Source organism: Panthera leo, chromosome C1, assembly GCF_018350215.1.
Source record: "Panthera leo isolate Ple1 chromosome C1, P.leo_Ple1_pat1.1, whole genome shotgun sequence".
Classification (NCBI taxonomy): Eukaryota; Metazoa; Chordata; class Mammalia; order Carnivora; family Felidae; genus Panthera; species Panthera leo.
The window spans coordinates 146,297,928-146,442,106 of record NC_056686.1 but is presented as its reverse complement, the minus strand read 5'-3'; the positions used below and the strand labels follow the sequence as shown (position 1 = coordinate 146,442,106).

The 144,179-nt window shown below is 37.4% G+C and overlaps 1 protein-coding gene and 1 long non-coding RNA gene across 7 annotated transcripts; one reads left to right on the top strand and one right to left on the bottom strand.

Annotated features, from left to right (window-relative positions):
- Positions 1–28,937: 28,937 nt before the first annotated feature.
- LOC122226146 lies at positions 28,938–39,087 on the bottom strand. Its single transcript, XR_006205490.1, has 5 exons — positions 39,020–39,087; positions 38,024–38,193; positions 35,818–35,889; positions 30,921–30,994; positions 28,938–29,120 (listed from the first exon to the last, which is right to left on the bottom strand). It is a non-coding gene; the product is annotated as an uncharacterized LOC122226146 (long non-coding RNA).
- On the top strand, positions 38,890–112,366 carry ACVR1C (activin A receptor type 1C). Of its 6 annotated transcripts, none has more exons than XM_042948840.1 (9): positions 38,890–39,042; positions 71,523–71,753; positions 92,592–92,831; positions 97,473–97,703; positions 100,531–100,698; positions 102,067–102,223; positions 103,972–104,096; positions 106,481–106,611; positions 111,971–112,366. In XM_042948840.1, the coding sequence occupies exons 1-9, from the start codon at positions 38,970–38,972 to the stop codon at positions 112,094–112,096; spliced, it is 1,482 nt and encodes a 493-aa protein (XP_042804774.1). In that variant the 5' UTR covers positions 38,890–38,969; the 3' UTR covers positions 112,097–112,366. The 6 variants fall into 6 exon arrangements, with proteins under 6 accessions (XP_042804774.1, XP_042804779.1, XP_042804776.1 ...); XM_042948842.1 differs by lacking the exon at positions 38,890–39,042 and adding an exon at positions 39,170–39,268; XM_042948843.1 differs by lacking the exon at positions 38,890–39,042 and adding an exon at positions 39,171–39,248.
- The last annotated feature ends 31,813 nt before the right edge of the window (positions 112,367–144,179 follow it).

Below are 144,179 nucleotides of genomic sequence, written 5' to 3'. Positions count from 1 at the left end.
GTGTTGAGATTTCAGAAGCTGCAGGGAAGAGGAATGTTAGTTCAAAAGATCAGTCAGGGGCTGTGCATGGTAGCAGATGTACGGGCCCAGTAATTCTCTCAAAGGCATTTGGTAGAATGGTCTAAGGAAATATCCAGAACTCAAATTGCAGCCTTATTTACAATAGACAAGATATAGAAACAACCCAAGTGTCCATCCATAGATGTATGGAAAAAGAAGATATGGTATATATACAAGGGAATATTACTCAGCTGTAAAAGAATGAAATCTTGCCGTTTGCAACAACATGGATGGATCTACAGGGTATAACGATAAGTGAAATAAATCAGCCAGAAAAAAAAACAACAAATACCATATGATTTCACTCATATGTGGAATTTAAGAAACAAAACAAAGAAAAATAGACAAACAACCAGACTCGTAAATATGGAGAACAAAAATGATGGTTCCCAGAGAGGAGATTGATGGGGGATGGGTGGAAATAGGTGAAGGGGATTAAGGGTATACTCATCATGATGAGCACTGAGTAATGTATAGAATTGTTGAACCACTATATCATATACCAGAAACTAATATAACACTGTATGCTAAATATACTGGAATTAAAAATAAGTAAATAAGCTTTTAAAAAGCATTAATACAAATATTTAAATTGCTGCATGGAATAGAATTATACAATGCTTTAATCTGTCAAGTATTGTAGAAATTAAAATGAGAAACAAATTAATAGATACTCAAAGTTATTGGTAGGGGCGGGGTTTGCAAGAACCCCCATATTGAAAGAATTACGTCAATGACTTCAAAAATTCCTTGTGAGTTTTTCTGAAAGAATTTGTGCTTAGTAAAAGCAAGGACTATCACAGCAGACTGCTAATTTGCAACCATCCAATGCCTAATCTTAATGTATTTGTCAATTTCAGTTGCTACTCCATCAATTTAAGGGTGATACTTTATATACAAAATAACACCGTTTCCAAGCACCCCTAAAAGTTCATTCCTTCAGCAATCAAATATGTATTAAGCACCTACTATATGCCAGGTATGCTATGCTCTGGGATACAAGGCTGGTTATGATACATTTCCTCTTATGTGGAGTTAGAAATGTAATATTTAGTGTAATAAATGCTAACATAGCCCACAGCCACATAGCTATAAGAACAGGGAGGAAGGAGAAATTCATCCAGCCTTGGAATCTAGAGAATACTTTGCAGAGGAGGTGACACTTGAGACAGGCTTTTAAGGGTTGACTAAATGCTGATTTCATAATTTCTCCTGATTCACCTGTGGGCTTTAACTTAATTTTTTTTATTATTGTTTTTATTCTGAGCTTCTTTATAAAGTATAACAACGAGTTAAACAAAGGAAGACTGAGATAAGAGAATTTGCCTACTGTTACTTAACAGATTATTGAACATTGAAGGATGAGATATAAAGCTTGAGTAAATGGAATGATCTAATTATACAATGTGTAATGACAGCTCCTCTTTTTTTTTTTGTTATTGTACTAAGAACATTGAACATGAGATCTATTTTCTTCACACATTTTAAAGTGTACAATAAAATATTGTAAACTATAAGCGCAATGTTGTACAATAGATCTCTAGAACTTACTCATTTTGCATAACTAAACCTTTGTACCATTTGTTCAGCAACTCCTCCCTTTTCCCCTCTCCCCCAGATCCTGGAAACCACCATTCTACTCTCTGTTTCTATGAGTTTAACTATTTTAGATACCTCACACAAATGGAATCATGCAATATCTGTCTTTTGGTGACTGGCATATTTCACTTAGCATAATGTTCTCCAGATTCTACCATGTTGTTACATATGGTAGGATTGCCTTCCTTTTTAAGGCTGAATAGTATTCCATTGTATGTATATACCACATTTTCCTTATCCTTTTATCCATCAATAAACATTCAAGTTATTTCCATAGATCGGACGTTGTAAATAATGGTAAAATGAACATTGAGTGCAGATTTGAATTCTTCTGAATATATATCTAGAAATGGAATTGCTGGATCACGAAATAGTTGTATTTTTAACTTCTTGAGAAACGTCCATACGGTTTTCCATAGTGGCTGAACTTTTTTGCTTTCCCAACTTCTCCACATCATCTCCAATACTTGTATTTTTTTTTTTTTTTAGAATAGCCAGTCTAAAGAAGTGAGGTTATATCTCATTGTGGTTTTGATTTGCACTCACCTGTTGTTTATTAATGCTGAATATCTTTTCATATTCCTGTTGGCCATTTGTATGTCTTCTTTGGAGAAATATCTATTTTGCCCATTTTTTTGATTGGATTATTTGTTTTCTTGTTGTTGCTGTTGTTCTTTTGCTATGGGTTTTAAGAGTGCCTTATATATTTTGGATATTAATGCCTTAACCTACATATGGTTTGCAAATACTTTTCCCCAGTTTATAGGCTGCCTTTCCCTCTGCAGATTCTTTACTGTACAGAAGTTTGTTTAGCTTTATGTAGTCTCACTTGTCTGTTTTGCTTTTGTTGCCTGTGCTTTTGGTGTCATGTCCGGTGTGCATTTAAATTTTTTTTTCTAATGTTTATTTATTTTTGAGAGAGACAGAGACAGAATGCGAGTGGGTTAGGGGCAGAGAGAAAGGGAGACACAGAAGCAGAAGCAGGCTCCAGGCTCTGAGCTGTCAGCACAGAGCCTGACACGGGGCTCGAACTCATGACCTGTAAGATCATGACCTGAGCCTAAGTCAGGCGCTCAACCGACTGAGTCACCCAGGCGTCCCTGGTGTGCATTCTAATTTAACTGCCAAATACATACTGCATACTTAGAAAGTACAATCTAGGGGCGCCTGGGTGGCTCAGTCGGTTAAGCGTCCGACTTCAGCTCAGGTCACGATCTCGCGGTCCGTGAGTTCAAGCCCCGCGTCGGGCTCTGGGCTGATGGCTCAGAGCCTGGAGCCTGCTTCCGATTCTGTGTCTCCCTCTCTCTCTGCCCCTCCCCCGTTCATGCTGTGTCTCTCTCTGTCTCAAAAATAAATAAACGTTAAAAAAAATTAAAAAAAAAAAAAAGAAAGTACAATCTAGAGATCAAATGAAGATCTGAGTGTGATAGAAGCAAGCCCAGGTTTCTCAATAAAAAGACAATGTTATAGTTCTTATGTAAATTTGGATTTCAATGGCAATGACCATCTTTGTTGAGAGACTGTACAGTATAATAGTAAAAAGTGCAGTGCTGGAGCCAGTCTGATTAGAGTTAATATAATCTAGACAATTTACTATGTCTCAGTTTTTTTCATCTGTAATATGGAAAAATAGTAGTACCTATATTCCAGGGTTATTGTGAAGATTAAATGGATTAATGCATGCTGAGCTCTATATTCCTGGGCACTCAATAGATTTTAGCTAACCTTATTATTTTTTGAAGACCAAGGGCTAAGATGTACTAATATCATTATTCAGACTCTATTTTATCCTGTGTGATAAATTTCTGGACTCTTGTAACTTTATGCTTCTGGTTAATAAGGTGTGAGGCATGAGAGTGGGCGGGGGGACATATGGGGTATCACAGGTGATGAGATTTGCTTATTTTGTCAATAAAGAAAATATAATTTAAACGTTTTCTTTATTTACCAACTGCTTTCTCTGACAACCAAGGACAATTAGTCTTTTTCCTAAAAAAAAATTTGAGGTCTAACTAACGTATAGCAAAATTTACAACTCTTAAATGTGCAGCTTGACAATTTTACTTAAACATAAGTATGTAACCATCACTCAGATCAAGAGACAGAACATATCAATAACCCTAGAAAGTTCCATGGCCATCCAAACTGGTATTTGATAACACTGATTGCTGAACCACCAAGGAGCTTGCTTTCATCTCAGGATTCCTATATCTGCCTCTTTGGGTTAGGATCGATCTTTATGAACTGGTAGTTCTCTCACAGTCAGGACTAAGACTCTGGAGTCCTAGGATATTTTCTTAACATATGACTACATTAAAATCAACCCAATCACTTTCTTTTTAAAAATTTTTTAATGTTTATTTTTTGAGAGAGAGAGACAGAGAGAGACAGAGTGTGAGCGGGAGAGGGGCAGAGAAAGAGGGAGACACAGAATCCAAAGCAGGCTCCAGGCTCTGAGCTGTCAGCACAGAGCCGAATGCGGGGCTTGAACTCACAAGCTGTGAGATCGTGACCTGAGCTGAAGTCAGACGCTTAAATGACTGAGCCACCCAGGCGCCCTCAACCCAATCACTTTCAAACCCAGGCTCTACTCCTCTTGAGTGACACTGCCACAGTATCTGAAATGTGAACTTTAGTAAATACTATAACATAGAAGAGAACATCAAGCTCAGTGAGATGGTCTGTAATCAACTAAGTTTAAATAATATGCTATGTCTTCCCTCTTAAAATTCCTCTTGCACCTTAGTTTATTAAAGGTACTGAGAAGTTCTGTGATAAAGAAACCTATTAACCAAATATTACCCAAAGGAACTCAACCACAAAATGCTTTTTAAAATTTTTTAAACTCTCATCTCCAACTTAACATTTGGAAAATTGAACGCATTACTTTTTTTCCAGAAACTGGCTGTCTTACTTTCCTAACTTTTCCAATTTGATAAAATTACATAATCAGTTCTCCAGGTTCAAAATTTTGAACCTTCTATTTCATTCCCTATATAAAGTCTCTTGCAAAAACATTAGTGGTTCTTCAAAATTCTTCAAAATTTGATTTCCAAATTTTTATTAAATTCTAGTTAACATACAGTGGAATACTAGTTTCAGGAGTAGTATTCAGTGATTCATCACTTACATGCAACATCCACTGCTCATCGCAACGTGTGCCCTCTTTAATACTCATCACCCATCTAGCCCATCTCCCACGTACCTTCCTCTATCAACTTTCAGTTTCATATCTATTTTTAAGAGTCTTTCATGGGTTGTTTGTATTTCTCTTCCTCACCCCACCCCCATATGTTCATCTGTTTTGTTTCTTAAATTTCACAAATGAGTGGAATCATGTGGTACTTGCCTTCCTCTGAGTGACTTATTTTGCTTAGCATCATGTGCTCTAGCTCCATCCATGCCATTGTAAATGGCAAGATTTCATTCTTTTTGATGGCTGGGTAATATTCCATTATATATATGTGTATATATATATATGACATTCATATATATATATATATATATATATATACACATATATATATATTTTCCAATATATATATGACATCTTCCTTATCAATTCATCAGTTGACAGACATTTGGGCTCTCTCCATAGCTTGACTATCGTCGATAATGCTGCTATAAGCATTGAGGATGCGTGTACTCCTTCAAATCTGTATTTTTGTATCCTTCTGGTAAATGCCCAGTAGTGCCCCAGTAGTGCAATTGCCAGGTTGTAAGGAAGTTCTATTTTCAACTTTTTGAAGAACCTCCATACTGTTTTCCACTGTGGCTGCCCCAGTTTGCATTCCCACCAACAGTGCAAGAGGATTCCCCTTTCTCCACATCCTCACCGACATCTGTTTTTCCCTGGTGTTGTTAATTTTGGCCACTCTGACAGGTGTGAGTTGGTATCTCATAGTGGTTTTGATTTGTATTTTCCTGATGATGAATGATATTGAGCACTACATGATTTACTGCAAAAGATTTGTCAGGACAAACAATCAGATGTTTCCATGTTAAATGTACAGTCTTATTCTGTCCATTCTTGATGAGAAACTCTACATGCACAAAGGATGAAAACCTCACATTCCACTTTCTAGTTTCTCATTCCCTAAGTTAGATGCTTTGGTTGTTTCCAGAAAATCTGCTAACCTCTTAGAATTTACATTTCTGCAATAGGGAACCACTGACAATTTTATGATGTTAGTAATCTCCTTTGAACACACTTATTCTCTTGTTCTCTCTTTACTTCCATTTTTCCTCTTCTCCTGTTTCTTTCTTTGTCAAGGTTTGGTGAAGCCCATGACGCATTTTTATCAGCACTGAGAAACTAGCCATTATTGACCAAATCAATAAAACAAAAGCATTGTGTGTGATGGCCAACATTTTAAAACACAACCCACATTAATGATTACATTTATTAGGTGCCTTGTCTGCACCGGCACCTAATTATTGACATGATGTGGTACAGGGTAGGCCTGCATCATCATGTGATGGTACTTTACACAAATGTCTTTAGTCACCCTTAGTAGCCTGAAAGAGAATTGTATCTTTATTTTATAATTAAGGAAATTGGAGCACTGACTTGTTTGTTATTTAACTTACCGTGGTCACAAGCTAGAAATGTGCCTGTGAGTCCCTACTTATGAGATCCTATACCACAGGAGTAGTTTTGCTGTTTGAGGTGTTTCTTTCTCATTAGCATTTAATATTTAGTGTCCACTGGGCTTCTCTTCTACATAGTTGATTTTTCCTATCCAATCAAAAGTTTTCAGAGATCCTGATACCAGATTCTATGGTGTACACAGGGGATTGGCACACCACTCTGAACCCAAAGGCTTCTTTAATTTACCAAAATTGTTCTTTCCTACAAGTAACAAGGACAAGGTTAATAAAAACATACCAGGAAGAACATTGGAGAAGAAGATACTATAAACGTCTTTCTTTTCACCCATTCTCTCCTCGTTCAACAAATATTTGAAGAGTCTTATTACCTATCAGGCACTATTCTTGGCCTTGGGTCACAACAATTAACAAGATACAGTTCCTGCCATCAAATGTTTCCAGTTCATGGGGAAAATGGCAAGGAAATGGATGATACAGTACAGAGTGGCAACTGCTGGGATGGAATTACATTTGTGTTGTCCTGGGAACAGATAAGAGGGGATCTCCAATACAGACTATTGGGAGGGAGAAAAGTTCCTCATTTTGTCCTGATAGTCTCAGAGGTCATACTCTTGGTCTCATTTTTGTAAAAATGACCATTTTAGATCACTACCTCTTTTAGCAGAAGTTCTAGATTGAGCATAGCTTGGTCTATTGCTAAGGATCTTACATGGTCTGGATATCAGTTCACATCAGAGATACAAGAAGAAGCATACTAGGTGTCTGGCTATATAAATGCCTTTTGTAGAACATGCACTTAATAAATGGTAACTGTTCATAGAGGAATTCACTCAACCAGGATGCTTATTGAGAGGGTGTAAAATGTAATGTAATGTTTCCAAAAATAAAGGAAGTTAATGTTTTTGCATGTCTTAGTCTGGAGCCTGTGAATTGTCATATCAGCTTAGTTTCTTTTCTTTTCTCATGGTGCACATTCTACGTGGACAATTTATGATTTCAATTACTATCTACAAGGCGATGACCATCTAATCACATCTCCATCCTGATCTTTTCTTGTGTGTTTCATATTCATATATGTAGCTGATTGACTACTGGAAATTTCCACTGGACTATTCCATAACCTTTCAAACTTACAATATATAAAGCTTCATTCATAATAATCCCACCAAATCTATAGTGACTTCTATGCTTCCTAATCTTATTGAATGTCAGCACTGTGAATTCATTTGCTCAGAGTAGAGACCAAAAATTAATCCTTGACTTCCCCTTTCCACATTGGCCTTGCCACCTCCCCCCAGTGGCCAATCCAATCAGTTCTGAGTCCTGCAGATTCTAAGTCCCAAGTAGCTCTTGACTCTGTCCACTTCTTTCACGCCTAATGTCACAACTCTAGTTGAGGCTACCATTATCCCCCACTTGGATATTGTAGTAGTTGCCTAATAATGTCTCTAATTTTGCTGTAAGGTGTACAGAAAAATTATTTTGAAGCACAAATATGGTCATGTCATCACTTGCCTTAAATATTTAACAGCTTCCCATTGAGCTTTGATACAGACCTATCTCCTTCATATGGTTTAAAAGTAAGCTGACCAAATATCTCACTTTTCTGGAATAGTCTCTGTTTATGCTTGTTATTTCAGCATAATTAACAGTCCCTCCTTTCACTCACAAATGTGTTCTGCTTTAGTTGATAGATTATAAGGTCGCCCTATTTATAAGACTTTTTATTATTTGGGTTTTGCATACTGTTTTGTCTTATCTCTCACCATTCCCTACTTCTACTCTATTTCAGTCTTACTAAATGCCTTTCAGTTCTTCTGACATACATGGTTTCTTTTGCTTCCAGACTATTGCCATACACTTCTCTCGCCCTGAGGCTCTTTGCATCTTCTTTCAACCCTGGTTAACAGCTGCTCATTCTTCAGGTCACAGTTCAGCTACATGTCTGCCCTGTTATTGCTCACAGCACCAGTATTCCTGCCCTCCTGGGTCTTATGATAGTGAAGCTTAATGATGTGATTATTTGTCTAAAGCCCCCACTACAACATAAACTCTGAGGGCAGGGGTCAGGACTGTCTTATCAATGTTTTCTTCAGGAGTACTGGTTATCCCAGCTACAACATTGATGCTCGGTAAATATCTGATGTGTAAATGAATGCATCTGGGCATACGAGAATGCCTACTAGAGTGTCAACATGCCTAAGCTGTCAAGTGGAGTGTTTAAGTACAAGAGTCAGCAGGACAAAGGGGAGGGCCATGTGTGTATCTTGCACAGTGAACCTCACAGTGCTCTTCAGGAAAATCTTTTCTCCTCTTGGCTGCCAAAAAACATTTTTTTAATTGATTTTTCCCTGTATCAACAAAAGGCTGGTGGTTGGGGTCTGAGTTCACAGGATACAAACTTGTCCCTTTCCTACTCCTAGGTCCCTTATTCTGCCAGGGTAAACCCAAAATGAGCACAAGGCAAATTATGTGTAAACTTGTAAAGTGGTAAGTGGTTGGGTACTCTGGTGACTCCACTTCTTGTGTTCTGTCTGTTTAGAGCACCAGGCTACGCTTCCGAAGGCAATTCCACATTTTCCGTGATGGTCTTAAAACTCACAGTTTTACTTCCTGGTTGCTCTCGTGCTTGAATTCTGAATGGTTTTTTCCATGCCTTGAATAGGCATGGTTAGAGCAGGAGTCCACAAACCATGGCCTGTGGGCCAAATCTGCCCTGCTGCCTGTTTTGGTAAATAAAGTATTATTCAAACACTTTATTATAATAGCCATGCCTAATTCTGTACGGTCTGTGGATAGTTTCTTGCTACAATGGCCGAAATGAATGGCTTCAGTGAAGACCCTGTAACCTACAAATCTAAAATACTTACTGTCTTGGGGTGCCTGGGTGGCCGACTACAGCTCAGGTCATGATCTTGCGTTCTGTGGGTTCGAACCCCGCATTGGGCTCTGTTCTGAGCACTCAGAGCCTGGAGCCTACTTCTGATTCTGTGTCTCCCTCTCTCTCTGCCTCTTTCCTGCTTGCTCTCTGTCTCTTTCTCTCTCTCTCTCAAAAATAATAATAAAAAAATTTAAAATATTTACTGTCTGTCCTTTTACAATATAGGCTTGCTGACCCCTTGTCTTGTGTCCCAAGCTAGGAGACTTTGGTAAAAGACTAGGAACTTGCTACTCCAAGTCTGGCCTATAGATCAGCAGCAACAGCATCAGGGAACTTATTATAAACAGAGCAAATCTTAGGCCCAACCCCAGACCTACTGAATCAGGAACTGTATTTTAACAAGATCTCCAGATGATTTGTGTATACACCAAAGTTAGAGAGCACTGATCTAGTTACCTTAGGAGACAGAGCAGAACTCCAAAGGAGCTCACTCTTGAGAAGGCATTACCTCTAAGATGTACAGGAAGTTTGGATAATGGCCTGCCGTTTATGGGTTTCAGGAGTATCACTATGCTAATAAGCCATAGGTCTTAACCCCAAGGAATACAACCTCCACAATGGAATATTAATAATGGGCCATAAAAACTGACAAGGTGAATATTTGGGGGCCAGAGAGACTCCAAGTACTCCTCAAATCATACCATCAGGCAGGCACATACTTTGATTATGAAGGAGGAGGTCAACCCTGAAGAGTTTTTGAGTACAAGAGCAACCATGGGGGATTAGTGGTTCTGGTCAGAAGCAATTGCTGTTTTCTTACATGCCTCAGTGCTCCATTTGATTGCAGTGACAAAAATACCCACTCTCTCTTTATCCACCTCACTGTTTATGATTTATTTTCTCCTATGGCTGCAGTTGGTACTAATAACTTTGACGGAGAGAAGTTTGGTAAATTAAAAAAAAAAGTTATTTGCTATTCATAATTTGTTATGGTAGCTCTAAAATGGAAAAAAAAAAGTCATGCAAAACAAGGTTATTTTTCTATTGCTCTTGAGACATCACGCTGGGCACAATTCCTGGAACCCTGCAAGAATAATATCGAACAGTGGGAAAGCATGATAGTGCCTGTTCCAATGCAAGAAATAAGTTGATTACCATCAAACAGTGCTTCTACGTGAATACCAGTAAGACCTGAAGAATATTCTTTAAGTTACTTAGGTAGTAAGACAATGAATGTCTCCCACAGCACACAATGTTCCTCTTTAGAGCAGGAGATGTGTTTACCCTCCCCAACAATTCAAAATAAAATCTGGAGGACATGGAGTGCTCTCTTGTTGTGGTAAACAAGTGGTTCCAGTGTGTCAACCTGGGAAATTTAATAAATATCATCAGCCCCATCACTGTAACCTTTTGTCACAGTGAGGAACATAAAAGAAGTTGGTTTCTTTGTTTTTGTTGCTGTTGCTTTGGTAAGTTGTTTATTTCACTAACCTTGGGCTCCGATTCCTTTATAAAAGAGGAACACTTTATATACTCTAAATTTATCAGTTTATTAATTGGGTAAAAGCATACTCTGTATTTTGTGAAACCTGAATAGAATAGTCCTAGCCACTTTCACAGTTCACCACCGTAATAGGGGACAAGGTTGGCTTAGAAACCATGGTTTTTTGATGACACATTTTTCTGTCCACATTAAATTCATTTCTATAGCTATTAAATAATAAATTTAACTGATTATGATAAAATTTTCTTTTGACTTAATCATTTTCTTGATGCAGTTGCAAATGAATCTGTTAAAATCAAAATTGTGTCTAAAAGAAAAAATAAAAGGAAAACGAGAGAGAGTTGGATACTCCAAAATGGATATTTAAGCCCTTGAATATGAAAATGGTTGTATAGATTCATTAAAGTTGTCTCTTAGCTGAGCAGGATTGAGGATGCTGGCCTAAGGGGGTTTATAGACCTAAATTTCAATTGTGCCCCTAGTGCTTCTGGATGACTCAGTGCCCAATAGCTCAGGGAGCAATTATACAGATTTAAGAATATGGTCTGTTGCAAGTTGTTCTTATCAAATCCTTTAGTGTTAATAAATATAGTCTCCATAACTAAGGAATGGAGACTACCTATAAATATTCCCCATATCGAGGGAAAGTCCACCTCCCCTTCTTGTCGCAAGCTATTCTGATCTAAACAAACTCTGTGAGTGTGTGAAGCTCATGCTGTCTCTTTCCCTATTAATGTATTTTAAAGTATCTAAGATTCCAGTTCAGCAAATAGTACCTGCCATGGGACAGGTCCTGTGTCAGTATAGGTCCTACAATTACCCTCTTGGATAGATATTATTGAACTCGATTTACAGACAATGGAAAAGACTCACAACGGGTAAGTATTCTAGCCATTACACTGTGCCACATTGTGTTATGAGTCCATTAAAAAGATCTCCTTTATTTTTTCATTATCAACAATTAATGATTAAGGTGACTAATATATAATATGCCAGATGCTGTATTCACTGTTGAGGACAAAAAGGTAAGTGAGTCACTATTTTTGTCCTCATGGAGCTCTATGCCAAGCTGGAAGATACTAGTTTTATTTTCCATTACAAATTTGAGTTGTTGTTGTTAAAATCTCTTTTATTGCTTTTACCCTGCATTAAGACTGTGCTTGTTATATGGCTCATGCCTAGCTAGACCTGTGCGAATTGGCTTAGACAGAGCCTTTGATCTTTGCGTGTTTATATTTCGTGACAGAAATAGTAGACATGGAGATGACTAAGAGACTACAAGGCGATGATAAATGTGCTCATTAGCAACGCCAGCTCACTAATTCAAGAATCTCAAATTTTGAAAAAATAACATCCATCCAATAAGTAAAAATGAACTTCTAAGTACCCAAAATAGAAGCCACTGAGTCTATTTACTAAAGCTCATATACTTTATTTGCAGGAAAACAATTCAGGCCCTCACTTTGAGCCAATTTACGCTGATCTCACACAAAATTTTAACATGATTGAATATCTGCTTGCAGTTTACAGTATATTTAAAAAAAGAACTTGTTTATCCTTGGGCATTGGATGGACAAAAGAAGAGATTAGATAACTCCTCCCCCCCAAAAAAAAACTTACTATAATTTTGCTGAGGGCTGATTTTGTCCCCCTGAACTGGGAGAGAGTATAGAAAATATGTTTAACAACACAAACACATTTGATTTGCCTTTCCCAGGAAAAGCGTGGTTGAGTTTGACAGTTGTTTTTAAAACCACTGTACCTTTTACTAAAAATAACTGCATCCTTTACCGTGTTGCTCTATCATCTCTCATTGGTTTGTGTGAGTCTAGTGCATTGGTAATAGCTCCAGTCAATTATTAACTACAGAGTTTCTGCAAAGGAGAGTGGTTTTAAATCTTACACCCACCCCACCCCACAAGGATTGTGAGGACAACATGGACTTGAAGGGAAGAACATCAAGCTAGAGTTTCACCATCTTTTGGCAAAGCAGTACTTCCTGGAGGTCTGCCCAAGTTGCTGCATTGTTGTCAGTCACTGGACTAGGCTCCTCCGGGGAATGGCTACACTAAAGAGAAAGCAGGTACCATGAATCAGAAGAGAACCAATGGACCAGCTAAATTCAGGGGTGAAACTGCCATCTGGGCAGAAGGGTTATGGACCTGGGTATTAAGAATTTCCATTTCCAGGTGGTACATGGATTAATTCATTGACTTGTGAAGAGTCTTTTTTTTTTTTTTGTAGGAGTATGTGACTAAATGTTTCTGAGAATGGATTCATAAAAGAGTATTGAATGGTGGCTCTGTTCTTGAGAGAGAGAAAAAAAAGGGAAGTGAAGAAAGGTACCAGGAACACTTTATTTTCGCATTTTGAAGAACTGCAATATTTTAGTTACCTCAAGAAAAGTGGATCTGAGAATCTGCAGATGAACTATCAGCTATAAATTCTTGTTTTTCTTCAAATGATGTAGAGAACGGATGGGTAGTGTTCTCGTAACTTTTAAGAATGTCATATGTGGGCACTGAACAATCCAGAATCTTGACAGAGTGAGACAAAATGGAAAGAGTAAGAAATACAATGCAGATCTTTTGATCTGCCTTCACATGTTCTGCATGCTAGTCTCATGTTTTTATAATAACCCATTTGGATGAGTGGACCATTCTTCAAGGATTAACATTTTATGACTAAATGATTGAGAAGCAAACATTTCTGAATGAGGATGTTAAAAGAAGCATGGTCTGATGCATACCATTGGACAAGAACAAGACAAGGAATAATAGAGTTGGTATCACTCTCAAGGAGTCTCTATGTCTAATAGAAAACTTATATTTGACTGTTTTTGAATGCCTATCCTTGAAATACAATGTTTAGGCTTAATGTAATTTGGTATTTAAAGCAGTTAATAGAACTGAGGATTTAGTGACCCAACGATTAAATGTCTGAGGCACAAGTTGTCTCAAAAATGGTAAATACAGATGAGACTTATATTACAAAGTTTCTCAAATGAATTTCTCCTTTGACCAGTATATCTAATCATATTTCATATTTTCTAGGATTTTATACAGCTTGTAGATGATCCAAATGTTTTTACCATACCTTCTCTCATGATGCTCAGTTCATAAAATCATCATCACTATCAACATCACCACCATTATTATCGTCATCATTTCCATCATTATTATTGGGAGTGTGTTAGACTCTTGACACATATTAACTTACAGGTAACTACCAATAATCCAATGTGGTATACATTATTATTATCCCGGTTTTCTCAATATGGAATTGGGAGCACAAAAAGTTAATAATTTGCCAGATTTACACAACCAGTACATATCACTGAAGACAGTCTCTTAAACATTATTCTATATTGCCTTAGACCTGGTGAGAACTTAGGGAAATTCTAAAGTTAGCTCTTGATTTTGCAAAATGAGGGAACTAAGGACCATAGAGAAGAATTGACTTTCTTTGGCACTCATTCAGTTCTTGACAGAGTTTTAATTAGAACTCACATTCCTTGATTTCCAGTACAGTGTTCTTTCTAATACTATAATTTGCCCTTATACTCTAGGTAATGCAACCCTCACTAGAATGTCCATTCATAGGGGATAAAAAGAAAGAAACCAAAGCTCTCCATTCTTCCATAAACAAAATATTTGGTAGGGGTGGAGACTTACTCTGTTGATCAAAATAGAATACTTGGGATATTTTTACATTCATTGCTTACCATGAAGCCCTATTAATGTGGATATCTCATGTATGACATAGAATATCATCCATCTTTAGCCTTTTAGGAAAGCCATTTTATTGTCAGTGTACTTAATTATGCAGGGTTGTTATAGTCCAGTATTCTTACACCCATTCTCTTTAATATCATTTATAATTGAGTCATGTTGTTACATTGCAAACATACATAGTATGCATTCTTCCTATCTAAAACGATAAAGTTGAATATCCACATCCTTGGAACAAAGTTGAACAGGACTTGAATAACTTTGAACAAAACTGATTTGTCTTCTTGAATGCTTGGAGGGTTTTATTTCCATCCAGGACTAGTTCTTTAGGCATACACAAGATAAGTGACTTTAAAAAAAAATGGAAAACTCATTGTTGGTTAATATCTGTTAAATACAACTAAAGATTCAAGTACACTAAAGAACATGTGGAAAACATGCTTCCTGCACATTAATAACTGGCACTCTAAAAAAATCTGAAAGTGAAGGTCTTCTAGCCTTTCAGAGTGTCAACATTTTAACTGTGAAGTCTGTTGAACATGGGCCTTCTTATAAACTTTGTTAATTACAGAACAGAACTTCTGTGTGAAATTGAATTAATTTTAATCCTTCTTTGTGGTGGGGAATTTAGATTATAAAGTACCCAAAGGACTTCATTATGAGGCAGCTTTAGTTATAAGCAGAGCATCAATCTACCCATTTTACTTTTGAGCAAGATTCAAACTTATGGGTAAAATGTTCCCTTGAGGTGAAACAGATGCCTTGAGAAGTTGCATTAATAACTATTTAGAGTAACTGCTTATGATTCATGAGCTAACTGGGGTTATTTTCCTGTGGCTCACCAGACCATCTGTAAATTGGCCTGACACAGGGCTTCAAAAGAATAAATACATAATAAGAAATTCAGAGTTAGAATTGAGGCTGTTTTCTTAATTTGAAACCTCAGTTGTTTTTTTTTTTTAAACCCAATCAAGTACCTTTATAGCTCTTTATCAAAAACTTCTTTTTGTTGATGTCTAAATGTTGACTATAGGTTAATTTCAGCATATAAACTTTAATATATTATAAACAAGTAAATATTTTTCATTTATTTTATATACATTTACTAATGTTTGAGTATATTGAGTAGATGAGGTGGAAACTATGCATGTCTGGGAAACTCAGAGAAAAATAATAAAGTAACTTAATATTATATAACCACTGGGTTCTTGAGTTCTGCATCCTCCATTTACAAATAAGGTCTCAGTGACTTGATTTGTGAAAACCATATATATTTAGTGACAAATAAATGACAAATAATAAATAACACATGACCTTGCGCAATTCAAACACCGCAGAATTGGATAAAGAATTAGAATGATTACCCACTGCTACCCCCTATTTGTCAGGTGTCCATAGCGTGTAAATGCCCAGACCCTCTTTTACAAACACCCCTAGATGTCGTCATATACATACACATATGCAGTTTTTGTTTTATAAACATGAGGATGCGGTTATTCTGCCTGTAGGTGTTTTTTCTTCTTAAAAGTGAACATCTGTGAAGATTAATGTTTTAACAGCTGCACACTATTCCATGTACCACTTTAAAAGGATCATTTCCTTGTTGATAGATATTGAAGTCATCTTGAATATTTTTTCTATAGAAAATACTTCCTGCTGAAGCTATCCTTGTAAATTTCCCAATAACATTAATCGTTATAATCTTAATAGGCATCATTTACACTTGATTCAAAATTCAAAAGGTGCACACAAGTATATGGTGAAAAATAAATCTCACTCACACTCCTGCTTCCCAACCATTCTGTTTCCTTCATATTCATTTGAATCCTTCCAGAAAAGTTCTCTGTATGTGTATATGTGTGTGGCAGGGAAGGGAGGATGTATATAAAATCCCCCCTGCCACAAATATTACCACAATCTATACACTCCTCTGTATTTTGGTTTTTAATTTAATAATAGAGTAGTCTGTTTAAGCTGCTTATTTCTTTTTACTGATTCTGAAATATTTCTTTGTATGGATATAGTGCAATTTATTCATCCTATTAAATAGTGAATATTTAATGACGTTAAATATTATTAAGTTGTTTTCCACCTTTGCTATTGAAATATCTATATGCATACCATTTTCACAGGTCATATATCTGCAGCACCATATTTAAGTGTGGAATTGTTGGATCAAAGTGTATGTGCTGTTTTATTTTTGGAAAATTAAAAATTTTAAGCCTCCTGTGTAGGGAGGATATGCCAATATAGTTTTCAACCAACAATGTATGTGAAATACATATTTTCATAATTAATTTTATGTAATGCATTTTTCTTCAACGCTACCCAACATAATTTTCCCCTCTCTCCTTCTCTCTCCTTCTCTTATCATGGCCAATTTGGTAGATGAGACTGTAACCTCATCATTATTCTGTTTATTATATTTAAAAATTATCAGTGAGGCTGAACAATAGTTCATGTGTTTAAGAACCAATTTTAAAAAATCTTTTCTATTAATATTTGACACCTGTTTTTCCCAGTTTGGTTCTTGGACTTTTATTACTGGGTTATGTGAACTCTTTTCATTTAAGGCTACTGGCCTTTTATTAGAGATGTTCATCGTAAATTCCCACCACCTTCCTCTCCAAAAGTTATCATTTGTCATTTGACTTTTGGTCATTTTTGCAATGAGGAAAGTTCTTATTTTTACATAGGAGAATTTATCCTATGTAATCTTTTACATAGGATACATAAATCTTTTTTATTCATAGGATGAATTTATCTTTTTAGTACTTTTACGAATTAATTTTTTTATCACATTTAGATCTTATATCCATCTAGAAATTATTGTTTCTTTTTCTCTACCAAACTTCATTCCACTTACATAGATTGAACCTTAACTTATGTGACACAAACGCCTACTTACTCTACTTGAGGACCTCACCCCCCGTCACTAGGCTTCCTCAATTGCTTTTTGGGTATTATCAAGGGATTATTTCTTAAATCATCTAAGTATGAGGCTGGATCATTCCTTGGCTATAATCATGGCTTCCGGAGTTAGACCAACTTTGATTTAAATTCTGGCTCTGCTCTGTGGCACTTTCAGAAAATGTGAGTAGATGCTAATGGTCACAGAGGCAGTAATTCCTACATGATAAGGTTGCTGGGTGTACTAAAGGAGATGACACATGTTATCCCCACTGCCCCATAAGTGCTTGGCAACATTAAGCGTGATCGTCATAATAATCACTACTAACGTAGTTATTAATAACTATAATATTTTTATTCTTGTTATGACCATTAAAGTTAGTTTTTCAGGGACAGTCCCCTTGAGACAACTGCCTTTGCTGGTCTGGACAGGAGCCTGAGTGATGACGAAGGTGCATATTGTGGGCATGTCATTGTCTAAGATGCTGTCTCTGGACATGCCATGCTCCCAAAGCCACAGGATTTTAGAGCTGGATTCTGTTAAAAGTCAGGGAATGGATCTGTTTCTAATTGTGCACTGCCCATTGCCACCTGGGTCCTGAAGACACTTGCTTATGCTCAGTGGCTACCAAGCTTTTCAAAAAGTCTGTGGACCCACATCGATGTAATTATGAGATTCAAACCCAGGTCACCATGTGAGAAACACATATAGAAAAGAAAGGAGAATATATTTATAACCCTGAAGTAGGTAAAGCCTTCCTGGGGATTCGCAAAATTCACAAATTAGAAAGGAAAGCATCGACTGATTTCAGTATTTAAAACGGAGAATTTCTGTGCAATAGATGTGAAAAGCAAAGTTGAAAGACAACTGTCAACCTGACAAAAGAAAATTGCAACATCTATACATAAAAAGATGTCAGCCTTAATAGCTAAGATTTCATGCAAATTGGGAGGAAAAAAACTCAACCTAATAGAAATTTAAAAAAATTTTAAATGGTCAATAAACATGTTAAAAATGTTAGAATGAAATGCAAACAGAAATATTTTTGCCCTTCAGACAGACACTTAAAATATTTATAATAGTCTAAAGCATGTGTACATTCGAGGTAGAATGTAATTTGGGAGTACCTAAAAAATCATCCTATACATACACTTTGAACTGGCAAGCACTCCTCTGGATGTCTTTTCTATACACATATGTGCACTAAGACATATGATTAAGGGAATTAATTGCCACATCAGAAAGAAAAAGTGGAAATAACCTAAATATCTATCAAAAGAGTAGTGGTCGATATGGAACATTAAAAAATGGTTAAAAATGGTAAGTACTGATGAGGAAAGACTTCCCAAACATGTTGTATAAGTAAGCAAGTTGCGGAATAACATGCATAGTGTGATTCCATAAATGGTAAGAAATCCTTCAGACAAAAGTATATATCAGATATATAACTATGTAGAAAAGATGTCTGGAAAAAGACACACTTAAATGTTAACTGAGTACTTCTGATAATGGAAAGTGGGGTCCGTGAGGGGCAATGGGGAGGTAAGGGAGAGTCACATTTTTTATTCTCCATACCTCTCTGTTGTTTAAATGGATTATGCTTAGAATATATTCATATGCACTTGTGTAACTAAAACAAAACAAAACAAACCCTACAGGGGTTTCCACGTGGTTCAGTCGGTTGAGCACTGGGCTCTTGACTTCAGCTCAAATCATGATCTCGTGGTTCATGAGATTGAGCCCCACATCAGGCTCTGTGCTGAGAGCCCTCAGTCCACTTGGGATTCTCTTTCTTCCCCTCTCTCTCTGCCCCTCCCCCATTTGCATGCATGCTCTCTCTCTCTCTCTCAAAATGAATGAACAAACTTAAAACAAAACAAGCCCCTGCACCCATGTTATCCTTAGACAATGCCGCTTGCTGTGAACTTTAATGGAATGACTACTCCTAAAATTTCACCCAAGATAATTTATATTTTCAGAATACCATTGGAAATTCAAACATGAGATCACAAACAATCAGGAAGCGTAGCAGGATTGCTCATAAACCACTAAATTTAGGACTGGCCTCGCCACAGCACATGTTTTAAGATAATGCCGAGGTCCTCATTAGAGCTGGAGCCCGTTGTAATGAGGCGATTTTGCTGACAAACTGTATCCAGCCCCGTCACACGGAATGCGGCACTGCAGCAAGGAGGGTCACGTTCTGCAATGGACTTTCTTTCTCTGCTGTGCTCTGCTGAACTTTTGCTCTCTAACATGGAAGAAAAACAGCGGCAGAATGAAACTTCCCTGGTATTATTAAAATTGTGAAACTGACTGAAAACAGTCGTTTGGCAAAGCCGTTGCACAGGGACGTCGTTAATCTTTCTTCAAATTTCATGAAAAAGAGATCGATGCCCTAATATCCCTGAATGTTCCACCTCTAAGTCTGACCTCTGTGGTCTGTCGTTCGTTTTCTTGCTTTTGACAAAGACAAGAGTCCAAAAAATATTTCACTTTCCTCTTCTCTGTACACACTATCTGGATAAACAAAAGTGGAAACACGGCGGTAAATAGCAGCGATGTTTCTCTGCTGAGGCAGGGAATCGCCAAGGCAAGAAGAGAGGGGGACTGTGATGAAAGAGTGTCTGCTCCCTCCAACAGAGGCAGCTCCGTTCAGCTCCAGCTGGCACCCACCATGTTGGAACAGGAGTCCAGTGTTGCCGATTTTCTAATTGTCAAAAAGAAGCAAAAGCATCCTGGTTCTATGTGATTTTTACCAATGTTTAAATATTGAGAAGTAAAAAAACAACAGTATGTAAAAAATATAATATATAAAAGTCACTTAGCCATGAAACGGATGAAAGCCAGATGTCGCTTATGGACCCCCCACTTGGCAATTCGGGATATATGTTATTCCTTGTCCTGAATGCTCCCTATCATAGGTTTCCAAACATGGCAGAGCATCAGGGCTACCTGTGGAAGTTATAAAAAAAACACAAATCATGCGGCCTCCCTCAGGGTGCTAGATTTGAAACCATGTTTTTAACAAGCTCCCCTAGCTGCTGTATACAGCTAGCTCAACAAGAGAGTCTGGCTAGCTGCTCATCCGCTCTAATTGGAATGGCAGGTGGAATCCATGTTGAGTACAAGTCCAATCCATTAGCGGTGACTGCACAGAATACTACTTGAGCAGGACTACTGCACTGTGACCAGGTGCGGTGGGGGACGGTTGGTAGATCTTTTATTAGCTCGGGCATAGTGGAGGTAAATAGAGAACATATGCAGTGTTTTTGCTGGCCATCACCCATTGAGTAGGATTTCTAGCTTTTAAAATAATATTTAGGGACACCTGGGTGACTCCATTGGTTACAGCCGCCGACTTCGGCTCAAGTCATGATCTCGTGGTCCGTGGGTTCCAGCCCCGGGCCGAGTTCTGTGCTGACAGTTCAGAGCCTAGAGCCTGTTTCGGATTCTGTGTGCGTCTCTCTTTCTGCCCCTTCCCCACTCGCACTCTGTCCCTCTGTCTCTCTCAAAAATTAGTAAACATTAAAAATTAAAAGAAAAAATTTAAATTCCCCCATGATGAGGCCCTACCCTCCTTTCCAGTCTCATCATGCGCTATATCCTGCCTCACAGGTGAGGTTCCAACATCAAAGTACTTGTTTCTTCCTACACATGTCGTTCTCTTCCACTGCCCTGTGTCTTTTCTTCTGCCGTTTCTGTGACCCACCCCTCCCTTTCTGGCTGACTCCTACTCCCTGCTTAGGGCTCCCCTTGGACATCTACTTCCAGAGGAGGATTTTTCTGACCAATTCTCCCTTAATTTCAGAATGGATTAATTGCTTTGTGCTTCCTTGTAGAAACATCCCAAGAATATCTCCATCATAGTTTGTGCTTCGTATTATTAAACTGATCAGTTTACACTTGCCATTTCTTCCTTAAACTGGAAGCTTTCTCATCTTAGATATTTTACTCATATTTGTGTAACCGTACAATGTATTATCAATTATGTAGCCAAACTACACAGGGTACCTCTGCAGTGCTGAATTAATATTTATTAAATTGAACTTTGCCATTTTAATTATGTATAACCTTGCAGTATGTCTGTTTGCACTGAAGACTTATTTTTCTTGCTGAGTTATGTTTTGCCGAAGGACAAGGGACCTGGAAATATAGATGTTAAAACTGATTTTAAAGCAAAAAAAAAGTGCCTTAGAAATGATCTTATCAATGAGGCCAATGATATTAGCCCCCTCGTAGGGATAATATATTTGTTCAATGAGAAAACCTACTTTCAGTGCTTGGTAAAATTCTAACCATGTTGCAAGGATTAAATAAATGTTCGTTGTCATAATACATTAAGTAGTTTGCCCCTGAAATAATAGTAGTTGGTTGAAGAGCCAGAAAGAGAACCCAAGTTTTCTGACTTCCATTTGTTATTTCAACAGTCGGATTGATTCCTTTCTATGGCAGGCAGACTAGATGCTTCTTAGTTCTTGCATTGGCCTACCCCCCCACCCCCAGCTCTTAATACCTAGTATGTTTTCTCAGATGAAAAGGCTTTTTGCTAGAGCCTTTCACAGTAAATGCTAGGCAATAGGAAAGTGTTCTCCAGCAAAAACAAAATGAGAACAGCAACAAAACAATCGGGACTGAGTGAATAGACAAATTCTATTTTCACATGTAATATATTATGTAAAGATGTACATAAGCTACTAAATACATTTGAATCAAGCTTGCTTACGGACTTTTTAAAACAATCCTCCAAGGTGAATTGTTGAGAAACATGTGTGGTTGTGTTCTGTCAGTGACACTGTGCTTATAAAACGGCCAGAATATGCGAGTCCTTGCTAAAATCATGACAAGTATTTGAGCCATAATCACTGTGAATAGTGTGAATAAATTATTCTTCTAAACATTGTCTGTAGCATTTCACATTATTGAGGTTCTTGTTCTTAAACCAACTCTTCAGGATTCTCGTTAATGTGAAGAAACCAAAGAATATTGTACCATTGCAGTAGGGTAACCAATTGATTATCCCTTCAGCTGTTTATAGAAATGTTCTTTTTGATGAAGTGTCTGGGATCAATTTCCTCATCCTGCCTATAATATTCTCTATCTAGGCTTCTAGACATTATTTCGTATTAGCCATATTCATTGGAAACTGACTAATTTGATCAAATATGTACAAGTTAATATATAATATATATCATATGGGATCAAATTAATCAGTTTTTCATAGATATTATTTTTACATTAATCAGTTTTAATAGATACAAATGCCGTGGGATAATTCCAGCTTTGAAGCGTACAGAAATCATTCTGTTTTTACTGAAAACAGCAATGCTTAATTATAGATTTAGATCAATGTATGGCAGGAACCTGTCATGGAACCCTGGTTCTTGATGACAATGTGATTCACCGAGAATGTCCACCTCCAATTTCCTTGTTAATGAGTAAGAACTGTGTTATATGCCCACGACTAGACTGATCATTGGCAAAGGAGAATGACTTGCACCAAGGGTGATACATCCTGTGGGGCTAGACACATGGAAACAAACAAATCAAAAAGAAGGGGATGATGAGTGATGAGAAAATAACCAACATCGTGTGCTGCACCGTACATAACATTTAGTTCAGAGAACAGATCCTAGTGCTTCGATGATGAATTTTATCTCACAGCAAGGATGACATTCCTAATGATCAGGCATCCATGTTCATAAACAGCTTTATATTCATATTATGAACTTGGTTGTAGTAGTAAGATTTATCCCGTGTAAAGGCTGCTCTCGTATCTATCCACGTATGAGACATATTTAGGAAAACTTTTGTTATTTTGAGCCACTAATTAGTGCTAGTTAATAAAGAGGTGTTAGCTAATAAATACGATTAATGTCACACCAAGAGATTCAGTAAACAGTAGTTGTTCCCCAAACTGGGTATGAATCTGAATTTCATGGGCGTTGGGATTCCAAGGGTCTATGGGATAGATGAAGCACACTAATGTGAAAAATGGAATGGTACAAGGTATTTGTGATTTGAACAATAAAAGAGCTTATGGACATTTTGTGACCTATAGAGTTTGGAGTAAAAATATATACATTAAGCCTGCCTGCTCTGAACACATTGGTATTCTTAAAGGGTGAATAAAATGTAGTCAGGTGTGAGTAGAAATCTTAGTTAAAAAAAAAAAAAAAGAAACAAACCTACTTGTGTTTGCCTCTATCCAGTGGTTTTTCACTTTCTTGGTTTGAGGGCCTCATTGAGAATCTGAACAAGATTATGGACCGTTTCCCAGAGATTCACATTTGCATATTCATGCAATGTTTTGAATATTAATAACCTCTTCTCTAATGTTCTTGGTCCTATTAAAAAACCTGAAGCAGCATAACTAACAGCTAACAATAGATACCATTAATCCAGTCCTTACCAGCTTTCCAAGTTCCACCTAGATCTCCTGAATTAGAAGATTCGGGAGCTCAAAAATACAGTTTCATACAGTTCCTTCGTTGTTCCTGATGAAATTCACTGGACTCTCTTTATCAGCCAGAGAAGCAAGGGCTTTAGCGTCAGACATATGTGAGTTAAAATTCAAAACTTTACACTCAATGAGTAAGGGCAAGTCGCTTCAAACTTCTGAGCCTTAGTTTATCTCACATATGATGCAGGAAGGGTAGCTGTCCTCACACTAGTGTGGTAAAGAATGTACGAGGGGCGCCTGGGCGGCTCAGTAAGTTAAACGGCCGACTTCAGCTCAGGTCATGATCTCACGGTCCGTGAGTTCGAGCCCCGCGTCGGGCTCTGTGCTGGCAGCTCAGAGCCTGGAGCCTGTTTTAGATTCTGTGTCTCCCTCTCTCTGACCCTCTCCCATTCATGCTCTGTCTCTCTCTGTCTCAAAAATAAATAAACGTTAAAGAAAAAAAAAAAAAGAATGTACGACACACCAGCATACAACCCTCACATTTAATAAGCACTGTAAATATCTATTATTTATTGTGGGAGTTCAGAAAGGGCCTGCTTTGTTTGCAGTGAGGATATTATCTGAATATTAAAAATTATTTGAGGTGAGAAATTCACGGTTGTAATATTTGCATTAAATGTTAACAGCAGAAATTGTGTTACTGAAACAAAGGTAAAATAACAACGGCATGAGCTGGAGATGGCTTTTACTTGAGCCACGTAATGGATAAACACGTTAGCAAGTCAAAGCTTGCAGAAAACGAAGCTCACTCACCCCTAGATTCACAGGCTCATCTTTAACCCTAATTTTGCAAGGCTTTTTGGAAACTTTCCAAATCTTAGAGCTTTAAGATATTCATGCCAATAGAGTAAATTCTTGGTTGTATGGAAGGAGATTCTTTCAAGCATTCAGAATAGTTCTGAATTGGGACAAAAATAAACAAGCCACGTCTTATGTCTAGCAGTAACAACAACGACAACAACAACAACAACAACAACAACAAAAGAATCTTTGAGCATGATGCGATAAGCTGTGGGGAAGAGTTAAGATTTGGAGATTTACCCTGATTGGTTGTTTTCCAACAAAAGGAATATTCTTATTATAAACACTAGGTTTTAAAAAGACAAAAATGGGAGGTCTGTGTTAGGCAAAAAAAAAAAAAGAGGCAGTAGTGATACAGAAGTAAAATAACTCAGGGAATTGAAGAAGGTAGCCCCAAAGAGGAGAAGTTTGGGAGGGATTTTAAAGTCATTCCACACAGCGCAGTGGGAGGTTTTCTATCATTTCTTATGTTGATGCATCTTTGAAGTACCCGAGGACCCATGGGGTGGGTCACGCATACTTGTCAATGACAGAGTGTCCAGAAATAGAATCAGATCAATAAAAGAGCTTAGTGACACTTAGTGAGCCATGAGACCGCTATTTTTTTTTTTTTTTAGAGAAACAACGTGTAAGATAAATATGTTTGGAGTTCATGAGTGTCCTATTAAAATGAAGAGTAGGAAAGAGTAATTGTGAGTCAGTACCTTCATAAAGAACAGAGCTAACTTATGTTTGCCTTTTTGCAGTGGTCTCCACATTTTTCATTCGTGGATCTTATTGAAAATCTGAGAAATGATTATAAATATCTTTCCTAGAGAAATAGTTTACATTTACGTATAAGCATAGTGTTTTGTGGATTGATGATCTCTGATGGTTTTGCTCTTACAGGGAAATGGAAACAGTGTAACCAGAAATGATGGCTTCAATTAATTATTGATTGATTAAACTAATGATAACTAATAGCTACTATTAACGAAGTCCTTACTATGTTAGAAACAATATGCTAAGTCCCTTATATACTTTATCGTATTTAATCCTCACTGGTTGGCCCCATTTTATCGACGCGAAAACTGAGGCTTGGGAAGTTACACAGCTTGCTTAAAATTCTTTTTTTTTTATTTAAAAAGAATCTTTTTAATGTTTATTATTTTTGAGAGAGAGACAGAGAGCAAGCAGGGGAGGGGCAGAGAGAGAGGAAGACACAGAATCGGAAGCAGGCTCCAGGCTCTGAGTTGCCAGCACAGAGCCCGACGCGGGGCTCAAACTCACAAACCGCGAGATCATGACCTGAGCTGATCATGACCTGAGCTGAAGGCGGCCGCTCAACCGACTGAGCCACCCAGGCGCTCCAGCTTGCTTAAAATTCTACAGCCAGCAAGGAGTAGATCCTGGAATCAAACTGAGCTCTGTTTGATGACAGAGCATATACTCTTAAGCACTCTCTCAGGCCGCCTCTAGTTTTTTTATGTAATTTTTCTTCGGGCACTTAAAATGCTATCTTACAACCTAAGCTCTGAAGGATGAGCGAATATTCTGAATTTATACGCTACCTTGTTGTGTGTGTGCGTGCAACATTTGTTTTCCTGGAGATAACAGTTTTACTCGGATTCCCTTAGAATGGCTCACTAAACCAGTGAAGGGCCGGTCATCTGTCTATGTCAGAGGTTAGCTGTGGACTCAGTTAGGCCGCCACAGAGCCACATATTTGGGCCATGCGGGCCATCTCCCTTCTACTCTCTCACTTCACAGAATCGCTGCTATGGATTTGGTTTTGGAATTCGGTCCTAATCTTGAATTGAAGCATGCTACTGGAAATGGCTGTACAAAATCTACTACTGCATTTTACTTGAGAGATATTTTTGAGTGTATTTTTAAATATATCTTTTGCAGCCTTTTAAAGAAAACCTCGAGCAATAAATTACTTTTGGAAGAAAGACAATATCTTCCTTCTGTATACTAAAGAATGTAATGATGTATCCCTTTATCCAAAAGCCAAAATGTCAGACTCAAATCTGCACTCCAACTTTCGTACCTATGCAGGGGTCTTTGGCCCAGAGATTTGCATTTGACGTTTTCCTTAGTCATGGCCATCTACTCCGATTTGTATGTTTCCATGTTTTGAATACATACTTTTCGTATGTTATTGTAGGGCCTCTCAAATTCTTCACGGAACACAAAGAAATATAAATTAAAAATCTAGCATCCGTTGCCTCTTCCTTTTCTACCACTTTGTCTAAAAAGAGGCGGAGCTTTGAAATCTTGCAGAAATTTGTTAAAACCGTAACCTTCACAGATACAACAAAATGGTCCTCACAGTGATGTAACAAACTAAAATAATATAAACACCTTCAATGGCAAACATGTTTCTTTTTATACTTTTAAAATTTTTTTATTCAAAAAAATTGTTTTAATGTTTATTTATTTTTGAGGGAGAGAGAGAGCATGGTCAGGGGAAGGGCAGAGAGAGGAAGTCACAGAATCCGAAGCAGGCTCCAGGCTCTGAGCTGTCAACACAGACGCGGGGCTTGAACCCACAAACCACGAGATCATGACCTGAGCTGAAGACAGATGCTTAACCAACTGAGCCACCCAGGCATCCGGGCAAATATGTTTTCTTACTGATTAACATAGTAGAGGATTATATCTTGTTTCTCTCCTCCCCAACAAATGCTTATCTCGGGCAAAAATGACTTTCATGCACGATTGGATTTTCCAAGAATTAGCTCTATTGTGTCTATTTTGTGTTGTGAATCTAGTGAAAGACATATGCTTTAAATCCCAGATTCAGGGGCGCCTGGGTGGCTCAGTTGGTTGAGCATCCGACTTCGGCTCAGGTCATGATCTCGCGGTCCGTGGGTTTGAGCCCCGCGTCGGCTCTGTGCTGACAGCTCAGAGCCTGGAGCCTGTTTCAGATTCTGTGTCTCCCACTTTCTCTAACCCTCCCCTGTTCATGCTCTCTCTCTCTGTCTCAAAAATAAATAAATGTTAAAAAATATTTTAAAAAAAATCCCAGATTCAAAGGGGCAAAGTTCTCTTTCGGTTGTGTGCACTTGAGTATGTAAATGTGAAGTCTATCTCAGTCAAAAGATCAACACGCTGGCACAGGAATTGACCAATATAGTGGTATCTACGCATAACGTCAACATTTTTCTCAGGGAAAAATTTTGGATTTTCTTAAGTAGTTACAGTAAGTAATTGATTAAGAGTCTCTACCTTGGTGCCATAAAGTATGGCTCTTGAAAACATTTTAAGTCAGGAAGAGCCAATGGAGCTTTGCTGGGAGACTAGAACAAATCAGGAAAAAACTCAAGACACTCTTATTTGATGTCTGGTTTAAAAACACATATCCGGAAAGTCGTATTCACTGCCTTGGTTTTAATCACCTCCTGCTGGGGTGCCTGGGTAGCCTCAGTTGGTCTAGCGTCCAACTCCGGTTCAGGTCATGATGTCAAGGTTCTTGGGTTTGAGCCCCGCCTTGGGCTCCGTGCTGACAGCTCAGAGCCTGGAGCCTGCTTCAGATTCTGTGTTTCCCTCTGTCTCTCTGCCGCTTCCCAGCTTGTGCTTAGTCTCTCTGTCTCACTCTCAAAAATAAACATTAAAAAAAATTTAATTACCTCCTGCATATCAAGAGAACTCTCAGATTTGTACTTCTAGCTAAGATCAGTCTTTTTGAACCCTAGACCTATTTTTCTAATTCCTCCCTCCTCAGCTCTTGGGTGTCTCACGGTCATTTCAAACTTAAACTCCTAAGTGGAATTCATACCCACCCAACCTGATTCTTCTCAGTGTTCCATTTTTTAGTGAATGGCATCTTTGTTCAGTGCAGAGATCAGAACCCTGGGGCATAATGAGAACATTCCTCTCCTTTCCTGCCTACTCCTTCCTCAACAAAATTCCCTTCTTTCCATCTCCCTGCCCAAATGGGTTCTTGCCAAAAATATTTTATCACCCAGATGACTGAAAATCCTCCCAGTTAGTGACTGAGATTTCACTCTTGCCTAGGCACAACCCATTCTCCATACTAGCATCGATAAGTGACATTTTAATATTTCAATCTGGGTACTTCATTCTCTTTCTTGAAGTTTTTCAGTGACTTCCCATTACCTTAAAAATTAGGACCCAAATTCTTAATGTGGCCTAAAAGACACCCACCTGATCTAAATATTTCTTCTGACTCATCTCCAGTACTTTCCCATTTTGTTGCATTGGCCTTATTCAGGTTCCCCTAAAACCAAGCGCCTTCTTGCCTGTGTGCTTCACACACACACACACACACACACACACACACTCACCCCACCTAATTTCTGTTCTATTTCCAAGTCCTGCTCGACATACTTTCTACCACAAACTTTCCTTACTACCTCTGACAGATCAAATTTATCTTCTTGTGTATTATAGGACCATGGAATAACATTTTCCATGTTGTAGGTGTTCAATAACTATTTCTAAACAATTATGTTGATTACTTAGGTTTTTGTTAACAAAAGGAGTTTCTGGAATCTAGGTGTGTTTGACTCAGGTGTCAAGAAACTATTTCCATCACATCATGGTCACTGCATCTATGAATGAATGAAGAAAAGACAGCTATCAGCAATTGTGCTTTGATATATACACTAAAGGTGTATTAATGGCTTAGAAAACTTAAAACTTAAGTAAAACTTTGGGGCTTTGTGGAAGTAGTCTTAACCAAATCAAGATAGAAACTAGCAGGTTTTCAAACTTATTATTTTTTTTCTTTTAGATAGAGCGCATGAGTGGGGGAAGGGGGTAGTGGGGAGAGAGAGAGAGAGAGAGAGAGAGAGAGAGAGAATTTTAAGCAGGCTCCGTGCTCAGCCCCACATGGGGCTCCATGTGGGGCTCCACACAGAGCTTCATGCAGGGCTTGATCCCATGACCCTGGGATCCTGACCTGAGCTGAAATCAAGAGTCAGATGCTCAACTAACTGAGCCACCCAGGAGCTCCCCAAAGTAGCAAGTTTTCTATCTGCTTCCATGCCATGTGTTATCAGAAACTTTGACCTCTGAGGTTTATGAAAGAGTCTAAAAACATTCTTGTTCTCCATTTTGTATCTCCTAAGGACACCAGAGCTTGCTAGATGTCTCTGTGCTATATAGCATGACATGTTTCAGGACCTCGAAGAAGCAGATGACAACAGGTTGTCCACTTCCCTGCCCCTACCTTATTTTCTGGGCTTGGTTTCTAAAGAGACAGCTGCAACAGAGTAATGGAACTGGCCACCCTTTTCAGGGAAACTCATCTTTGGTGCTTTTGATTTCAGGCTTGACTGCAGTCATTCATGAAGAGAGAAATCTGGTGCTGCAGAGAACTGGGACCCTTGCTAGTGTGTGTGTGTGTGTGTGTGTGTGTGTGTGTGTGTGTATGTGTGCGTGTGTGCATGCAGAGAGTAAAGAGTTTCATTTTAAAGAGTTGGATATTCCTGGAGTCAATGATGCGGTGAAGAGGAGGATTCTTAGAAAAGAATGAACATTTAGAAGGTGGGCTTAAAAATGCAAGAGGAAACATCCGTTGCTCTCTGGGGTCAGCCTCCACCTCGTTAAAGATGGCTTCTGCCAAATAGGCTGCGGGGAAAGGAGCCTGAAGGTGGGGGAGGAGGGAGAATTGCCTCTCTAGGGACTACAAGATAAAACATTTGCAAGTGATATTTTGTGAATTATGTCAACTAGTTGTATGCTTTTGTTTTTAATCTGGTTTTGTTTCCCTTTTTATTACATCTGAGCTTCAAGTGGAGTTTATTTAAATGCTCCTGTATCACCTCTAGTACTAGAAATGTAAGGAACGGTTGTGCTCCGCATTTGGGCCAGAGTGTCACAGGGTGAGAACTTTCTTCTACTCGCATCCCTCATGTCCTCACTCTCTGGGACCATGTGGTGGTAGCAGAATTGATTATTAGGTATCCATCCATCCAGTTCTTTCCCCACCTGACAATATTCTCTCCATTGAAATCACAGAAGGTATTAGACTTAATTTACTGAGCAAGATTCTGGTCTCCTTAAAATATCTTTAGAATCTTCTTTACAGTAACATTTAAAGTTTATCCATAACCCTCAGATTTCTCCCTAATCAGGTTGCTGTTCTTTGAAAGCCATTTAAGAAAAAGTTTTCTCTCCTCCCCACCCCCAAAAAATAAAGCTTAAAGGCAAAATATACGAATACCCAGCCACAGTGGTAGTCTGATAGAATTTTGTTCATTCCAAAATACAATGTATCAACCAAATCATGTATGATTTTATAACATTTCTTGAGTGGGAGGAATGGGCCAGAGATGGGATCCTTTTGTACAGGAAGGAAAGAAATAAGAGAGGCTGGAAATATCAAAGGCAAGCTGGGTTTACTTTACCTTTTTTCTTGGACTGAGGCATATTTACTTTCAAGTAGAGATAGGCAACAGATCCCGCTCTGAGTCCTTTTGCCCTGTGGGGAAAATGATAAGCTATGAGCCAACTTGGTTTCGAGTGATGGGCCAAGTACTGGGTGGCTTTTTCCCCAACCACAGCAGGGTGTCTTCAGAAGAATCTCACTCCCAGAAAACGCATATGTAGAGGTATCAGTGTATTTTACATTTCTACACAATAGATAAGGAGGAGAGAAGCACCAAGAAAATAACGTACCCCACTGTCCAAAATGTCATGGTTTGCTGCGCAATTGAAAGTCCTGATGTAAGAGTCATCGCAAAGGAAGTAGGTGGATCGATAATGGCTTATGAACTTCTAAGAGCAGAGATACATTTAGGGGCCCTTATCACAAGACAAGTACCCTACCTGGCAGTAGAATAGTGAAAGCTATTGGGTCACATAGAAAATCTGACAGGAAATAATGGAGTTTGGATTTATTGAGACGACCCACCATCCTTCCCTTCAGTCTCATTCTTGCACCTCTGGAGCTTTGGACAGTCGCATCCCCCATCCTTGCTCTTTTCGGTATTTTTCCTACTAGGTTCCATAAGAAGCCCTGATTTCTGAGTTTATGGACAAGTGGTTTAGGCTGAGGGAATGGAAAGTGATTCTTTTTGATATGTGTACATATATGTTTAGGGCTTTTGTCATTTGCTATCTTTTTAATTTTTTTACATTTTATGTTTTCTATTTTGCTTGGAAAAACATGGAGAACCAAGCCCCCGCCAGACAAAGAAACAGGCAAATAAGAACAAACACAAATATGTGGTCCCTTTTACTTAGAAACAGGTCACTCATGCCAATCAGTATTTGTACATAAACTTCATTTATCATCCTAACAGAAAAGGTAAACAAAGATTCAGTGTTTTTCAAAGAATTTTAGCAAAAATAGAACCAAACAAGGTAACTTGTGATTTTTAAATTACATTTAGGTTTTCTACTCTTTCCTTTCTCACCTAAGTGATTGAAAATATGTTCCTTGTGTTTGTCCAACGTTTTTGAAATTCAGAAAGACTCCACGTGATCTTGTCATTACCAACAGTTCTCTGCCTGGGAACATACTATCCCTATTTTGTGACACTAACATTACTACCACTTTATATTTGTATAATAGTCTTAGCGGTACTTTTCCCATTTTATAGCTGAAGCGAATAGAAGGTGGTAAAGCTGTGGTTATGTAGGGCTTATAGGCAAAGTCCCAGTTTCTGATTGTAACTTTGGAAAGACTGATTTGCCTCAATCCTGGAAAAGTGAGACTAGAACCCCGGGTTTCAGGATCTCAGCTTGTTGTTCCTTTTGGGGCACCAACACCCGAAAACAATTTTCCAGTTGGGGGGAATTTCCTACCTTATGAGTCCCTACCTCTCTATAAAAGCCTGCTGCTCAGGTCCCAAGCCCCCCTTTGAAGCCTCAGGGAGGACGGAGAAAGCTACAGCTGATGTTCGGATGTAGCAGTTGGAGAGGTTCTAGCAGAATCATCCATTGTCCAGCCTCAGGGTGTTAATGGTGCAAAATGCACTGTCTGTGCTTCAGGGAGGGGTAGGGGCAGGGCATCTCTGAGGCCAAGTCTGTGGCAGGATGTGGCATGTGTCCCTGGCCACATAACTTCCGAGCCTGGTTCGTGGACTTTTCTAGAGAAGCCCATGAGCTACTTAACCATTCTTTCATAAGTTTAATTCCTGCTTAAACTTATTCAGGTAGATTTCTTTGTTCGCAACTAAAAACTTTGACGGATGTATAGCTCAACTTTCTTTTCCTGGGATGACTTAGCCCACAAGCCAGACCGTCTTTAAGGAACACTCTTTGGTCACTTTTAAGGTTTACCCACTCTCAGCTTTGGCATTCGCTCTCATTGTCTGTACTTTACCCAAGCCACTGTCTCTGTTTTGGCCATGTGAATGCAAAGGGAGTGTATCTTTATTTACATAAAATGCTGCTGTTGCTCAGATAACTCATTTATTCAACAAATAAAGTGTTAGTGTGAGGGGAGCAGAGGGGAAGATGGACAGACATTTGGGACAATACAGTTAAGGGTCTTAAATGTCATTTACTTATTCCTTCAACAAGTATTTACTGAGTGCTTATTATGCGCCAAGCTGATTTCAGACGCCAATGTTAGAACTGCTGGTGTTTGAAATGGGAATATGTCTTAGATAGCTTTCAGCGCTATGATCACCTCTGTGCTATTAAGGGATCCCTCTGGCTGAAGGGTCACAGGGATAGATTGGGGAAGAGTAAACCCCAAGGAAGTGAGATCAGTTAGGGGACTTTTTTGACATTTCAAATAAAAGAAGATGGTAGATCTGAAGTAGGGCGATGGCAGGGAAGTGGAAAGAAGCAAAAAAAAAAAAAAATTGAGAGATTTTGTATGCGTTAGAATCCATAGAAACTATTGGTTAATTAGATGTAAAGGATGAGAAAGAAGGGAGAGATAAGGGAAAAAAAAAACAAAACAAGGTATCTGGCTTGAGTGGTGACAATTAGTGAGATAAGTAAGATAGGGGGAGTGGTAGGTTTGGGAAGCAGGTTCCGTTTTACCCGTGTCAGTTTTGACCACCTTTGGAGATGGCAGTAGGATGTATAAATCTGGAGTTCATGAGCAAGATCAAGGCTAGAAACAGAGACTTGGAAGTCTTGAGCATGTAACACAGAAATAAACAATGAAAAGGAAAGGATTAGGTCACCAAGGGAGAGTGTAGAGAAATGAGCCAGTCCAGCAGGCCGTCAGGTATGGTTCAAGGCCCTCCCAGGGGGTGCTCAAGACCATTTTGGGTGTTCACAGGGTGAACACTATGTCTATAGGTAATGCTAACATGTAACTTGTCTTTTCCAGTATCATTCTGGCACAAAGGTACAATGGAATTTTCCAGAAGCTACAAGATGTGTAATGATGTCATCGCTTTGAAGGCTAATGGACTGTGTGTGCTTGTGTATGCCTGTGTTTTAATGTTTTAAGAATTTCTCAATTTAAATCTTTTTTTTTTTGCAGTTTATTTATTTTGAGAGAGAGAGAGAGAGAAAGCATGAATGGGGGAAGGGCAGAGAGAGAGAGAGAGGAGAGAATGAGAATCTCAAGTAGGCTGCACACCAGTGCAGAGCCCCATGTGGAGCTCAAACCAAAGAACTGTGAGATCATGACCTGAGCCACCCAGGCACCCCTCAATTAAATTTCTAATATGATAAACGTTGATAGTTATAACCCACTTAAACATAAGCTCTTTGGGGTCCTCAAAATTTTTGAAGTGTAAAGGGATCATGATATCAAAACGTCTGAGAACCAGCAGGCTAAAAAATTCAGCCTTGATTCTATATGCAAGGGTGATCATTGAAGATTTGAGGGCAAGGGAAAACATGATCAGAGTTATGTTAACGGAAAGTTATTCTGATGGCAGTGTTGACGATACATTATGATGGGGATAACATTAAGTTGTGGAGGCGATTTAGTTTGTAATTATAACAACTCAAGTATGAAGTATGAAGTTACTAGGGGCTTGAGCTGTGGAAATAACAGTGTGAATGACAGTGGACAACATGAAAGGAAAATAAATGTGATTTTATTATTGACTGACTGTGGGCCACTATTGAAGGAGTGAAAGGAGTAAAAGATAACTGTGCTGGATCTACGTGTTTGGAAGAAAGGGTTTGTTTCTCCTACAATTTTAAGGAAAAATGATCCTTGACACCGGATGAAGATTCATGAGGTGAGCACTGTCTAAATAAAAATATGATGAAAGCCGCATACATAATGCTAGGTTTCCTACTAGCTGCTATAAAAGGCAAAAGGGTCAACTTAATTTTAATAATATATTTTATGTAATCCCATATATTCAAAATATTATCATTTCAACACATAATTAATTTTAAAAATTACTAAGATTTTTCGGGGGGGTATTAAGTCTTTAAGTTTAGTGAATATCTTACACTCACAGTACCTATGAGATCAGACTAGTCATATTTCAAGTACTCAAGAGCCACAAGTAGCTGGTTGGCTACCACCTTCAACACAGCAGCTTTAGACTACTCTTTTGCTTGATTCAAGGTCATCAGAATGACCATGTTGATTTGGCTAGGGTTGAAATAACTGTGTTTTTTTTTTTTTTTTTTAGTTACTCAGGAATGGATGGATTTGTATGAATCCCATAACTCTCTCAACCTCCTTGTGACCTCACTGTGGAGGAGTATAATTACAGGTCCTTTCTAAGGTAATGAGCCAAGTAGTAGTGGCTTACTTACTTGGAACTGAAACTCTGACCTGCATTTTACAGAGTCCGTATTGAATGCAGCTAATTAGCCCAGCACACTGACATTGGTCAGTGGAAGGGAAAGCAGACAAAGTTTGAATTATGTGGAAAGACCATATTAATAGTATTAAAAGGACATGGAAAATCAGAGAAGGGGTGCAGCCATTCTGGGAGGTGGTAAAAACAGATAATGTAAGTACTTTAAAAATTTTAGCAGTGGAAGTTGAGTTAAGAAACTATGTTACGCCCCAGTATCATCCACAGTCATGCCATTATTTTTCTTCTTTATGAGTCCTGAGCTGTCCCCATGAGGTAGATGCATTGAAGGTACAATACTATAGAACCTAAATAAAGGTCCTAAAACACATGACTGTTTCCATGGAATGAAATTAATGATCAAAAGGAGAAGGAGGAGAACAGAAGTGAAGTCAAAGGTCCCTAATATAAAGATTTCTGGGATTACCAGATGAGATGAGTGGAAATGAATGTATCATATGCTCCTTTAGGGAGAATATAAGTTTAGGGAAGGAAAAATGCAGTAAAATGAGAACAGATTAGACCTTGATAGTATATAGCAAATTATCGTAGTATGCCTCCTCACCATATGCTCATTCCATGATAAGTTCATGTTCCAAGATGAAATGAAAAATTAAGATGCATGGCATTAGAGATTCTAGAAAGGATAACAAAAAAAGAAACATGTATGATAAAAAAAATCCCAAACAACCAGGCGCAACAGTCATTTTCAAAGTTCAGTTATTATATACATTTATTTGCCTTATTAATTTGGAATGTTATTCTGCAAATGTATCAAGTCTTTACAATTTAAAGTCCCTATGCTTATTTCCCTTGCTTATATAAGAATTATTCGCCCAAAGTCTATTTTGCTGGTGGGTTATGAACTCCTTGATTATTGCTGTTGTTTTCTTTTGATTATGAGAATCCAGGAGTCATGATGTAATGTTGCTATGGTAATGAATATGTACAAATAGATGATTAAGGGGGGGGGGGAGATTAAGTCCTGAGAAACACATTTGCATGTAAATTCTTTCCAGTGGATAAAAAAAAAGCCCTCACATGTGAATTTTTTCTATTATGTACAAAAAATATAAAAGATGTGTTGTATCACATATTCAACAATGTGTTGTACTGCTTATATTAAATGACAGGAGTCACTCAATATGTCCTGAAAAGCATTTTCTTAATAGTTCATACAAAAAGGTATTGGATTAAGAGTGGACTAATTTCCATAGGTGTGTGAATGTGTGTGTGTGTGTGTGTGTGTGTGTGTGTGCATGTGTCACAGAACTTTGTGCCAAGAATTCAAAAGATCCTGATTCCTTTATTGGCTGGCTATCTGTTGGCTGGCAAGGCATTAACAATTGTTTATTTCTTTAATACAGTGCTTAAGGCAAAGATGATGATCTTTGCCATTTGATGAGGATTCATTGACCAGCACTGTCAATAGAGATATAATGCAAGTTATACTTAATTAAAAATTTTAGGAGCCATATTAAAAAGTGAAAAGAAATATGTGAAATTAATTTTAGTAATATATTTAACCCAATACCTCCAAAATATGATCATTTCAACATGAGCAATATAAAAATTATTAATGATATATTTTACATTCTATTTGGTACTAAGTCTTTGAAATCCAGCATGTATTTTATACTTAGAGCACATGTCAATTTGCACTAGACACAATTCAAGTGCTCACTCTCTACACCTGGCAAGCGGATACCATAGCAGATGATGCACTATTAGACTCACAGGACAGTGTTTCGTTTGTTTAGAATATTAAAGTCATTCAATATTAGACTTCTTGGGTAATACCCTCGCTTTTTTAGAAGATCAGAGCTTTCCAACATGCAAGAGACATGTATTCAAGAGACAAAACAAATATTGCAAGTAAATACCTGACAAGAGTGTAATGCCTGATGATTTACCAATGCTTTCCACATTCACTACTCTTTTTAAATCTTGGCCACGGTTCCAAGAAACAGGGAGAGATGAAGTGCCATTTACTTTTGAGGAAGCAGGCCCAGACACTAAAACCTGTTCTTTCAGCTCCAAATCTCATGATCCAATGGTAGATCACAATCTAGAGTTCAGTTATCAAATAATGATCAAGCCAAATCAGCCAAAATATTATGTGCCCTAGCATTTTCTTGCCTTTTTTTTTTAAAGCATCTGTTTTGTGGGTGTCTGGAAGAGCTCAGGCTTGTCCCACATCTCCATTTTTGTTTTGTTTTGTTTTGTTTGCTTGGATCCATAATAAAATTAGAACAAAGTCTCTTTACACTTAGGAATGTTTTGATTCAAGGTGGTAATGGTGGGGGTGAGATCCTCAGGACTGTCACCAAATCCAACCAACATTGCACCCCCACTACTGTGATCTTTTGATGTGAAGTCAATTATATCCATTATTTCATCATAAGTCTTTCGTAGACCTCAGAAAGAACATACGTTATTTAGAGCTGAGGTGGGTGAGGAAGCACATAATATCTCCTACTCTAAAACAATTAATTTATATGACAATCGCTTTCCAAGGAGCCCCTTAACAGCAGCAATAACACCAGTGTTTGCTTCTTGGCTTTTTGTGTTGTTCAGGTTAAAACAAACTCATCCGCTTTAGCGTATAGGCTACATATATGAATTGAATTTGGGGCTAATTTTTATTAGCTGGTAATGTTACTCTTATATTTTCAATCACAGCCCACACAGGAAGCAAACCATTCGATAAAGCAGCGCCAGGAATTAAATTCAAACAAGTTTCCAATATATTACTTTAAATCATTCTTCACCTTCCCTTAATCCGTGGGTAGGATTCCCCTCCCCTGGCCCAGTATTTCCGCTGCAAGGTAGCTTCCAAAGATCATAGGAGGAGTCCTCTGCCTCTAAGCCTGCTTGATGATCAAATCGCCCGGGCGCAGGTGGTTCAGCTTTGGTGGCCAGTCTTAGAGGGGAAGGTTACCTGAAACCTCAGGTAAGAGAGAAAGTTTAAGGCCTAACTATAGGTAGCTAAGGCAGTCAGGGAATTGGTTATTTCCAGGGCTGAACAGAGAGGGCGCCCTTCCACAGACGCATGCACCGCCAGGACATGGTGGTGGGATGAGCCCCGCACGAATACCAGTGGTTGTCTCACGGCTCAGTCTAGTTAGAAAACCTTTAGGGACCTGGACTACAAACGAATGTCTGGAGACCTGGACGGGTGGATCTCCTGTAGGAGACAGTAGAGAGACCACCAGGGAGCAACCGCTGCACGGTTTAAGTTTTCCCAAAGCCTCAGTCGGGCTCTCCCTCGTGTCCCAACCCCTTACCCAGCTATCGGGTCCTGGGGGTTCCGCGCCACCCAACCGCCTTTCTAGCCCCCAGCTCTGGGCGGTCTCACTGCCTGGCGCTCTGGCGGTTTTTGCCCGCCTGGCCGGCCGCGCCAGGCCCCGGGCAGCTGCGAGAGGGCGCAGGGGGCGGAGGCGCAGCGGGGGCGGGCTCTGTCCCCCTCCACCCCCCTCGCAGCCTGCTGCCGGGGCCGGTGGCAGGAGCGCCGCGCACCGCCAGCCGCTTGGGGCGGGGGATGGGGGAGGTTGGAGAGGGGAGCGCCCGCATGGATTAGAGCCAACTGCGCTCTTCAAAAGGGTGCCGGGCTGTGCTTCCCTCCCGCGGCCCGGGAACTTCAAAGCGGCCCGCGCTGCCCGGACCGCCTAGCTCCGCTCTGGGACCTCGAAGCCCCGGCGCGGCCGCCTGGTGGCCATGACCCGAGCGCTGTGCGCGGCGCTCCTCCAGGCTCTCCTGCTGCTCACCACCGCCGCCGCGCTCACGACAGGTACGACGGGCGCTCCTTCGCCCGCGCCGGTGAGGTGGGAGTCGGGGGGGGGGGGGGGTTGGGGCGGCCTGCGGGTGGGCACGCGGGTGGGCTAGAAGGTGCTGCGAGCACTTGGACTTCCCGGAGTGGGAAGCGCTGGAGTGGGAAGAGCCAGTTGGACTGAGGGGGCTCGGGATAGGGCGCAGCGTGGGCACCTCTGACGGCTGGTAACCATAGGGGTAGACAGGTGTGTTGGGGACGAAGCCGCCAGGAGGAGAGGAAAAAGCGACAGGGACGTGGGAGTATGGCTAGTAGGGGTGAGGTGGGTGACAAATTTGGGGGTAGTTTGCAGCGGAGGGAGTAGGAGAGCGTGTCTGTGGGTGTGCGGAGGGCTGGGAGTTGAGTGGCGCCAGGAGTTCCCCGTATACGGGGGCTTCGGGAAAGCTCTGTAGTGAGGTTAGGAGAGCTGAGCAAGGATTGTGGCGTGGTGGTGGCGAAGCGGTGGGGAATGGTGGTGGCGATTCGGTCTGAGTTTTAGGAGGCGAGGGATATCTCAAAAGCCGCTGGTGCCAAGCGATGTAGGCGGGAGAGGGAGCTTAAATCTGCGTGGTTTGCAACGCACATTGCTTTCGAGGTACGATCTTTACTAAGAGTTGCCGGGGAAAAAAATTCTGGCAAGCGCCCCAGCGTTTTTAACAGGTCTCTGCCTTGATAGGCTAAATAGAGCCCTCGGCCCAAGCTAAAAACCAACGTTTCTTCTAATGTTTACTAGAAACTGGGGCAAATGCATCTTCGCTAAAATCCTAGTGTGCTGTGATGAAAAACCCTTTAACTCTAAAACTGTTTTCCTTATAACATTATCCTTGGTTGTGGAGACCAGCGGCAGATTCCTTGCTAACTCATTCTTCAAACATTTCAATCAGAGATTTAAGACATTTGCACACAAAAACCTGGTGTTTTTCCGTAGAGCTGTATTTTGTCCGAAGCTGATTCTGATGCATTTTTGTTTTCCTAGATGACAATCTGTTTGACATTAATAGCTATACTCCAGGGTGGGTAGTCTTCCTTTTAGTGACATGTGCAGGGGAATGTTTTGAATAGTATGATTGCTGTCATGTGCAGATTTCGTGTTTCAGATGTCCTGAATCACTAAATACAATATTCAAATGAAAATTGATTATTGGAACTGATTAATACTATATGAGGATTAAAGCATTTTAGTTATCTTTGGAAAAGCACAGCCTCTTAGGAGATACAACCATCACTTAGAGACCGTCCAGGAAATGATGGGATAAAGTGAAATATTTGCATTCAGAGTTAGTAGATTCATCAATGGGAAGAAAACTGACAATGGGAAAGTCTTTATAAGAAATGATTGGAAACTTCACTAACTTGGAATACTCAAACTACTCTTGATAGATTTAATAGAATTTCCAAGAAATAAAAGAAAGAAAGAAAGAAAGAAAAAAAGCCTTCGACATATCACAGTTTTGACTAGACACCTGTGAAATTGCCTCCACAGGCTGTCTGTACAACCCTTTTTATTTTAGGGAGCTAATAACTTTGCTGTAGACATTTTAAAAAATACTCAATTATTTTTTATCTAGCTTGAAAGGTATATTTTGTCATATGACAGAATCTTTAGAAAATTTCAGAGACCCTGGGCATACCAATATAGGAAAACATGCCATGCAATATTCTTTAAAAGGCATGGAGACTTTTGACATTGAAATGTACAAAAAAGAAAAAAAAATAGATCATTCAAATTTGACTTTTTCCTCAAAATCTGAAGGCTCAGAAAAATGCCTGATATGGAGATAATGTGTCAATATAGTAGGAAAGTACTTATCAAAATTGAAATTTTATACTGAACTTTTCCTGTGTAAAATGGAATCATTTTCAAGTCTCTTTTAAGAACTTTATCCTTCTTTGTGTCCCACAGAAACAATGTCTATTGCTGTCTACTTTTTTGAATATTAACTTTTAAATAGATCTTTGATGATTTGGTAGAGGGAGTCAAGTAGTTTATTTATTTCATCTTTTTTTTTAATGTTTATTTTTGAGAGAATGAGAGAGAGACAGACAGAGCGCGAGCAGGGGAGGGGCAGAGAGAGAGGGAGACACAGAATCCGAAGCAGGCTCTAGGCTCTGAGCTGTCAGCACAGAGCCTGATGCAGAGCCCGATCTTGAGGTTCCTCAAGATCATGACCTGAGCCAAAGTCAGACGTTTAACTGACTGAGCCACTCAGGCACCCCAATTTATCTCATCTTTTAAATTGTTTTCTCATGTGGTTACCTACATCGTTTTTTTTGTTTTTACCTAGTCACTTTTATAAATTACATTGTTAATCCTAAGGCTCATTTTTGCAGTACATGTCATTGTTGACATGTTATATGAGAGGTTGCTGTTGGCACTATGACATTGCTGGGTGACAGAAAACACCACCTTCCAAGCTGACTCTGCGGAGTGCCCGGCCTAGGACTTTAAATACCTGAAGACGTTGATAAACCAATAACACTTTTTTACTTTGGTTGTTATTCCCCAGTATCTCTATCACCTGAGGCATGTCGGCATTAGCAGTGGGGTAGAAACCGTTGCTCCTTGATGAGACTTTCAGAGGGTAACTGCTGGTTAAACTTAGAGAAAATATTTATTGGTCTGGACTGACTAAACAATTAGGCTCCTCCAAGTTACTCTAGGTATTTAGTTTCTGAGTTCCTTGTTATTTGGTAAGAAAGACCTGACATGACTTCACATTTATCATGCGTATTAAACAAAGGATTGGGACAGAATATCCTGGGGTTCTGAAGTTTGAAGCTGTGATTGGGATAATAGATGGATTTAGACATTGCCTTCTCTACTAATTTTATGAAATTCCTTGGTCTGCTGGTTGGGAAAGGATTATTAAGAGTTGGGTAAGCTAGATGTTGGTGCTATAAAAGTGAAAAGATAGCCGTTTCATTTAATAACCTGGGGGAGGGGGTCAGTTAGGGAGATTTTTTTTTTTTTCTCTGTACATTTTAAGCTGTGCCGGAAGTGAAAGTGAAATCCTTGGGCTGGCTGAATGTGTAAATGCAAAAGATTTTTCCACCTTTGCCCTTCTTTCGGCAGGATCATTTCCTGGTTGGTTGACACACATGTGACAAGAGGCTTCTGGTTCCAAGGAAAAGACTTCTTTGGCTCAGGAGAATCTCTGTGCAGAAGTCCTCGGGGGCATTCTTCTTCACTAACTGTAGTGCCTCAACCTGTTATCTAGCCTCACGTTTACAGAAGTTATCAAAGAGAGTTCCTTTGATTTGCTGTCATCCTACAAAAATAAATGTAAGGTGTGAGAAAGGAATGGGGATTGACACCAAATGTTCGATCCAAGCAATGGAGGAATAGACCCTTAAGTGGGGTGGGGCCGACTGAGCCGGTCCAGCCTGGGCAGGGATGGAGTTGATTGTTGGCAGAGAGCTGGAGCTCGGTTTTGGTATATTGAGCTTAAAATGCCAAGTGCACACTAACATGGAGATACAGCTGGTTTTTTGGGGTATAGGGTTCAGGGCACAATTCTAGGCTGAAGCTAAAAAACCAAGAGCCAAGGGTATTTATAGGTAGTTTTAAAAGACACATTACATAGAGTTGCAGATCTAGCAAAGCACAGAACACCCAATTAAATTGAATTTTAGAAGAACAACAAATAATTTTTGTATAATTATGACACAAGTATGACAGGGGACATACATATATTAAAAATTAATTGCTATTTAGGGTGCCTGGGTGGCTCAGTCCATTAGGCGTCCTACTCTTGATCTCAGCTCAAGTCATGATCTCAAGGTTCGTGAGTTCGAGCCCCGCATTGGGGTCTGAGCTGACAGTGGAGAGTCCGCTTGGGATTCTCTCTCTCCCTCTCTCTCTGCCCCTCCCCCTCTCTCTAGCTCAAAATAAATGAATAAACTTTGAAAAAATTAATTGCCACTTGATTCTGATTTAACTGGGCGTTCTGTACTTTCACCTGGCAACCCAACATTAAAAACAAATGTTGTGGTGAGCTAAACAGCTTCTGCTACCTATATTCCCAGCTGTTAGATTAGAAAGAGAAGTATAAACCTCTTTTCTAGAACTTGTCTCTTACCACTTCTATTCCAGCTCTGCCACCATCCCTCTATGAATCTCTGAATGGTCACTTCCAGCGGTTTGCATGGCATGTCTCCACTGTTTCTCTGTGAACAGAGAGAGACAGCTTTTCCTAATCTTACAATCCTAATCTTTACACAAAAGGATTGTGAAAAAGTTAGAACTCTCTAGATGCCCTGGAAATGATTGTTGTGTGAAAGCAGTTGGTTTTGCCCACATTCACGGTCTTCTGAATGTTATTGTTATTTTCAGATGCATTTTTAGAGTAGTTGCTTTTTGAGTAAGTGTTCCTATGTTTTTCTCTTTTAGGGGAAGTGCTTCCAAGCAGTAGCCAAGATACAGTTGTATTTTTCTTGGCCATACTTGCATCTCTCATTGTAAATAAGAGAAGGTTAAGGAGAGTGGAGAATGGACAGAGTCGGAGCTAGGGAGGCGGTATGCCTCACAGGACCTGGTAATCTGAGGCAGATTGAGGTTTTAGAGCAGATTCCTAAAGGAGTCATTTGCAAGACCTTTGGGAAATGGGCAGGGATACCTTAATATCACCTAGCGGCTGTTTAGTTTCTGCTATTAGCTAAGTCTTGACTTGCTACTAAATGATTAGTATTGGCTTCATTTTGAGATTTGTAGAAGAAAGTGATGTATAATGCACAACTCTATGCACGGATCGTTAATAAGCTCAAACGGATATGTTCACATGTATATAAAGAGTTTAACAAATAATAAAACAAGAGAGTTAATTTCCAAATGTAAATAGAAAACAGAACTAAACAGGAAAAAAAGGAAAAATTCTAGCACAAAAAATGTTAGTATGTATTTTTCCTTATTTATATCTGGGAAGCCTCCTCTGAATTGTTTTGTTTTAAATTTGTAAATTTTCTATGTTTAAAATTTTCTGTTTTAAATTTTCACAACTGATGGTCAGATCTCCAGTTTTATCCTTACATTGTTTAAGAAACTGAGATAATAAAGGGATATGTTCAGAAGTGATATAGAATTTCCATTTTTTCCTAAGGAGACGTGGGAATCCCCAAATACTGTCATGTCTTAGCCGTGCATCTCTCCAGTCTAAGAGAGGTTACTAAGGGTGATATCCAGAAAAGGGAGCCAAAATAAAGCAAAGTAACTTTTTTGGTTACCCTCCCCAAATTGCATGGCAGAACTCTAATATACTCCTCTTTTCAGAACTTTTAACAATTCAAGATCCTAAGGGTAAAGGACAGGGGAGTTGTGGTACATCAGAATCCTGGCCCCCGACACTACGATCGAAAGGCTGTTATGCCTACAAAGTGAAGCCAGGTTGCCAGAGCGGAGGACCTCTGTCTCTATTACCTCACATTAATCCAGCCTTCATGGCACCTCTGATACATTTCAGGCAATAATGTCAGAGGCTGTTGCTCAGGGAGGAAAAGATGGAGGGTCTGTGCAGAGAGGTGGCTGGGTCTCTTCTACTAGAAAGCACGTCCTGCCCTTCCCTCATTTATTACCTCTGTAGAAGACAGGACCTTGGTCATGAACCCTGTGCCTTTCATGTTCTTTGAAAGCTGGATCTCTAAAGCACGTGTGCCTTTTGGTTCCCTGGAATGGGGACAGTAAAACCGCTACTCCTCACACGTAGGAATCCAGTGAAAAGTAAAAAGGAGGGAGGAGGTGAGTAGGAGTGTGAAACAGACATGAAGACTTTATTTCCATAGAAGCCAACACCCCATATCTGAGGAGATGCTCCCTTGCCTTATTGTGTGGCTTTTGAATTCACTTGCTGTGATTGGCCAACAAGGCTAATAAGGTTCTGCTCTGTCCTGATTCTTCATTTTCTCTCCTCTAGAATAACTTCCCTTTTCTGTTGTCCTCTTCTGTGTTTTAGAGTAGATATGTGAATATACTGTTTCTTTGGAACTGTTTTAAATTAATCCCCTCAAGAACTCATGGGTGAATCATTCAGTATGAGTCAAGAGTTTGGCTTATTATTTTTTTAAACAATTTAAATTTGCCAGTGACTTAAGGATCCTAAATTAGATCAATCTACTTTTTCATTAAACTTTTCACATCAAAAAAATGATTAGGATGCTTTAGTTTTGAAAGTGAGACACATATATTTTCTTCTAATTTGTTTTATCTTCCTTATCTCATGATAAGGTAAAATGATAGACAAAGACGCCATATCTCTGTATATTGATTGATTTCTTTGTAAATTTTTTGTTTAACACCATTATTGACTGAAATAAGTACTCTGTGGTCAAAAATAGGATTAGAAATAAATCTAACCCAGGGGTGTTTGGGTGACTCAGTGAGTTAAGTGTCAGACTCTTGATTTTGGTTCAGTTCATGATCTCAGGTCAAGCTTGGAGCCTGCTTAGGATTCTCTCTCTCTCTCTCTCTCTCTCTCTCTCTCTCTCTCTCTCTCTCTCTCCCACTCTGCCCCTCTGTAATTTGCATGCTTGTGCACACTCTTTCAAAAAAAGAAAAAATAAAGAAAGAAATCTAACCCATTATGGTCTGGACAATGATCATTTTAATGCAAAATGTGTAGTTTCATAAATACATGCTTATCTAAGAGATGTTAACTCAGAAGGTTGTAATCCAGATGAACACAGCTTTAAGAAACCAGATTGTTTTAAAACAGAGCCAAAATATATTAAAGAGTATTAACTCATCACATCTCATAATTTCATCTGATGACATTTTCCTGGCCTGCTCCCCTAAAAGTATGTTTATTTTTCTTCCTCCATCCCAATTGTTGCTCTTCAAGGGTAAAGATCTGCTCTGTGAATATTTTGCCTGCTCTAATAATCAAAGTGAGACTTGTTCTCACCCAAATTCTACTTACAATCTGTAGTGTATGTTTCCAGGAAATAGATAATCATACATTGTAAATTTGAAACACGAAATAAAGAATATAGCAGAACATTTCTTACATGATAATAAATACATAATTAAATGAACCTCTTTTTCATTTTAAATCTTTTTTTCCTACAGCTATTCTCTAGCTATGAATTAACTACATTATATTAAAAGTATTACTTTTGCCCAGAGAAGAAAGTTGACTTCATTAAGACAACTAGACCTCTTTAAAAGTACTAAGATTTATTGTGTCAAATCAAAGTGAAGATGCTCCTTTAGAATTGCTTTTACTGAACTCTGCTTTGGATATTGCCATTTCATAAAATTTTTCCTAATATTTCTTTTTTATTTTTAATATCTATAGGATTTATAGCGCTGTCCTCTCATATTCATGAATCAAGAATTTGAGTTTTCTTTCTGTTTACTTTGATCAGTCTAGTTGGAAGTTTATCATTTTTTTTTGAATTCTTTAAATAAATTTTTAAAATTCTTTAAATAAATAGCTTTTGTTTTTTTTTCGATTTTCAGGGTTTTTTTTCCCCAACTCTTATCTTCATATTTCCTTCCTCTACTTTGAGTTTAATGTATTCTTTTTTATTCTAACTTCTTCAGTTGGTATTCTAGATCAACAGTGGGCAAACTTTTCCCTTAAGGGTCATATAATACATATTTTAGGCCTGTGGCCGAGTCTTTGTTGAAATTTAATTCAGTCATTTTTGTATAAAAGCAACCATAGACAGGACACAAACAAATATGTGTTGCTTTATTTACGAATAAGCCAGCCAGTTGGCCTTAGTTTGATGACCTTTTCTTAAATCATTCACTGAAAATCATTCTTCGTTTCGAATATAAGCATTTATTTTTTTAAAGTTTATTTATTATTTATTTTTGAAAGACCAAGACAGTGTGAGCAGGGGAGGGGCAGAGAGAGAGGGAGAGAGGAAGAAGCCAAAGCAGGCTTTGCATGGTCATTGCACAGAGTGCAATGTGGTCTCAAACTCACGAAACCCCGAGATCATGACCTGAGCCGAAAGAGCTGAGCTGAAAGAGTAGGACTATTAACTGACTGAGCCACCCAGGTGCCCCTCTAATATAAGCATTTAAAGCTTTAAGTTTCCTTCTTGGCAAGCGCTTTAGCTCATCCATAAATCGTGTTATGTTGTATTTTAATTTTTATTGAGTTCAAAATATTTTTTTTTTTATTTTTCTTTAGGGTTTTCTGGGACCTGGGGGTTATTTAGATATCTGTTGTTTAATTTCCAAATATTTTGGGGATTTTCATGTTATTTTTTGTTACTGACTTCTAATTTAAGTCCATTGGGGGTGAAATAACATAATCTGTATGATTTTAGTTTTTCTGGTTTTACCTATTTGTTTTGGAGCCTAGCATGTGTCTGGTCTAGGGAATGTACTACAGGCACTTGAAAATAATTTGTATTCTGCTGTTGTTTGGTGGGGTGTTCTATAAATGTTATTTAGGTCAAGTTGCTTGATAGTGTTATTCAAGTCTTCTATATCTTTACTGATTTTCTGTCTTGTTTTATCAATTACAGAGGGAGGATTGTTGACATCTTCAACATGTGTGTGAATTTGTTAGAAAAATAGATTTTTCTATTTTTGCTTCATGTATTTGAAAATTTTGTTGATGGGTACATACGCATTAAGATTGTCATGTACTCTTAATGCATGTTGATCATTAGGAAATCTCCCACTTTATCCCTGGTGTTATTTATTATTATGACATATCTTTATCAGTGGTAATATTCTTTGCTTTAATGTCTATTGTAGCTATCCCAGCTTTCTTATGCTTACTATTTATATATCTCTTTTAATATAGCTACTTCAACTGTCTTTGGCTGAGTGCCTGCATATCATAGATTTCCCATCCTTTTTTTCTAAACTTTCATTGTATATATGTATACTTGTGTATATATATTTATGTGTGTGTATACATTATATATTTAAATTGGGCTTCTTGAAGAGTGCATATGGTTGGATCCTGCTTTTTTATTCATCTTACCTACTTGTCTTTTAACTGGAGAATTTAGACTTTATACATTTAATGTATTTATCAATATGGTTGTGTTTAAAACTATCATCTTGTTTTTATATCTCTCCCTTTATTCCTTTTTTTCCTTTGTTTGGTTTAATTGGCAGAATGTTAGTATTCTGTATTATTTCTACTATTAGTTTATAAGCTAAATTTTTTGTTTTATTTTTAGTGGTTGCTCCAAGTTTTGTAATATCCATCTTTAAATGATCATACTTTAATCTAAGAACCTTATGATCATACTCTTCCATTGTCTTCTTCTTGTCCTTATCATGATAAAATGGCAAAGACACCAAACAGGTGGAATAAATAGAAAGCAACTAGCAAAATGGTAGATTTTAATTCAGCCATACCAATAGTTACAATAAACGTAAGTGGTTCAGTACAACAATTAAAAAGATGAGATTATCAGATTGGGAAAAAAAACACCAAGACCTAAATATATGCTGGCTCTAAGAAACTCACTTTTAATATAAGAAATCCATTTTAACTATAAAGACACAAATAAATTAAAAGTAGAATTATGAGAAAAAGTTATACCATGCAAGCACAAATCATAAAAAAGCCAAAGTGACTATATTAATAACAGACAAAGCGGACTTCAGAAAATAGAATATTGCAGTGGATATCCCATAATGAGAAAGGGCTCACTTCACCAAGAAGATGTGATAATCTTAAATGCGTATGCATCTAATCATAGAGCTTCAAATGCATGAAACAACAATTGATAGAACTCAAAGGAGAAACAGACAAGTATATAATTATATTTTGAGTCTTTAAATTCCTCTCTCATAACTGATGGAATAAGGGAGCCAAAAACTAGTAAGGATTTATAAAAGATTTGAGAAACACTTTACACCAACTTGACTTAACTGACATTTATTTAACATTCCAACTAACTGCAAGATAATATATATTATTTTATAAAGTATTAGAAGAATGTTAATCAAGACAAACCATAATGTGGGTCATAGAACAAACCTAATAAATTTAAAAGAATTAAAAGTATATAGAATATTTTCTCTGACCATAATGGAAATAAACTGGAAATCAACAGGAACTTATCTGGAAAACTACCAAATATTTCAAAATTAAGCAACAAATGTCTAAATACTCATGGATTAAAGTAGAAGGGGTTTTTTTAAGTTTTAGTTTATTTTTATTATTTATATTTTAGTTAACATACTGTGTAATATTGGTTTCAGGAATAGAATTCAGTGATTTATCACTTACATACAATATCCAGTGCTCATCACAACAAGTGTCCTCTTTAATACCGATCACCCATTTAACCTATCCCCCACCCTACTCCCTCCATCAACCCACTTTAGTTTTATTTATGTATTTATTTATGTATTTATGTATTTATTATTTATTTTTACTTTTTAATTTACATCCAGGTCAGTTAGCACTGGGTGTTATATGTAGGGGATTAAAGTAGAAGTTTAAAAAAATTAGATAATGTGTTCAATTAAAGGAAAATGAAACTACAACATATCAAAAATTATAAAATACATCAAAAGCAGTGATTAGAATGAAATTTATAGGGATAGCAAATGAACTCAAAGCAAACAGATGGAATAAAATAATAAAGGTAAGGAGAAACCAATGAAGTTGAAAATTAAAAAAAAAAACAACACAAGAAACATTAAAGAAAACCAAGAATACCAAAATCTTTTTTTTAAGATCAATAACATTGATTCACCTCTAGCTAGATTTGCCACCGAAAAGAGGAACTACCCAAATTGCCAACATGAAAAGTGAAAGAGGGGGCATCATTACACATCCTACATACATAAAAATAAAAATTAGGAAATATTTCAAAATATATTTGTGCCCATTCTTAGAAAATTTAGGAAATGAACAAATTCTTTGAAAAGTGCAAACTACCAATGGCCCCTCAAGAAATAATAGATAACCTGGATAACTTTTATTAAACAAAACTAATCCCAGATGGATTTACTGGTAAATTCTGTCAAAAAATTTTAGGAAGAGGGCACCTGACTGGCTCAGTCGGTAAAGCATGTGACTCTTAATCTCAGAGTACCCCACACTGAGTGTAGAGATTGCTTTAAAAATTAGGAAGAAATAATGTCTATTCTGTAGACTCTTTTAGAACATGGAAGTGAGAGAACACTTATCTCATTTTATAAGACCAACATTACACTGAGACCAAAACTATGAAAAGACATCTTAGTGATGAAAACTGCAGACCAATATCTCTCATAAAGATGCAAAAATCTTCAATATAATATTATCAAATCAAATCTAACAGTATAAACAGGAAAATAACATAATAATACATCATGTTCAAGTAGAGTTTATTTTGGGAATGAAAGGCTGGTTCAACATTCAAAAATTTAGTATTACAACTTACCATGTCAGAAAGCTAAAGAAAAAAAAATATGATAATATCAATAGATACATAAAAACCAGATGACAGTACTTAACATCTTAGATAAAAACTCTCACCAAACTAGAAATGGCAGTGAACTTCCTTAACATAATAAAGAGCTTCTTCAGACATCAGTGTTACCTATAAAAGACTGGATGCTTCTCACTACAAGTGAAAACAAGGAAAGGATATCTGCTCTTACCAATTCTAATCAATACTGCATTGGAAGTCCTAGCCAATGCATTAAGAAAAAAATGTGTAAAAGGCATATGGATTGGGTGGGAATAAGTAAAATTTTCTATATTCACAGATGATTTTATTTTATATGTAGAAAATACCCAAGAATCTCCCCAAAAAGGGATTAGAACTGATAAATACTAGTTCAAGTTCAAGGTTGCAAGATACACAGTTAATATAAAAAGTCAATTGTATTTTATATATACTAACAAATGAAAATTAGAAATTGGAAAAAAAGGAAGGTATTTACAATAGCACCTAAAAACCATGAAATACTTAGGTAAAAATCTAACGAAAATATACAGAAGGTGTATATGTTGAAAACTATAAAACATATTTGAAATCTAAATGAATGATGTAGTATATTCACAGAATCAAAATCTTAATGTTGTTAATATGGCAGTTATCCCCCAATTTGGTTTATAGGCTCAATGTAATCCCATTCAATGTTCCAATTAAAATTCCAGCAGAGATTTTTGCTGACTTCAACAAGCTTTTAAAATTTGTATGGAAAAGCGAAAGAACTAACCAAATCAGTTTTGAAAAAGAAGATCAAAGTTGGCATGCTTACAGTAACTTGTTTGATGACTTATAAATCTACAATAATTAAGAAAGTGCATTTTTGGCGAAAGGAGAGGCACATTGATTAGTAGAACAGAGAAACCAGAAATAGACCCATTCCTATGTAGCCAATTGATTTTTTTAAATTAAGGTACAAAGACAATATTATGGTAAAAGGATAGTCTTTTCAGCAAATGATGATAGGATAATTAGACATCCAAGAAAGAAAATACCTCAAAATACACCTTGCACATCTACAAGTATTAGAATGGATCAGGGACCTAAAATAAAATCTAAAACTATAAAAACTTCTAAAAAAAACATAGAAGAAAAATTTGATCTTGGGCTAAGCAACATTTCTTAATATGAAAGCACAAAAAGCACGCTCCATAAAAGAAAATCTTGATAAATTGGACTTCATTAAAATAAAAAACTTATATTTTTGAAAGATGCTGTTAAGAGAATGAAAAGACAAGCCCCACAGCCTTGTCTTAGAGATAATATTTGCACAACATGTATTTGATGAAACACTTGAATCAGAATATATAAAGAATTCTCAAATCTCAATAATAAGAAGACAACCCAATAAGTGGGCTAAAGAGTTGAACAGATCTAAAGAAGATGTATGAATGGAAATAAATGCACCCAAACTTCTCAGTACCATTCGTCATTGAGGAAGTCCTTATTAAAACCATAGCAACATGCTACTGCATATCTATTTGAATGGCTAAAAAAGCCAAACAACAACCAAAAGGAAAAACAACAACAACAACAAGAAAACAAAGATGACAATATCAAGTGTCGGTAGGAATCCTAAGCAGCTAGAACTCTCACACATTACTGGTGAATATAAAGTAGGATAGCTAATTTAGAAAACACTTTTTATATTTCATATAAAATGTATAGTAATTTCACTTCTAGATATTTAGCAAAGAGAAATGAAACTGATTTCCAACACAGACCTATAGAGTATGGTTTATTACAAGCTTATCCCTAATCAGCAGAAACTGGAGGTGGGGGAACCCAGGGCTTTTAATTTATGAATGGATGAACAAGCTGTTTTATATCCACTCAGTGAACTACTGATGTATACAACAACATGAATGAATGCCTTAAGAAGCAAATGAAAGAAGCCAGAATCAAAGGGCTGCATTCATTTGATGTTCTGGAGAAGGAAAACATACAGGAACAAAAAGTATCATTGCTTGCTGGGGGCTGGAGTGGCAGGAGGACTTGTCTAAAAGAGAACATGAGGGAATCTGGAAGGAGGGATGATTGAAATGCAGTTGTCAAAACCCATAAAACTGTACACGAAAAAGGATGAATGTTACTATATGTAAATTAAATCTTAATAAGCCTGATCCTCCTCCCCAAATTGGAGAGCATGTATGAGAAGTAAGAAGTCTTATGTAAATCAAGAAGTCAGCTGATACTGTTTCACATTGGTTAATTAAGAGCAGCAGTATATTTTTTAGAGTTAATGTCCTATGATAATGTCCTAAAGAACAGCAACAACAATACGTAAAACTGCCTTTGTGAAGTGAGACTGTGGAGAGGTGGGTCACTCTTTAATTCTTCCTATGCTATTTTTTTTTTTTTTACCATATGCACTTATAGGGTCGGTTATATGAACAAAACATTTTAAAATTACAAATAATAGATTTGCTTTTGTTATATAACTTCTATATAAATAAGGGATTTCTGTTTAAACGGTTTTTGTGTGTATCATCCGCACTCTGTAAAATGGCATAAAGCAGATAGAACTGAAATCAAATTAGGATAAATTAGGCTATGTTTAATTCATTAGCCTGGAGTAGTGATTTCTTCTCTGAGCAAAGGAAATTGCAACTAAGGGACATCATCCATACATAGATAAAGCCCATTGTAAATGCAGCATTACTCACCTGCTCTTTTAGGTGAAAGCATTTGGTTCAACTTGAAAGGTCATTTATCACCTACGAGGGAGCACTTATGGGCTGCTTGGACTCTTTTTGTTGGTTTACTATAGCATTAAACTTGCTTATGGAGAAGTTTGCATGCATCAGCAGTCTATACATGGGCTCATTAATGCATTAACAAACTTCATTTTGCTGAGTTAGATTGGAGGGTCTCTTGTTCAGTACAGTGTCATGCACACAGTGGGCAGTCAGCATTTTCTTGATTGTCTTCTACACAGTCAGGGAGAGTCATTATACCTGTTATGACCCTCTTCCAAGACAGATTTAAAGACGAGGTGTCAAGTTATGGAAAGATCATCAGGCTAGCAAATCTGTTGGTTTACATTTCAGGATCAGGTAAGTTTTCAGTCTTGAGTGGGAGTCATTCTGTAATCATCACGTACCTGAATTTTCAGGGACAACCCTGCTTTCACATATGTCAGCCTATTTTTAGACCACAGAATTCCAATTTTGGGTCTGGAAAATAGTTACTGTACGCTGTGGGATAACATGGCAGAGGGCACGTGGGTATTGACCAGATTCCGCCAGCAGCGTTATTTTAAAGTCCTATGCAGAATCCCTATGATTTCCAAAACGAATCCCTGTGAATGAAATACTTTCACAGAGCAAGACATGATTTTAACAAAATAAGATGTTAGTATCTGATTACAGTATTGATATGTGTTCATTATAGCAGATTAGAGAAAGGAGTTGAAAAATAGAAAAATCATCTTTAGTTTTTACTTCAGAGGAAATCACTATTAATATTTAGATGTTATTTCCCTCTAGTCTTTATTTCTGTGCCTATGTATGTAAATTTAGATCATATCCTGAATGATTCTACTTTTAATTTAATATTTACAGTGAGCAATTTTCATTCTATTTGAATATTATTAAAAACAGCATATTATGCCATCATATGTTTTGTCGAAATTAAACATTTTGATTTAGGGAGATTTCGGTTATTTCCAATTTTTACTTTTGTGATTAATAGCTGCAATGGAGATTTAAAGTAAAATTTTGTTTTCCTGATTATTTCATGAAGAGGAAGTGGAAATACAATCACAAAGAATGTAAGCATTTGTAGGGCTCCTGAGACAAGCATTTCAGATTGTCCTCTCAAAAGTTTCTATGACCTGGTACTCCACCAACTATGAACAAAGGTGAAATTTCACTGATAACCCCTTGCCATTTCTGGGTGTTATAATTTACAAAATCATTTATGACTTGGCAAATAGAAATAATGTCTTTGTATTAATTTTACATTTTGAATCTCTAATGAGTCTTAAGTATCACTTTTCACATTTATTGACAGTTTTTCTTTCTCTAATCATCTGCTTTGTTCATTTTTCTACTGAAGCATTTGTCCTTCCCAAATTGTTTGTCAGACCCAAGAAATAATTGGTTGAGAAGGGAAGAAAAATAATGTAGTAACTAATGTAGGAGAGTGAACATTTCTAGATACATCCACTCTTTTTTTTTTAAGTTTATTTATTTTTGATGGGGGTGGGTTGGTAGAACATGGGTGGGTGAGGGACAGAGGGAGGGAGAGAATCCCAAGCAGGCTCCAGTTTGTCAGTGCAGAGCCCGATGTGGGGCTCGATCCCACGAACCATGAGATCATGACCCGAGCTGAAACTAAGAGCTGGACACTTAACCAACTAAGCCACCCAGCCACCCCTACATAACTTCCACTCGTTGATCGTGCTCAGATGCCAGAAGGTTTTTTTTTTTTTTTTTTTAACAAAAATGTCTATTTGGTGTCAGAGCTGCGAATTTTATCACCTTGAAGTGGCAGTCTACTACCAAAGAAGAAGTTAATCAAAGCCAGAAGGGTTGTCGGCCACACCAAGGGTTATATTTAGGGAGTGTGGTCTGGGCCTTGGATGTTGAGTCAGGATGCTTAACTCACCGAGCCACCCAGATGCCCCTGACCTACCTTCTAAAGCATCTATGAAAATCCCTAAAAGTATGAAAATTATCAATATATTTTTAAATTGTGGATTTAAAAATTTCACTTCCCATTCCTCAGCAATTACTCCCAGCTACCTTCTATGAATAGAGGGCCAGTTGATGCTGTCCTTTTCATGCGTGCATACTATGCATGCTGTATAGTCTATGAGCCAAACCTTTGAGTCCTGGGGTCAGTGTCAGAAAGAGGCCCAGTTGGGATCAGCCTCTAAGAAAAACTTTCCTTCTGTATCACTTGCCCTTCTCTTCCCCTTTCAACTCTTCACTTGCCAATCTATTTTTAGTTAGCTCATCTTACTTTGGATAGTTTCCTTTTATTTCTAGATTAAGAATTATCTATTCCTTACCATATCTGATCATATAAATGAATGTGGATCATGATGAAAATTTCTGACAAGTGAACCCCTGAGAACTCAAGGACTTTAATTCTTTGCTACTTTATTTTGAAACTTGAGATAATTTTGTCTTTTTTTTTTTCTATCTGCATCTTCTTCTAGCCCTGTAGTTTGACTCTTAATTATTGATTACTTGTTTCTTTACTGGTTATTTTTAATTGTATCCCTTAAGCAGGTGAGAGCTTCCTTAGCTTTAAAAACTTATGTTTTCTGGATGGAACTGGAGAGTGTTATGCTAAGTGAAATAAGCCATACAGAGAAAGACAGATACCATATGTTTTCACTCTTATGTGGATCCTGAGAAACTTAACAGAAACCCATGGGGGTGGGGAAGGAAAAAAAAAAGGAGGTTAGAGTGGGAGAGAGCAAAAGCATAAGAGACTCTTGAAAACTGAGAACAAACTGAGGGTTGATGGGGGTGGGAAGGAGGGGAGGGTGGGTGATGGGCATTGAGGAGGGCACCTTTTGGGATGAGCACTGGGTGTTGTATGGAAACCAATTTGACAATAAACTTCATATATTGAAAAAAAAAAAAACCCTTATGTTTTCATCCCGAATAGATTGACCATGTCATAGGCTCCTGTTTTCCTTTCATCGCTGAATTCTTTGTGGTCCTTTCCCGTTTGGTTTCTATCTTTTGTCTTTTCTACCTCCTGGAGATTGAAAACACAAAACTAGATTTCTATGACTTAATGGATCTCCAAAGTATGCGCTCAGATTGTTCATTTCAATCCTTATTAGACTGATATTCTCCTGAACAGTTTTCTCTGTGAACTATGATTCTAGGACAACTTCTTTTTTCTTTGGGTATAAAACATTTGTATTGCTCTTTCTGATACTTCATGGTGGCCATTGATGCATTCACTTCTTTGGGTCATATAACTTCAGAACATTTGGAAATCATCAGGACACAGAAGCCTCAAAGGCCACATTAACAGAACTAGGATTAGAACCTCAGGTCTCCTAACATGGACTTAAGTACACCAGACTTGATTAGAACTCCTGCACTGTTCTCTTTATGCAGGCTCATTTCTGTATGCAACAGTGTAGCAGTCTTTGCTTATCACTACAAGATGTTGCTGGAAATTACATCTTTCAGGAGTTGGTAATAATTGGCCATAGTTTCCCATGAGAACAGTATTAAAATTATATGATGTGTTCCTGACCAAGAGTTTACCATCAAGTAAATCACAGATTTGACAAACAATATATGGAATACAGGTCTGTAATGATCCAAAAATTCTATATCATCCTCCAGGTCATGTAAAATAGACCTAAATGTGCAGGTTGATCACACACAGTGTTAAGATCTGTGCCCCAGTACTGATGGAGGCATTGCATAGAGGGAGCTCATTGAGTTGAGCCTGAAAGGCCTGGTAGCCCGTTCACTACACAAGGAAGTCCCTTGTTAGCCAGACAACTGATCTGGGACTATTCGTTTTTTTTGTAGCTTGGGGTAGGTGGCTACTATTATTCAGCTTTTATTATTTCAGTTTTCCAGAATATCCATACTGAGTACAAATAGCCCCGTGGAATATTGCCTTTTCCATTTTAGAGAGCATTCCTGTGTAGATTGTGACCATGGATTGTGAACAAAACAAAGTACACAAACAGGTTGGCCACTCAAGCTCCACTTTCTGATATGTGGTCAACCCCCAGATTAACAGTTTGTATCTAATAAAGACAAAAGGAATATGACATTATAAAAGTAATTATGTTTTTCAACACTTGAAAATTTAAAAAGATATCCTTGATCTTGGCAAAGTCAGTCCTTAATGTCTTTATGTTCTTCCACACTTGGTTGGTATTATAATAACCTTTCTGTTTTGAAATGATGGTAATAGAGATTGCTTCCCTCTGGTCCCATGTTCTTCCTTAGGGAAAACAAAAATTTAGTGCAACCCTGGTTGAGTCCCAAATTATTTTTGGAATTTAACTTGTTGGTGAAATCTCCAAATCTGGTAACCACTATCAAGTATGATTTTATGTGACTATCAGCAGTTATATGGTCAATAGAGCCTAAATTGTAATAAGTATTTAGGGTTTAGTTACCAGTTTTTCGTTTTTCTTCTTATAATTTAGAAATATATCACTTTCTAAATAATATCAATAAATCCTGATCTAGCAAGCAGTGCCTTTCAAAGCCATTCTTCTCTACTGAGAGTGGTGATATTCAAAGGGGTTAAAGAGCAGAGGGCAGATTTTCTGATGAAAACACAGTGAAGTCACCACTACGTGGATTTGTTTTTAGATAAGCTATACATTTCATTTTGAAATCTTGACAGAAGACTGGAGGTGTGAGATTTCTTTGTTTAAGTAGATATGGGCTTTAAAAATGCTTGAGAAATGCTACTGCAGTGTTGAGGTCATTCTGTAAAAAGCAAACTGTGTCCTCTCCCTGCTACACCTAGGTGGTACCCAGGTGCATCGGAAAAGCACCCATGGGCATGACCAGCCAGGAGCTGACAAGTCTGGAATGCACTCATGCCACTGCCTGGCTCAAAGCCTGAGGGTCCCCGTGACCCCAGCAGGGGCTGGCAAACCAGTCAGGTGAAGAGCAGGCAGAAGCCCCAGGACCTTGCCCTGGGTAAGGGCTCTAAGCCACATCCTGCAACTCCAGTGAAGGCTGAACTTTTCCAACCAGAAGCTGAGGCCACGGGACCTCTGAAGCAGTGCCAAAATGCTTGTTGGGACTGGGAATGGAGTTCTGCGTGGAGGGTGGGTGTGACAAGAACACATTAGCAAAATGGGGGCAGGTTAAAGTCTGTACATATCAGCCCCACAACAGGAGACATTATTACTTCACTGTCTGCTGGGTGAGGACTGCCGTGGTATCCCCAGGCTGGTGGGGGCTGACTAGAGGGTCTTTGATGAGCTGAGAAGGTAGGGTGGGACTATGAAGGAGGAGAGAGGGCTGGGGATGGTGAAGAACAATTGTGCTCCTTAAGACTCAACTTAAGGAAATCTTACCTGCCTGCTCCTACCCACTCCCACCCCAGGTTAGATTAAGCATTGCTCAACCTCTGTCCCCCAACACATTGTGCACACATCAGTGACTCTTTTACCACACTATCATGATGTCCTTTAACTCTACAATTCCTTTAGGGAATGGTCTTTTCTCTTTTCTTCCTTCCTACCTTCTTAGCTCTTACCATGGAATTTGATGTATAATAAATACTTGGGAAAGTAAATTTTATATGTCAACTTGGCTACGCCATAGTATCTGCATGTATAGGCAAACACCAGTGTGGATGCTGTTATCAGGCATTTTTTCAATAAGATTAACATTTAAAGCAGTAGATTTTCCTTGTTTTGTTGAACTGTTCTACTGTTTTTTGTTTTTTTATTTCTATATCACTTATATCTGCTCTATTCTTTATTATTTTCCTTATTCTGCTTGTTTTAGGCTCTATTTGTTCTTCCGTTTCCAGCTCCGTTAGGTGTAAAGTTAGGTTGTGTATTTAAGTCTTTTATTACCTTCTGAGGAAGGCCTGTACTGCTATTACTTCCCTCTTATGATCACCTTTGCTGCATACCAAAGGTTTTCGATTGTCATCTTTTCATTTGCTTCCATGTATTTAACCTATTCATTCTTTTTAAAATTTTTTTTAAAAATGTTTATTTATGTTTGAGAGGGGAGGGGCGATACAGAAAGAGAGGGAGACACAGAATCCGAAGTAGGCTCCGGGCTCTGAGCCATTGGCTCAGAGCCTGATGCGGGGCTCGAACTCACGAACTGAGAGATCATGACCTGAGTCGAAGTCAGACACTTAGCCAACTGAGCCACCCAGGGACCCCACCCATTCATTCTTTAGTAGGATGTTCTTTAACCTCCATGTATTTGTGGTCTTTCCAAATTTTTTCTTGTGGTTGACTTCATTTCATAGCGTTGTGGTCTGAAAATATGCATGGTATGATCTCAATCTTTTTGTAGTGGTTGAAGGCTGATTTGTGACCCAATATGTGATCTGTTCTGGAGAATGTCTCATGTGAACTTGAAAAGAATGTATTCTGTTGCTTTAGGATAAAATGCTCTGAATGTATCTGTTAAGTCCATCTGGTCCATTGTGTCATTAAAAGCTATTGTTTCCCTGTTGATCTTCTGCATAGATAATCTGTCTATTGTTGTAAGTGGGGTGTTAAAGTCCCTTGCTGTTATTGTACTATTATTGTATTATTGTAAATTAGATTCTTTAAGTTTGTTATCAGTAAGTTTATATATTTGCTCTCCAGTTGGGGACATAAATATAATTGTTAGATCTTCTGGTTGGATGGACCCTTTTATTATGATATGGTGTCCTTCTTCATCTCTTATTACAGTCTTTGGTTTACAGTCTAGTTTGTCTGATACTAACATGGCTACTCCAGATTTCTTTTGAGGTCCATTAGCATGATAAATGGTTCTCCACCCCCTCACCCCTCACTTTCAATCTGGAGGTATCTTTGGGTCTAAAGTGAGTCTCTTGTAAACATTTTTTAAATGTTTATTTATTATTTATTTTTGAGAGAGAGATACAGAATGCAAGTGGGGAAGGGGCAGGGAGAGAGGGAGACACAGAATCTTAAGCAGGCTCTAGGCTGTGGGCTATCAGCACACAGCCCGATGTGGGGCTCAAACTCATGAAGTACGAGATCATTACCTGAGCCGAAGTTAGACACTTAACCTACTGAGCCACCCAGGAGCCCCTAAAATGAGTCTCTTGTAAGCAACATATCAATGGGTCCTGTTTTTTTTAATCCATTCTGATACCCTATGTCTTTTGGTTGATACATTTGCATTCTGAGTAATTATTGATAGATACAAATTTAGTGCCATTGTATTACCTATAAAGTTGCTATTCCTGGAGATTGCCTTTGTTCCTTTCTAGTCTTTGTTGCTTTTGGTCTCTCCCGCTCAAAGGGTCCCCTTTAATATTTCTTGCAGAGATGGTTGTGTTCCTGAAGTCCTTTAGTTTTTGCTGGTCTTAGAAACTCTTTGTCTCTTTTTATATTCTGAAGGGAACAATCAACAAACTAAAAGGCTACTTATGGAATGGGAGAAGATATTTGCAAATGACATATTGGATAAAGGGATAGTATTCGAAATCTATAAGGAAACTCAACATCCAAAAAATAAATAATCCAGTGAAGAAATGGGCAGAAGACATGGAAAGACATTTCTCCAAAAAAGACATATAGATGGTTAACAGACAACATGAAAAATGTGTTAAACATCACTCATCATCAGGGAAATACAAATCAAAACCACAATGAGATACCACCTCACACATGTCAGAATGGCTACAATTAATAACTCAGGAAACAACAGATTTTGGTGAGGATGTGGAGAAAGGGGAGCCCTCTTGTACTATTGGTGGGAATGCAAACTGGTGCAGCCACTCTGGAGAATAGTGTGGAGGTTCCTCAAAAAAATTAAAAATAGAACTACCCTCCAACCCAGTAATTGCACTAATAGGTATTTATCCAAAGGATACAAAAATGCAGATTTGAAGGGGTACATGCACCCCAGTGTTTATAACAGCACTATCAACAGTAGCCAAATTATGGAAAGAGCCCAAATGTCAATTGACTGATGAATGTGTAAAGAAGTTGTGATATATATTCCATTATGTATGTAATATTTTCATTACTCAGCCATCGTAACCAATGAAATCTTGCCATTTGCAATGATGTGGATGGAACTAGAGTGTATTACGCTAAACGAAATAAGTCAGAGAAAAACAAATACCATATCATTTCACTCATATGTGGACTTTAAGAAACAAAACAGGGGGCACCTGGGTGGCTCAGTTTGTTAGCATCCGACTTCAGCTCAGGTCATGATCTCACAGTCTATGAGGTCGGGCCCTGTGTCAGACTTAGAGCCTGGAGCCTACTTCAAATTCTGTCTCCCTCTCTCTCTCTGCCTCTCTCAAATATGAACATTAAAACATTTTAAAAAAAGAAACAAAACAGATAAGCATAAGGGAAGAGAAGGAAAAGTGAAATAAGTTAAGAACAGAGAGGGAGGCAAGCCACAAGAGCCTCTTAACTATAGAGAACAAAGGGAGGGTTGCTGGAGAGGTTGGGGGGGGGGGATGGGCTAAATGGGTGATGGGCATTAAGGAGGGCACTTGGTGTGATGAGCATTGGGTATTATATGTAAGTGAGGAATCATTAAAATCTACTCCTGAAACCAGTACTACACTATATGTTAACTAACTTGAATTTAAACAAAATCTTGGAAGAATAAATAAAATAAAATAAAATAAAATAAAATAAAATAAAATAAAGCACTAGACTTTCCATAAAGCAGATTGCTCTCCATAATTGGGTGGGACTCACCAAATTCGTTGGAGGCCTTAAGAGAAAACAAACTGAAGTCCCCAGAAGAAGAGGCAATTCTGCCTCCAAAAGGTCTTCAGACTTGATCTGCAATATCAGCTCTTCCCTGCAGTCTACCCGGCAAATTTTGGAATAAGTGTCTCTCTCTCTCTGTGTCTGTCTCTCCCCCCATGTATATATTTTACAATGCTATGTATACATACATGTAAATATACATATACATCCTACTTGTTCTGTTTCTCCGAAGAACCATGGTTAATACGATATTCTTTAAATAATAATTTAAAAATTAACATCTAGAAATTTACCATAAAGTAATCCCCTTATCACCTGTCAAAGAGATTTATTTATTATATCTATTTATTATCTAATACCATAAGCAAATTACATAAATCACAAACTGCATACATATAGAGGTTAAGTGAATAAAACACACACACACACACACACACACACACACACACACACACACACACACATAATGATGGAGTATTTCCTGAGCTTGAGGGCAAAGGAAGAAAGTGCTGAGTAAAAGATTGGTTGATATGATTTCCATCTGTTGCATTAGTTTTTTTGATCTCTATAAGTAAAGCTCCATAGAAAGATATTTGGAGAGGATGATAACACTAGTCATTTTGTAAATATGGGATTAGGGGTGATTTATTTTATTTTACTTCTTTATATTATGTATATTGCTTGACTCCTTTTTGACAAGGTGCAAGTATCTTTTTTTTTTTCAAAAACAATGAAGATGTTACATTAGGAAGAAGCAAATAAATATGAAAGTGGGAAAAGTTACATGTAATACCTATGGCAAAGGGTTTCTATCTTTATAAAGAGCTCTTTCAAATTGGGAAGAAATTTCAGATTTAACAGAGAGTTAAATGACATGGACAAAAAATTCACCCAAGAGGAACTTCAGAGGAAATATTTGAAAAAAAAAAAAAAAAAGTTCAACCCCATTAGTGGGGAAATGCAAACTAAAATAAGTTGCAACCTCCATCTATCATTTTATTAAGGTTTTAGTGAGAATATCTAATGCTGACAAGTGTATGTGAAATGGGTATTTTCATTTAAGGCCAATGGAAATCTTAATTGATAAAATTTTTCTGGAAAGCTATTTGTCAGTGTCTATTGAGAAGGTCTGATGTTGAAATTCCACTTCTGGGACTCTAGCCTAAGAAAATAAATTTGGTTAAAGATTAATCCACAAACATATTCAGTAAGGTGTTACTTAATTGCAAAAATGGGAAACAACTGAAATGTCTAAAAGCAAGAAAATGCTGGATGTCATCCAGTTACACTAATGGTAGGTCTATGAATGCTGTTAAGTGACTATAAACAAGATATTATAAAAAGCTCATGATATAATGCTAATAGACTAAAAGAGCAGCACTCAAAATTGTGTTTATAGGTAGAATTCAACTATGGAAACCTATATGGAACAGGGGCACCTGGGTGGAGCAGTTGGTTAAGCATCCGATTCGGCTCAGGTCATGATCTCATGGTTTGTGGGTTCGAGCCCCGTGTCAGACTCTGTGCTGACAGCTCAGAACCTGGAGCCTGCTTCAGATTCTGTGTCTCCCTCTCTCTCTGCCCCTCCCCCACTGGCAGTCTTTCTCTCTATCTCTCTCAAAAGTAAATAAAACATTAAAAAAAGAAAAAAGACTGGAAGATAACATACCACAATGAGAATAGTTACATGGTTGTGAATCTTTTTATATGTTTGGCCATTTAGCATTAATCTGTGTAGTTTTTCACACTTACTAATTTAATGCATGTTTCTTGTTTTTTATCATCTGTATACCTTATTGTAGGTGTTGGGGATGTGATGGTAGATGAGGCAGGAAAGATCCTTGCCTTCACAGAGTGTTCTTTCTTGTAAGGCTGATACAATGAATAGGCTAACTACAGATTTCAGTATATACCAGAAAGGATGGGGAGCAGATCACTTGTCAAAGAGGAGACTGTGAAGATTTCCCTGAGGTGGTGACATTTGAGCTGACACTGAAGAATTAGAAGGAGAGGAAGAATACTACAGCAAAGGGAACCGTGAGAGCAAAAACCATGAAGTGGGGAAGAACTTATTTTCTAGAACTATGAAAAGGAGACCCGTATGTCTGAAAGGCTGAGTTAAAAGAAAGGAGGTTCAAGAAGTGGGAACAACCCAGACCTACTAACCTATAAGGTCACAGTCATGACTGTGGATTTTGTTTTATTCTAAATACAATTGCAATCCATTGAGCATACCTATTTTCTTAACTACAAGACAACAACAACAACAAAAACCCAGATTAAGAGGACAGGTTGATGAGGCACCATTTGAGCTGCCAGCCTAAGCATCTGACTTCTCAAATTAAGTGAGAATTCCATGGGAGGGTGGCAGAGGATACGTGTCTTGCGATCAAGAACACTCTTCTTCTTTGACATGATGCTCTGATACGGGAGACCCCAAATGAGGTCCTTTTCTTACGTACATGGCTACGAAATCTAAAGCTGGCCAGAGGACTGCAGGAAATGTGCCCTCCCTAAGGAAACAAGGATTTACTCTAAGAGATGTCACACTATTGCCAAAAGCAGTCCTCATGCAACTCTGCCCCTGCCAGCCTGCTGCAAACTACTGCCTTGACTTCCCAAGGCAAGAAGGAAAAGGCTGTCCTCTCCCCGGCACAGAATTCTGCATTTTCATGCTTTCATGGGGGGCATTTTAAGAAAATCCACACAAATAATTTTGTCATCCCCCTTTTAGATTAGGTTGTGCCCCTTTATGGTTGCCATACACACACACACACACACACACACACACACACACACACACACACACACGTGTGTGTGTGTGTGTCCCCCTGCTGTAGGAGCTTCGGGGCTAATGTTCTTAATGGTAGTTTTGGAAAAGCCCTTCTTTGAAAAGTGAGCTTCACATTTAATACTATGCTGAGAAGCAAAAAGGTTAACCTGATCATTTTTCTCTTTTAAAAAATTTTTAAGTTCCCTAAAAGCATTTGACATTATGCCATAGTGCATATCTTTTCTGTATATGGTCACAATTTTGAGGCGGTAGGTAAATAAGTAATATAATCCTGACCAACTTTAAACGTTGCTCTTTTTATCAGCCATTTAAACGTTATTGGAAAATGTTTTCATTTCCATTTAGTAGCGTCAGATTGCCATAGTTTGGTGTTACTGAATAGCCTTCGGTCTCGCATGCCATTTCTGTGATCCTGTGTCTATCTAATTGAGGGATTAGATAAGACTCTGGGTGTCTAGCCCAATTCAGACCGGCTGTGAACTTTCTCTTCACTTCTGAAAAATCTTATGCCTATGTTGGTTAAGGCATTGGATCATCGTATGAGATAGGACAGGATAAATCATCTTTAATACCGACTGGAGACATTTTGTCAGTTTATGAACTAGTAGGATCCTCCTATCCACTGAACAACCCGTGTGTGAATTTGGGGGTTTAAGCCTATCCTTTGGGTGCTCTCTCTTTTTAGCTAAGATAACGCTGTAGTTACTTATATTGAGAACGGCGACCCGGGCCTAGAGCAGAAAAGCACTGTAAAGTGGGTGGGATCTTTAGAAATCTCCTAATCTGCTTCCTGACCTTATTATCTCTCAGGTGAGGAATCTAAGATGGGGAGAAGTTGTGTTTGGTGGTTTGTGGTCGAGCTGAAACCTGAGGTTTATTTAGTGTTCCTTGTGGACTGCGGACATTCAAAATGGCTACCTCTGTAATTCAAAATGTGTTGGGCTCTTCCTGATTACAGCCCGCAGCCGAGAGTGAAAACCATTCTCCTGGATAGAATCCCTCCTGTTAGAGTTGTTCCATTCCTTCTCAGCTATAAGGATGAGGCCTTCCTGAACAGGGGACATAATTGCCACTTTGCGCAAAGGAACAGTTTCCTTTGTGCCGGGTATATTCTCATATGTTAGGGGTTCTGACTGTCCTTCGATACAGCCTGGCAAGTAGAATTTCTACAACTTGAATCTCTATTGAAAACTCATCTGGTCAAAAAGTTTGTATTCAGATTTCCCATATTTTATGAAGGCGGCTTTCTTTCTCTATTATATTTTTTCTTACCGTGAAGAAAGATAAATTATTTGAAATGACCAAATGAGAAGAAAATCAATGTTGAGAAGGAGTAGAAGGGAAGATAGGTCTTTGCCTGATTTCCTTTGACCCTGTCTGGCTTCCCTTCACGTTCACTAGTACTAGTCGTCCTGGTGTTCTTTTCAGATTCAGCATATGGACGAGCTTGACTTGTTCCTTTGTTAACTCAGAAGCCTGCAAATGATGAAAAGATTACATATTCAACCGGTCAAATTTGAGACAGTTTTCTGAATTAAAAAAAAAAAATTGTGTTCAATAGCTTGCTCAAAATTAGGGAAATTGAATCAACTAATGTCTGGAGAAGAGGAAAGGGTATGTGTCAGAAATTTGTGTAAGGCATCAGTCAATAGATATTTTAGCATATAGACCCAAAATATAGGCAACCGACTTTTTGAAAACAGTATCCCCTTTAAAATAGCTAATATTTCCCAAACAAATACTTGGCCTTTTAACAAGAATAGTACATAGATACAAATTGATAAATTTGGGTTTTTTTCTACAGTCTGATGGTTTTTACACTTCTGGACATCAGGGTGTGTTTGCCATCACATGTAAAGATGGATGAAAATTTATTTTCTGGTTGATTAGGAATGTGCACATCCTAGGGTTTCATGTGGGTAACAGATGTCTTGTGAGTAACAGATGTCTTGGCTTTTACAGACTAATTGGCAAAAAGGGGGAAAGGGGGCTTATTAAAGGGGTGGGAGGAGACACAAGAAAAGTGCAATCTTTCTTGTGGGGAAAACTCTAATGGACCTCCTTATTACGGGTAATTACCTCCTTCTTCAACTTCATTTGCTATCCCTTTCCATATGACTCAAGTACATTATAATGGGAAAGTATAAAATAAAGAAACATAAGGCTGGACTGCTGTCTGCTAACAGCCAGATTTATCCTGTCATGGAATATTCTAGTATAATTGACTCAATTAACATCAGTCTTTTAAAAAACAAAATATGAAAGCATAAGTCTAATCACTAAGGGCAGCTTATGTTTCAATTGGCAGCACAAGGGTTCTATGTTGAGGGTGGTTGATATAAATATAATTTAATTATATACCAAATGTGACCATAGAGTGGTTTGGTGGGAAATGAAAAATGCAAGACTGAATATGTTGCATGTTAGATATACGTCTTAGGTTTCTTTTAGTTTGCTGTTTGTGTTCCATCAGTGCTATAGTACTGCCAGTTGACCTGGAATAAATGAGAATATTTAACAGATGTTTGAAGCCATTATCAGCAAATTCTGTTTTGTCAATGTTTTCCATCATGCACCACTTAAAGTAAGGTGGCATTTACTATGTTGTAACTCTATCACCTAGGTCGGAATTAATCTTCTAATTGGTACCTTTTAATTAAAACTGAAGGAAATTTTTATAGCTTATTAAACATCCAGGGAGTATCCACATTCTTCCTCGATAAGAGCTAGTATCTAATCATTTTTATAAGGAGCTAGTAGTATTTCTAAGAAAAAGTAGCAGGTTAGGTACTTCAATGTTTGTGCTTAATACAAAACTTAGACAACCTGAAAGGTAAGGTTACTTCTGTAGATACAAAGCACATGATGACTGACTTTTATTTAACTGCTTGTCTCCTCAGAAAATAAGTGGGTAGAATTTGTTTTAAAAATACCAACTGTATTTCAAAAGGTAATTAGGACAGTACAGATCAACACCTCAATGGTCAAGTGTTAATTATTAATTTCTTTCTGCTGTATTAGAATTGTGTTTTATTCAATTGCTAGAAACCAGCGAGGTAGCAAAATGGTTTGTGTACCTGTCTTTTTAAAAAATGTGTCAGCTTTGGTAGGGCAGAAACAACATCGCTTGAGTAGTCTAATAACTGCTACATTAATTCAGTCACTTGATCTTTTTGAGCCTCATTTCATTCTCTATAAAATGGAGATGGTGACAACTAACTCCCACACTGTCACTGGGAATTATACGTAATGATAAACACACGTGAAACTAATGTATGTTTAGTTGTTGAGTGCTTTATGGTTGTCTTCACCCGGTGGACCCATATTCCATAGTTAGTTGCCTGGATTTCCAGGCTAGGCTTCTCTTGGAAATAGAAAGTTCATGGAGACTTTGATGAGGACTCTAGTAACAACTGGTTTGAGACTGGGTGTCAGGAGAGTTCTTCTTCCCAACTTCAGCCCCTTAAAATATGAGGGTGAAGAATGACCACAGTGGATTAAGTTTCTTCAACATCAGCGTTTTCTATATTTTATAATTCTAAATTTCCATCAAGTACAAAATCTTAGAGTCATAAAATGGTGGCACTCTATGATATTTCAAGGTTTTGGGATACATGGCCCTGACCCGGGTTCATTTTCCATTTTCAGAAGAAGACACTGAGGCCCTGAAGGTTAAATATCTTCTCTAAAGTCAATGAGCAAGTTAGTGACCGAGGTAGGACTGAGACCTTCTTTTCCTGAGTTCTGTATCTGGACCATGGCCAGACACCATCCTGCTATGTGGCTGTCTAGGTGCTAGCCTGGGACGTTAAGAGAAGGAGAGCATTCAACTCACTCCACAGAGTAGAAAGGGATGCATTTCTTTGTGATGCCTTTTAAACGGTCTGTACACCCTAGTTCATTCAGCCATTCCTTTATGGATTATGAATGTATTTCAATTGTTACATAATACAACTAGCTTTACCTCTTCTAGTAGGAGAAAGCATGGTCACTAAATGTTTCCATAATGCTTCCTGTGTGCCAGGCATTGTTCTAAGAGCTTTACCTAGATCAATTTATTCTTCACAACAACAGTATGAGGAGGTATATTCTTCTTCTCCTCCTCTTTCATATAAGGAAATGGATGACCAAAATTCAAAGCTAGTATAACTGGGATTTGAAGGCCTGTGGCAGATCAGTCGTAGAGGTACTAGAGAGATTCCACCGTCAGAAGACACCTAGGTGGATGGATAGTCATTATATGAACTGTCTTTTATGTAAGGAAAGTGACTTAAAATATTTTTCAAATCACCTGGATTTTATATATCTAGCTCTACTGAATCCTAATCAGTGTGGATTATAAGGTTCGACTGTAGCACATAAATATCAACAAATGAGTATAGTTGACCACTGAACAACGTGGATGTTAGAGGCACCAACGCCTCACACAGTTCAAAATCTCCTTAACTTTTGAGTCTCCAAAAACTTAACTACTAATAGCCTACTGTTGACTGGAAGCCTTACCAATAGCATTAACAATTAACACATATTTTCTTTATGATATATATTATATACCATATTCTTACAGTAAAGAAACTACAGAAAATAAAATGTTAAGAAAGTCATTAGGTGAGGATGCCCAGGTGGCTCAGTCGGTTAAGTATCTTACCCTTGATTTCGGCTCAGGTCATGATCTCGTGGTTCGTGAGTTCAAGCCCTGCATCGGGCTCCAGGCTGATGGAGTGGAGCTTGCTCAGGATTCACTCTCTTCTCTCTGCCCTTCCCCCATTCTCATCCACATGACTCTCTCTTAAAATAAATGAATAAACATTTAAAAATTAAAAAAAAAATCATTAGGAAGAGAAACTACACTTATAGTACTGTACTGCATTTTAAAAATAATTTTTTTTAATTTAGTTTATATATTTTGAGAGAGAGAGCAAGCATGAATGGGGGAGGGACAGAGAGAGAAGGAGAGAGAGAATCCCAACCAGGCTCCTCACTGTCAGTGCAGAGCTTAATGAGGGGCTCAGACTCATGAACCATGAGATTACGACCTGAGCTAACATCAAGAATTGGATATTCAACTGACTGAGCCACCCAGGCACCCCAGTACTGTACTGCATTTATTGAAAAGAAATCCATGTATAAATGCACCCGTGCAGTTCAAACCCATGTTGTTCAAGGGTCAATTGTGTATTTATTTATATTAGTCACCCCTAGAATAAATGGAGGAGTGAACTATGTGCTTGGTGCAACGTTGGTAACAAAATTGTATTATGACTGTATTTCTTTTAGCCCATAGTAATAAAAATGTTTATAGAGAGGGTATCTTGCCAATCAAGAAAGATTACCAAAGAAGAGATCATTTTTGCTTTTCAGTATGTAATTTGTTCTTTCTTACACACCCAGTTATGAAGGAATATTATCCATATTTGTTTTTATATTGGTGTTTGAAGTTGAGGATAAAAATTGTCATTTATGTATCAAATACTGTGCAGTTAGGAAATTAGCTCCAATTTCAGCAATTAGCAATTTAAGGTCTTTAATTTCAGTAAAAATGATTTTATTATAAAATTTGGTACATTCAGATAATTGTGGGGAACAGTTATAATTTAACAAAAAGCTCATTAGAGTAATAATACAAAAGCCTTATTTAGTATTGTACTATTTAAAAACAGTGTAATTAAATAAAATTTGAATAAATTGTCACAACCACTGAACTTCATGGTGAGAGATACTTTACATCAGGACAGAAAAATATGGCACCACTTTGAACATGGGAGTAAATGTGTATGTGAGAGGTGGATGTGTGTGTATGTGTGTGTGTGTAGTAAGTGGGGAAGAGTGAGGAAACTTGTGCAGTGAACAGATTAATTTAGCAGAGTCTCAGTTTTGAAATTTTATTTGTGTAGATATGTTAAATTCTACTGTTGATGTGTTATGTTTTCTGGAATAGGTGTGTTCATTAAAGAGAAGTGCCTGAAGTCATGGTCTGTGTTCAAATGACTCTTCTTTTGACATGTGTTTCTTAGCCAAGAGGGGAAGTGTAATGGCTCATCAGTGCCTTAAAGGTACTGTGGCAATAGCAATAATATTAAAATATCATCGAATATAAATGTAAAGGATCACACTATTATTTTTAGAGTGGTAGATTTCTTTTTTTTAAATTTTTTTAACGTTTATTTATTATTGAGAGACAGAGAGAGACAGAGCATGAGCATGGGAGGGACAGAGAGAGAGGGAGACACAGAATCCAAAGCAGGCTCCAGGCTGTGAGCTGTCAGCACAGAGCCTGACGTGGGGCTTGAACTTGGGACTGATGAGATCATGACCTGAGCTGAAGTCGGATGCTCAACCGACTGAGCCACCCAGGTGCCCCAAGAGTGGTAGATTTCTATGGTTAGGTTTGTGTTTTGCACATGTACTTGAATGTTTAAAGGAGAAAGGGTAAATGAACAGAGCACAGTGGATGTTTGGTTACACAGCTCTCTGACCACACTTTACAAGAGATGCTGGACAGTCCCCCTGGGTTTCTGTGTTACTGCATCCTAGCATTTCACAGGAGCTATTGACTTAGGAATAAGCCAGTTGGGTTTAAGAAGGTGGGATTTAGACCGTGGACAGGAAAATGATTTTAAAATATAGTCGCAACTGAATAAATTCACAAAAATACAAGTAATAATAAAAGATGATTGGGCCTCCTATTTAATAAAACACATGACTGAGAGGTACTAACAGTGGGAGCATGTGTTTGCCCAATGCTGTTCATTTAAACCCTACCTCAATTTTCATTAAGGTTGAACTCTTGTACTCAGGTATTATGAAATAAATTTGTATGATGTTTTCTGCATCTTCAAGCTTTCTGCCTTACACTTCCAGGATTGAAGTGTGTATGTCTTTTGTGTGACTCTTCAAACTTTACCTGCCAAACTGAAGGAGCATGCTGGGCCTCGGTTATGCTAACCAATGGGAAAGAACAGGTGATCAAGTCCTGTGTCTCTCTCCCAGAGTTGAACGCTCAAGTCTTCTGTCATAGTTCCAACAATGTTACCAAAACTGAATGCTGCTTCACAGATTTTTGCAACAACATAACACTGCACCTTCCAAAAGGTAAGGCATTTATCTTTGTTCATCCCAAATGTAATTTTACTATCGGGAAATTAGAAGCCTGGTAGAAATCAAACTGTTGGATGTTTCTTTAAATAAGAAAATCTGTTTTACAGTTCCCTCCTTATTTGACTGGTAATATTCTCTAGAGCACAGCTGAGGTTGATTTTTTTTTTTAATTGCACAAGAGTGTCAAAACATTGACAACAGCATAACAATTGTGATGTTTGTCCATGTGAGTTGTATTTTTAGAAGTGATTAATGGACCTAAAGTAATATGTCCGTTTGTATGGATTCTTGTAAAGGAAAGAAATTAAAATGTATACCAAGAAAAAAAGAGAAAAGAGAGCAAAACTAAAAATAGTAGATTGCTGACTTCTATGGAGACAAAATCTTTTTTCATGGGCACCTTCTGCGTATCTTCTTTGCCTGCCTGCCTGCCTGCACGCGAGAGCAAGCACTCATAAGCAAGAAGATGGAGGTAGAATGGAATGTAACTCTTCATTATTGTGCACATATATTCCTGCCTTTTCCCCAATTTCGTGGTGTTTTCTCCTAATTTACAAGACACAGAAAATCTGAAACTCGTCTTTTATCAGCAATGTGGAATCTGCAACTTTGGGGGATATTAAGGGGCAAGTCATTAAAACCACAAGCCAATTTATGACATGAAAATGTTCTGTAGTGGATTTTCTTTCATATTTATCAATTTGGTAAAAATTCAGTGCTTACTGATGTGTTTATATCTACACGCAGATATATAGTCTTCCTTACAAAGCAACATGTTAAGGTACTGTTATGCAGCCTCAGGTGTTCCTGTATCACTATATCGATATTCTACTGTAGTATTTTTAACCCGTTCTTTTTTTGTATAAATTCACTGTCCCCCTTTTTTGCTGAAGGACATTTATTTGTTGCGGAAACTTGGCATCACTACCACAAATGAGAAACCAGTTTACTTAGTGTAAGCAAAAGATAACTATGTACATAAACAAAAAATAGCTACTGTATTTCAGTTAGGCATTTTGTATTTCTTTTTGTTTAAAAGAGAGAAGAATATGATGTTATAGACATACTGGCCCCAAATGAGGCTTTTTGATAATACAGAAACACTGAGAGAACTAGAGAGAAAATATTGTGTGATTCAATGTCATTTAAATCGTGTTTGCTGACCACTCCAAGTCGGTTCAAAAACCCTTAGAATCATTTCTGAGGGACATGTACCACCACTGGTATTTGTCCCACTCTTTGGGAAACACTGTTCTAGAGCTTTATCCTATATACTGCAGAAGAAGCCATACTTGGCATATTTCATCCCCAAGGCTACTTGCAGTCTTGATTTTTTAGACCACATTTATTCTCTCTGTCTCAGATTCCATAGACATCCTTGATTTGGTGGTGATCTGGCATCTATGCTGGGTACTTTTCTTCCCTTAGACTTTCTCCCATGGTTATCTGTGGGCCCAAGACACGCTGAAGTGAAGTGAAGGCTCCCTCTACCTTATGCTGTCTTCCCATGACCAAGATCCAAAAGATTAAGGAGGGGGAGGTAGGTCTCCGCATTAGCCTGTGGCCATGGCATCTTTGATGTGTCTTCCCAATATTGAATTACCCACAAGACCAGGTTCTGCCAGTCAGATTGGGCACAAGGCAGTATTTTGACAGCAACAAACGGTCTTCGAGGATAACTGGTTCATATGCAGTTGGGCAAATTAAAGATACTTAGTGCAGCTAGAATGTAGGTCTTTTCCAGCCCAACTATAAACTCTGCCTAACTACCGAGAAGCTTATGTTCCACCCTCAAGTCCAGGTAGGAACCAGTCTGTTTCAAAAATCAATGTTATTGAGGTACAGTTGGGATATAATGAAATGCACACAATTTGATTGGATGGTTTGATGAGTTTTGACACACACATACCCCATGTAACCACTATCACATTTCCATCACCTCAAAATGTTCTCAGTCAATCCTCATTTTGACTAGGGCTAGACGACTGATCTCTTTTCTGTCAGTGTAGACTAGATTTGTTTTTTCCCAGAGTTTCGCAAAAAAAGGAGTCCTTATGGAAGATATTATTTTGCATTTGGCTTCTTTCACTCAGAATGTTTTTGAGATGTATTCATGTTGTTGGATGTATTAGTAGCTTGTTCCTTTTTTACTGCAGGGTGATATCCCATTCTATGGATCTCCTATGGCTGTTTTACCTGTTCGCCTCCTGATGAGTGTTCAGGTGGTTTCCATGTGGGGATTGTTGATAAAGGTGCTGTGAACGTTAATGTACAAGTTTTGGGGTATGTTTTTTTTTCTTGTGAGAAAATATCTAAGACCAGAATTATAGGATCATATGATGAGTATCTATTCATTTTACAAATATTATCTCCCAAGTAGTTTTGAAATTGTACACTTTTACATCCCCAGCAGAAATGTATGATGAGAGTTCCGTTTGGTCCATACTTTTACAATCATGTGTTAAAATCAGTTTTGTTTTTTTTTAATTTTAGCTATTCAAGTGATTGTGTAGTAGTATTTCATTGAGGTTTTAATTTGCATTTCCCTGATGGGTAATGGTGTTCAATTATTTTGATGTGCATATTGGACAGTTGCATATCTGCCTTTATAAATGTCGAATCTTTCGCACATTAAAAACATTGGGTTACCTTCTTATGGTTGAAAGTAAAGCTTCATTATATATATGGAAACCAGTCCTTTATCAGATATGTGTATTCTGACTTTTTTTCCCATTCTGTGGATTGCCATTTTGTTTTCTTGAATGTGTCTTTTGCAGAGTAGATTACAAATTGATGGATTATCTATTTTTATTTCTATGTTTCATATGTTTCACGTCCTAATTGAAGAAGTCTTTATGCAAAGTTCATAAATATTTTCTTTTATGTTTCTTCCAGAAACATAATTTCTTCCAGAAATTTTAACATTTCAGCATAATTTAGGCCTGCATCAGTTTAAACTTAATTTTTCTTACTCTGTGAGGTTTAGGTGAAATTTATTTTTTTATATAGACATGAAATTTTTCCAGCATCATTTGTTGAAAAATCTATCCTTTCAATTACTTTGGCACTTTGAACATAAAATGACCATATATATGTGGGTATATTTCGGGCTTCTTTATTCTGTTCGAGGGTTATGGATGTCTCTATTTATATCGCTATTAAACTTCCTTTATTAGTGTAGCTTTGTAATAAGTATTAAAATCAAGTCGTGTGACCGCTCCAAATTTGTTCTTTTTTAAAATTGATTTGGATCTTCTGAATCCTTTGCATTTGCAATTCCATTTTAGAATTGATTTGACAATTCTTACAAAAACACATGCTGAGATTTTTATTAGATTGAGTTGAATATATAGATTATTTGAAGAAAACAGTCATGTTAACAATATTAAATCTTTTGATCCATGAACATAGCATGTTTCCTCATTTATTGAGTTTTTCTTCAGTTACTCTTAGCAGTGTCTTGTGCTTGTCAAGAAACAGGTCTCATGTGTATTTTCTTGAATTTATCGCTAAGTAGCACATGTTTTTGGATGCTATTTCTAATATCTCGATGTTAATTGTTAGTATACGAAAATGAAATTAATTTTGCATATTGACCTTATTTCCGACAAGCTTGCCAAAGCACATTATTTTAGTGCTAGTAGCTCTTTAAGAAATTATTTGGCATTTTCTACATATGCAATCATCTTATCTGTGAATACAGACAATTTTGCATCTTCCATTCTGATCTGTTTGCATTTTATTTCTTTTTCTTGCTTTTTTGCACTGGCTAGGACTGCTAATACGTTGACGAATAGGAGTGCTAAGAGTGAAGATCCTTGCCTTTTTCTTGGTCCTAGGAGTGAATGCTCTTTTACCATTAAGTATGAGTAATGAGTATTGAGTATTACTCATTACCACTCTCTCTTTTACCATTAAGTGTGATTTTAACTGTAGGTTTTTGAGATTCCTGTTATGAACTGATGAAATTTGCTTTAATTCCTGGTTTGGGGGAGGTCTTTTTAATCCTAAATGACTATTAATTTTTTTCAAGTATTTTCTTGAATTTCTTGAGATTATAGCAAGATTTTTCTTCTTTTGTCTATTGATGTGATGGATTACATTCATTGATTTCCAAATATTACTTATAACAGGGAAGATACATGTTGTCTCACCAGTAATTAATATGTCTACAAAAAATGCTCTGTGACGTTTACTCAATTCAAATTTCTTAAACTAAGAACTTTTTTCTTTTAGCGACATTGTATGGTAAATTGACATTAAATTGAATAGGATTGTATATGCAGGCATCTTGGGTTGGGTCGTGCTGTCTGTGAGGCAGCACCAAACGGTTATTAGCTGTATTTGGAGCAGCAGCTGTTTGGAAAGGGACTTCCAGGCTGAGCACTGAACACAGGCCGTGCCAACAACGCCACTGTTCTCGTGTCATCAGTGAGCGTGATTGATATCCCCTGCTCTGGCTAGTAGGGATTTGTCCATTTCAAATCTGGTTACGTATACGTGAAATGTATAAAAGCACTCTGAAAAATAAGCAGTGTGACATTTCTACAGTGTTAGTGCTCTACATCACATTAACGGGCAAAATGGGGAAGAAAACGTACGGAGGTGACCAGAAGAGATACAGGAAAATCTGGACTTCCCTTTTTGGTTCCTCTGAAAGTCAAGCGGATCCTTGGCTCTTTGGTTCTTTCACCCAGCACTCCAGACTATGGGGCTGTTTCTGGGTAGTGACTTGATGTAGGTGTAGTAACCAAGGTTTGTGATATTTCAGTTGATGCTCTTCTGTGCTTAAGTCCTGTAACAATTGGCCTCTTGCTTTGTTTCTTTGTGATAAAATTCCTGCCTTGAACACAGACCTCGACTTTTTTCTCTCTCCCTTCCTCCTTCTGCTTGTGCGATTGTAACTCAGCAATTGGAGAACTATAGGCGCTCGCTCTTTCCCTCCTAAAAATCCTTTTAAAGTGTTTGGCTCTAATTCCTAAAACCTTAGACTAGTGGCCTTTTTTTAAAAAAGTTTATTTATTTTATTTTTATTTATTTTTTTAATGTTTATTTATTTTTGAGACAGAGAGAGACAAGGCATGTGTGGTGGAGGGACAGGGAGAGAGGGAGACACAGAATCCGAAGCAGGCTCCAGGCTCTGAGCAAGCAGTCAGCACAGAGCCAGACGCGGGGCTGGAACCCACAAACTGTGAGATCATGACCTGAGCTGAAGTTGGATGCTTAACTGACTGAGCCATCCAGGTGCCCCAAGTTTATTTATTTTATTTTTGAGAGAGAGAGAGAGAGAGAGAGAGAGAGAGAGAATTCAGGCGAGAGGGGGAGGGGCAGGGAGAGAGGGAGAGAGAATCCCAATCAGGCTCTGCACTGACAGGGCAGAGCCCAGTGTAGGGCTAGAACTCGGGAACCTTGAGGTCATGACTTGAGCCGAGATCAAGAGTCAGATGCTTAATGGACTGAGCCACACAGGCACCCAGACTAGTGGCTTTTATACATGTTTCCACTGAGACACACAGAAAGAAATACATTTTATACAATTTCCCCCAACCTGCATGCAAACTCTACTGAAACAAGATTTTTACAAAATATTCTTACCCTTCCTGTGAGGTACCCTATGCATTTTCCTCAAGTAAAAACGGTGGTCAGACCCTACTAATAGGTTGTTCACAGTTCAAAAAACACCATTTAGTTGGTATTTTAAAATGTGGTAATTTAAAATGGAGCAGGGACACTTATTATTTTAATTTACTAGTACAAAAATCTATTAAGAATCTAGTTACTGTTTTAATCTCAAATGTTTTCCTTCTGGGGCGCCTGGGTGGCTCAGTCAGTTGAGCGTCCGACTTCGGCTCAGGTCATGATCTCGTGGTCTGTGAGTTCGAGCCCCACGTCGGGCTCTGTGCTGACAGCTCAGAGCCTGGAGCCTGTTTTGGATTCTGTGTCTCCCTTTCTCTCTGCCCCTCCCCTGCTCACACTCTTGTCTCTCAAGAATACATAAACACTTGGGGCGCCTTGGTGGCTCAGTTGGTTAAGTGTCTGACTTCAGCTCAGGTCATGATCTCGCGGTCCGTGAGTTTGAGCCCTGCATTGGGCTCTGTGCTGACAGCTCAGAGCCTGGAGCCTGTTTTCAGATTCTGTGTCTCCCTCTCTTTCTGACCCTCCCCTGTCCATGCTCCGTCTGTCTCTGTCTCAAAAATAAATAAACGTTAAAATTTTTTTTTATTTTTTTTTCTAAATGGCCTTTAAAAATCTTTTACCCATTCATTTTTTACGCTAAGTTGTATTAGATTTAAGTAGAATTAATTTAGATCATTGCAAGCAAGATTGACTTAGATCACATTAAATTCAATCATTTGCCCTTAAAAAACATACTTTCTCCTGTGACACTGCACATGGGTTTAATTTTTAGGAGTTAATAATACTTTTTTTTTTTATAGAAACAGTTTTATAGTTTGATGGAGATATGATATTAGAAAACTTGCTTCCCTTCCCTGAAGCTTATTGAAGCTGGTATCTTTGATGTCACTGGAGTGACCTTCCAAGTTCAAGTATTATCACAAATATTTAGAGGCTTTTTTCCCTATGTAAAACTTGAAAGGCAACATCCATTTCCAAAAACAGCCATTTATTTGACTAGTACTTTGAGTACATTTCTACTAACAGCAAATATGTCATTATTTTTACAAAACAAGTGTAGTATTGAATATTTAAAAATTAAATATAAAAAAAATTAAATATAGATTGTGCAAATCACTTAAACAAGAGAAACATATACTTTATGTAATGTACCCTGACTAATGTATTTGTTTATTTTTAGACCAGATAAGAATAGCTACCTTCAGTTCCAAAAATATCCTCTTTCCTTTCTGGATGCTACTTTTCTTGTTCTGACTCCAGACTCCAGCTCTGACTTGAACTTAGTACTCCCAGGCTTCAGGAAACTTCTTGCCTCATAACTCCTGCAGATTGCCCACTCTCAGCTTCCTCTGAATTTAGGAGAGAAGCCACTGAGTGGGAAAAATTTACCTTTGAAAGTAAATGATACGGGGTAACTGGCTCAGTTGGTTAAGCATCCCACTCTTGATTTTGGCTCAGGTCATGATCTCACCATTCATCACCAGCCCTATGTTGGGCTCTGTGATGACAGCTCTGAGCCTGCTTGGAATTCTCTTTCTCTACCTCTCCTACCCCTCCCCCATGCATGTACATGTGTTCTCTCTCTCAAAAAATAAACATCTTTAAAAAAGTAAAGAGTAAATTCTTAACTCTTCAAGAATATTTCTATTTCAAAAATAAAAGACTTGTTTACACAAATTGGTGTGCCCTTGGTGGGGGGGGGGGGCGCTGGGGGATCCAGGTATGGTACACAAACAATAATAGATGAAAAAGTTCCATTCACATTGGAAGGTGTTCGGGTGTGTATGTACGATGGGTTCGATCTGGGAGCCTTCTAATAAGTTCTCCTCACTTTTCACAATTCCTTCCCCGAGTTTGTGTGAGCTGGGCCTTCTGTATCTCTTCTCTATGCCTCTTGAAATCTTTCCCCTGTTCTTTCCTAATGTTTGAATCTGATAATTTTAATATCTACAGTTTGTGCGAGTTTGAATGTGCTATGATTTTATTTTTCTGACTCATATTTTGATGGCTACTTTCCTCATGTGTTTTGTGATTTTTGAATGTGAGCTCAGGTTTTGGGGAACCTTATGTGGAGGAAATTTTTGGAGCCTGTATTTAAAATATGTTCCTCCAGGATGAGCACTGGGTGTTGTATGGAAACCAATTTGACAATAAATTATATATATATAATAAAATATATGTTCCTCCAGAGAAGATTTACATTGGCTTCCACTAGGTATCTGGGGGTGTTACCAACCAAAACCCATTCAATGTTTTGATTAGGTTTATTTTGGCCAACATGTAATATGAATTAAGGCTCCAAGCCTGCCTATGGTACACACTTGGGGTAAGAAACACTTGAAGATATATTTTTTCTTTTTTGCTATACCAAAGTCAGGGTTGAGACACACACATAGAGGAGCGTACACCCTGTCTTTGTCTGCAGAACACTGCTTTATTTTCAATTTAATGCCATTCATAGTTTCCTGATTGATATGAGGGTCTCTGATCTGGCCCTTCCCTGTCTCAGGAACCATGTTTTACCTCCTGATCTTGTGCTACAATCTGGTAAACTAAGCGTGTAACCACCAGGAGCTGGCAGATGCTTCCAGGGTAAATAGCAGCCCAAGTGCTCAAGCGCCTCTTTGGATTTTCACTTTATTTGTGGCTCTGAGCAATTCATTTCTTTTCTCACCCGCTTAATCACGTAATAGAAAAAAAGTTTTTCATTTATATTTTATTCAGCATTTTTGTGTGCTGTACCAAGAAGGGCTTCTGTGGACATCTAAAGTGTAACTTGGCAGAAATGGAAATTCCAGGATAGTTTATTTTTGAAATGATGCTGGCATAATTATCTATCCATCTGGAAGAAAACAGGGCTGTACCACAGTGTCATACCATATACAAAAATAAATTACAGCTTGATTAAATATCTAATTGTGAAATATAAAACAATTTAAATGTCAGAGGAAAATTTAGAAAAAAAGATTTTTATGACTTTATAGTATGGAAGCTGTTTTTAAATAAGACAGGAAATCCAACTGTTATAAAAGGAAAAGAGATATAACTGCATGCAAACTAAAATAAAAATGAGTAATGAAAGATAACATAAATAAAACTGAAGATAAGTTAAATATGGGATAGAAATATTTGCCACATGTGTGACTGGAAAAAGGTAGGAACTATGGGACGTTAAAGAGCTCATGTGTGTGTGCATGTGTGTGGGTGTGTGCATGGCAAGAGAGTGGAAAGAGAGAAGGAGAGAGAGCGCTAAAGGGAAAAATGGGTAAGAGACACAGACAAATTTTACAGAAGAGAATATTCTAAATGGTCAAGTATCAAAAAGATGTTCAACATCACTAATAGCTGGAGAGAGGCCAATTAAAACAACCATTTTTTCCCCGCCCACTAGATTTGCATAAGTTGTAAGAGGGATGTATCAGTCAAGCTGTTTTCAACTAAAAGTATCAGAAACTTAGATAATAATGTCTTAATAGGGGAGTTCACTAACTCAACATGGTAGGAAATCTGGAAGTAGATTGATTCTATGATTCATTAACAAAGAGACTCAACAATGTCACCAGCCTATTTCCAGATTTATTCTTAGGGGAATTGGTAAACAACCTTATTGTTTAAAACATTATTATATAACTTTCTGATACTTTTTTCCTCATGTGTGTATGCTTTTTCTAATAAGGAAAATTTTATCAGGTTTCGTTAAGCCTTTGTTAAAATTTTTGTTAAAAGGTTTTGTTATCAGGGATCTCAAGCTTGAAGGATAGCAAAGGTCAAGAAACGTGATTTGCTCAAACTGAATCATCTAATAGAAGCCACCATATTGAGCAGAGATATCGAAGGTCTCTTTCCTTACTGCAAGTTTAAAGCAGATATAAACCCATCTCCTAACCCCAGGGAGGAGGTTTGGGCTTTTAACTAAGCAGAGCAGGAAAAATAAAAGACAAATAAAAAACCTGTTCTGGTGAAGCTGTGATCATAGCCTGGACATCACATGGATTTTAGGCCCAAGTTCCCATTGCATGAGTGGTACAGGGACTCTTCAGAGGAAGAACTTTCTTTAAGCTAGTCCCAGACTATTGGTGCACCAAAGTGTCTAGAAAAAAGTACCAGCTCTCTAGAGGAAGGGACTTTAATGTTAGGTCTCAACCAGACAAAACAGACCCTTTTGCAAGGACATGAGCAGTACCTTGTGAAGAATAAGCACCCCAAGCATACAGGTATGCATGGCAGCATGCATGAGCCAGCAGAAGAGAACACACAGCAGAAAGATCACAAAGGTTTCATATATTGGAATTCTCAGAAAATAAATATAGATCAAATATTCTTCTAAGTTTAAAAAAAAACATAAGGCGAATTTGGAAATATTTTTAGAGGATAGAGGATTATAAAAAAGTGACCTACTAGATTTGAACAAGAACAAAATAAAATTTTTTAAAATTAAAAATATAATAACAATTGAAAACTTAATGGATAGGTTTAACAACAATTAGATAGAATATAAAGAGCTATGGAGAGAATTAGGGATCTGAAATACTGGTCAGAAGAAGTTATTTTGTATGCAGTTATACAGAGAATACATAATGGAAAATATGGACAAGAGGATGACAAAGAGAGGAACACATAAGAAGATTTAACATGTGGCTTTCTATCGTGGTCCATAGGAAAGGAGATAAAGGTTTGGGCAAAAGCAGTCTCTGCAGAAGTAACAGCTCAGAATTTTCCAGAATTGATGAACACCAATCTACAAATCTAAGAAATCCAGTGACTATCAAGAGGAGGAATAAAAAGATACCTAAACCTTGACATAGCTTAGTAAAACTACAGAACACCAAAGACAAAGTGAAATCCTACAAGTTGACAGACAAAAAGGTAAATGAAATTCAAAGGAGTTCAGAAGAACTGGCATTGTCTTTTCAAGCAAAAAGTAAAAAGAGAAAAGTGGAATTTTATCTTCAATATTCTAAAAGAAAAGAATTGGTAACCCAGAATACTACCTAGAAAAACTATCTTTGAAGAATGAGGTTTAGCAAAAGACATTTTCAAAGTAACACAAATAGGTGAGTTTAACATTATCAAACTCTTTGATAAAGGAAACTCTAAGGGTGTACTTCAGGCATAAAGAAACTATACCAAAGTTCTGACATGCAGGGAGGAATGAAAGGCAAAGAAAGTGATAAATATGTCACTGATTCTAAACAACATTAATCTACAACAGCAATGGTGTCTTTTGAGTTTTAAAAGAAATAAGATAAAATGGTCATTCAACATAGAATACCATTTTTTATATACTATGTATGTCAAGAAGGTTAAATGGAATTAAAATTTTCCAAGGGCCTTGTTTTTGTCTAGGAGAAAGGTAAATATATTGTTAATCTTTATGCTTTGAAATGTCCCTGTCGTAATTGCTAAATTATTTCTGAAAGAGTAGAATGTGACTATGTACCTTCTAATCTACAATGAGAAACAGAACAATAAAAATTATCCAAAAGTAGTAAAAAAAAAAAAGCAAGAGAAAGAAGCACACAACAGATGTGACAATAAGAAAGTATCCAAATGTTAGTAATAATTAAATATAATTAATTTAATGTAAATAGACTAAACAAAGGATACTAAGTTGGAGAAAACAGATCCAATTAAATGTTGTTTTAAAAATGTCTTGATAAATGAAAATTTACAGAAATGTGAAATTGTTTTGATAGAAAACATATACCATACATATATTAAACAAACAAAAATATTGGTTTATTTATATTAATGCCAGACAAAATTAACTTTAATGCAAAAAAAAATTACTAGAGTTAAGAAGTAACTTTATAGTGACTAAAGTTTCAACTTACCAGGGATTCTTAATGAATTTAAATTTCTATGTACTTAAAAATGGGACTCAAAAATAAAGAAAATACTTAGAGATCTATAAGGAGAAATAGAGATGTCCACAATCTCAGAGGGAGGTTTTAATATGCCACAGTCTTGGTAAGTGATAAAACAATTAGATAAAATAATTAGTGAGACTATATAGAGTTGAAACAAGATGGTTTACGAACAACCTAATTTTTAGAAAATTATAATATACCAAACCTGAATAGTCTTATGACAGTAAAGAATTTGAATCAGAAGTTTTTAAAAAGTAGTAAAAAATATTCCCAGAAAGAAAATTTCAAAGTTCTACTAGAAAAGAGGCTCTACTAGAAAATTTTGATACACTTCCAGGAACAGAGAACTCTCACACAAACTCTTCCAAAATGTAGACAAAGAGGAGACACTCCTTCACTCATTCTATTCATAACCTTGATATCAAACCCAACAAAGCCAGTGTAAGAAAGGAAAATTTCAAGCCATTCTGATTCATGAACATGTATACAAATATGCCAATCTTAGCCTGGAGCCATGTAAGAAAAGGGATCTGGGAACCATAGTACAAGGGCAAGGAAATCATTATTTTGCAAATCAGGGTAAGGGTTACCCTTGGGGAAGGAAAAAGGTTGTGATCATGTGGGGGTATCTCAGAATGGAAGAAAAGGCGGGGAGATGAGGAGGGACGTGATGTGTGGGAGTTTATAATTCTTTTTATACTCAACCTAGATAATGTATGGACTTTTCTGTTTATTCATTATATTTCACAACAAACATCAAGTTTCCAAGTAATGTTTGCATATAGGCAAGTTAATGGGAGGTTGCACATTCTACTAACGTCTGAGTTGGTTTTGGAGTATTGAGCAGCTGAAGACATGATGTAGCTTTCCTTAGTAACTCTTGTACAGTACTGTCTGACTTGGTTTTTGTTTTGCACATATGTTCTCTTTTTAACCAAAAAATCCAATAGATCAAAGGTTACTGTGTCTATAGATAAGTGTTTCAAAGACATCTAGATTCCCCCAATACCCATTTAGAATCAGGACCTAGACTTCCAGCAGATTATATAGCTGTCCTCCTAACAGACAATATTTTCCACTGCTCTTACAGAGAAGCGTGGCCATATGATTAGGTTCTGGCAAATGAGATGAGTGGCAGTGTTTAGAAGAACTTCTGAGAAGACCTGTTGAAACAGAACAGGCACGTTATTATGCCACCATCCATCACACTGCCTGGATGTAAAGGTTAGAGTTTTAGTGGCTGCCTTGGACCATGAGGGTGATGGCTGCACCACAGGGGTGGCAACAAGGGAACTGACAGGGGCCTGACTGAAAACTTCATGGTGTCACCCTGCTAACATTGGACATCTTCAACATCTTCAAGTTTCTTTTACATGAAAGAGAAAGGGAAACTTGTCTGGTTTCCTCTGTTATTTGTAATGAAACCCAATTCTAATGAATATAGAAACAACAAAACAAGTCATCCAGAGTTCTACCTGCATATGGGTTGTATCCAGTCAACAGACGGATTTTGATTGACCTACAGTTTCTGGAAAAGGAAAGAAACAAATTTCTTAACATTGTTAAAAATTAAGAATCTTAATATAAAAGTTCTAGATATCTGGCTTGTCCTTGAAAAATCAGTTATGGCTTTCTTGAGGTTTTCCTCATTTATCAGTTGGTTAAAACTGAGAAGCAAGTCATTCTTCCTTAGTGGACATGGGCTTTCCCTGTTTTTTCATTCATTCATTCATTCATTCACGCATTCAATATGTAATGAGCTTATACCCACTGGCCTAAAGTTTACATTATCAATAGTTTAGTATATTTCTACTTTAGCATAGTTGAGTTATTCAACTTTATATCTTACTTTTCTCCCTTATTAAAATGTATGCATTTCAGTTTGTAACAAATGATTTCTTCTGACCCTAGGTGACATCAGAGTCATGCTCAGAGAAATATCTGTGATGTCACACAGCATCAAGGACACTCTAAAATTTTCCATGAAAATTTATCTAGGATAAGTTTAGGAAACCTGGGCAAGAGAAACTGGTTATTTACTGGGTTAATTTTGATAGGAATTGCTATTTAGTTCTTGCTTACACTAATTACCACCTTTCATATGGAAATAGACTATTCAACAAAAACATTCAAGTTCCAGGTATCTTTGTTCCCATTCTGCTATTAAAACTTACAGTGCTTGAAAGGCTAAATGTAGTAATAATTTCCTTTCAGATTTCACATACTATTTTAATAATACTATTATATTTTTTGCTTTACAAATAATTGGCTTCAATAAAGAAAAGACACACACAACATTAAAATATTGGGTGCTTTTATTAACCCCCATACAATTTTCATCTTCCTATTGTGTTCTCAGTTGTGTAAAGAGAAAAGGAAAATTGATTATTTATATCAGTCAGAGCAGGTAAACAATGCTTATTGATTAGGTACATGTCTAAATTGGACTTTCATTTAAACCAAACTAAAGGGTTACATCTGAAGGAAGATAAACTGCCAAAACATTAGAATTAGGTTTATCAAAAATTAATAATTTCAAAGGATGCTATAATTATAAAAATTGCAGGCTCAGATATTATTATTCTTTGGGGATTTTAAAGTCTTGTTATTTACAGTCCTTTTAAAAATTCATTGTTGTTTTCCAATTTTATCATGGCTTTCTATTTTAAACGAATCCATTGCCATAGTAGTCAGTGTAAGGTGACATCTCCATGCTGAGAAATACTCATGGGACCCCTTGTGGAATTGTTCTGCCATCACATGAACAAATCCATTTATAGCTCGTTCTCTGAGGATTCGGTGCGCACCTGACAGGTGTGCCAGACAGGGTATTTTTCCCCTCCATAAACTGAAAGGTGCTCTGATTTTTATATTTCGGAAAGTGCTATGAAATATAAGCATACAAAGAAGTGCTCTTAAAGTTTAACATAGGAAGCATTTCCTATCTCGGGAAACAAGTACACTGATTTTGATTATGAAATTTTGTTCATAGGGATGTAATGGGAAATTGGAAGTAAAATTTATAACCAGTTCTAAATTGAGGATTTCACACTATGTAAGCCCTTACTCTCTTAGTAATGCTAAGTAAATACTATTACCTGTTTACTGAAATACTTTTTGTGTGATTATCATGTACAGGACACTGGGTTCGGTTAAAATAGGATTATCTCACATCAGTCTTTTCCACGTGAACAAACTGCTTTCTGTGAATGTGTTTGCTGTGGGAGAATTTATACTAGCATGAACTCTAGGACAGAGAAGTGTAACTTCTCCCTCATGGTCAGTATTTTCAAATGCCTTCTCTGAACAAGGCTTTGCTATGAGCTGGGGAAACTGGTAGGCGATATGGGTGCTACTTTCAAGGATCTTTCATTTTTCCCGTGTTGGCTTACGAAAAAAAAAACAACCTGAAATATTCCTTGAGTAGTTACCAACTAATTTCTTTACAAATATGTATCATTTGAGAATGTGTGTTTTGATGACATATGAATAAACTAATTTTTAGGTGCATGTGGGGAAATTAAGAAAAACTGTGGAGCTGATTTAAATTATCCTTTCTACATTTTATTAATCTCATCTCTGCCTAAGTTAAAGCTCTAAGTTCCCTGTGCCAAAGATTATATTCTTCAATCTCACATTCCTCATTCCTTAAAATATAAAAACATTATTTTTCTTAAATTGAGACAAAAGTGGACAAAAGAAGATTTGAAGATAGCCAGTGTCCCTCACATACTCCTTGAAGCCCAGGAACATAAGAACTGTCAGGAAATATTTTTATGTGTGGTGCAACCTGCATGCTATAAAATCATGAAATCATTCCAGAAGACCGACAAGACGGTGTATGCAGGCAGCCATTTTTAGACTGAGCACTAAACAATGGAGGGCCCATCAATAGCCCATCTGATTGTTAAAAGGCAGAAATAATTTTCAGGCTATTTCTCATTGTTCAGTTGGATTTCTAGATTACAAAATCTGCCCTCGTTCAGTACTTGAGGTTCATGTTGATCAGAAAGAAACTGTTTGACATGATTATTCTTGCTCTGTGGAGAAGGGTGACCATTTGCTGTTCCCTAGAGTGGAGTATGTTGGAGAGATCCAATTGAATAAACTTCTGCCTGAATTATTCCTGATGACATTTGTAAGGGTCACTGTAAAGAATAGTAGGCTAGGACAAGCTCTAGGTAGTGGAGGGCTTCCTGCAATTAGTGAGTACAGAATTAACACAGGAGTGTTAGACAAATACACCCAGTATTTTTGACTTAGCAACTGAGACCCATTCTATTTCACATGTGTAGACTTTCCACATGTAAGTGCAGTTCCATGCTGTTTTATATTAGACTGATTTATCATGAATAGAATTTTTCATGATGATCTTTTCTTATCTCCCATTTCCCTTGCTCCTATATAGTTTTCTTCATATTTTTTATTTTCAAAATTGCTTTAGAATTGTTCCCCGGATGGATCATGTATTCCTTAGTAGGGTTTAAATTCCATCAGGATGTGGACTGTGCCCCACTTTCTGGGATCTTTTCTCAAGAGTCATTCTCAGTGCAAAGTTATACAAAGCAATCCCTTTGGATCCAGTCTTTTAGGAGAGCAGCAAGAAACTAATTCAAAATGCATTTTCATTACCGTCAAGCAAATGTTTGAAATGATGGTATCCACATTTAATGATGTTTTGAAATGGCAGGTTAAAGGAGGTTCATCATGAAGATTTGGGAAATTTTTCGATGCTTAGCATGTCACTCTGTTTTTAGAAAAAGAAATGATTCCTGTTGGGCTAGTTAAAAAGGTAGCTTTGAACATCTTAGAGGCAATGTGTTCTCTCTTGGTTTAGCTGCGGACATTACTTCCACATTTCGCCCCAGAAACCTGTGAACTAAACTAAACTAAACAAAGCCTTTTTCACTGATGTCACAGGCCTGTGTCATAGAGGGTTTATGGGGTAGGTGGATGGACCACATCATTCAGTTGGCCGTGGTGGCATTTCTTCCATGTGCCAGGACAGAAATGGACCCATCAGAAAGCATCTCAAGGAACATTGTCTTTTTGGGTTGGCTTACTACCTGAGAACAGGCTACAAGCAGGAGGAAGAAATGCTTCCTTCCCCTTTTGTGGGGAATAGGTGGGGAGGCAGTTGAAGACTTGATATTTATACATTCATGGATACAACCTTGCAGGGTGGTATCTTTTCAGTTGGGGAAAAACCTTTAATAAAAGGAATAGGAGTGGTTTTAATATTAGTCTGGGGTTTCTTCAGGGGTTTTTTTGGATCTTCTTTAAGTTCTGTATGCTACTTGCCACAGCAGCTTCTGGGAAGGGAGCACTAACCTTGTAAATTTCACAAAAAATTCACTTTGGTTCGATGGAGACCTCTGTTTTCTTTGTCTGATTTTGTTTTTCAACAGATGTCCAGCCAGTGCATACCTCTTCAGTCACTCTACTCTCAAAGAGTTTCTATTCTTCACTCCACTATAATGTTTTAGTTTCTAGTCACTTGAAGGTCATTCAAATACAGTAAAAAAAAAGTCTTTACATAGATTGTAGACATTCTACAAGATTTCCGTGCCAGTGGTCAATATGGGCCATTTGAAGCAATTGATCAAGTCCATAACTCAGTTCTAAGCCATCTCCTGCTAATAGCATATACTAAGGAGATATAAATTAATTCAAAGGTCATAGAAGTCTCATAAACATCAGTAAGTTTTAAACTTATAATAAGGACAGAGAAGAGGTCAGCAAGGAAGGAAACATGGGGATCATGAGGATCATGCCCATATTATCTTTTTCTTTTCATTTTGAGTATTGTGTCTATCCGTCCATCTTTCTTTTCGGTTGTTCTTTTGTCTTATCTTATTGTTGTACATTCATCTGCCTTTCACATGACTCTCTCCAGATGTCCAGAATCTTCCACCTCATCTGGATCAATGTTCTCTTCTCCCTGCCTTGCTAATACTTCCTTTCCCTCTGTTGTCTTGGTTCAATGTATTGTAGAGCTTATATAGGGGAGATATTTGTGAGCTAGGCTCTCACCCGTCTGGGTTAGTGCTTTTCCCCATTCCCATTCTATTCTACTTAATTTTCTAAGGAGTGAAATAACATGAATGAACAACGAAGCACTGCCCAAACCATGGAGGTGCTTATAACATGGAGAATGCATTTCAGTTGGCACAGTCAATCTCAAATGGGAAATTATTGAATAATAAGCGTTCTCCTATGATCAAGAATATAAAACCTGCTAGAAAAACTAATATGCTCATCAAAGGTAACTTATTAAAATGTATTCTTAACTGTGCTACTATTTCCTTTTGCCATGACTCATTGGGTATAGACTACAGTTCTTCTTCATTTCTCTCCTGTAGAGATTATAATCAACATTTGGTTTAGAAGATAGTTTTACAAATGTTTGCTTTAAAAATTGCTCAGTGTTTAAGGAGCTCTTTCTGGATGTTGTTGCTAGCCTTTTCTAGCTGAGTAATCTTTTTTTATTACTAACTCGTATCGGTAAATTTGTTCACAAAAGTAGAAACATTGCCCATCTGTAATAAACATCTCTGAGAGCTGTTAACCTTCACGAGAGCAGTACACTTTTATAGAGAGTATTCTATTTTCAGGGTTGCTGACCTTTCGCCTCTTTATTGGTTGCCATAGTGATGATCTGAGCTCTGCTTAATAGAGCTTTACTAAAAGGAAGACAATCAATAAGCTTTTTAACTCTAATGTTTATATTGATAGTTCCTGATAACATATATCGGAATAAGATATAGCCTGATAAATGTAGCTAATAGTGGCGTTTTATTTTTTGAATTTTATTTTTTAAATTTTATTTTTATTTTTAAAAGCATACTCAAGTAGATGTTTATGTAGGTTGCAAGAGATTAAATGCTTTCTGTGGCTTTCTTAGAATTCCTAGAATAGCATTGCGAGGACCTAAAAATATAGATACAACTTGAAATGTAGATTGAAAGACCATAGTTAAATGGATAATAAAACTGTTTTATATTAGCAAGCTTTAGAAGTTGCAAGTACAACAGTTAATGATTTCTAAAACAAAGTCAAGTCAGAGAACTCTTTTAGCACCTTGTCATAAGAACATTCAAGGTCAACCTCTTCTCATATGCACCTGTACAACTTCTAATGACTTCAGAGGAATCCTGAAACCTTTAGGAGAGGGAAAGTTGGCGATCTGCCAGAATTCCTAGGGCAAAGTAGAAAAGCATGGATTATGTTTGTTTCCAGAGCTCACTAAACAGTTTTAAATATATTACTTATCAATGATAAAAATATATATGTATATATTTTTATGATTATAATGAAACTTATGAACACATTTTTGAGGAATTTGATTCCTTTTCCTTGAGAATGAAATAATATTTATTTTAAATTTGTCTTTACCTATTCTGGTTTACATATTGTAAGTAAAATGTAAGTGTATTTAATATAATAAGCTCTCTAGGATTGCAAAGAAAGAATTCTGAGGAATGGCTTAATTCACAAGGTCCATTATCACCGTCATTGGTTTAGACTCTAAGGTGCAGGTGCTGTGCGTTGCTTTCTATGCATTCTCTCCAACCCTCTCACTGGGTATGCCTAGTCAGCTGGGGCAGTTTGCCCAAGGCACTATAGCCACAAATGGAGAAAGTGTCATCTCACTTTGGCTTCTCTTTCTCCAAAGTCTGCATTCTTCTACTTCTCCTTGATGTCTGAGAACCTAAGACTCCAGAATTCTATTCCTGTATCCCATCAGATACTTCCCAAGGCTTATTAAAAACAAAAACCAACATCCCTAATGATAGGACCCAGTGATGAAATTAAATTGATGCTGAGGCTGTCTTTAGTGAATGAAAAGAAAATGAACTATGTGCTCATTTCAGGTGTCAAAATAATTTCTTTGAAAAAATACAGGAAATATCTGTCATCATAGATTTTTTTAATGTATCACTATTTTCCCTAAATTAAAAAGATTTCTTAAATGCAAGATGAACTTTGGAAAAATTGGCTGTCTGTATTTTAACAGGAGAGTCACAAATTTGATTACACCCTTTATGTTACTTGGTTTCAATGATCATGTTTATTTTTCTAAAACTAAAAACCTTATCCTTTGCTTACTAAGAACAAACTAGTAGAACTTTTAGCGGTTCCACCATTTCAAGATCTATTCGTCGTCTCCAGTTGTCAACACTGTGGATAGAGTTGAGAACAAAGCAGGCAAAATTCTTTCCCTCACGAAGCATGCGTTCTTTGGAGGGAATTGAATAATAAATAAATACATATATGATGTGGCCAGGTGCCTGGGTGGCTCAATCGGTTAAGCATATATAATGTGCCAGGTGGTGATACAACCCAGGGATTAAAACAACAGCAAAAGGGTGGAGGATGAACCACGACCCAGAAGGAAGTCCTACTATTTCAGCTAAGGTTCAGCCAAGACCATCGCGCCTGGATGACTGCATCGGGCCCCTCCCTCTGTCTCTTGGCTTTTTTACTCCTGTGACCCTCTGCGGCCACGCAGAATGAACCTTAGATCCCGTAGTTCGCCTCCTCCAAGTCCTGCGACAGCTCCTACTTGGAATAGAATTCACAGCCCTTCGCTTAGCCTACCAGACCCCACAGGCTCTTTTGTCTTGGTTGCCTCGCTCTCTTCTGCCTTCCTCCCCGCTCACTGCCCTCCAGGCACGGGTTGTGCCTGAGCAGCCCGAATGGGCCTCATCTCGGGGTCTTGTACACTTGCTTTCACGTTGCCTGGCGCGCGGCTCGCGGAGACCCTCCGGGCGTTGCTCCCTGTCGCCTCCCAGAGCGGCCTCCAGGAGCACTCTGCCGCAAGGGGCATCGCCGCGTCACGCGCGTGCGCCTCTGCTTCATCACAGCACGCGTAAGGCCTCTTGTCGCACATCCATCTGTTCAGTGGGCGTGTGGGAACATAAGCAGCTCCAGAGGAAGGATTTGGCTGCCGCGCACCGCTGTATCTCCAGCACCTGGAACGGTGGCAAGAGCTATTGAAAGAGCTCGGTAATTATTTGGGGTATGAGTGAATGAACGTGCTCCAAGGATGGACCGCTGAGAAATGGGGAGAAGATAGTAGAAAAATGGCAAATGCCTTGGAGGATTGAAAAGGGCTCCCGTGTGCTGGTGCTTTCCACGATCCTAACTCTGGCTCCCATCTGGATCCCATCTGGGATCCCATCTGGATCCCATCTCGATCCTAACTCTGGTGTGCTGGGTAGCTCCACATCAACGATGCGAAATTTTGGTGATCCTGGTTACAATTTCTAGAGTATCTTAAATGGGTTGATTTATGGTCGTGTTCTTTCTTTTTTAACTGAAGCATCTCCAAATGCCCCAAAACTCGGACCCATGGAGCTGACCGTTGTTATTACTGTGCCAGTTTGCCTCCTGTCCATGGCAGCGGCGCTGATGATATGGGCGTGCCAAGGTCGCCAGTGCACAGACAGGAAGAAAAAGAGACAGAATGTGGAGGAACCCCTCTCTGAGTGCAATCTGGTAAATGCTGGAAAAACTCTAAAAGATCTGATATACGATGTGACGGCCTCTGGCTCTGGCTCTGGTATGTGCCCCCTGTCCATTTTGCAGTAAGAAAACTCACATTTAAAAATAAATCAAAACAATTTCTAACCTGTAGAAAAGGGCCCCAGTATTATGAATTGCATCATTTAGAGTGCTCAGCGTGGTACCTGGTAAGTTCTGGTATAGAAACCTGTTTTAGGATTTGATGAAGAGAAAAAAACGTCACAGCTGAAAGAGTTAAGTCTTCTCAGTTGCCTTGTCTGCCTTTAGGTGTTCCGAGTCTCACTTTTATATTCCTTCACAACTTATTTTTTGAAGCAAGAAAGAATTTCTCTTCTCCCCCCTGCCTCCGTTATGGTTGGTGATAATCATTGTGGCTCTCTTAGTAATGTTTCATGGGCACAAACGTTACTGTACTTAAGGAATTGGGTTCTGGGGGAAAGATGTTAGTTGTGCAAAGTGGTATTCTTAGAGTGCCCTTGCTCGTGGTTATGAAAGTCTTCGGAATCTGCAGCATCCCCTGGGATGTGTGTGTGAACAGAGAGCTGACCTGAAATCAAAATCAAGAATGTGTTCTAAAAACATAGAAACAGAGATGATAGGGAACAGCACAGCACTCCTCTGCTGGCTGTTGCCAAGGTGAGATGATAACTCTATTCCTCTTGAATGGAACTCCAGAACCCCTGGTGAAGCCATTCAAAATACGAGGCTATTTTATGGCCTAACTGAGCCTTTTTCATAGCACAAACCATATGAGGGCATTTTGGGTTTCTGGTGACAGAGCAGACTCCTCCGTAATAACAGACTCTCTAATCTGGCCTTTCCTCATGTGTACATCCAGGAATCCTGAGGGCATGTGGTACTGCAGACATGTGAACTGGGGTGAGCCGAGGTGGGTCACCTCAGAAGGCCCTGGATCCCCTCTTGCTTTGGAAGAATCATTAAGGATGATTCCCCCAAGCGGACTTTGAGAAACTCCCCAGCCCATGGCCTTTAGGAGCGTGGCACGATTAACAAGGGCAGACGACAGAGTGGCGGTAGCATCTGTATGAGCATCCGTATTTAACATGAAGCAGCTTTAGGCTCACCAGAGTCCAGAAAAGAGAGGCCTAATTATGTCATCCAGAGAGCGCACACAGTTTGTTGCTTCTGAGGGCAAGACTGCCTGCTCTCTCATTGAACAGGGTCTCAGTGTTTATGCCATCCCTGCATAAATTAGATAGCATGTTTTCAAAGGAGGAATATTGGAAAGAACTGTCTCCAAACTGCAAAGTTTATAGAACTAAAATCCAAATTAAATTCTTGCATAGAAAGCTGGCATTCTTCCTTTAAAAGTAAAACTGTCCAGAATTGGTACTCAGTCCTCCCTATTACATCCTGGGGACTATTGTTCCCTAATTTCCTGAGCACTGGTGCCATTCTAGGCACAAAGTATGAGCACAGAGAGCTCTGATTTGTACCCAGTTCCTTGAAACCTTATATAATATCTTTATAAGGTTCAAGTGATTAAATAACCTCCTATTTAATATCCCCCCCCAAAACTTCAGTTCAGTTGAAGATGTTAAATAGAAATGTGTATTTTAGAGCTACTCCTGGAATATATTTAAGATGACTAAGAACGTCCCTTTCAAATAAAATTAATGTTATAACTGGAGACTGGATATTTAGTTTAAGAAACTAATCATGAGTCAGGACATGAAGTAAAAAATTAAGATTTGTGGTGTTTTTGTGCATCGTTAAACCTAAATCTGGATTTATTAACTGTTGGGCTCTTGTCTCTATATTATTCTAAGATCTTTTTTTAAAGTTTATTCATTTTAGAGAGAGCAAGAGCGAGCAGGGGAGGGGCAGAGAGAGAGGGAGAGAGGGAGAATCCCAAGTAGGCTCCCCTCAGCTAGCACAGAGCCCGATGTGGAGCTTGAACTCGCGAACCGTGAGATCATGACCCGAGCTGAAATCAAGAGTCAGACGCTTAACCAACTGAGCCACCCAGGTGTCCCAGGATGTTCTAAGATCTTTCTTAAAAAGAAAGCTGTAAATATACCCAAGCAGGGATGATTTTTTTAAATGACCAGTTTGAAAGAGTTTTAGGCACTTTCTCTCCAAGTCAGATACATACATTTGGCAGTGAGCACTGGCTAAAAATGCCTTTGGTAATCAGAGAGAATGGGTCCAGCTGCAGCAATGCCTCCATCATGAAAACTCATTCACTGAGAGGAAATCAGGTGGTTCTGCTTCCCCTTTGCTTTTCTTAATTGGCCAGCAAATGTTAGGCAAAGGCAGTTTTGTTAGATGTTGAGAAACCAAAATCATGAAACTTATCCCTGACCGGGTCAGGGACACATTTCAAAGAGATAGAATACCTAAGAGGCAAGTGGACCGATGTTCTGTGGGACTGTTTCTGAGAACGGATTGTGTCTCAGGTGGCTTCTAAGAGTCTGGGCACATCGCTGCTTTCCTCTCCCCATATAACACTTCTGATGAGTAGTGGCATAACTGAAAGATACCTTTCCATCAGATAGGCAGCAGCTTCTACAAAGGCTGGTTTAAAAAAACAAAAGAAGAGTAAAATGAACCTGCATGGAGAAGCGGAGTCCATGTTTCTTCTAATGAAATTTCTAAGCGTATAAGCAGAACTAGATTGTTTGGAATGGTTGCCTTGAAAGATACCAAAGCAACTTTCACTGAGTTTTAGTGTCTCAGCTTAACTGCCGTGCTGAGTACCTTAGATGATGTTCTCTTACTTTGCCCATGGTCTGGGGCATTGGTCATGCACTTGATCAATTTGCGGTTTGAAAACACAGGCTTATCTAGCTCTGATGTGATGTTTTTGCGAGTGTGTGTGTGCAAGATGGGAGAGGGAGGAGAGAGTTTGAGATTGAAATTTGGCCTGCTAATTGTCAGTACAACTTTTATTGTGTGGCCAAGTAGTAAAATTGACTGTAGTCTACAGAAACAGCCTTTATAGTTTGCTGCTGGAAGTCTTCCCAGCAGGAGAGGGCTGGGAGTGGGGGTGGTATGCACTGAATGGTGAGAGCAAGAGTTTGGACTGAAGACCCGTGTTTTAGTTGTAGCTCTGCCTCCCACTATGGCCTAGTTCTGGGCAAGTCTTCGACTATTGTGGGGCCCCGATTTTCTCATCTCTAAAATGATAAAGTTGGACTAGACGATCTCAGAACTTGCTCACCGTGGGGCTCCGTGACTAATTGTTAAGACCCATAATAGCCACCTTATAGTCTGTGCTTGTTTAGCCACAGTGGGTGGTTCTCACGAGGATGAGAACATCTGAATAAACCGTGGCACATTTCAGGAGCAGAGGCCGAAGCCTGCAGAGCTCAGAGAGCTGTTGCAGTGAGAGGTTCCGAGCCATCCCACTACAATAATAATAACTAAACATGACTTTCCAGAGTACGCTTGTACTGTAACCTCTTTAACTATTTTCCTCTAATTATAATTGTAGTAAGTACCCATTGTGGAAATTAAGAAAATGTATGTTAGACGGAAGAATGTCACAATTCACCCCGATTCCACTAAATAGAAATAACCATCAGAGTATTTAATAGATTTCTTTTTTAGCCTTTTTCCGGTGCCTATTTTGAATAGCTAGGTACGCTCATTTAGATGGATAGAATTTACCGCACTATTTTCATTTAACGTTATCGCAGAAGTGTTTTCACATGTCATTAAGAAATACCTCATAAGCAGCATCATTATCACTTGCTCTCAGTAATCCGTTCTCAGAATATTAAGGCCTAGCCATTATTGATCACTTAACATACCAGATATTATGCTGGGTGCTTAACGTGATTATTGATTCTTGGATTACCCCTATGGAGTAATCCCTCCATAGCCCCTGTTTTTTAGATAAGGAAGTTGAAGCTCAGAGAAGTTCAATTACTTGCTGGTGGTTATGTTGCACAGCTGAAATTTGAACGCAGGTCTTTGTTATCTGTTCTCTTAATCTCTGTACAATGTTTAACAATTTTTCTATTATCTGATATTTTTCCTTCTATTTCCTATAAACAATAACATATTAAATATTTTGACATAAATATTTCTGCATTTTGCAGTTGAATCTTTAAGAAAGAATTCTAGGCATGGGGTTATTAGTTCAAAGAACCTGAACTTTTTACATACACTCAGAATATATTTTCTTTGAATTTTTTTTTTTTGTTCACAGAATATCCATTTGATATTTTCTATGACTATACCTCACTTTTAGTGTAACATGATTACCTCCCTTGATTATTGAATTTTATTCTTCACTTTGCAGTCTTACACAGAGAGTTCTTCTGCTTCCCCAGTTGTACTAGAAGCAATACATTTTATTTTAGAGGCTAACGGCATATTTTTTTAACCATTAAAACCTGACTGGTTTTGATGGGCAAATCGGGGAGATTTGCAGCAATTCTGAAAAATCAAGTATATGTAGCAGTAGTCTATGTTCAGGAAATTTTCATTTGTGAATATGAGAAGAGAAAATCATAGTAAGAGTTTGGAGTATTCCTTTGAGCAATGGTTTGACATTAAGGTTTGGTATATTGGTGCTAGTTTCTTTAAAATCAGTAAAATTATTAAAGCGTTTAAATGTTTCCCTATTTGTGTGAAAATAATGGCCATTATGATGGTTCTTTTCTGGCACTCCCTTGTTTTTAATCAGTTTCATCTTTTCTTTGGTTAGGTCTACCTCTGTTGGTTCAAAGAACAATCGCAAGGACGATCGTACTTCAGGAGATAGTAGGAAAAGGTAGATTTGGTGAGGTCTGGCATGGAAGATGGTGTGGGGAAGATGTGGCTGTAAAAATATTCTCCTCCAGAGATGAAAGATCTTGGTTTCGTGAGGCAGAAATTTACCAGACGGTTATGCTGAGACATGAGAACATACTTGGTTTCATAGCTGCTGACAACAAAGGTATATTCTTTTTTTTTTTAAATTTTTTTTTGATTTAATGTTTATTTATTTTGAGAGAGAGAGAGAGAGAAAGCACAAGAGGGGGAAGGGCAGAGAAAGAGGGAGACACAGAATCTGAAGCAGGCTCCAGGCTCTGAGTTGTCAGCACAGAGCTGACGTGGGGCTCAAACTCACAAGCTGTGAGATCATGACCTGAGCCGAAGTCGGATGTTCAACCGACTGAGCCACCCAGGCGCCCCCAGCAAAGGTATTTTCAATCTAATTGAGTTCAGCAAGTAAAAATGTTATGTCATCAGATCAAACTAAATAATGTCCTTGTTTTAATAAAATCTAGTCTAATTTCTTTATTGAGGATAGAAAATGCTTTTCCTCTTCTCCACAGATAAACATACAGATCCATACAATAAAGGCAGGGCAGACGAGTGATATGAAATCATGATGACGCCATAGCCAGGTTGATATTTAAAGTATTTGGTGACTGGTATGGCACAAGAATCGACCAGTCAGAATAGAAGATTCAACTGGAACAGAGTCCTGAGAGAACCCTGCAATGCTAGCTTTTATGCCTTATCTTCTGGTTCGTGGAGAAATCTGGAGGCACCTTGTCAGGGGTTGGGGTGGGAGGTGGGGGAGGTTGCTTTGGGTGTCTAGGGCAAAGGGATGGGATTGGAATTTTGAATAGCAGCTGTTAGCTGATGAGGACAGAAATATTTCAATATTTTAATAACTGGCACAGACATACCAATGAATGCTAGCTGAATATCCACCTTTACTAGGACGGTACCTCTCATCTGTATGAACAGGCTTCAACTCCAGAATTCCAATTTTCCGTGAACATTATCAGAATGGTAGCCAGCAAATCAATTCTAGTGAAATTTTCTATTAATGTACTTTGAGCATGATTTATATGTTGAGGCTTAACATCAACAACCCCAAACAGTATCATTTTTTGAGTTTTGAGGAGCAAGGCAGAACATCAGTGTCCTGGTATTTAAATCCGTATTTGGAAAATATGGTGTAAATCCCTGAGTAATCAGGGACTGGGTATAAAGTTTGTGAGTTACCTGTACTTTCTTCTTTTTGCATAGATTTTAGTCACCTAACTGTGCATTAGTTCCCTTAATAAAGGGAGACAAGGCACAAAGGGAAGCAAAAGTTGACCCACTCAATGTTTTTGATTTGAATCAGTAATATTCATGAAGAACTTTGGTGAGGTAGAGATTGTAACATCTATCTAAAAAACAGATGATCTACGGGTATCAGGAACTCACCATTACCTATGGAAATTAAAATCTATGGTTATTTCGATCTATTATAAGCTTTATTGTTATTAATTAGATGACATAAGAGAGGCCTGGAGTTATTGTACATTTTGGTAGCAATTGTGTTTGCTGATGGTTTGTGTTTTTTCATGTGGGTAGGTATAGACTGAGTAAAGCCAAGATGAGCTTTAAAAAGAAAGATGTTCTTTCCAAATTCTCAACTACATATACTTTGAAAATATATCCAGACTATCGAAAATGAGACATTTCTTAGTGAGCTAAGAACTTTTCCTTCCTAAGATTGAGTTGAAGCATACCTACTGATTAGATTAATTAGCATTGTTGTCAAAGCAGTAATGACTTTAGTTATATGGATCATCTTGATGGGTCTAATTTAATCATAATGTTTATTTGATTATAAAAAACAATAGGCCCAAAAGACATCATCCCTGATGGTCTCCTTCTTCAGTTTAACTGGTCTACCTGTCACTGGCTTACTAATCAGTGGCTTTGTGCATGCTTTCAAATGACCTCTAACATCGCTTTCATCCTCATTTCTAAATCTTTTGTGGTACTTACAGTTCCATTGGTTAGTCAACTCTCTGACAAAGACGTTAATGTGAGAGGACAAAGGTAGCCATTGGCGTTGAGCAGAGAGAGGGGTAGGAGTAGGGATTAGTTTTATTCATGGTCAGTTTATTACTGAGCTTTATCACGTTATGTTGATTTTTGTATTCCTAGGAAATTTTATCGCTACCTGGATTTGGAAATTAAATATTTGGATTAAGAGTTAGCTTTTGTAAATAAAGCATTTAATAGGAAAATTCTGGAGTAAATGTTTATTATGGCTTCCTTCTCTGAGCATCAGAACTGGTCAGGGCTTCCCAGGGCTGTTGTAGACTCCATTCCAAAAGCTAAAACTAACTCTAGGGACTCTAATACCTACAGAAGTTTTAAGCTAATTTCTGTTCTGCTAAAAATATTTCATAAGCTGGATTACCTTTTGGTTAGATGAAGTAAATTATTTGAAAATGTTTCATAACTGGCTCTTAATGTAAGCATTTGGGGAAAATCAACTTCATATTTTGAAAAGTGAACAACATGAACATTCTCAGAATTTTCGGGCTTTTATTATAGTGATAATACTTTGTGTACATTTGTTGCATTTCTGGTTTTTATTGGAAAAATCTTTCTTAAAAGCTCAGAGTGATTTATAGCACAACACTGAGCCTAAGAGCATCTGTCAGTAGTTTTTCCTATAATGTGGTGTTATCAATGTATAGAGAGAATAAGAAAGAACTTGTTCACTTATCATAATTACTCTCACAGCTTCCTATAGCTACAGTATGTATAACAGGTTTTATTATATCAACATCTTCAGGGATTCAGTGAGAAATTTTACTGAACTAACTTGGACTGTCAGTATCATCACTAAAGTAATTAACTTTCCTTTGTTAACAATACAGATTTATTTTCAATACTGACATTTGCCAAAAGCCTTTGGTTTCTTCCTTAACATAATACAGTGATTTTTAATGCAACAAAATGATTTTTTTTCCATTTAGATAATGGAACTTGGACTCAACTTTGGCTTGTCTCTGAATACCATGAACTGGGCTCTTTATATGACTATTTGAATAGAAACGTAGTAACAGTGGCTGGCATGATCAAACTGGCACTTTCCATAGCGAGTGGTCTGGCCCACTTACATATGGAGATTGTTGGTACACAAGGTACGTGTTTTCTTTCTAAGTTCTCTCTGCTTCAATATGAGGATGGAAACACCAAATTGTGTTTTAGTGCTTCCTTGTATTTTAATTTATTCCAATTATCAAATGTAAAGAAGCACTAAGGTACTTTATAAAACTGAGCGTATTATCATGATGCAGGCAACTCTCATCTATATACTCACCATTGTGTATATTAGCCATAATAATGTTTTTATACTGGTGGCTCCGGCTTTGCCATTTAGCACATACACCTGGGAGATCTTACTTGGGGGGGGGGGGGGCAAATGCTCTATATTCAGAGAATATTGATAGCTTAAATATTTACCTTTGATAACTAAAATAATGGGAGATGGTAATGTGATCTTGAAAAGATATTTACATATCATGTATTCAAAGGCCAAATAATATGCACTGTCCTTACTATTTATTGAGTTAATAGAGAATTGGCTCTAGAAAGTCATTAATCCGGATGGGGCAATAATTCTCTAATTTGGATTCATGGGCCCTTTAAACTCTTAAAAACTACTGAGGATCCCAAAAGTGTTTGTGTATTTGGGTTCTACCTGTTAACATTTACTATATTATGAACTAAAATTGAGAAATGTAAAAAATATTTATTAATTTACTGAATGCTAATTAACCGATTAAATGTGAAATACGTTTCAAAAATTTACATCTTTTAAAAAAATTGCATCCTTTTTTTGTAATACAAAAACCATATCTAGTGAAAATAATGGTTTTGTTTTACATTTTTGCAAATCTCCTTCTTGTCTGACTTAATGTCTGGATTCTCATGCATGTTCTTCATTCACTTGGTTCCGATATGTTGTTTTGGTTGAAGTATGTGAAGAAAAGGTAATATCACACAGATATGTATTCAGAAAAGAGACTCAAAGACTCCCAGGGATTTTAGGGTCACATTCGAGAACCGCTGGTGTAGGGTAGTAAAAGTTTGAAACATGTTTGTAAGAGAATATTTGCTATATTCTTACGTAGTTGTAGCGATGCCAATTCTTTCCCTGTTCATTCAACAAAAATTTATTAGTGGCCACCAAGTGCCAACAAGTGTTCTGAGCATCAGAGGCTTGCGGATGAGCAAGACACAGGCCTTTAGGCAGCTTACAGTCTAGTTGGGAAAGACAGATAGACACACATGGGAATGAACAATATAGCCAGTAATAAGGGTTCTGAAGAAGGCAAAACGAGGTACTCTGTGGAGACTGACTGGGGATGTGGGATGTGTGGTCAGGCAAGACTTGTCTTAGGAGGTGACATTTGAGCCAGGTCTTCAACGTGATTCCCTTTGGAGAGAGTCAATCTTTAGTAACAACAACAAAAAAAAGGAGTATTTTTTTTCTTAATGCTTCATAGGTAAACCTGCGATTGCTCATCGAGATATAAAATCAAAGAATATCTTAGTGAAAAAGTGTGAAACGTGTGCCATAGCGGACTTAGGGTTGGCTGTGAAGCATGATTCAGTACTGAACACTATTGACATACCTCAGAATCCTAAAGTAGGAACCAAAAGGTAAGATAACCAGCTTTGGTAGCACCCTGAGACATGTGACTGCCTCCCAAACGTGAAGTCATGGGATGTGTGTGTGCGTTTTGGTTTTTTTGGTGGTGAGTGGTCTGAATGGAAAATCATTAGGCCCAAGAAAGCAAGAAGTCTTCTGTGGGTCATTGAGAAGTCAGTGGCATAATGATTATAAAGCAGGGACAGTTGGCATTTTAGTTGTATAGACAGTAGTCATTTGGGTAAGGAATCCAGTAGTTAGGGATGGTGGAAGAGATGGTGATACATTATTTTTCATGTGCCACTTTCTGAGAATACATTTTCCTAGGGATAGGAGGAAAAACATGTCATCAGTATATAGCTCCTCCAAAGCCTTTATACTTATAAATGCACTGAAACTCAGGGCTAGATCTATTTTTTCAGGTTCTAAACAAGAGATGTAGAATCAGTATATTGAGCAAGGTAAGTGAGGGACTCTAAATAAATACATACATGTGCTATTGTACTCCCTTAGTATTTAAGGACGTGTAACAGTTTTTGTATTTACCTGTAATTGTACTTATCCTTAAGTCTCCCAAACTGATGTATATTAAAATAATAGGGGTTTGGGCATATTTCCCACGTTCAGGGAACAGAATCTCTGAAGGTTCAGAACAAGAACGAGATAAACAGAACATACTGCATACGTATTACGACAGGCCCGTTGGGAGTGAGATTTCTGATGTTTTCTTGTTCTGGCCAGCCTGTAGCCAGCATACTTCCATTTCCTTTTATTTGAACATCAGCCTCATGCTCCTTTGGTATAATTCCTGGGTTCTTGACCTTGAAATCAGAAACGACCAAAACATTTTCCTGGAGTTGTTAAAGGATCTTGCGAGTAGGGAATTTCTGGTTCAGTTGGCTTCCAAGCCAGATTAGAGATTCCAAGCCCATCACTCTGAGCTCTTCTCTTGGTTCCCTAGAATTTAATGAGGCCCCAGGAACACTTCAGGGCAGTTTGTTCAAACCAGGCGGCCCTATGGGACCTTTCTTCTTTTCCCTCTGAAAAGCAAACTTCAGCTTGCCCATATGACAGTCTCCACATTAGGGACCCCCAGGGAAGCCTTGGATGCTGGATTCCTTAAGAGGATCTAAAACTTTTAAGAGTTTGGGAGAGTACTGCACCCTGATCTTAATATTTTGGGAAATCATCAAAATCTCCCTAGGACAGCTAGACTCAGTCAGGTCCCGTGGCCTGTAGATATCTTTTGTTTAGTTTTATTCAAACAAGGTTGTAATTTTCTTGTAGCCAATGTATATTGTGTATATATTTTTTGAAACCAGTATAAAATGAAATTGTTCATTCTTAGAAGGTGTTTAGGGTATGCTGCTGAGCACTGCGTTATTGTCCTGCGCCCACCATGAATAAGAGATGCTTCTTGCCCTCAAGGAGCTTTACATGGCAACATTTGTTGGTGGGAGTTGAGTTCCCTCTTTCCTCTTGAGTGCTTTGTTTACTGAATTTCCCTCTAGCTTTTTTTTCCAAGTCATTTGGCTCCTGGCACTTGTGCTTTGACACTGAATAGGATGACCTCTGGTTTTATTTAAAATTTTTTTTAATTATGGTTCATTCAATAACTGTATTATTTAAATTTAGATCTACTTTTAAAAATGATGTAAGCTATCCTAATTTATATTTTGTGACAGGATTTATTAAGATTGTATTTTACTGGATTGCTGTAAAGTCATACACAGAATCTGAAATGTGCATGTTTTTCAAGGTATATGGCTCCTGAAATGCTTGATGATACTATGAATGTGAATATCTTCGAGTCCTTCAAACGAGCTGACATCTATTCTGTTGGTCTGGTTTATTGGGAAATAGCCCGAAGGTGTTCAGTTGGAGGTAAGATGTTGGGGATAATTTTGTATCTATCTTTCCTTGATGCTTTGAATATAAGATATGATTTTGTATGTATTATTTTCTAAGCACAATATTGAATCATTTTTTAAAATTTAAGAGACTACCTTTTAGGGATAGCTTTCCATTGGCAAAAGTGGAGCATCCTACGTATAATGCTGATTTTATATTGTGATTACGGCTTAGGTGGGAGTGACATTTCTCCTGATAATTCTGATTTTCTTAATGATATTTTGCACAGCACTTGAAAATTTTCTTCAGTTTGTATGCAGTTAGCTGTATCCCTACTTAAAATTTTTTTTTCTTAGTGTTTATTTATTTTTGAGACAGAGACAGAGCGTGAGCAGGGCAAGGGCAGAGAGAGGGAGACACAGAATCTGAAACAGAATCCAGGCTCTGAGCTGTCAGCACAGAGCCTGACCCGGGGCTCGAACCCACGAACTGTGAGATCATGACCTGAGCTGAAGTCAGACACTTAACCGACTGAGCCACCCAGGCACCTGCTATATCCCTACTTTATACCAGAAATTAAACCCAAAGATGTTAAATGACTTAACAAGAGCCATAGGAGTTGAAGACTTCTAGCTTTCAGGCTTTTCCTGTTTTGTTTTGTTTTTCCCCCTGTGATAATGCATGTGGAAGAGAGAAAGCGATGGTGGGCAGAGGTGAGCATAGACTAACTTCCTGACTCAATGCTCCTAGCAGTTCAGAGATTAATAATGAGAGGAAGAGAGTTTGAAAGGATGAAACCCTACAAATGCAGTCTGAGGGAGTTGTGGCCTCAGTGGAGAAAAGTTAACTACTGTTAGAAAATGGATTAGAGTTTTCACTTTCAAGGGAGAAAGACTTAAAACTAAGCTGTGGTTTAGCAAATTCCTGAATGTCTGACTTTAGGCAAGTTACTTGGTCTCACTTTCCTCATCTGTAAAATGAATCATAAAACTGACCCCTTGGGCTTTGAGGATCTAACAAATTGGTTTAATTAATTAATTAATTAGTATAGAGCATGCTTATAGTAAACATTCAATAAAACAACTGTCATTATCAAACCAACTTCAGTTTTTATATTTCACATTGATGTCATTTTGCATTACGCTAATCTCATTTTTTTCAAATGAGTAAAAAAATTTTTTAAGCTTCCAAGGTTAAAATTATACTTGAATGAGAAAACATAATTTTCCCCCTTTTATTCACAGATGAAATAGTACACCATTCAGGAAGATGAAGCTATTTATAGAAGCAATAAAATTACAATAGGATTTTGGAGCCTGGGATTGAGTTCCAGATCTGCCACTTACTAGCTCTATGACCTTTACCAAACTTATGACTCTTTGTGCCTCAATTTCCTCCTTCTATAGAGTAGGGATAATATGGTTCCTCTTTTAGTCTGTGGATTTGAGAAATAATCAGTTAAAACGTGTAAAGGGCTTAGGACAGTGTGTGGTAAAAAGCATGACTCAAACATGTTTGTAACAATTTTTTTTAATTCATATTAATAATTGTCTAGATGTGCTTTTAGGTCATTGTCTTTAAATTTTCTTCAACTATTGAAATAGTAATTTGTTAGGGCACATCTTAAATATTTTACATTAAAAGTACTATAGTTAAAACAATTTTATAAGGAAATTCTCAATTTCAAGTAATATTCTGATAATTTAGATCAGGTCTTTGTATTTGAGACTCTTTTAATATGAACCTTCATGTTGAACTGTCCATATTTAGTACCTTTGCTGCTTCTTTGGCACATTCTTAGGTATGGTACTTCTATAATCCAAATGTAAGAAACACAGCATTTAAAAGATTGCCCATCAATTTTCAAAAAGAGTAAGCTATTCTGTTTTGAAAAGGTTATTTCATGGAAAAACATACTTCATTCCCAGAGCAATGAGGCCACACTATAAGTTTTTCAATTAGGCATTACTTTTGAATTGCACAATGGTATTTTATATAAATCAGAATTTACATAATCTTTATAATTATGTAAAATATTTTATATATTTACATTTATATCATTGTTAAAATCCTGTAAATGTGATGTATTTCTATAAAATCATACATAATATACAATATGTAATTGTCAAAATTATATACTTCATAAAATAAATGTTTGTTTTATATAAGATATATGTAATTATCAAAATTATATATATTTTCATAATATAAATTTTATAAACTTACATAATAATTATTCAGCTGAGCGCTTAATACCTGTATCTTTGGTTTCATAGTGACACAAAATTTTATTAAACCTGACTTTCCAGTTTCCCAGGGTGCCCCTTGTACCTAGAAGACATAATTGGTTGTCTTTGGAAATAAGCATCTTTGTTTATTATTCACACTAGGAAATTTATCATGCAAATTTCTTATAGGAATTGTTGAGGAGTACCAGTTGCCTTATTATGACATGGTGCCTTCAGATCCATCAATAGAGGAAATGAGGAAGGTTGTTTGTGACCAGAAGTTTCGACCAAATATCCCCAACCAGTGGCAAAGCTGTGAAGTAAGGCTGTGTTCTTATATATGTTTTACCTATTGTAATTCTGAGGTAAGTTACCAGGGGAGGTTTTTGGAGACCACATAGTTCTTCTCTCTTAATCTAGGCATCCAATTCTTTCCACGTATGTAAGTGTATGTCCTTGCATCAGTCCTCAGAAGGATTTTAGTCCTTTTAGCTATATGTATACAGAATGCTAAGTTAAGTGGCAGTAACAGGCCCTGGTATCCCAATGACTTGACACAACAAGACTTGATTTCTTGCTGTGTAAAGTCCCCAACAGGTCAGGCAGCTGTGCTCCCTGTGCTGATTCAGTAATGCAGGTAACTTTGATCTTGGGATGCTGCTGTCTCAACGCATAGTTTCCAAGTGTCTAGGTCAGGCAAAGAGAGGAGCTGGACGGTCACACGTGGCTCTCTAATGCTCTGGCTTCAGGTGAGTCACATCATTTCCACTCATGGTTCATAGACCAGAGTCAGTCACACAGTCCCATCTGACTGCAAAGAGGCTGGTAACTGTAGGGACACAGACATGTTTGGTAGTCTATGTCCATGCCAGAGTATTACAATTTCAATCATCCTTGGAGTCACTAAATTATTTCTAACCCCTAACTTGCTGAAGTTTGAGCTTATTTTCTTTCATCAGAAAAGCCTCCTCACGGCCAAGACCTTTGTTATCTCCTCATGCCCAACGGCACAGACAGTGACCACCATGCAATATACACACAATAAATGGTCATTGCAGTGCTAGTTTGGCCCTATGTGAGGGAAGAGACTTTTCTAGTTTGCACACAGAGAAAGAAGGGAAGGTGAGGCAAAGAGTACAGACCATCTAACTAATTCCAGAACTGTTTTAATGCTTTAATCTCTCCCAACCCCCTTATATATTCTACCATATTAAATTGTAATATGTGAGGTCTTTTGAAAGTGACATTTTTAGTTTGGCTTTATCCTAAGGGTTATTTTATACAGTAGGTTTTTTTCCTCATTTCCCCCCTCCTTCATGTTTTATTCAATTCTTTTTCCACTTAAGGAAAGATTTATGTCTTGATATTTCTATTTCGTATAGGTATCTTATCCACTAATTATTTTAGAAGAAGAATTTGAGACATTTACAACCAAACTGAAATTAAGTGCGTTTTTTTCTAAAATTAATAATTTCATGTATATGGAAGAGTATATAACATATATGTAAAGTATAAGTATAATAATAAAATGAGAAGCAGTGAATTCACTACCAACTTTAAAACATAGAACATTCAAAGATTCCTTACCCCTCTGAGAGATTACTGTTATGATGATTTATTATTGCCTTGCTTTTTTGTAGGAGAAAAAATATATATGTTATATATGTTTTATGTATATATATATACATATATATATACACACACACACATACATACATACACTAAAAATGTATTGTTTACTTTTGTGTAATTATGAAACATATTATTGAAACTTACTATAGATACTCTTCTTAATTTCTTTTCACTTTCCCTTATAGATGTGTATAGCATAATCTGTTCATTTTCATATCTGTGCAGTAGTTCATTATATTGCTAGAGTAAAATTTCTTTTTCTGCTCTTTGTCTTATGTGTGAGTTTAATATTTTTAAACAACATGTGTTGTGGAAAAATTTCTTAGAGTATAAAAATGTAGATTCTTTTGGGGTATCCATATAGATGATCATGTCTCCAAATAATGAGAGTTCTGGCACCAATCCTCAAGCCTTTTCTTTCTTATTGCAGTTTCTAGGACTTCAATATAATGTTGCCTGAAAGTATTGATACTGGATATCTTTGATTTACTCCTTAAAGTTTATGTATTTCACCTTTGAGTATGATACTTGCTGTAGGTTTTGTTTCTCATAACTTTAATCAGGTTAAATAAAAGCTGACTTTGTTTTCATAAAAACTTTCTTCCTCTGTATGAGGTGATGATATGGCCTTTCTCCTTTGTCTCTAAATGTGATAAATTGCATTTGTAGATTTTCCACTGTTAAACCAACCATGCATTCCTAGAAAAGATCTAACATAGTTTTAATGCAAACAATTTTGTACATTGCTGATACAAGCGATTTTTGTCCATTTGTGTCCAGTATTTAGTTTTCTTATTTTGTATTAATCTCATGAGATACTAATGTGATTTTATACCATTATTGTGTGTTGAGACTTAATATGTTTATCATTTTCTTTATTCAACATTACTTTTTGCCTCTCAGAGCTTCCTTCTAAGATCATTTTCTGATTTCCTGATGTGCATTCTTTAAATTGGTTTTTTAGGAAGACCTAGTGGTTGGAAGTTCTTTCAGTGTTTGGGTATCTGAAAATTTATTTTGTTCTTAATCATAAACAAAGTTAGGTTCATAGTTATTTTCTCTAAATAAAGTTGTTATTTCACTGTCTTCTGGCTTTCATTATCACTTTTGAGAAGTCAACTGAGTTTTGTTTTGTTTTGTTTTGTTTTGTTTTTTTTTAGTTCATTTATCTTTTCTTTCAGACTACCTTAAGAACTTCTCTGTCTCTAGTATTCTGCAGTTTCTCTATGATGTATTTGGTATAGATGTCCCTTGATTAATCTTTCTTGTAATTTTTGGACTTTCTAATTCCAAGAATTTGTGATGTTCTTCAGTTCTGGAAAATTCTGCACCATTATTTCTTCAAATAGCTCCTCCTCTCATTGTCTCTCTTGCCCGTTTTTAGAGAACTCATTGGATGCATGTTAGACCTTTCAGTTTTTTGCGTGTCTTCTATTCTCTCCTGTTTTCCATATTTGTATCTTTATGTAGCATCTCATATTTATCTTCCAGTTCACTAATTTGGCCCTCAAATGTGTCTAACCTGCCATTTATCTCATCCATTTAGTTTTTTTTTAAATAAAAAAATATTAATAAAAAATATTAATGATAATATTAAATAGTATTAAAATTATTCATCTTTCAGATCAAGAAGTTTTTTTTTTTCAGTCAGAAAAAGGTAGTGAGTTTATTAGGTTTTTTGTTTGTTTTTTTACTGAAGTATAGTTGAGACACATTATATTAGTTTTAGGTATACAACATCAACAACTCAATACATCATGCTGTGCTCACCACAAGTGTAGTAGTTACCATCTGTCAGTGTACGATGCTATTACACCACCATTAATTATATTCTCTATGCTATGTCTTTCATCCCTGTGATTTATACATTTCGTAACTGAAAGCCTGTACCTCCCACTCCCCTTCATCTATTTTGTCCATTCCTCCCACTGCCTCCCTACTGATAGCCATCAATTTATTCTCTGTTTATATGGGTCTGATTCTGCTTTTTGTTCATTTATTTATTCACTTGTCTTTTAGGTTCCACATACAAGTGAAATCATGTGATATTTGTCTTTCTCTGTCTGATTTATTTTACTTAGCATTATACCTTCTAGGTCCATCCATTGGACCTAGAAGATGTTGCAGATGTTGTTGCAGATGGCAAGATCTCGTCCTTTTTCATGACCAAGTAATATTCCACCATAGATTTATATATATATAGATAGATAGAGAAGATACATTTCTATTTATATATAGATATAGATGTAAATATAGATACATTTAATTTATCCATTCATCTATCAATGGACACTTGGCTACTTCTGTATGTTGGCTATTCTAAATAATGCAGCAATAAACATAGAAGTGCATGTATCTTCTTAAGTTAGCATTGCTGTTTTTTTAAAGGGGGGGGGGGTGGGTAAATACCCAATAGTGGAATTACTGGATCATACACTATTTACATTTTCATGTTTTTAAGGAACCTCCATACTGCTTTCCACAGTGGCTGCACCAGTTTGTATTCCACCAGTAGTGCACAAGGGTTTCTTTTCCTCCACATCCTCATGAACACTTGTTATTCTTATCTCTTTGATTCTAGCCATTCTGACAGGTATGAGGTGATATCTCATTGTGGTTTTGATTTGCATTTCCCTGATGCGTAGTGATGTTGAACATCTTTTCATGTGTCTGTAGGCCATCTGTGTATCTTCTGTGGAAAAATGTCTATTCAGGTCCCTTGCCCACTTTTTAATCAGATTATTTGTATTTTTTGTGTGTTGAGTAGTATAAATTATATATGTTGGATATTTACTCCTTACCAGATATATACTTTGTGAATATCTTCTCTCATTCTGTAGGTTGCCCTTTCATTTTGTTGATGATTTCCTTCTCTGTGAAGAAGCTTTTAACTTTGTTGTAGTCCCAATATTTTATTTTTGCTTTGGTTTTCTTTGAAGAGTTATGTCACAATGTTTTATTGGTACTTTTTCTTTTTTAAAAAATGATCTTTTTAACTTATATTTTGAATTTTCTCTTTGCTTTTTAAAAATTTATTTTTTATATATTTATTTTATATTTTATATCATTTAATTCTAGCATCTAATGTTTTGATGGGTCTGATTTTACTGTTTGTTGTTTCACTTGATCCTTGTTTATGGTACTTTCTTCATACTTGTGCTTGAATTTTTGTCATGATCTTAGGCTTGTTGCTTAAAATGCTTAACATTTTAAGGCCTGAGCTTGACTTTTTTTCCTTACCAAGAGTCAAGATTTAGGTAACTTGCAAAATTTAGATAATTTATAAAATTTTTAGATAATCTAAATAAATTTAGATAATTTACAAAATTCCTTGTCAGACTGATTCATCCTTATATTCAGGACTTGGCAAACATCTTGACTTGACACCTTCTGTGTACTTTGGGCTGTGTTTCCTAACTTTCACATGTTGTTCGTCAATTCTGAAAGTCTAGACTATGAGATCCGCAGATGTCGCCAGAGTGGCCACTTGATTCAGTGATTTCTTGCATCTCTCTGGGTTCATCTTTTCTCATTATTTTCCTTTCTGAGTATTTATTTATTTACCAGTTCACTGTACAGGTTTTATTTTTTAACTGAGAATTTTTGATATTTATACTTAGATCATTATTTTAAGATGGCATAATTTACATACGCTAAAATGCACAAATCTTAATATACAGCTTGATGAATTTAGAAAAAAGTATACACATATGTACCTACCATTCAGACCAATGGATGGGGAATTTGCTACTCATCCCATATCCCTTTTTTGGCTTTCATGGCCTTTCTCAGATTTTAAAAACTGGCCACTTTTCCATATTCCCAGAAATCAATGGATTGCACTTTCAACGAAAAGTTAGTTTCTCTAATGTTAATGTGTGTGTTTTGACTGGATTTTTAAGGAGGTTGCGTCCTTATCTTTTCATATTGTTTTAAGTTTACGATTTTCTTCAGAGCTTAGCATCAGTTCCTGGGTTTGTGGTTATACTTCTCTTGTACTGTGTTTATGTGATGGGCTAACATGTTTGATATTTTTCTCTTTTAAAGGCACTCCGAGTCATGGGGAGAATAATGCGTGAGTGTTGGTATGCCAATGGGGCAGCCCGCCTGACCGCCCTTCGTATTAAGAAGACTATTTCTCAACTTTGTGTGAGAGAAGACTGCAAAGCCTAATGATGATAATTGTGTTAAAAAGAAGTCTCTCACAGCTTTTCTTTTCTCATTTTCCCTCTTTATGTGAATGTTGTTGCCTTTTTTTGTTGTTGTTCTACCTCAAAGATAATGCAGGACAGTATTTAAGAGCCCAAAGGCAGCATGAAAAATAACTCTAAAGTCAAGCATGGGCAGGAGTCGACTTCATCCCATCTCTGTGTTGTCTTTAATTTTATTTTGAAAAGCAACACATCGATTCATCTTTTTTGTTTAATAAGATATGACAAAAATGTAAAATAAGCTATATAAAAATAATACAAGCCATTAAGGTTTTATTTTACTTGAATCAAGAGCACATGAATGAAGAAAAAGAAATGTAAAAGCATTTTTTTTTCCTGAGACGAAAACAGTTTCATTAAAAATGTGAACTAGAGCACATTATATCTCAGCAGAACTCTAGATGATATAATCTGTGGTTTTCGCTTTTTTTTAATTAAGAAGGATCTTTTAAAAAAGTAAATATTGCTCTGAACTTCAGTGTCTAAAACATGTAAAAGGGGAGCCGCTCGGTTAGAAGGTGAAAGTGAGGTCAGAAGTAGCCACTTCCTTGGCCTTGTCTCTTCCCAGTGCCCTGCTCTCCATAAGCCTCTACCACAGCAGCCCCACAACAGTGTGAAAGCCACTAAAATTTTTACTTCCTCTCATTTCCAAATGAGACATCTGACAGCTTGAGACACTGAGAAATCCCAAAAGTCACATAGCTAGTGGTGGCACTGGACCTTGGTCCAAATCTTGTGATAATCTGTAGACTTAGCCAACTTCCTCCTTTCCCTTAAAATCCGTGTAGTTCTTTTCTCCCTATGCAGAAACAACATCTTTCATAGTGGTATTCGTGGTCTAGTCAAACAGAAGACAAATCGGGTCATTTTGCACAATCATAATGGACCTGCATGAACTCTGACAATACTCATTGGCATTTTCCTCATGGAAATTTCATAGTCCACCTGTTTGTTAGATAAAGATTAATGTTTTCTGCGTACTTCCAGAGATTAATCGGGCATATAGATCCATTGTTAGAAGATGTCTTTCAGATTTATTTCAGAGGTCCCTACTACTTTTGTACATACACACTTAGAACAGAGGGAAGACAAAAGCAGGAGATGTTTTGAGAAAAATTAAGAAAATTCTTCAGTAACTATAAATAGATATTTCCCTACTCTTTCAAAATGAGCAAGTAGATGCAGAAGAAGCCTCATGATACTTTTGGCTTTATTTTACTTCCTGTGGAGACAGAAGTGATGAATTCTGAATAATACATGAAACATTGAGTATTTCCTTCAAATCTGTAATTCTGCTTTGGTAAAGGAGATTTAACATGGTATCTTTTGTTGTCCTAAAACACTGCTTCCTAAACTCTGTTCCTTAGAACACGCTTCTGTTGAGATGTTCCAAGGCCAAAACCGTTCTTTGATAGATTCTTAGAAAGTGATACTGCACATTAGTATATCATGTGCTTTGAGGAATATAGCCATTAAGAGATGTTACTTGAATTTCTTTGAATTAGATTTCCCAAATTATTTGACCTTGGAACCCTTTTTATTAAGAACAGGGCAGACCTTTTTACTGTCCCACATTTTAGTGTTCTACAAAGCATAACTTGGGTAAGTGTTCTAAAGGATATATCTATGTATTTTCATGTAGAGCACAATCTATTGGTTATAATTCATTTCACTATGGAAATATGTTACTGAACCCATCTTCGTTTGACTGGGATCAGATATCGAAGGTCCAAATCTGATGCCTGTGGCACTGTCATTCATGCAGTTATCCATTCATTAAATAAGATAGGGGACCCCATATCTTCATTGCCACAATATTGGGGCCAATAGAGAAAATATGGATACGTTCTGCCCCTGAGGATTTTAAAAGCCAATTTGGAAATGGGAACAGGGATGTAGGTGTTGGGTTGGGGGGAAGGAAATAAATTGACAAATAGAATACAAAGTAGGAAGTCTTGAGTTCTGTAAGACAGTGGGTTCCTGAAATTGCTTTCAATTTGCAAAACATTTAGAAAGTATCTTCATTTGGTTATTGCAGACATCAGTTTTTAAAGTGACTATGTGAAGGGATTTTAAAAAGAGCTTACGTGAAGGGGTAACCTTGTTTGTGCTTGTTACCTTGATTTCTCAGAGATTGTTTATGAATATATGAGAATGAAATTATTTATTTACTTTAGTTATACTATAGCTACATGGTTGTCGAAATAAACAAGAATAATATCTCCTGTTTTATTCACTTATATTGGGTGAATATACTTATTTAATTTTTAAGAGAATGTTTTAACATCCCCAATTTTCCTTGACACTGTGTTTTATAATTTATTTGAGGGTGTCTGAATATGATTCCATATTTTTTTGGTTCAACTTTTCCTCTAGAGGAATCTTTACCTTTTGAGACATTTTTCTTGTTTTCATGTTGGTTGACTGTAGCTTCTAACTAGTCTTACATCTCAATCACCAGATGCACTTTTTAAGAAAAGAGGTAGGTTAACAAAAATGATTAAAAGAAAAGTTAAAAGTTCTAATTTCTCTCAACTCTCAACACGATTATAAATACAAAATATGCACTTACAAAAATAGGGTAAAGTTTAGAACATAAAACAAATTTATTGTATATACCTATACTGTTAAACTTCATATTATTTGTTTTTGATGAAGTATCATTGTGTAGTATTTATTTCATTTGAATTGTGTTATAAGCAAAAAATATTTTTCATAGGCTCAATGTGTCATTGTTCTTTACTCCTTTCAAATATTTTGACTTTGGGTATAATTTGAAGCTTGGGGAATGCTATTTATGAAATGTCAGTACAAAGTGGTGACAGAGTTTCTATGCAGCATCACTTCCTTAAAATAAGGGAAACATTATTTGTCGTCAATATTACAGCATGAACTTGTTGCCTTTAAGCTACACGTTTAAGTGTGTAATTGGTAAAGATTCTGTTGTGTGCTTGTGTGCTTTCTTCTATGTCTAAAGTATTTGGCATGTCACATCTAGAATTGTTAATTTATGTTCTGACTTGAAAGTGAAGTGAAACATGACTGTGTCGTGCACTATTTTAGGCATAGCACTTGCTTTTCATCTTTATACTTTCAATTAACTTCGCATTTTAAATTTCCATGATTGTATGAAAATAGTAACCTGGTTGCAGTGTCTGAAGACTTCAAAATCAGCTTTTATCTTAAAACGAGGATCTGTGATAGATTCATTAGGTTGCAAGTTCCATAATAATTTATTATTCTTAATACTTCTACTTTAGTGGGAATTATTAAACAAAACTACTACTGTGCTGGAATTTTGCCACCATGTGATTTTTTGGGGCAGAGAAAACTCAGGGCTGTCTTAGAGTTTACGTAAAAATACCAGGGAACCTACTGAGCAAATCATCTGAAAGCAGGGAGCCCACGTTCGCCATTATACAAAGTTCAACTTAAAATGGTTTAGCAGGGAGTACTTTTTGATTATTTATTTAAAATAAATATGGAGATGTTTTTTGTTTCAATACATTTATTTAAATTATGGACGTTTTATTTCCCAACAGGAAATTAAGAAAGCAACAGTAGCAAATGAGTCAAGTTGATGGCAGTTGATGTCTTCAACAAGCATTCCTTTAAATAAATTTAGAAACGTAGAAAACTTAGAAATATTTAAGAATTAGTGTCTTAAAATGGCATCATTGTGGTTTTCAAAGATATTCTAAATATCTCTTCTTTTGTAAAACATGCTGGTCTGTTTGACAATGCTTTGTATTAGCTCCCTCCATAAGGTAATACGTTGCATGGATGTTATGCGCTATTTAGTGAAGACAGTAATCCTTTCCTTCTGAGGGCTTCTTCTAAACAGAAAAAAATGTCGGTTGGAATACAAAAATTTCATTAAAGTGGTAATATTAAATAGAATTTCTATAATAGGCATTTTTTTCAAAGTGTCTTAATGCACATTTTCAGATACCTGACATTCTTTTTTCTCTCTAGCTTTACTTTTATGTTCCATTATTTTTCTCATCTCCTTTTAAAATATTCCCTTACTCTCTTCCAAAATTATCTTTAGTCCCTAATTTTAAAAAGCAACCAACTATTGTTTACCTTAACCGTTCTAATTATTTAGCCTCCTAATAAAAGAGAATCCCTTGGTGGTCTGAATTATTTCAGGTGTGTCACAGACAAAAACCAGAATTTGGAAAATGCCAAGGATGCAGGAGACTTTATAATTCAATTCCCAACATTTTATAGATGACAAAACCAAGGATCAGAGATAAATGACTGCTAGTTATTAGAACTAATAGGAAAACCCAGTGGTGACACCCACCATACGGCCCTACCACATTCAACATTTGCTAATTAAAAAATCATTAGCCTGCATCTAAACCTACCTTGAAGGTGCACTGATATAACGTGCCATTTAGTGATGATGACCAAATCTCACTTCTCTTTTTGTTTCTGCTAAAATAATTTGCTCACTCATGGTGAGGTCAGTGAGAAAAACTCTAACAGGCCAGGGAAGAGTGGTAAAATAGCTGTCAAGCTAGGTAGGCAACCACTGAGTGCTGAATAAAATTTAGGAACTGTGAAAATGTAGAATTTCTTAGTGCAAGTAGCAAGGAATGGTAAGAGACACTTCCTGCTTCTTTTTTTTTTTTTATATTTTTTCACCCTTTCTGTAGGGATTGTTCTTTTTACGCCTGGGATGGGGAATGAGAGCTGATTTGTAGTTGACTTTCAGACCATGGCTAGTAGCATATCGTCTTCTCTCTTCTCAACTTCTCATTAGTTTATCTTTGGCGTTCACTTTCTTTGGTAAATTAAAAAAAAAACGAAAACAAAAAACCTCTTTGCCAGATATCAGTTCCAATCACTCTGTAATTCCTGTTCTTTTAGGTGTTCTAGCTCATGTTCAGATTGCTCTGCACAGAACTTCCTAAAATGATTTTAATGTGCCATACCCACGTGTGAGAGGTTTTGTCTCGTGCCTTTTCCAGTGATCTTTCATTTGGCACAATAAGGAGAGTATTTGCTAATGGCAGAGAAGATTTTCTTTTAAGTTTTAAAAAGACTACCAGTGTAGTTATATTCTAGCTTTTAGCTAACATATAAGGAATGTCTACTTTTGCCTTAATGCCAGATTCCACTTCAGAGATGATGACTTGGACAGAGAATGTGAAATACATGTCTCATAATGTGATTGCTAAATTTATCTCTGCTGTTTCATACAAGCACTTTATTTTGCTTTGGCCATCTTTTAAAATGAAGCCATTATGCCATATGCTTTATAACCTAACATTGTATGGAAATTAAGTAATAATCCCCATTTTAAAATCCCTCTATTAAGAACTTCCAGGATACTTTTAATTCAGTTGTAAGTTAACACAACATTTGGGAAAATATGCACTCTGCCTCATCCTAGATTTTAATATATTCAGATATGGCTATATTTTCTTATCACTGGTCCATGTTTTATAAGAAAAATTTCCCTCCAGATGTAATAGTTTTAACTGCAAGATTTTTACCTTGGACTACATGAACCTGAATGTTAACAGAGCCACTATGAGTATGAATGCATTCGGATATTAGGAATGTATTAGGAAATTAGCCTTATACTGAGTGTCACCAGACCCAGCTGGGTATGTCTGCACAAATACTCTCAGCTGAGAGGCGGGTAGGAGCCGAAATCCAACCTGCAATTGGTTCCTCAACTTAAATATTTTTATATTGTTCAGAAAAGAACCTTCTATGCTATATATCTTCAGAAAAAGGGCCCTGCTTGTATATCTTCAAGGAAACGAGAATTACATTTTCAAAATGCTTCTTGACATCTATAAATTGACTAGAGAACTTAGGGGAAAAATTCTTTAGATTCTCATCCTGGCATTTCCAAGAGAGCAAAAGAGATTGTATGTGTATTCTGTTGATTTAATTTTCAACCCAGACAATCTGCAGCCAGACATGTGGAACCTCATTTAATATTCCCGTTGAGTTTTCCTTTCATGTGCAAACCTGTTATTGACTTTGCCTATAAAGAGGCAATGACATGCCTAAAGTCTGTCTAGCTAATGCGGGTATAAAATGAGATTTACTAATATCTTCATTTCTTTCAGTACACTAAAGATAAGTAATTAAGATATTCTCTAAACATCCAACTTTTATTTTCTCAGCATATAAAGTGTATCTGACCCAAAATATTCAATTGTAGTTCATTTCGACAATGACCAGTGTCAAGTTCTTGTACTCTTCTGACCCTACGCTGGAGAAAATTATTCAAATGCAATCTGTGTGTCAGGTTTTAAAATGTCCTAAAAACAGAAAATTAGATTCATATCTCAAAAAAAAAAAAAGAATTTTGGATTGACTTTCAAAGTACTAATACTAATTATACTTTTCTTTTGGTAGTGTGACTTTTCTTATACCTAAGAACATATTACAAATGTCAAAACCATTGCATTTTGACATTGCAAAACATGCCTTGAACTCTTGAACTACTGTGAAAAGAATCATTGTTGTAAAGACTTATTGTAAGCTGGCTAATATTCATAGGTATGTAAAAAGATATTACCCTTCAACAGATAGGCCCAAATGAATGTATATAAGGAATATAAAGAAATAAATTAGGTTTGAAAGTGAGAATTGGGCAATAAATTGTATAAAAAATGCAGATGGCAGTTTTAATAGTTGTAATTTTAATTGTTGAAGCTGAAAAGAATCCCAAATTCCAAAGAGGAATGAATAATATTCAGATATTTCATTAACTTCTAGTCTATGGAAATATGCATTTTATAGTAATATATATACTTATTTTGTTTAGAAATAATAGTATTTTAGAATTTAGTAAGAACTCAGTGATAGCCTTCATACCAAAATTTTTAACTTTCCCAACAGCAAGTCATAAAAGTATTTGTTTTAAAGCTTTTAAAATATTATTGCATAACTGACTGTAGCTGCCTCCAATGTAAATACTTATCTGCCTAAATGTTATATTTTTATGTATGCATTTCTGAAAATGTATTGTTTTGTAAAGTGGCAAAGTTAATACATCAATCACTCCTTGCACTTGTTTCTGTGAAGCATATAGAGCTCTATTTTAAATAAAAAGAAAATGTGTCATATTTTGGCTTCTGTGTTCTGTTATTTAAAAATTATCTTTATATTTGTATGCAGTAAATGGAGGGGTCTTGGAAATTCAAATGCTGGCTCCAATGGGCACTGGACATTTTCTCCCTTCCTTTCTGGAAGAGACACTCGCTTCTTCAACAGACATTTCTCCACACAAAACTCAGCAAAATAGTCTTTGTCCTCTTTTTCCTGTAGAGTATCCATTCTTTGTACTTCTTTAAGCATTTACTGAAAGACTCTTGAGCAGGCCTGCTCTCAAGTCAAAAATAGCTTTCTTCACATTTAAAGTCCTGAACACTCATGTGGTCAACCTGACAACTTCTTTGCCTTCATTTCTGGCTTCCCGCCCTCCCCCCCCCCCCCCCCCCCCCCCCCCCCCCCCCCCAGCCCTAACTGTTCTCCAGATTTCTGCTTCCGGCTCTTCCTGGAACTTGCAACACATCTGCCTGCCCTGGGCATTTGCTCAATTCCTTCTGCCTGGATTATGCTTCCCGCAGATAGTTGTATGGCATAGGTCTCTGTTAGAATATATCACACCAAACAGGCCTTTCTTGCCATGCTTTGTCATTCACTGTCCACTTAGCCTGTTTTCTTTCTCTTTTTCTTCCTTTTTTTGAGGGAGAGACAGAGAGAGCATAAGCGCATGCGCATGTGAGCAGGGGAGGGGCAGGGAGAGAGGGGGAAGGAGAGAGAGAATCACAAGCAGGCTCCACGCTCAGTGCTGAGCCCCACTTGGGGCTCCATCTACAATCCTGAGATCATGACCTGAGCTGAAATCACGAGTCAGATGCTTAGCCAACTGAGCCACCCACACGCCTCTTATTTTTCTTTATAGTACTTTGCATTAACTGGCATTATATTATATCATATACCTTGAGCCCTAGGACTAGGAAGGAGTCTTTTCTTAAGTTTGAAAATGTAGTTTTAAAACATGAAGAATAATATATTGTGCACAGTGAGAAATACTCTGCGGGACTCATTACCTGCCCACCCCTCCCCCATGTCTGTAATAAACCTTAAGGGGTGGTTACAAACCCAGTCAGGAACGGTTTATCCAAATTCATAGTGGCTGTTGCAGAACGACATTGTGGGAAAATTAGGTTGTTTGGTTTATATTTTCAACCCTACAAAGTTGAGTGTTTTCTGGGACTTAGCACGGAGAGGCAGAATACTGCATTAGCTTTACTTTTGGTATGGGTTCTTAAGTTCTTTTGCTTCATTTTTTTTTTCTTTTTTTCATTCTGAGGGCAGTTTTATTCATGTGTCCTCATTGCATTAAATAGGTACTAACCGGATTCACACTTAAGTATTCTTCCTCACAAACCATTAAGTCGGGTTCTCATTTGGCTTCATGATTAGCTTCTTTTGGAGTTGTAGAGGAAAGCAAAATATGTATCTTCTGTCAGTCTAGAGTGTGAAACCCATGCCCGACATAAAACAAACACTTTGGTTCAGGACTAGTCGTAGTGGGTTTTTACAGTTCTAACTTTGTCACGGCCTTTCAGCAATTTTCTTTTTTTAACACTAATGTGTGCAAAAGTTGATGAACATTCACAGTGATGAAATAATTTACCTAGTGAGTGAACTTAAAATCGGCTAGTCAAACTTTTTTCCCCCCTTAGGATAGATTCCTTGAGATTAGGGGATAACTAAATCCAGGATGTCTTATGGGGTGTTCTGCAAGTGTGATTTTATTTTATTTTATTTTAATTTTTTTTAATTTATTTTTGAGACAGAGAGAGACAGAGCATGAACGGGGGAGGGTCAGAGAGAGGGAGACACAGAATCTGATCTGAAACAGGCTCCAGGATCTGAGCTGTTAACACAGAGCCCGACGGGGGCTCGAACTCGTGGACCGCAAGATCATGACCTGAGCCGAAGTCGGACGCTTAACTGACTGAGCCACCCAGGCGCCCCTCTGCAAGTGTGATTTTAAAGAAATGCTCTCCATATATGTCGTGGTTAAAGAAAGTATTTGAACTTTGATTTGAATAGTTTCTTTAAGATTTGTTTAATGAGAAACTTTCCTATAGGGAAGTTTTTATTGTTTTTAATGCTATATCTAACAAAATTGTACTTACAGTCACTTCTATAATTAAAATAGGTTCAAATTCTCCCCCCCCCCATCTTAGTCAACACATTTTTATTAAACATTGCTGCAAAGTGCATAGTATCATAGCAGTTCTTGTAGGTACTCCCAAGGAAACAATAAGCTCCCACATTTAAGAAGATAATTTATTTAAGGAACACAAGACGTGCACACAAATAGCTGCCCAACCTTAGAAGCTGCTAATATAAGAGATGTTATAAGAAAATTATTAAGGTTGAGTGTGGGTACAGATATTAAATGATAACAAAGACATAGAAATGAGGTATGAGTTAAGTTGGAATATTCAAGAAAATTAATGAGTTGATCCTGTAGGATGGGAAAAATATGTATAAGTGGAATTGACAGTGAAGTCCCCGGTAGGAAAAATGTCTGAAACAAAGGCAGGAATGCTCAAGGCAGTGAGTAACCTATAGAAATAGCATAGAGGGTTTTTATAAGGTTCAGATTACAGCATTTAAACTTGATCCTACCTCTGAGGGAGACTGAGGGTCTTAAAGCAGCAAGGATGATGGGAAGTTGGTACAGGCGTACCTTGAGGATATTGCAGGTTTGATTTCAGACCACCGTAATAAAGCAAATAGCACAGTGAAATGAGTCAAATTCATTCTTTCTTTTCCTAGTACATATAAAAGTTATGTTTACACTATCCTGTAGTCTTTTGAGCGTGCAAGAGCATTATGTCCAAAAAAAACAATGTAAATACGTTAATTAAAAAAGATTTCATGGCTAAAAAATGCTAACCATCCTCTGGGCTTTTGGCAAGTCCGAATTAATGATCACGGATCATCATAACAAGTATAATCATAATGAAGAAGTTTCAAATATTGCAAGAATTATCAAAATGCAGCACAGAGACACAAAGCGAGCGAACGCTGTCAGAAAAATGGCACTGATAGATTCACTTAATGCTGAGTTGCCATAAACCTTCAATTTGTAAAAAGTGCAATATCTGTGAAGTTCGATAAAGAGAAGCAAAGCAAACAAAGGTCCGCCTAGATTTAATCAAGGAACTAAAAACGTTACCTTCTTAGGAGATGTGTCAGACCTGAGGATTCCTCCATTACCTTTCTTCCCTAATTGGTGGATATTTAGAGATAGCAGACAGGGGAAGAATTTTAAGATGAGCTTTACAGTTGGTGTGATATAGGTGTCTTTATATGGTGCTTTTTCCTACTTTGTAATGTGTCTTACAAGCAAAGCAGAATATATTCACAAGGAAGATAGAAAAAGAAATTAGAGATTATTAAAGATTTCATCTTTAATAATTTAGTATTATTGCAAATATAACCCAGGGATTTTTACAACACACACACACATACACAGAAAGAGAGAGAGAGAGAGGGAGAGAGAGAGAGAGAGAGAGAGAGAGAAACAATCATTTCAAAAGGTCTTCCTCGTAATTCCATGTCTGCATGAAAATTTTCCAGGTGCCACTGAACTGTGTGCAGTACATTTCAAATATAATCAAATTGGGTTTAGAAATACTAATGGTGATTTCATAGAAGAACCCTTGCTTCAGCAACTTAGGAAATTACACTTGATTTTCTTTTGAGTGTTACTCAATTGTGCTTGAAATTGTTCGTTTGAACTCTTCTAAACAAGAAGCAGGTGGTTAAATGTGGGCACTGTTTAACATTTACACAAAACATTCCAAACACAATGCCCTTTTGCCCTTTGAATGTCAACCAGCTTTCTTCTCTCTCATAGCCCGTCCTTCCTTGGCCATTTGATTTGACCTCACTCCATCCCCAAAAGGAGAATTGGTTCAAAAGTAGTTACCTGCTAGGAAGCATTAAGCTATTTTTATAATCTTCCAGCTGAAGCTTTTAATGTGGCAACTGCTGGTTACTGAAGCAGTTTAAGAAAAAGGAACTGCTGAGTTCGCCTTTTTTTTTTTTTTCAAATGGTAAAACACAAGGTGACACAGAGATATAAGCGAACCAGAACAAGGAAATAGAGTCTAGTTTTCTGTACAGAGCAAAAGCAAGAAGGCAAAAACACATTTCAATTCTATACTGCAAACGACATCTTTGCTTTTATATAATACATGAACTAGTTCATGAAATGCATTTTTCTCTAAGTCAGCTTTTCCTTTACCAGAAATACATGGGTAATATCATGAACTTCTTACTGAGAATCCATTTGCTACGAAGTACTTAGTAAATGCCCCCAATTTACAATCAGGTAGGAAGATGACATTCAAAAATTCATAGGCTTGGCTACTTCTTTATTTCTTCTCTCCTTCCCGAAACAAACTTTTGTACAAGTAGGGTATCACTTTCTGTCCCCATCTGCTTTCCGCCCATTCACTTACCCTATCCACCACAGTGGATCTTTTCCTCATTCTTCTTCTATCTGCCTTCTCTATGCTCACGAACGACCTTATATAGTTTAGGCCATGTTTAATTTATCCTGATCTACCTTGAATAACATCACATCACATTTACAGTTTACAGATTTTCATTTTCTCCCTCCTGTCCTTTGCGTTTTGTTGTTGTGCGATTTACTTATATATATGGTATAATTTTACAATATATTGATTTAATTTTTGCTTTAAATTGTCAAATATATTTTAAATAATGAAATTAAATTAAACAATTTTAAATGAAGACTCTTTTCTTTATTATTATTATTATTATTATTATTTATACATTTTTGAGAGACAGAGACAGAGCATTAACAAGGGAGGGGCAGAGAGAGAGGGAGACACAGAATGTGATTCAGGCTCCAGGCTCAGAGCTATCAGCACAGAGCCTGATTCAGGGCTCAAACCGTGACCTGTGAGATCATGACCTGAGCCGAAGTCAGACACCCAACTGACTGAGGCACCCAGGCTCCCCATAAATAAGGACTATTTTCCATCATATTTTCGATATCTTCATTTTTGTGTGTGTAGACCTGAGTTTTAATCTGATACTATTCAGTCAAATTTTCCTAACATTCCTTGTACAGCATTCAATTTCCTTTCTCAGCTTTTGTTAATCTGAAAATACCTTTCACCTCTGAAGAATGTTTTCACTGGACATAGAATTCTAAATTAGCAGGATTTCTTATTTTGTTTGTGAGTGTTTCTTGTCAGCACTTTAAAGTCATTGTTTCCTTATCTTCCCATTTGTGTTGTTTCTGATGAGAAGGACAGTGCTAATTCTTATCTTCCTCTTTGTGTGTTGTGGCCTTTTGCTCTTGTCCTACGATTTTCTCTTTTCACAGGTCTTCGGCAATCAGATTATGATGGGCCTTGGTGTAGTTCTTAGTTTTCATTCTACTTTTGTTTCATTGAATTTCTTGGATCTGTGTATGTACAATTTTCATCAAATCTGGAAAATTGCTAATTCCCACAATTTCTTCAGAATTTTTCTGCCACATAAACTGCCTTCTCTTTTATAGAGAGCTTCAAATACATGTGTATTAGACATCTTGGCGTTGCTTTGTTGGTAACTGAGTAGAAACTCGGTTCATTTTTTCTGCTGGTTTTTTTCTCTCTGTGCTTCAACTTGATTTATTTTGATTTCTTGTGACTTCAAGTTCATTATTCCTTTGTTTTGCATTTTTTCTATCTCCTGATTCATTCTTCTGGTGAAATTTTCATTTCAGGTATTGTCTTTTTCACCACTAGAAGTATTATTTAGATCTTTTTAAATATGATATCTCTTCTCACTATTTTCGTATGTACTTGTAGTCCTTCAGTGTATTTATAATACTGTGATAAAGTCTTTGTCTTCCTCTAGGCCTGTTTTTTAATTGCTTTTTCTCTTGTTTATGGATCATATTTTCCTTATTTGCATGTCTAGTAATTTTTTTATTAGATGCTAGACATCATAAAATTTATATTATTGAGTGTCTGGATTTTATTGTCATTTTTTTCCTGGAGATTGGAAGTTTGATTTAGAAGGCATTTAAAAGGCTTGAAGAATAATTTTATTCTTTTAGGTCTTGCCATTTTAACCGTTGTTAGGATGGGTCTGGAGTAGCCTAATCCTAGAGCTAGTTTACCATACTGGACAGGTGTGACTCTCTTAGGATTTTAACTGAGTGCCCCAGGTTTCAATCTTTTCATATTACGCCTGATTAATACTCAAACATATCCCAGACCTGTGTGAACTCTGTAAATTGTGCAGTTTACAGCTTCTCAATAAGTGTTCTTTGCCTTGTCTCATGAAGATGCACCTAAGTAGCACAACTTAGCACTTAGCAAAAGAATCAAAGGTCCCTCAGTAGAGACTTTGGAAACTATTTCTCTGTAAAACTCCCCCCTGTTCTGCAAATACAAGTTATCTTAGCTTTCTCAAACTCCAGGCTCTGTCTCCTCAACTTAACCAGACTGCCATACTTAGCTTGGTTCCTCCTTTCTCACCCTCCTCCAAGGAGTGCATATAGGAAAAGATCCTAATGGGAATGCTTGTTTCATGTGTTTCCCTTGTTTTATGGATTATAATCCGGTGCTGCTTCCTATTGTTGAAAGTTTGATATATAGGTATATGCATATGTATCTCATGTATATATATTTCATGTATATATCTCATGTATATTTCACACATATATTGCACATATATTTCATCCATTTCAGAATTTCGGCTGTTTATGGCAGGAAGGCAATTATAGTACCAGATACTGTTGTGGATGGAAGCAGAAGTGTCTTTATTTTTTTTTTTAAGTTCCTAATGTATTTTATTTGTTTTTCCAATTATTTATCCAGAAGCTTATCTAGTCCATGGACTCAGTCTATTAAAACTCAATCAGGTCAAATGCAACAGAACCAGTACCTAATGTAAAATTTTGGAAGTGTTCAATTTATTAATATGTGTTTGTAATATAAAGAGTGACTAGGGGACAAGGAATGAGAGAAAGGTCACAAGAGCTTCATGATCATTTGTTCATATAGAGGGGTTGGTATAAACAGATTATGGGAGATAGTGAATGATACTAACTTTTTTGTAAGGTTTATTTATTTGTTTTGAGAGAGAGAGAGCACAAATGAGGGGGGAGCAGAGAAAGGGAGAGAGAGAGAGACAGAGAGAGACAGAGAGAGAGAGAGAGAGAATCCCAAGCAGGCTCTGCACTGGCAGCACAGAGCACAACACAGGGCTTGAACCCACGCACCATGAGATCATGACCTGAGGTGAAACCAAGAGTTCGCCACTTAACCGACTGAGCCACCCAAGCACCCCTGAATGATAATAACTTTAGAAGAATGGACTACTTGTATGCAGTGCAAACATCTCCAGAATTGTACCTGCAATGTTCAATTTCATCATAGACATAGCTTGAACATAATATTTTGTATGGTACCTATATTACTTGGATCTTTTGTGTTCTCCAAATTTGCAACTTTTACAGAACTCTAAAACAAAACCACTGATTATTATTCTAAATGAATGTAGGTAATTATATATACTTTTGATACTTCTATCTTATTTCTGACAGTTATCACTTTTTTTCTCCTTTAGAATGGTGAGGAGACTTTACAGGATTTTGTCCCCAGGCTTCAAGCTCCCTAGCTGACACTGAGTGGAGCAGAGATGAGTTATCCTTACCAGACTTAATCAGCTTACAGAATCATGAGCGAAATAAATATCAAAATTTTAAGCCACTAGATTATGAGGGATTGTTATGCAGCAATAAATAACTCAAATGAACACCAAGAATACTGTAAGCTAGGTATGATCACCTATCTTACAGGTGAAGAAATATGCTAAAAGTCACATAGTATGTGACGTGGTTCTTAATGTGGCACTTATGCTCCCCTGTAATGACTACCACTTTTTCTTCTTTTCTTTTCCAGTTCTGTGTATTCTTTCATTTCCTGCTCTTTGTTACTCAAGAAGGGGTAGATAATGGGAATTACAGTGGTAAGGATTGGTATAGAAGAGGAAAAGGATTTTGCTTCATTATTTCCTCCTTCACATGGCTTGGCCACCTCTGAGTCATAATACACATAAATTTAGCTTAAAGTCTTCTGAGGATAGATTCATGAAACCAGAGCTTGTTTATTGAAATTTGAAAAAAAAAAAAAAAAAAAAAAAAAACTCCAGGGGCAGGCTGACACTGTCGTCAGTGGTTTTCACCACTACCATAATCTACCTACTTTGGTGCCCACTCTAATGAAATAGGAATACTGAATTACTGCAAATTGATTTCATTTTCAGTTGAGAGACCTTATTTAAGGGCAGGATGGAACAAACAGACAATATGTGTTTGCTTAAAAATATGCAATGCATATTGATTGGATTATAAAATGATAGAAAATGTAAATATTTTTGCATCGATGCTCCTTTCTCCTTCTGCTAATTTCTCCATAGGAAACATCTGTAAAATTGACCTTCAGCACACAGGAGATAGGTCCCTTTTCATATATATATATATATATATATTTTTTTTTTTTTTTTAATAGTGTACTCTAGTGTATGTATGATACAGACCATAGCAGTAGTTTTTATTCACGTTTTTCCTGGTCATTGATATTTTAAGAAACTAATGGGTCTTCTCCACATCAAAAAATATATGTGCACAGATATATACTGACTACCTTATACATTCAATCCAAATTATCTTTAATGATCATAAGTATATCCCATGTTCAGGCAGTATTTTGAGTGAAGATAGAAGAGAAATATATATATTTTTTGAGACTGGGAACCTGACATGTGTTGAACATATACTTTTTGATGTAAATTATTTTGTTTAACTCTTTTTTTTTAAGTTTGCTTATTTTTGAGAGAGAGACAGAGAGAGTGAGCAGGGGAAGGGCAGAGAGAGATGGAGAGAGGGATTCCCAAGCAGGCTCCACACTGTCAGCCTGGAGCCCAATGTGGGGCTTCAACTTACAAACTATGAGATCATAACCTGAGCCGAAACCATGAGTCAGACACTTAACCAACTGAGCCACCCAGGCATGCTTACTTGGTTTAACTCTTTCGAGGCATACTGTATGTTTCCAAAAATGGTGGCAATAATATGTTTTAGTCTCGCATGCCCTTCCAGAAACTTGTCACATTCCTGTCTATGGAATCTTTCTTTCTGCCACTTGAACTTAGGGCCAATATAACTGCCTCAACGAAAAGACTACAGCAGAAGGGACCTACATGACTTTTGAGTCAAAGTCTTGAAAGGCATTTTTCAAAATGCCTTTTTTTTCTCAAAATGTTCACTCTTGGAATTCAGCTACATGGTGGAAGTTAAGGACACGTGGAAAGGTCATGCATAGAAGTTTTGACCAACAGCTCCAGTAAAGATCTCAGCCAACAGCCAGTATCAACCATCATACATATGAGTTAAGAAGCCCTCAGATGATTTCAGGATCCTGTCTGAGAGCCATTCATAAACTTTAGGTCTACCAGGTAAGTTACCAAGCCCATCATGGAGCAGAGGTGAAATGTTAATTCAGTCCTTAGTCTTTGAGATGCCCTGCTAAGGCTGAACTGAACAGAGATGAGCAATCCCACAGGGTATTCCTCAAACTGCAGATTTCTGAGCAAAATAAATATCATTATTTTAGGCCATTAAGTTTTAGGGTGCTTTTATAAGCAGCAGTGCATAACCGGAACACATTTCAATTTTAAGAAGTAAAGTGTGGACAGAATTAAACCTAAGTTATGTGGCGGCAGCTTTAGGACCAGGAGGCAGGCAGAAATGGGAAGCATCTTTAAAAGTGTCAGTGAAATCTTAAAGGGGTCAAAGAGACCATTATAGGAAGCCTCATGGACCTAAAAAGGATGTTGGTGAAGACTTAAAAGAAAGAGTGGAAAATGGCATTGGAAGGTGGAGAAGAGGAGACTCTTGTGATTTGGTGACAGAAAGTTTAGCAACAATGTCTCCTGCAGTAAGGTGGAAAACAAGAAACATACCTATTTTGTAGCTAAGAAGATTTGCAGAAAGAGGGTTGAGAATGCTTTGCCACCTGTCTGTTTCTAGCTGCCTGTAGTAAAATGTAAGGAAGAGAGATGAGCTAAAGAAAGAACTGTTATATATAAAGTCTCCAGGACTTGCTGGGTTGGAAAAGAAAACCGTTTCTCATTCCCAGCCTCTCCAGATGGCAAATGATGCTAAAATTAAGATGTGGCTTCTGAGCAGAGATCAAATCCAGGGTGCTGTCAGGAAAACATGGTCTAAATTTAAAACCATTTGTTAAAACCTCATAAAATTTTAAGATAGTGTCTTATAGACCACTTCAAATAGACAGAAGTACCCCTAAGGATCTTAAGGGATGCTTCATAGATCCCTTACATAAAACAATAGGGTTTCTAAGAATCATAAAGTAGGTGCCTTTAAAGCAATCCCAAGTTAGAAAAAAGGCTTATCTCAGTGATATTTGGACATATTACTTTTGTGTACTGGGGTGGATTGTAAAGTGATTCATAAGAAACCCACAAATTGTTTAAAGGAATTTTCTCTTCTTGTACTAAAAAGGATAAAGACTGTACACAATTAAGAGGGCTTTGTATTCCAAAAAAATCTATGGGCAGAAAGCAGACTAAGAAAATCATTCAACTACAAAGGTGATCTACGTTTTTATGGAATAGAAAAGATAGGACAGCGGGTTGAAAGAGCCCAAAGACAGAGCAAAAGGAGCCCTGGAGAACTCTTAGGTGATAAGACTGAGCCCTGGTCAAGGAACTGATAACCATTTCTGGTTGTATTTTGGAATGAACCAGACAGCTGTGTTTCATCCTGTTTCTTCTTTTTGAATGTGAGTACATTTAATAGTTTTTCCCCATCTATCACATCATTGTTTGTCAGGTGTGTGTGGAATAGAGGAATCATCTGCAGATCCAGAGGAATGGCAGTCAAGGCTAAACCCAAGGAACCATACCCAAAGAACTTCATCTGATTTAGTTGACAAAATCCAGGATCTCAAGCCCATGCCTGATGAGCTTGAGAGAGGGATCATGGCAAAGAAAGTGAATCTGTTTATTTTATATTTTATTTTATTTTATTTTATTTTATTTTATTTTATTTGAGAGAGAGAGAGAGCATGTGTGCACAAGTGGGGGGGGAGGGGCAGAGGGAGAGAAAGAATGATAAGCAGGCTCCACGTGGAGCTGAAAGTAGGACTCCAAACCATGGCCAGAGCCAAAATCAATAGTCAGACGCTCAACCAACTGAGCCACCGAGGTGCCCTGAAAGTGGGTATACTTTGAGTATTGAAGAGATGTGAATTGTTATGGCCTAAAAGTGCATTGTGGCAGATTTTAGTTTCCAAGAACAGCCTCCATAATACTTTTGGTTCCAAATGCTCTTTCGGGAGGTTGCTATCACTCCTCTTAATGGAATGCATGCCCCATCTCCTAAAACCTGGGTCTACCTTAGTGAGTATATCAGTGAATAAAATGCTGCAGAAGTGATGCTGTGGCCAGGACATAAAAAGGAATAGAGCTTCCACCTAACTTTGTTCTCTTGGAATGTTGACCTTTGGAATCCCATGTTGGGAGGAAAGCCAAACTACGGGGATAGGCCACGTATAGATGTTCTGGCTGACAGCACCAGCTATGGTATCAGGCAGCACCAAGAATCAATTGCCAGACTTGTGAGTAATGGAACCTTTACGTTTCCCCAGGCTTCAAGCTCCCTAGCTGACACTGAGTGGAGCAGAGATGAGTTATCCTTACCAGACTTTGATCAACTTACAGAATTATGAGCAAAATAAACACCAAATTTTAAACCACTAGATTATGAGGTGATCGTTATGCGGCAATAAATAACCCAGATGAACACCAAGAATACTGTAAGCTAGGTATGATCATCTATTTTACGGATGAAGAAATATACCAAAAGTCACATAGTGTGTAAGTGGGAGAGCTGAGCTGTGAATCCCAGGGTACATGAATCCACAGCGTGAATTCTTTCCACTCTTTGACCCACTTCTGGGGAGAGGCATAGGTTGACCAGAAAGACACTGAGTTGAACTAAAAAATCCATTAAGCTCTAGCCTGAGAAGACTGAGCCCAGCAGAAAGAAGAAGAGATTTGTAGCTTGCCAAGTGTATACAGGCCTTCCTTGAAAACAAGGCACACTTTTCAGTCAAGAAAATTTATGGTCAAATTCTGCCCTTATATTTATGAGCTTTGTTGTGACCTTGAGAAAGCCACACAACTTCTCTGTGGGCAAGTTTCCTAAATTGGGAAATGATGCTATCTATAATATCTGTCTTGCAAAATTGTTGTAGGGATTATAATTTTTGTATCGAAAAAAGAAAAAACAATTATTATGAGTCTGAATGTCTTAATGTAGTCATCTCTAAGTCTTGCTGGAATATGAGTAGTACACATTCATTCTCTCTGACTTCTGATCAAAATGTCCACGCTGAATTTGGCCATTAACCCTTTTTCCTTTGAAAGCATACTGCCATCTGCCATCATTTCCCTGAGTTTCAGATACTCACTGCCCTCAGAGCCTCTAGGTGTCTGGATCTGCCATTTCCCCTACTTCTCCAAAAGGCTTTTCACATCTCCTCCCCTTAAATTCTGCCATGAATTTTAGCTAAAAAAGATTATTTGTTTAATGACACCCAGGTGCAAATGAGGCTTAACCCTATGAGACCTTTGCACCTTAAAAGAACAGCTCATTAACTACTATGAATCTTTAAATGTTAGAAGTTGTGGGAGAGACAATTTTGTTCCCAGAGTTCTTTGCCTACTCTCTATTTCCACCCACAATAAGCAAAAAATATTCCTGAAAGCTACTTTGTAACCTCTCTGCACCCCTTTTGGAAAAAACTCCATATCCCAACAGGGTCCAACAGAAACTAATTGTTGCCTGGGGAGAGACCTGAGATTGGCAGCAAGCACAAATGAACTTTATTTTAAAATCGTGACAATTTTTTTTCCACTTCTTATCCTCCTCCAATAGCGGATGGAGTTGGGTGGGAGAGGAGGCTGCTATTTACTTATTTCCTTTAATGTAGCAAGTGCTTTATTAGTTTGGCTCTCATTTAATGTCATTACCTGCTTGTGTATTTACTCTCTGGGTTAGCCAAACTTCATTTTCTTAGAAATATATTCACTATTAGTAATTATTTATATCCTATAAGATAGGATCTTATATCCTATAAGAGAAAGATAGAAGAAACAAAGAAAGAAAGAAAGAAAGAAAGAAAGAAAGAAAGAAAGAAGAAAGAAAGAAAAAAGAAAGAAAGAAAGAAAGAAAGAAAGAAAGAAAGAAAGAAAGAAAGAAAAAGAGAAAAAGGAAGGAAGAAAGAAAGAAAATGGTATATGCTGTTCCTTTGACTTTGGCAGGGTGACTTTATTCCATTTTGTCTGACAAAAGCATTTATGTTGACCTGTAAAGGCTCATGAGGTAGAAATTACAGAGAATTAAGTGTGTAACTGCAAGGTCTTCTGAACAGGCACTTGATTCACTCCTTAGGAAATATCCAAGAGAGGTTTTTACAGCTCAGGATAATGAGGGAGATGAAAGGGAATGGGAGTAAATAGAGCTTGTATTGTATCACACATGTTTTTATTCATTGATAGTGTCCCCCCCCAAAAAAAAATAAAAACAACTTAAAGGCATTATAATTTAATCAATATGTGAGACTATATGAACCTAAACAATATTGAACAGTCCCATCCAGATCTCTGGCTCAATACAAAGTTGTTAATTTCATTACATTTCCTTTGGATTTAGTACTTTGAATTTTTATTTTGTTTAAGTGTTCTGTCTTAAAATAATTAAACCCACAATTTTATTATAGTAACTTTCCATTTTCTTTAGCTTCAATCTGGTTCCCATAATTGACATTATGTCTCAATTAATGTCACTTTAGGGTGCCAGTACCTATTCTAGTCTCAAAGTTCCCATGGCTGGCTGTGAATCAGAATTTTCTGGAGAGATTTGAAAATTATAGATTTCTACGGCCCATTCAGAGCTCATGCACCATAATTCTTTTCATGTATATCCCTGCTTTTCTACTTTCATTACCACTTAAGTCCAAATTTTCATTTGCTGGGTTGGCAATTATTCATTAAGTGATGTCTCCAACTAGCCTCTTGTTTTCCCAAGAATGTCTTTTCCAGATTAATATTACCAAAATAGTCCATCATATTTGTTTTACCAATGTTCAACAACTGTTAATTTATTCCAGTTGCTCTCAGGAATACAATTAACTACCTTTAGTATGACATTTAAGGTTTCTACCACTTACCTTCTACGTACCTTTCCAACATACATCAGTTTCTAAATAAATTGAGTTTCCATTAGCCCATAAGTTTGATGAATCTTTCTGTCTTTGTTTGGGCTGCCCTGACAAATTACCATAGAGTGAATAGTTTAAAAACAAAACATTATTTTTCATGATTCTGGGGGCTGAGAAGTCAAACATTAAAGTGCTGGGAGATTCAGTGTCTGATGAGGGCTCTTTTCCTGGTTTACAGACAGCTGCCTTCTCGCTGGAAGCTCTGGTTTCCCTTCCTCTTCTTATAAGGGCATTAATCCCAGTTTGGGGCCTCCACCCTCGTGACCTCATCTAAACCGAATTACCTCCCAAAGGCCCTGCCTTCTAATATTATCGCATTGATGTTAGAGCTTCAATAAATGCATTTGGGGAAGACACAAATATTCAGTAAAAAACATTATCTTTCCTATTAAAATCCTTTCTTCCTATGATTTTTTGATATCATAAATTATTTTTTCAATGTTTATTTATTTTGAGAGAAAAAGAGAGAGCACAAGCAAGGGAGGGGCAGAGATAGAGACAGAGTGGGAGTGAGAGAACCCCAAGCAGGCTCCATGCTCTCAGCACAGAGCCCAGTGCAGGGCTCGATCTCACGAACCTGAGCCAAATGCAAGAGTTGGACACTTAACCAACTAAGCCACCCAGGTGCCCCTTATACAATATATTTTTTTAACTTTATGTTGAAAAAACCAGACTTACAGAAACATTGCTAGTATAAAGAATTCCTGATTACCCTTTATTTAGTTTCCTCATGTTAATGTTTTACATTTGTTATGTCATTCTCTTTCATATATATGGCAGACATGATGCTTCTTTACCTTTACCTACTTAAATATGTATCTCCTAAACACAAGGACATTCTCCTAGATAACCACAGTACGATGATCCAAATAAGAAATTAACATTGATACAATTCTATCCTCTAATCAACAGAAAATGAAAAGACAAGACATTAAATAGAAGAAAATATTGGCAAAATATATATGCACAAAGACCTCGTTTTGAGAATATAAAAATTCTTGTTTTGAGAATATAAAAAGAATTCTTATAATTCAATTATGAGAAGCTAAATACTCATCTCCCCACTGGACAAAAAAATTAGAACACATCACAGAAGAATATTAACAAATGGTTAAAAAGTGGGTGAGGAGATACTCAATATTAGAAATGCAAGTTAAAGCTACAATGAGATACTACTAAACACTCTGTAAAATATCTATAAACATAGAGATAATATAACAACCCCAAATGTTGCAAAACTATGAAGTAATTGGAGCTATCACACATTGTTTGTGGAATATAAAATCATTCAATCATTTTGAAAAACTGGTAATTTCTTAAAAAAAATAAACAATAGATTTTCCCTAAGAATCATCATTTCCATTCCTCTTTAATTATCTGGGAAAAATGAAAACATGTGCCCACAAAAAGATTGTACAAGTGTACTCATACCATCTTTATGTATAAAAGCCAATAGCTAGAAACCACTAGAATGTCCATGATTAGAAGAGATCAATTGTAGTATATTCATACAATGGAATAAGACGGTGAAAGGAGGCATATTACAGATTCAACTATATGATATATCTCATAGACATCATGTTGAGAGCAAGACTCAAGACACAAAAGAATAAAAACTATGATTCAATTCATGCAAGTTTAAAATAATCAAATGTAATTTTGTAATTCTGTAATGATAGAAATCAGAACAGTTCTTGCCGTGGCAGAGAGTACACTGACTGGAAAGGGTCATGAGAAAACTTTCTGATGAGATGGAAATGTTCTATATCTTGATTGGAATATGGAATTTCCAGGTACATATATTTATCAAAGTTGATTGGCTCATGGCATTTCACTATGTCAATATATCTGAACAATAAATGTAATAAAAAAATTGTAGGTAAGGTGCACTTGAACTACAGAGATATGTAGGAACCCAGGTTTACCAGAAGTAGAGCTACTAACATCTCTAGAGGGGAAGGCCAGGGTGGGAGCAGAGTTTTCCAAAATTTGGGAGAGTGAGTTCCCTACAGCAGGCCAGTGAACTGACTTCATATAAGGACACAAACAACCTTTGGTGAGCTTGCAGGGATGAAACCAGATAGAAATCAATTATCTTCTATCCTTTCCATTTCCTGCTGGGCCTCTCCATTGCTTGGACCATTTGAAAGCCAAAGGGCATGGGAATACTGTACATGTAGTCCCTATAGGTCAGCTTATAGAGTAGAGAGAAGGAAGGAGATTGGATCTTAAGATGAGAACACAAGGTGTCTTTATTCACCTTATTTTTACTCAATGTCAAAGGACATTATTTAACTGTCATAATGGTGGCTTGGCCAAGAGATTCCACAGATTGGGGGAGGGGGGTGGTAAGTGAGTTGAGGATATAAGAAAGAGTGATTGGAATGATTGGTTCTGGAATTTAACTTGCATAGTAATGAAAATGAGCACAGAATGGGATGAGAGACAGTGTGATCTTGGTAGGATCAATAGACTATAAGGCCCAGTGGGGTCTAAGGATTATTGGAGTTGGAGTACCAGAAGGGGGCTTTACAAATAAAACTCTGGAGGGATTTCAATTAATACTAGAGAAAAGTCAAGTATATGTCCATGGGCATCAGTGGCTAAGGTAGCACAGAATACAAAACGATTGAAGAAGAGGAAATCAAGGAGCCAAACAATCAAAGTAATGGAAGGATTATCTGCTTATACATTGAAATCATCGACAATTATCACAGGATGGTGAGAATGACAGAGAGTGAGGAGCTAAATGTTTCAAAAGAATGATGAGGAGTAATGAGGGATGAACCAGAGATGACTGCAATCAGGAGGAGTGGGTGGTATAGTCTGTTCACTTGAGTCATCCTTGATACCTTCTCTCTCTCAGTGCCAGAGTTAACCAATCATTAAGTCCTGTCAATCTATTGTTTTTCCCCAATATTAGCACTATTTTCCAGTCACCAGACAGATTTTTAAAAAAATCATTTCTTTCTGTTTCAGAGCATTTGTTTCCTAGTTGGTCTTCTAGTAGCTACTTTAGTCAGTCTGTTTTCTTTGCTGCTGTCACAGTGAACTTTTCTCAGTAAATATGATCACGCAATTCCCCCTTACCTTCTTCTAATCCAGCACTTAAAATGTTTGAGTGGGTCTCGGCTGATTTGAAGATTAGGAGCAAAATCATTCAGGCTTGAAAGGGTCTGATTCAAGCCTGAATGATCTGGCTCAGATCTACCCATTAGTCCGGTAACATATTCCCCCATAACCGCTCCATGCATCAGTCATGCTAGCCTTCCTGTCCTTTCTTCCTACTGGTTCTCCACATAAGCTGCTTGCTTTGCATGGGATGTGTACTCCTTTACCTCTCTGTGTTTCACCAGATTAATTAGGAGTCATCAACTAAAGCTCTGTTCAGATATCGCCTGCCTAAGAAAACCATTCCCACCATTTCCCAGACTGGGTCTATGCTGGTTACACCCTTCTTATATGGAACTGTACGAGTGCTTCTTAAGGAAGACATCCAAAGAGTTGTCTCACATGGGCAGTATTTAAAATTTATGTTGGCTTCTCGTTCATTTAGAGTTATGCTTCAGCTGGTTGCTGGGACAGAAGGGACTAATTGGCATGAATAAGAGAACATTTTTGGGGGTTGCCTGGGTGGCTCAATTGGCTAAGTATCCGACTTCAGCTCAGGTCATGATCTCATAGTTTGTGGGTTTGAGCCCTGTGTCAGACTCTGTGCGGACAGGTCAGAGCCTGGAGCCTGCTTCGGATTCTGTGTCTCCCTCTGTCTCTCTGCTCCTCCTCTGCTCTCTCTCTCTCTCTCTCTCTCTCTCAAAAATAAATAAACATTTAAAAAATTTAAAAGAGAGAGAACACCTTTAAAGAAGTCACAAGTGAAGTCTGGTTTCATGACACAGTTTCACAGCACGAGAGTCTACTGGAGGAAAGTTGCTTTGCATAAGTGTGTAACTTTGACTGGAAGCTCCCTCCAATGCAATGTTTAGAGCCCAGTGATTCTAATTCTGCTTTGAAGAATAAGGACTGATTTTGGGCTACATGCTTTTGTTCAGTGTGAAACAGGTTCCACTGGATCTAAACCAGCAGGGGCGCTGTTGTCTAAGAAAAGCCCAGAGCCTCCAAGCAGCACAATGTGCCTTTAATAGTGACACCATGTGGTACCATGTGGTACCAACAATCGTGTACCAGTTCAGTGGTCTTAAACTTGATTTCCATTAGCTTTAAAAACATACCAATACTAGAAATTTACTTTAAAAATTATTGAATTGCATACTTACAGTGGGTGAATTTATGGTGCAAATTATACCTCAATAAAGTGAGAAAAAGTATAAAAAATGACACCAATGCTTGGTGCCATCTTTCAGCCAGTTATGTCAGAACCTCTGGGGTAGGGCTTGGACATCATTAGGTACGAAAATCTCCCCAGGAAGATTTAGCAATAGCTAACAAAGGTACATATGCATTTCCCTTCTGACTCAATCCTGTTTCCAGAAAGTTACTCCGAAGACAGCAATACAAACAACATACACAGTGCTATTCATTGGAGCACGGTTTGTGAATGCAAAATATGGAAAAACACTTAAATACTCATACATAAGAGAGTAGTAGAATAAACTATGGTTCATCCACACAACAGAGAGTATTATGCAGCTGTAAAAAAAAAAAAAAATGAAGAAGACCTTTCCAAACCAATGTTCAGTGATATCCAGAATATATTTTTATGTGAAAGAAAAATACATATATCAATAGTAGGGTACCCTTCAAGTAAAAATGAAGGAGATATAAAAATATATACATACCTCTTCTCATTTGGGCAAAAAGGAACATGGGAAGAATAAATTATACACTAAAGTGATGGATTATCTACAGAGGTAAGTGGGAATGGAGTGGAAAGGATGTGGGAGTAAGAGTGGGTAGAAAGCATGCGTGAGGGCACACTTCTAAGCCCACCATCTTGTATAGTTCTGACTTTTAGGACCAAGTGGTGTTTCACATATTAAAAAATAGGTAATTAATATCCATCAAGATGTGGGGGGGGGGCAAAGAGAATACACATGGTGACCAATGAATCTAACTGCTAGAAATAAATACCACAGCTGTAACAAATGAGATATAAAAGAAGATAAGCCTAATATTGGAAAGCAGTACTTTGAACATAGTCTACAAGGCCAAAGACACAAATATTGCCCTCTTGTTAGTAAATTTATTTTCATCAGAGGTTTGTATTAGTAATTCTGTAACTACGTATACTCTAAAATTGAATAAAGAAGTAAATAAACTGTGGATAGTGAGGGCCAATTTATTACTGTCCAAAGGAGTTACAAATGAGGAAAGAGGGAAGGCTAGAATGAACCCTGTGGATAAGGATCATAGAGATAAGATTTAACTACTGGTTTTCAATACATATATAGAGAGAGGTAGATGCAGAGATAGATACAGGTGTACATGTATTTGTGTGTGTATGCATGTATATATTTCCTTGCTCTGGTTCACTTAGAAGACCTAGAAACAATGACCCCTCAGCAATGAATATACTTAATGCCCTAACCTTGGTTTTTTTAAGCACTATTTTTCAGTAAAATAGCTGAGTCCAGGGCTGAGCACAGAAAACACAAAGAAAGTCTGGATCATGTTGTAGTACTAGAAAGTAAACGTTGAAGAGGGGTGGAAGCTTAATGAAAAGATTAGATACCAACCTGAAGTAGCTCCCAATTGCCAAACCTGGGAATATTGGATTATAATTCATAGGATAAAATAAATATCCAAGTCTGTGTGGATAAAACAGATAATTGAACAAGTAACTAAATAAACACAAAAGAAAGGCCTGGTTTTCCTTACAGTAGAATTGCAGTGAGTACATGTAAAATAAATAGTGGAAATATAAAATCACCATTTGGCAAATGCCACTGTAATAATTGTTTTAGGGAAGCCTCAATGGATGCTAAAATTAGCGGGTAAACATATAATTAGAAACAAGATATTTGCATAATCTCAGAATATCTCACCACAAGATGCGAATTACAAAGAAAAAGTAGTATCCTTACAGTGGAGAAACTTGGCAGACACTATCCAACCAAGTAATAAAAATTAACGTCACCAATAATGTGACACATTGACATCCTGGACTTCCTGACAGGATGCCCTGAGGGTATGATGCTATTTCTGCAATTTCTTCTCAAAAGTACATAACTTCCATTTAATCATGAAGAAACACCAGACAAACCCAAATTGAAGAACATTTTACAAAACAACTGACCAGTACTCTTCAAAAATATCAAGGTCATGAAAGACAAAGAGAAAGTGACTGAGGACCAGTCCCAGATTGGAGGTGACTGAGAAGACATACTTGATTTTGTCTTGTTTGGGGGTTGGGGAAGGCTCTCTGGAGAGCCAGGCAGGACTCGGTGCTATTAGAATAGGTGATTCCTTGAGTAATTGAAGTGATGGGGACAAATGCATTATCCAGGAGGCGGTACAAGTCACAGAGTTTAAGAATGAACTTGTGGCACCCTGTACTTTTCCAGCGTAGCATTTATCAAATTACAATCACATGTCTCTTTCCCCTACTAGAATATAAGCTCCATGAACACAGGTGCCCGTCTATCTCATCCACCACTCTGTCCCAGTGCTGAATACATTGTTCAATAAACATGCAGAAAACCATAACCTTAGTCTTTCTTTGCTGAGCAAGCCCCTGCAAGCACCTTTGTCTCTCACCTTTGCTCTTGAGTACCCACCACTGGTTGGAATGCTGTGTTCACAGGTGACTGAATGCTCCATCCCTTTACTTAATGCCTCTCCTCCTTCAGGCTCAATGCAAGCCCTATTTTTGGGGGGGGGAGGGAGCATCTCTGGCTTTGGAGACTAGATGTAAGTATGCAAGTGCCCGTTCTTTCACCCTCCAGCTTCCAATCCACCTCCGGTCTTTCTTTCTTTCCAGGCAAGTTTACTTAAACAATAAACAAATGTCTTTGGGGGCACCTGGATGGCTCCATCGATTGAGGATCCAACTTTGGCTCAGGTCGAAGTCGTTCATGAGTTTGAGCCCCGCATCAAGCTAGCTGCTGTCAGAGTAGAGTCCACTTCAGACCCTCTGTTCCCCCTCTCCTGTCTCTTGCCCCCCCCTCAAAAAATAGAAAAAGAAAGGCCTTTAAATTTTTGAGCAATGATTTTCATGCTGTTTTTAACATTTATCTTGTTGTTTTGTAATTATTGATGAACACGTTGTTTGCTTATGTTTACAGGCTCCTTTTCTGAAAAGAAATCATATAATACACAGGGGTGTACATAAATAATACAGGTAAAAATGGAACTGCTCTCATCTGGTTGGGGGAAGGGAAGGGAGGAGAGAGGAGTGGACTGAGGAATAATGCAGAGCCTTCCCAAGTGACCACCACACTCCTAGTCGCCACTCCACTCTGGGAGCCTTTGAGGTACAGTCGACAAACTTTTTGTCCATAGTTTGAAAACTCTGGGCTAGAAGATTGTCTCCTGTGAACTATGGCACTCATTCTGCTCCCTTCCATTTTGTATTTACCATGCTATAAACTGGACTAGAAGAATGGAGTATATCATTTTAAACCCAAGACCTGGCACAAAGCCTTCGTCTACTGGTTCACTTGGTGAAAGTTTCTTGGTAATGATCACAGGGCCAAGGTTTCCAGAAATTTTCTTGAGACGGTTCCAGAATCGGACCTGGGGACAGAAAGGGAAGTTTTGAATTAGGGGGCAGAGGTCATTCTCTTATATCGATGTGCAGTAATGTCAGACAGAGGAGGTTATGCCATTAGGAGTTTTGAAGGACACAGGGGGATTTAGTAGGTTCAGGATGGATTGAGGTGGGGGGCCGGACAAGGCCTGTGAGCGCAATAGCCCACTGTGACCTGAGACAGCCTAAAACCAGAAACAAATGATCACGCTCTGTCTTACATTAATCCCCCAAGGTGGCCTCCTCAGCAAGCTATTCTGGGAAGATAATTGGAACTCGCTAGTTTCCAGGTACCTTGAAGATCAAATCCCAACAAAATGTGGGCAGCCTCCAAAGCAAAACTTTCCTTGACATTCCCCAGTCTCCATCCCACAGCCCCTATTCTCAGCTCAAGCCTGAACCCTTTTTCAGATCCAGATGAGAAAATGATAACTGCTCTAATTATGCGGGAACCCTGCTCTGGGTAATTGTGCTGGTTTGATTGGTGGCTCCAGTGAGCCGGCTGTTGGTGGGAGCATCCTGCCCTCTGCTGGATATGGCGGGAAGAATGAATGTGCATGGCCTGCGAAGGGATTAATTAGATGGAAAGTTTTTGATTTTATCCGAAAACAAATATGTGCTTGCATGGTGATGAGGTCTAATTAATCAGAGAACACATCCTTTCAATGACATCTGGTTTCTTAGGGGATTTCCAGGTATCCAGGAAAAAAATCATTATCATGTGTACACTTCTTGCTCAGTAAACAGGGGTGCAGACATTTGTAAAGAAACGTAAAGAACCAAAGCTGTGTCTCTAATAAGTTTTAAAGTATTCACATGGCCTGATGGGGTAGAAAACACTTCGGGAGTACCATCAGACTGCTTGAGTTTAATTCCGCAAGATACTAAATCTCTCCAAAACGAAGTCTCTTGTCAGGTGCCAAACCCACTTTGAAATGTTGTTGTGAGGTTGGAGCCAGCTGATCATCTATATGAAAGTACTTTACTGTGCCCACCAGAACTGTGAGATATATATATATATATATATATATATATATATATATATATATAATGCACAGGTTCATACAAGAGTATACATACACACACGAGGTTCACACAAAAGTACCAGGCAACACTGTTTGATCATTGACTCTTAGTGAATTCTGAAAAATTGACTCTGGGTAAAACTAGAAAACAGATACCAATATTTCAAGTCTAGAGAATGAAAGAAACCTTCCTAAGCATATTGAAAGAAAGCAGGATGTCCTAAAGTAATTTCTTGCGAGTGGCTCTGGAGACAGAGCAACTTTTTACTAAGTAGTATTTACCTTCGACTGCCTATCATTATGTTCTGTATAACCGCTAAGAATGTCTGTATTTCTCACTTTTATAAACAGAAAAATGGCCGCGACGAATTCTAAGAATAATTCTTTACAGAAATCCAATCCTTCTCTTTCCTCCTTTCTTCTTTTGTTCTGGGTCCTTCCCTATTCCTCTCCCTCCTGTTCTCCTCCTGTTTGATTTGAAACCAGAAATAAGTTGTTTCCACTAGCATTGTTGTTGCCGTTGAGGGTGAGTCATTTCTTGTCCCCTACAGCAATTGCGTAGGCATGCCTATCCTTTCTTTTCAGTGCCATTATTACCACTGGAGTAGCATATGGTCCCAGCTCTTAAGTCGCTGGTCATTCAAAGGGTGCAAAGCTGAATGACAACGGTGTTTGATAATGTAGTAGCTCTTGAATCAAAAATAATTTTAACTGAAAATTTTATTTAATTAATTTTATTCTCTTTATTAGCAACTCCCATTTGTGCTTCCAGATGAAGAGTAAAACCAAGTGTAATTGATCACCTTGCCAGCCTCCATAAGTGCTATATTGATGTTCTGTAGAAAATTTAACTTCATCAAAAATTTAATACTAGCTGCTGAAGATACAAAGGAATAAAATATGATCTCAAGACCTGAGACATTCAAGCTTTAGAGACCTATATAAATAAATATGTGATAAGGTGGCGGTGTGGGAGTTGAGGAAGAAATAACCAAAAGAATTCATCTAATCTTGAAGAATGAAAAATTTTCCAGGTGGGCAAAGTGTGTGTGTGTGTGTGTGTGTGTGTGTGTGTGTGTGTTAGAGTAGGAGGCAGGGGAGCAGCCTTCAAGGCAGAAAGGCAGAGCGTGATATTGCATTACGGACATACGTGCTGTGACGAGAGTAACGGAGGGGGAGGTTGAGGCTGGAAAGGCAGTTTGGGGCCAAACGAAGACCCTATTTAAGGACTAAGATATGGGGCTTGAATCTCACTGAGTTTGTGTGTTAACCTATACGCTTGAGTGGCAGATCAACATTAGACCTCTAATATTTTCTGTCAGTAGGGAAGTGTTTGCTGGGGAGGAAGGCTGGGTTTAAAGTGGTGCTATAATTCCCTAGACTTTTAAAATATGTGTAAGTTGCTGACGGAGGAGTGCAACAGCCTCTATGTTCAGCCTCAAAGTGGGTTGAGCTAGTGACTCCCAGGACAGACTAGAATCCTTACTTAACATCTTTAAAACATAAAGGCTTACCTCCCTCTTGATTCATCAGAAAGTCATGCATTTTTTAAAAGCAGTTACAAGACTCTTGTCTAGTTAGTCTTAGATAACCCTATACTCTAAAATATCTGGAATCCATTGCCTGAAGAGAAGGGTTCAGAACTGGCATAAGTCATTTTCTGCATCCCATCAGCCATCTTTTCACATAAAATAAAAAGGAGTCAGGAAAAGACCTGTGGATAATGGCTCTCTGCTTCACCAAATATGCTTGCTCATCTGATTAATCATTTTTAGAAAGCCACATTATTTATATAAACTGCTTGGTATGATGTTACTGATCTTAACTCTCCTTGTTCGACCACAGTAATTCCATAAACATTGCAAGAGACAGGACTGCTCCCAGTAAAGCTTTGTTTATGGTATCTTA

Excerpts from the sequence above, each read along its gene's own strand:
- ACVR1C (XM_042948840.1), top strand. The coding sequence starts at position 38,970 with ATGACCCGAGCGCTGTGCGCGGCGCTCCTCCAGGCTCTCCTGCTGCTC. Across the intron at positions 97,704-100,530 it reads CATAGCTGCTGACAACAAAG|ATAATGGAACTTGGACTCAA; the intron begins GTATATTCTTTT and ends TTTTCCATTTAG. Across the intron at positions 106,612-111,970 it reads ACCAGTGGCAAAGCTGTGAA|GCACTCCGAGTCATGGGGAG; the intron begins GTAAGGCTGTGT and ends TCTCTTTTAAAG.